The sequence below is a fragment of the Ranitomeya variabilis genome, chromosome 1, assembly GCF_051348905.1.
Source record: "Ranitomeya variabilis isolate aRanVar5 chromosome 1, aRanVar5.hap1, whole genome shotgun sequence".
Lineage (NCBI taxonomy): Eukaryota > Metazoa > Chordata > Amphibia > Anura > Dendrobatidae > Ranitomeya > Ranitomeya variabilis.
In genome coordinates this window covers 664,520,009-664,644,746 of record NC_135232.1, presented here as the reverse complement: position 1 = coordinate 664,644,746, position 124,738 = coordinate 664,520,009, and the positions used below count along the sequence as shown (strand labels likewise).

General features: G+C 43.5%; 1 protein-coding gene across 3 annotated transcripts; it reads right to left on the bottom strand.

Moving 5' to 3' along the window:
• Positions 1-22,221: 22,221 nt before the first annotated feature.
• Positions 22,222-89,651, bottom strand: RASGRP1 (RAS guanyl releasing protein 1). 3 transcript variants are annotated; one of them, XM_077263603.1, is made up of 17 exons: positions 89,398-89,651; positions 74,682-74,863; positions 54,909-55,014; positions 52,664-52,726; positions 52,424-52,555; positions 48,916-49,069; positions 47,414-47,587; positions 47,217-47,333; positions 46,737-47,012; positions 43,136-43,216; positions 37,890-37,994; positions 37,691-37,800; positions 36,356-36,500; positions 34,190-34,226; positions 33,694-33,843; positions 32,929-33,296; positions 22,222-23,676 (listed from the first exon to the last, which is right to left on the bottom strand). In XM_077263603.1, the coding sequence occupies exons 1-17, from the start codon at positions 89,487-89,489 to the stop codon at positions 23,542-23,544; spliced, it is 2,427 nt and encodes an 808-aa protein (XP_077119718.1). In that variant the 5' UTR covers positions 89,490-89,651; the 3' UTR covers positions 22,222-23,541. The 3 variants fall into 3 exon arrangements, with proteins under 3 accessions (XP_077119718.1, XP_077119707.1, XP_077119697.1); XM_077263592.1 differs by having other exon boundaries at positions 48,916-49,066; positions 89,398-89,637; XM_077263582.1 differs by having other exon boundaries at positions 74,682-74,860; positions 89,398-89,637.
• Between the last annotated feature and the right edge of the window lie 35,087 nt (positions 89,652-124,738).

Sequence of the window (124,738 nt, the reverse complement as noted above, 5' to 3'; positions counted from 1 at the left end):
ACCAGCAGACTCATTTAGCAGTGGCTGGGCAATGGGCAGGATGAGGAGGAAACAGATATAGGGCCAAAGAATAAAGTAGGCTACATGCAGTTCAAAATTGGTAACAGGACTAAACAGGCGGCATTGCTTTGTTCAGTGGAGTAGCAAACCCAAGAGCAGCAGACACTGTTTCAAGGGCCTAACCACACTAGTAGGCCAAATGCAGTTTAATATCTGATAGTATAGGGCGAAAGCCAGAATGTGGAAGCTCAGCTTTGTTCAGTTGAGGACAACACCAGGGAGGGGCAGACACCTTTAGTAGGCCGGAAAAGCCTATTGCATTTTTTAAAATGGTAATTTGGAGCAGAAGGTTGAAGCTCAGCTTTATTTAGTTGAGGGCAACACCAGGGAGGGGCAGAAGCCGTTAGTAGGCCCTAACCACCATTTTTTTTTTTTTTAAAACCACTTAATGAGAGCCGGAAGGTTGAAGCTCAGCTTTATTTAGTTGAGGACAACACCAGGGAGGGGCAGAAGCCGTTAGTAGGCCCTAACCACCATTTTTTTTTTAAAACCACTTAATGAGAGCCGGAAGGTTGAAGCTCAGCTTTATTTAGTTGAGGACAACACCAGGGAGGGGCAGAAGCCGTTAGTAGGCCCTAACCACCATTTTTTTTTTAAAACCACTTAATGAGAGCCGGAAGGTTGAAGCTCAGCTTTATTTAGTTGAGGACAACACCAGGGAGGGGCAGAAGCCGTTAGTAGGCCCTAACCACCATTTTTTTTTTTTAAACCACATAATGAGAGCCGGAAGGTTGAAGCTCAGCTTTATTTAGTTGAGGACAACACCAGGGAGGGGCAGAAGCCGTTAGTAGGCCCTAACCACCATTTTTTTTTTAAAACCACTTAATGAGAGCCGGAAGGTTGAAGCTCAGCTTTATTTAGTTGAGGACAACACCAGGGAGGGGCAGAAGCCGTTAGTAGGCCCTAACCACCATTTTTTTTTAAAAACCACTTAATGAGAGCCGGAAGGTTGAAGCTCAGCTTTATTTAGTTGAGGACAACACCAGGGAGGGGCAGAAGCCGTTAGTAGGCCCTAACCACCATTTTTTTTTTTAAAACCACATAATGAGAGCCGGAAGGTTGAAGCTCAGCTTTATTTAGTTGAGGACAACACCAGGGAGGGGCAGAAGCCGTTAGTAGGCCCTAACCACCATTTTTTTTTTTTTTAAAACCACTTAATGAGAGCCGGAAGGTTGAAGCTCAGCTTTATTTAGTTGAGGACAACACCAGGGAGGGGCAGAAGCCGTTAGTAGGCCCTAACCACCATTTTTTTTTTAAAACCACTTAATGAGAGCCGGAAGGTTGAAGCTCAGCTTTATTTAGTTGAGGACAACACCAGGGAGGGGCAGAAGCCGTTAGTAGGCCCTAACCACCATTTTTTTTTTTTTTAAAACCACATAATGAGAGCCGGAAGGTTGAAGCTCAGCTTTATTTAGTTGAGGACAACACCAGGGAGGGGCAGAAGCCGTTAGTAGGCCCTAACCACCAATTTTTTTTTTTTTAAAACCACTTAATGAGAGCCGGAAGGTTGAAGCTCAGCTTTATTTAGTTGAGGACAACACCAGGGAGGGGCAGAAGCCGTTAGTAGGCCCTAACCACCATTTTTTTTTAAAAACCACTTAATGAGAGCCGGAAGGTTGAAGCTCAGCTTTATTTAGTTGAGGACAACACCAGGGAGGGGCAGAAGCCGTTAGTAGGCCCTAACCACCATTTTTTTTTTTTAAAACCACATAATGAGAGCCGGAAGGTTGAAGCTCAGCTTTATTTAGTTGAGGACAACACCAGGGAGGGGCAGAAGCCGTTAGTAGGCCCTAACCACCATTTTTTTTTTTTTTAAAACCACTTAATGAGAGCCGGAAGGTTGAAGCTCAGCTTTATTTAGTTGAGGACAACACCAGGGAGGGGCAGAAGCCGTTAGTAGGCCCTAACCACCATTTTTTTTTTAAAACCACTTAATGAGAGCCGGAAGGTTGAAGCTCAGCTTTATTTAGTTGAGGACAACACCAGGGAGGGGCAGAAGCCGTTAGTAGGCCCTAACCAAAGTTGAAGGCCAAATGCAGTTTAATTTCTGATACTATAGGCCGAAAGCCAGAAGGTGGAAGTTCCGATTTAGACAGTGGAGGACAATTTGAATTAGGGACTGCAGACAGACTTAGTAGGCTGTCCCCTGTGGACCATGCATCCACCACATTAACCCATTGCGCCGTAATGGACACGTAATCTTCCGTGGCCATGCCTACAGGTCCATGCGTCTGTTGTCAGGTGCACCTTTGTACTCACAGATTGCCAGAGTGCATGGACAATGCGGTCTTCTACATGCTGGTGGAGGGTTGGGATGGCTTTTCTCGCAAAAGAAGTGTCGACTGGTTAGCTTGTAGCGTGGTACAGCGTAGTCCATCATGGCCTTATTAATAGTAAATAAAATATATAACTAGGCTCTATGAACTTTTAAATAGGTTCCAGGGGTACACGGGCAGCATTGGTGTGGTCAGTGGAGGAGTATTGCAAGTAGGGGCTGCAGACAGGCTATCAAAGGCCTAAAATAACAAACAGTAGGCAGTCATGGCAGTTTTACATCGGTTACATGGATACACAGGCAGGCACTCCAGGCAGCATTGTGCTCAGTGGAGGAGTATTGCAAGTAGGGGCCGCAGACAGGCTATCAAAGGCCTAAAATAACAAACAGTAGGCAGTCATGGCAGTTTTACATCGGTTACATGGATACACAGGCAGGCACTCCAGGCAGCATTGTGGTCAGTGGAGGAGTATTGCAAGTAGGGGCCGCAGACAGGCTATCAAAGGCCTAAAATAACAAACAGTAGGCAGTCATGGCAGTTTTACATCGGTTACATGGATACACAGGCAGCTAGGTGGTGAGTGGAGGAGTATTTAAAGTAAGGACCGCAGACAGGCTATCAAAGGCCTAACATAACAAACAATAGGCTCATGGCAGTTTTACAGCGGTTACATGGATACACGGGCAGGCAGCTTGGTGGTGAGTGGAGGAGTATTTAAAGTATGGACCGCAGACAGGCTTCGAAGGCCTAACACAATAAAATGGGCTGGCTGTAGGCACTTTAAAATTGGTTCCAGGGGTACACGGGCAGCAGTGGTCTGGTCAGTGGAGGCCTAGTGGAAGGAGGGACCGCAGACAGGCTTCGAAGGCCTAACACAATAAAATGGGCTGGCTGTAGGCACTTTAAAATTGGTTCCAGGGGTACACGGGCAGCAGTGGTCTGGTCAGTGGAGGCCTAGTGGAAGGAGGGACCGCAGACAGGCTTCGAAGGCCTAACACAATAAAATGGGCTGGCTGTAGGCACTTTAAAATTGGTTCCAGGGGTACACGGGCAGCAGTGGTCTGGTCAGTGGAGGCCTAGTGGAAGTATGGACCGCAGACAGGCTTCGAAGGCCTAACACAATAAAATGGGCTGGCTGTAGGCACTTTAAAATTGGTTCCAGGGGTACACGGGCAGCAGTGGTCTGGTCAGTGGAGGCCTAGTGGAAGGAGGGACCGCAGACAGGCTTCGAAGGCCTAACACAATAAAATGGGCTGGCTGTAGGCACTTTAAAATTGGTTCCAGGGGTACACGGGCAGCAGTGGTCTGGTCAGTGGAGGCCTAGTGGAAGGAGGGACCGCAGACAGGCTTCGAAGGCCTAACACAATAAAATGGGCTGGCTGTAGGCACTTTAAAATTGGTTCCAGGGGTACACGGGCAGCAGTGGTCTGGTCAGTGGAGGCCTAGTGGAAGTATGGACCGCAGACAGGCTTCGAAGGCCTAACACAATAAAATGGGCTGGCTGTAGGCACTTTAAAATTGGTTCCAGGGGTACACGGGCAGCAGTGGTCTGGTCAGTGGAGGCCTAGTGGAAGGAGGGACCGCAGACAGGCTTCGAAGGCCTAACACAATAAAATGGGCTGGCTGTAGGCACTTTAAAATTGGTTCCAGGGGTACACGGGCAGCAGTGGTCTGGTCAGTGGAGGCCTAGTGGAAGGAGGGACCGCAGACAGGCTTCGAAGGCCTAACACAATAAAATGGGCTGGCTGTAGGCACTTTAAAATTGGTTCCAGGGGTACACGGGCAGCAGTGGTCTGGTCAGTGGAGGCCTAGTGGAAGGAGGGACCGCAGACAGGCTTCGAAGGCCTAACACAATAAAATGGGCTGGCTGTAGGCACTTTAAAATTGGTTCCAGGGGTACACGGGCAGCAGTGGTCTGGTCAGTGGAGGCCTAGTGGAAGGAGGGACCGCAGACAGGCTTCGAAGGCCTAACACAATAAAATGGGCTGGCTGTAGGCACTTTAAAATTGGTTCCAGGGGTACACGGGCAGCAGTGGTCTGGTCAGTGGAGGCCTAGTGGAAGGAGGGACCGCAGACAGGCTTCGAAGGCCTAACACAATAAAATGGGCTGGCTGTAGGCACTTTAAAATTGGTTCCAGGGGTACACGGGCAGCAGTGGTCTGGTCAGTGGAGGCCTAGTGGAAGGAGGGACCGCAGACAGGCTTCGAAGGCCTAACACAATAAAATGGGCTGGCTGTAGGCACTTTAAAATTGGTTCCAGGGGTACACGGGCAGCAGTGGTCTGGTCAGTGGAGGCCTAGTGGAAGGAGGGACCGCAGACAGGCTTCGAAGGCCTAACACAATAAAATGGGCTGGCTGTAGGCACTTTAAAATTGGTTCCAGGGGTACACGGGCAGCAGTGGTCTGGTCAGTGGAGGCCTAGTGGAAGTATGGACCGCAGACAGGCTTCGAAGGCCTAACACAATAAAATGGGCTGGCTGTAGGCACTTTAAAATTGGTTCCAGGGGTACACGGGCAGCAGTGGTCTGGTCAGTGGAGGACTAGTGGAAGTATGGACCGCAGACAGGCTTCGAAGGCCTAACACAATAAAATGGGCTGGCTGTAGGCACTTTAAAATTGGTTCCAGGGGTACACGGGCAGCAGTGGTCTGGTCAGTGGAGGACTAGTGGAAGGAGGGAGCGCAGAAAGGCTTCAAAGGCCTAAAATAACAAACAATAGGCTCATGGCAGTTTTACAGCGGTTACATGGATACACGGGCAGGCAGCTTGGTGGTCAGTGGAGGAGTAGGGACCGCAGACAGGCTATCAAAGGCCTAAAATAACAAACAATAGGCTCATGGCAGTTTTACAGCGGTTACATGGATACACGGGCAGGCAGCTTGGTGCTGAGTGGAGGAGTAGTGCAAGGAGTGTCTGTCCCAGTACTCCCAAAATATAAATAGATGTTAATGTCTCGCAAAACAACCAAAACAAAAAAAAAGATGGCATACTTAGGTACAGGGGTGGGCTCATCTGCTGTGTTTCTGACATAGTAATTTGGCAGTAACTATTTAATGGTGCCAATATAGGACACAGACACAGACTACTTTAAGTTGCATCATAGATGTCTACAAATTTGTATTGTCAGTGCCAGACATTGAATGATGTCAGCGAATAGACTAAAGATTGGTGGAGCTGTGCGACATAATTTTGCACGTAGTACAGCCCAGTTTGAGCTGGGGTAGGGGGGAACTCTCTTGAGGCCGGCGGGACCGCCCCAGGGCCACTCATGTTACAACGGTGTGTCTGACGTTGGGTGCGCACCACCACCGCCAGAGACACTACATTGTACTATGAGGGACCCAGTAGCAATGCCGTCAACCAAAAGCGAGCACACCCACCTCTTCAGACAAACAGCAGTCTCACGGGTGCTTGCGCCAAGTCGCGATACCACGGCCCCGTGTGGGGAGTTTGGCCATTTAGGGAGGTGTAAACATGTCGTATGCTGTACAATCTGCAGCAGCAAATTAGACATTAGAAAAGTAATTCACAGGCAAGAGCTTTTCATAGGAAAGCTAGGTGTCGGCCGGGCAAGGTGGGGCAAAAGATTTTGAAATCCAGTTGTGGTTCATTTTAATGAATGTTAGATCGTCAACATTTTGGGTAGCCAGACGAGTCCTTTTTTCGGTTAATATTGACCCTGCAGCACTGAATACTCTTTCTGATAGGACACTTGCTGCCGGGCAAGCAAGCTCCTGCAATGCATATTCTGCCAATTCTGGCCAGGTGTCTAATTTGGAGGCCCAGTAATCAAATGGGAATGACGGTTGAGGGAGAACATCGATAAGGGATGAAAAATAGTTAGTAACCATACTGGACAAATGTTGTCTCCTGTCACTTTCAATTGATGCAGCAGTACCTGTCCTGTCTGCGGTCATAGCAAAATCACTCCACAACCTGGTCAGAAAACCCCTCTGTCCAACGCCACTTCTGATGTGTGCACCCCTAACACTCCTAGTCTGCTGCCCCCTGGAGCTCGTGTGAGAACGATCACGTGCGCTGTGTGCTGGGAATGCCTGAAGCAAACGGTCAACAAGAGTTGATTGTTTGGTTGCTAATATTAGTTCCAAGTTCTCATGTGGCATAACATTTTGCAATTTGCCTTTATAGCGTGGATCAAGGAGGCAGGCCAACCAGTAATCGTCATCGTTCATCATTTTCGTAATGCGTGTGTCCCTTTGTAGGATACGTAAGGCATAATCCGCCATGTGGGCCAAAGTTCCACTTGTCAAATCTCCGGTTGTGATTGGTTGAGGGGCAGTTGCAGGCAAATCTACGTCACTTGTGTCCCTCAAAAAACCAGAACCCGGCCGTGACACGCAACCAATTTCCTGTGCCCCCGTGAAAGTTTCCGCATTAAAAATATACTCATCCCCATCATCCTCCTCGTCCTCCACCTCCTCTTCGCCCGCTACCTCGTCCTGTACACTGCCCTGACCAGACAATGGCTGACTGTCATCAAGGCTTCCCTCTTCCTCTGGTGCAGACGCCTGCTCCTTTATGTGCGTCAAACTTTGCATCAGCAGACGCATTAGGGGGATGCTCATGCTTATTACGGCGTTGTCTGCACTAACCAGCCGTGTGCATTCCTCAAAACACTGAAGGACTTGACACATGTCTTGTATCTTCGACCACTGCACACCTGACAACTCCATGTCTGCCATCCTACTGCCTGCCCGTGTATCCTCCCACAAATAAATAACAGCACGCCTCTGTTCGCACAGTCTCTGAAGCATGTGCAGTGTTGAGTTCCACCTTGTTGCAACGTCTATGATTAGGCGATGCTGGGGAAGGTTCAAAGACCGCTGATAGGTCTGCATACGGCTGGCGTGTACAGGCGAACGTCGGATATGTGAGCAAAGTGCACGCACTTTGAGGAGCAGGTCGGAGAACCCAGGATAAGTTTTCAATAAGCACTGCACCACCAGGTTTAAGGTGTGAGCCAGGCAAGGAATGTGTTTCAGTTGGGAAAGGGAGATGGCAGCCATGAAATTCCTTCCGTTATCACTCACTACCTTGCCTGCCTCAAGATCTACTGTGCCCAGCCACGACTGCGTTTCTTGTTGCAAGAACTCGGACAGAACTTCCGCGGTGTGTCTGTTGTCGCCCAAACACTTCATAGCCAATACAGCCTGCTGACGCTTGGCAGTAGCTGGCCCATAATGGGACAACTGGTGTGCAACAGTGTCATCTGCCGATGGAGTGGTTGGCCGACTGCGTTCTGTGGAAGAGCTGTAGCTTCTGCAGGAGGACGAGGAGGAGGAGGAGGGGGTGCGAACGCCTACAGCCAACTGTTTCCTAGACCGTGGGCTAGGCACAACTGTCCCTAAATTGATGTCGCCTGTGGACCCTGCATCCACCACATTCACCCAGTGTGCCGTGATGGACACATAACGTCCCTGGCCATGCCTACTGGTCCATGCATCTGTAGTCAGGTGCACCTTTGTACTCACAGATTGCCTGAGTGCATGGACGATGCGCTGTTTAACATGCTGGTGCAGGGCTGGGATGGCTTTTCTGGAAAAAAAGTGTCGACTGGGTAGCTCGTATCGTGGTTCAGCGTACTCCATCAGGGCTTTGAAAGCTTCGCTTTCAACTAACCGGTAGGGCATCATCTCTAACGAGATTAGTCTAGCTATGTGGGCGTTAAAACCCTGTGTACGCGGATGCGAGGATAAGTACTTCCTTTTTCTAACCAGAGTCTCATGTAGGGTGAGCTGGACTGGAGAGCTGTAGATCGTGGAACTTTCGGGTGTGCCGGTGGACATGGCAGACTGAGAGACGGTTGGAGACGGTATTGTTTCCGCCGGTGCCCTACATGCAATATTTCCTCCTACAAAACTGGTGATTCCCTGACCCTGACTGCTTTTGGCTGGCAAAGAAACCTGCACAGATACTGCCGGTGGTGCGGAAAATGGTGGCCTTACAGTGACGGAAGGGATGTTGCGTTGCTGACTAGCTTCATTGGCCGAGGGTGCTACAACCTTGAGGGACGTTTGGTAGTTAGTCCAGGCTTGAGAATGCATGGTGGTTAAGTGTCTATGCATGCAACTAGTATTTAGACTTTTCAGATTCTGACCTCTGCTTAAGCTAGTTGAACATTTTTGACAGATGACTTTGCGCTGATCAGTTGGATGTTGTTTAAAAAAATGCCAGACTGCACTCTTCCTAGACTCTGATCCCTTTTCAGGGATTGCAGACTGAGCTTTAACCGGATGGCAACGCTGTGCTCCAACAGGTTTTGGCTTTGACACGCGTTTTGGTCCAGATACGGGCCCGGCAGATGGAACCTGTTGCGATGTTGATGCCTGCTGCGGCCCCTCCTCCACCTCCGCTTCTGAACTACTGCCGCCTGCACCCTGTTCCCCCAATGGCTGCCAATCGGGGTCAATAACTGGGTCATCTATTACCTCCTCTTCGAGCTCGTGTGCAACTTCGTCTGTGTCACTGTGTCGGTCGGTGGTATAGCGTTCGTGGCGGGGCAACATAGTCTCATCAGGGTCTGATTGTGGATCTGTACCCTGAGAGGGCAATGTGGTGGTCTGAGTCAAAGGAGCAGCATAGTACTCTGGCTGTGGCTGTGCATCAGTGCACTCCATGTCAGAATATACTTGTAATGGGCATGGCCTGTTAAATGTTTCACTTTCTAAGCCAGGGACGGTATGTGTAAAGAGCTCCATGGAGTGACCCGTTGTGTCGCCTGCTGCATCCTTCTCTCTTGTTGTAGTTTTTGCTGAGGAGGACAAGGAAGCGACTTGTCCCTGACCGTGAACATCCACAAGCGACGCGCTGCTTTTACATTTACCAGTTTCGGAAGAGGAGGCAAAAGAGCTAGAGGCTGAGTCTGCAATGTAAGCCAAAACTTGCTGTTGCTGCTCCGCCTTTAAAAGCGGTTTTCCTACTCCCAGAAAAGAGAGCGTTCGAGGCCTTGTGTAGCCTGACGACGAAACTGGCTCCACAGCTCCAGACTTAGGTGGAATATTTTTATCCCCACGACCACCTGATGCTCCACTACCACTACCATCATTACCAGCTGACAATGAACGCCCACGACGACCTCTTGCACCAGACTTCCTCATTGTTTTAAAATCTTAACCAAAGTAACTTTATTTGTTGCTATCAAACAACTTACACGGTGAGCTATAACTTCAGTATGATTTCAATATCCCTTAACAGGTTGGTGAGACCACAAGGAAAATCAGGCACAATGTTACACACTCTGTTTTCTGTGGCACAAAATCACAGAGATGACACACACGCAGGACTGTCACTCAAGCACTAATGTCAATATTAATCTCCCACCTAATTTATTTATTTTTTTTTCTCAGGGAGACTTTAGAAACCAAATAATATTAAAAAAAAAAAAAAAAAGGCTTTCTATGGCCCACAATTAGAGAGAGAGAGGTGGCACAACCAGGAGTCAAGACTGGCGCACAAGCTGAAAGGGCAATATTACTCTCCCACTGTTTTTTATGTTTTTTTTGTTTTTTTCAGGGAGACTTTAGAAACCAAATAATATTAAAAAAACCAAAAAAAAAAAAGGCTTTCTATGGCCCACTGAATGAAAGGGAGAGAGGTGGCACACCCAGGAGTCAAGACTGGCACACAAGCTGAAAGGGCAATATTACTCTCCCACTGTTTTTTTATGTATTTTTTGTTTTTTCAGGGAGACTTTAGAAACCCAATAATATTTAAAAAAAAAAATAAATAGGCTTTCTATGGCCCACTGAATGAGAGGGAGAGAGGTGGCACACCCAGGAGTCAAGACTGGCACACAAGCTGAAAGGGCAATATTACTCTCCCACTGTTTTTTTAGGTTTTTTTTTTTTTTTCAGGGAGAATTAGAAACCAAATAATATTAAAAAAAAAAAAAATAGGCTTTCTATGGCCCACTGAATGAAAGGGAGAGAGGTGGCACACCCAGGAGTCAAGACTGGCACACAAGCTGAAAGGGCAATATTACTCTCCCACTGTTTTTTTATGTATTTTTTGTTTTTTCAGGGAGACTTTAGAAACCCAATAATATTTAAAAAAAAAAATAAATAGGCTTTCTATGGCCCACTGAATGAGAGGGAGAGAGGTGGCACACCCAGGAGTCAAGACTGGCACACAAGCTGAAAGGGCAATATTACTCTCCCACTGTTTTTTTAGGTTTTTTTTTTTTTTTCAGGGAGAATTAGAAACCAAATAATATTAAAAAAAAAAAAATAGGCTTTCTATGGCCCACTGAATGAAAGGGAGAGAGGTGGCACACCCAGGAGTCAAGACTGGCACACAAGCTGAAAGGGCAATATTACTCTCCCACTGTTTTTTTATGTATTTTTTGTTTTTTTCAGGGAGACTTTAGAAACCCAATAATATTTAAAAAAAAAAATAAATAGGCTTTCTATGGCCCACTGAATGAGAGGGAGAGAGGTGGCACACCCAGGAGTCAAGACTGGCACACAAGCTGAAAGGGCAATATTACTCTCCCACTGTTTTTTTATGTATTTTTTGTTTTTTTCAGGGAGACTTTAGAAACCCAATAATATTTAAAAAAAAAAATAAATAGGCTTTCTATGGCCCACTGAATGAAAGGGAGAGAGGTGGCACACCCAGGAGTCAAGACTGGCACACAAGCTGAAAGGGCAATATTACTCTCCCACTGTTTTTTTATGTATTTTTTGTTTTTTCAGGGAGACTTTAGAAACCCAATAATATTTAAAAAAAAAAATAAATAGGCTTTCTATGGCCCACTGAATGAGAGGGAGAGAGGTGGCACACCCAGGAGTCAAGACTGGCACACAAGCTGAAAGGGCAATATTACTCTCCCACTGTTTTTTTAGGTTTTTTTTTTTTTTTCAGGGAGAATTAGAAACCAAATAATATTAAAAAAAAAAAAATAGGCTTTCTATGGCCCACTGAATGAAAGGGAGAGAGGTGGCACACCCAGGAGTCAAGACTGGCACACAAGCTGAAAGGGCAATATTACTCTCCCACTGTTTTTTTATGTATTTTTTGTTTTTTTCAGGGAGACTTTAGAAACCCAATAATATTTAAAAAAAAAAATAAATAGGCTTTCTATGGCCCACTGAATGAGAGGGAGAGAGGTGGCACACCCAGGAGTCAAGACTGGCACACAAGCTGAAAGGGCAATATTACTCTCCCACTGTTTTTTTATGTATTTTTTGTTTTTTTCAGGGAGACTTTAGAAACCCAATAATATTTAAAAAAAAAAATAAATAGGCTTTCTATGGCCCACTGAATGAGAGGGAGAGAGGTGGCACACCCAGGAGTCAAGACTGGCACACAAGCTGAAAGGGCAATATTACTCTCCCACTGTTTTTTTAGGTTTTTTTTTTTTTTCAGGGAGACTTTAGAAACCAAATAATATTAAAAAAAAAAAAAAAAAAAAAAAAAATAGGCTTGCTATAGCCCACTGAATGAGAGATAGCACACACAGCAGTGGCACACAAGCCCTTACTGAGGCCAATATTTTTCTCCCACTGATTGATGTAGTGTTTTTGTGTTGAGGTAGAATTTAGAACACAAATCACGGAAAAAATAAATAGGCTTTCTATGGCCCACTGAATGAAAGGGAGAGAGGTGGCACACCCAGGAGTCAAGACTGGCACACAAGCTGAAAGGGCAATATTACTCTCCCACTGTTTTTTTATGTATTTTTTGTTTTTTCAGGGAGACTTTAGAAACCCAATAATATTTAAAAAAAAAAATAAATAGGCTTTCTATGGCCCACTGAATGAGAGGGAGAGAGGTGGCACACCCAGGAGTCAAGACTGGCACACAAGCTGAAAGGGCAATATTACTCTCCCACTGTTTTTTTAGGTTTTTTTTTTTTTTTCAGGGAGAATTAGAAACCAAATAATATTAAAAAAAAAAAAATAGGCTTTCTATGGCCCACTGAATGAAAGGGAGAGAGGTGGCACACCCAGGAGTCAAGACTGGCACACAAGCTGAAAGGGCAATATTACTCTCCCACTGTTTTTTTATGTATTTTTTGTTTTTTTCAGGGAGACTTTAGAAACCCAATAATATTTAAAAAAAAAAATAAATAGGCTTTCTATGGCCCACTGAATGAGAGGGAGAGAGGTGGCACACCCAGGAGTCAAGACTGGCACACAAGCTGAAAGGGCAATATTACTCTCCCACTGTTTTTTTAGGTTTTTTTTTTTTTTCAGGGAGACTTTTGAAACCAAATAATATTAAAAAAAAAAAAAAAATATAGGCTTGCTATAGCCCACTGAATGATAGCGCACACACAGCAGTGGCACACAAGCCCTGACTGAGGCCAATATTTTTCTCCCACTGATTGATGTAGTGTTTCTGTGTTGAGGTAGATTTTAGAACACAAATCACGGAAAAAATAAATAGGCTTTCTATGGCCCACTCAGTGAGAGATGGCACACACAGGGATGGCACTGTAGCAGAAATGCCAATCTTAATCTCCCACAAAAAAAAAACAAAAAAAAAAAAAAACTGTCCTACAATTACTATCTCCCTGCAGTAATGTAAGCCAGGTATGGCAGGCAGCAATAGGAGTGGACTGATGCACAAATTAAATAAAAAGTGTGGACAAACAAAAAAGATAGCTGTGCAGAAAGGAAGGAACAAGAGGATATGTGCTTTGAAAAAAGCAGTTGGTTTCCACAGTGGCGTACACACAGCAATACAGCTATCACGGAGCCTTCTAGGGCAGCCCAATGAGCTACAGCGCTGAGGGGAAAAAAAAAAAAAAATAGCTTCCACTGTTCCTGCACACCGAAGGTGGTGTTGGACAGTGGAAATCGCTGCAGCACAAGCGGTTTGGTGGTTAGTGGACCCTGCCTAACGCTCTCCCTGCTTCTGATGAAGCGGCAGCAACCTCTCCCTAAGCTCAGATCAGCAGCAGTAAGATGGCGGTCGGCGGGAACGCCCCTTTATAGCCCCTGTGACGCCGCAGACAGCAAGCCAATCACTGCAATGCCCTTCTCTAAGATGGTGGGGACCAGGATCTATGTCATCACGCTGCCCACACTCTGCGTTCACCTTCATTGGCTGAGAAATGGCGCTTTTCGCGTCATTGAAACGCGACTTTGGCGCGAAAGTCGCGTACCGCATGGCCGACAAGCACAGGGGTCGGATCGGGTTTCATGAGACGCCGACTTAGCCAAAAGTCGGCGACTTTTGAAAATGATCGACCCGTTTCGCTCAACCCTAGTCCAGAGCACTCTGGAAGAGGTTTTCATCCAGGATATCTCTGTACTTCGCCGCATTCATGTTTCCTTCAATGACAACCAGTTGTCCTTTCACTGCAGCTAAAAAACACCCCCCTAGCATGATGCTGTCACCACCATGTTTCACTGTTGGGATTGTATTGGGCAGGTGATGAGCAGTACCTGGTTTTCTCCAGACATACCGCTTAGAATTATCACCAAAAAGGCCTATATTCGTCTCATCAGACCAGAGAATATTATTTCTCATTGTCTCTGATTCCTTCATGTGTTTTTTAGCAAACTCTATGTGGGCTTTCATATGTCTTGCACTGATTAGAGGCTTCTGTCGGGCCACTCTGTCATAAAGGCCCAACTGGTGGAGGGCTGCAGTGATAGTTGACTTTGTGGAACTTTCTCCGATCTCCCTACTGCATCTCTGGAGATCAGCCACAGTGATCTTTGGGTTCTTCTTTACCTCTCTCGCCAAGGCTCTTCTCCCACGATTGCTCAGTTTGGCTGGACGGCCAGGTCTAGGAAGACTTCTGGTGGTCCCAAACTTCTTCCATTTAAGGATTATGGAGGCCACTGTGCTCCTAGGAACCTGGAGTACTGCAGAAATTCTGTTGTAACCTTGCCCAGATCTGTGCCTTGCCATAATTCTGTCTCTCTGAGCTCCTTGGCCAGTTCCTTTGACCTCATAATTCTCATTTGGTCTGACATGCACTGTGAGATCTTATATAGACAGGTGTGTGCCTTTCCAAATCAAATCCTATCAGTTTATCTAAACACAGCTGGACTCCAATGAAGGCGTAGAATCATCTCAAGGAGGATCACTAGGAAATGGACAGCATGTGACTTAAATATGAGTGTCTGAGCAAAGGGTCTGAATACTTATGACCATGTGATATTTCAGCTTCTCTTTTTTATTACATTTGCAAAAATTTCTACATTTCAGTTACGATGGGTTGCAGATTGTTAGGTGTCGAGTTCCCGCCTCTGCACAAGGGGAATCTCGAACCACCTCCGCTGCGGTCTCCCATTCTTCTCCAGCCGCAGTGGAGCCTGCTCAGCGGAGACGTCGGCCCCAGCGTATGGCTCAGGCTGATACTGGGCGACTGGTTACTACTGTTCCAGGCTCTGCCTTTGTAGCCAGTACTGGTCAGCGGCGAGCAGACGTCTCTGGGACTAAGTCCTGCTTTTCCCCTTCTGAGCATGCCCGGGGTAAGACCTCTCATTGGAGGTCGGGGGTCACATGCTCAGATACTGCAGTAGCTCCCATTGGTCCTCTAGGAAGGTCCTGAAGTTGCTCTGGTACTGTAGCTCCCATTGGTCCTCTAGGAAGGTCCTGAAGTTGGTGCAGCTATAAAAGGTTCGCATGGTCGTGCTAGTATCAAACCAATGTCTATGAGCTCAGCGCCAGTGTGGTCATGTCTGGATGCGGTTAGGGTTTGGCTGAAATAAGCCCCTAGAATACCTGCACCTCCGGTGAGGAGTTTGTATGAGTGTATTCAGGGCCTTTACTGAAATAAGCCGCTAGAATACCAGCACCTCCGGTGAGGAGTTGTTTGTTTTCTCTGACTGCATGACCACAGTTTGCTCTGGTTGGTAGCTGTGTACCTCTGTGAGGTTAACAGGGCACAGCATCTTGTTCCTAGCGACTCTGTGGAGTTAAGAGTTCGCTTATACCGCCATATAGCGCCGCCATTTGCCAGCAGCAGGTTCCTCTCATGCACGGTGGACCCCGGGTTGCAAACGCACCTAATAATACATATATACGTACTCGGTGCGTTCCGCCAACCCTAACACAGAGTGTACATTAATGTGAAAAAAATGAACTTTTTTGAATTTACCAAATGGCTGCAATGAAACAAAGAGTGAAAAAATTTAAAGGGGTCTGAATACTTTACATACTCACCGTAGGTAGAGGGGAACCATTTAGCGTTAGCATCTCAGTAATGTGCGACCGTAACATGTTTTATTTCATTAGTAAAGGGGCATTGTTATTATGTGTAAGATAGTATTTCAGACTTGGCTGGTTGTAACTACCCTATGGCACTCTGTAATCCTGGGATCGTCACTGATTACAAGACAGAGGGTCCCAAAGCCCCCTGTTGTGAATGTAGATGTAGTGTGCATGTGTGATCACTACTGTAATATCTGCCAGGAGCGCTCTAGTATCTGCAGGAGTGCTAGAAAGAGCACTCTAATGTCTGTGGAAGTGCTAGAGAGAGAGCTCTAATATATGCGGGAATGCTAGAGAGAGCCGCTCTGTTGTCCTCATCAGTCCCACGGAAAGTAAATGGAGCTGTGGTCGAGCATGCACACCAATCCGCCATTCTTACTGGGGACTTTAGGACCCTTTTTCTTGAGGTCCCCGCAGGTCGAACCCTCTCCAGTGATCATACATTTCCATCTTATCTTAGGTGATAAATTTATATAGTGGGTAGAGCCTCCTGTAGTAGGGTTTTGTTTTATTTTGTAGGGGTGGAGGACTACTTGGACTCCATCTTAAATAATTTGGCAGAGCAAAGACACTGCTGACTCTAATATTAAGACCCCCAATGTGCCTGTAAGCAACACAACCCTAGTGACAGGCAGGTCAAAGAAAAAAGTGGAGAAATCCAGCACCAAGGAAAAATAGATAAAGAAAATCCATTTATTCGAAGTCTATTAAAACGTCATACAGAACGAACATTAAAAGACAGTGGAAGGGCCCCTGGCACCCTGGATTTCTCCACTTTTTTGTTTGCCCCCTGGGGATCCTGGCCCCACCATCTCCAAGCATTCCATGGACTGCCAAATGCCTGGACATATTTTGGTGAGCTGATGGTTTTACCTATTGTTTTTTACCCTAGTTCATGATATCGCAGATCTCCAGTCATGATTGCATTGCATATGGGCATGTGCTGCGCAGACGTCGGTCAGTGCCCTGAACGCTTGTATGCCTGCGCAGCGCAGACCCTCGTATGGTACAGTAACACGTCTTCATCTAAACTCCATACAAGTGTCTTGGAGAAAAACCTGTGTATATGCATACTCCGATTACTCAGATTTATATCTGCGCTGTCCTGGTACATTCGCAGTGTTCAGGCGCTGCCGTGTAAGTGGGGTCTCAATATCCACCATCAAGTGGATGGGTTTCATGAAGGCTCAGGCTCGTGAGCATTTTTTTTTTTTGTGAATCTTTTACTTTATAGGGAGTCAGGAAAAACTGCAAAAAATGCATTTTTTAAAAAATTCAGAATTGCAGTGTCTCTGCACTAACAATGCATCAGAAAAACCAAGGTAAAATGTAAAAAAAAAAATCCTCAATAATAGTAGAAGATTGCTATTGCTTGTTTTAGTGATGCAGATTTTCAATCCTGGCCCCGACCTCTGTGGGTGTAAGGTCTTCGTATAGGTCTTGTAGGGGGAAAACCGTATGTAGATCACGATGGGGACAGTAATGTGGCAGCACAAGATGCTCAAAGCAGCAGGGAATTAGGGAATCAATGTCACGACATGGCCATCGATCATACAAGGTAAAAACCATGATTGCATCTGCAGGAGCGAATACACGGTGAAGATTTGGCATATGGTTGTTCACCTACGTGACTGCTGCCTGCTAACCTTCATTTATTTGAAGTCCGCTATGAAATATTAATTAAGTTTTGATCGTGGTGTAAAACTTTTTTTTTTAAGAAATTGTATATTCTATGTGTCTCTGTAAGTAGGTTTGGCACAAAGACTGCTATTAAATACAGTGTTTTGACCTAGCAACGAAAACTTTGTTTTCCAATTATTGTGCAGGCTGCCAAGCACCCGACGATCAAGGAACGCCCTCATTTGTTGAGTGAAATCATTTTTCAGCTTAATTTAAAAACCACCTTTTTCGGGAGCACGTTGTCCTGTGTAAATATGGCATGTGCTGCCTAGAACAATGGTGTTCCAGAACGATTGTTTTAATGATCATTTTGCATGCATGGAAGTAGGATTGGCTTCTGATTGGCGGTCGTTTATACAGCCGTGGTCGGCTAGTGTATTTGTGTCCAATGGTCACAACATTTCTAATGTGATAGCAGTACACACTCATAGATACATCCTGCCGATATTTGCTGTACTTTATAAATATGGAGGTCATAAGTACACAGGCATGTGACAATGTTACTACAAACTATCCACACCTGTCTACAGTATTAAAGGGAATCTGTCACCTGGTTTTTGCCACTTAATCTGAGAGCAGCATAAATGTAGGGGCAGATACTCTGATTCCAGTGATGTTTCACTTAGTGGGCTGCTTGGTGTAGTTTTAATTTTAAAAAAATCGCTTTTATCAGTGGGAGATTATGATTAGAGGACTAGTAAACCTGCTACCAGGTAGTCCAACCCCACCCCCACCACTGATTTGGCTGCTTTCTGCCTAATGACAGAGCTGCCAATCAATCGTGTGGGTGGGGTTATACACAGCTCCGCAATCAGAGATCTGCAGCAGAGAAAACAGGGATTTTATGAAAAAAAAGCAACACACAGCCCAGTAAGTGACACATTTCTGGAATCAGGGTCTCCGTCCCTACAGAAGGAGCAGCAAAAATCAGGCGACAAATTTCCTTTTAAGCAGCTAAAATATTTATGTATTTAGTAACATTGTAGATACAGTAAAGTTCCAGTAATCCGGCATCCTTTTAGGACCGAGAATGCGCTGGATTATTGATCGTTCATACTGTTGGATGCCAGTGCCTGGCGTTAATGTCTGTATACATTGCAGCTCACTAGTGTCTATGTGCTGACATTGACCACAGCTGGCGGGTTTGAGGATCAGTATGAGATAATTGGGGAAATGCAGCATATTTATAGAGTTTCCTCACCTGTTATTATGATTGCTTCAATGTGTATACTAGATTTTTTTTTCCAGGAATGAAAATGTACATCTTATCTATAACTGTGTTTTGTGATGAATAAAAGTGCACTCTGGCGGCTGAAGGAAGTGTCCCTGTCTTCGCATGCAGACCCGCTGCACGTACACACACTACATCCCCCCCCCCGATTATTGCACGACTAGTCCGATTCACCATCCAGGACCCTGGGAGCCCCATATGGGGGCTGTAACCATATTGTGTATCCCACAACCTTCCCAGATGCAGAATAGCTAAGAAATAAGTTGCAATATTTGCCTATCAGAAACAAGATCTGTATAATTACCGTAGGTGAATTGCTGTAGACTGAATAGTTTTTACGGCCTTTTTCTTGGAAATTCCAAAGTAACATCATAGCTATAATTAACTGCAATGAAAACATGTCCTCCCTGATTCAATGGTGTGGAAAAACTAATTGCTAGCACTATTATTACGGTATGTTATAGTCGCATGAGTCAAACAGCAGCATGAAATTCTCCGCGAGTCCGCACTTGTGCTGGTAAGAAATGGTAGAGCAGAAATCAGCAGGGTGAAAGGTATTTGCAACAGTACTGTTAAAAATCCTATGGAACCATAAAAACAGTACTGGGATGGGACATGACATCTGTGTGCTGTCCTTTATTTATTTATTTTCACAAACGCATTGATTTCAATAGCCAAGAGATCCGGGACTTTGATGAAAAGCAGGCATGTCTACTTTTTTTTTTTTTTTTTTTGGGGGGGTGGGGGTCACTTGGTCTGTAAAACAGGGACATGTGAACAACCACATATAGACTATGTGAAATATGCAGATAACCCTTCAAAAATGTTATCTGAATGCGTTTGCATGCAATAAAGCAAATCTTTTTTGGAGAAGTTTCACAATTTTTGCTCACTAGGATATGTTTAGCCTCAAGTTTATCTAGATTATCTGTGTTTTTTAAGGTAAATGGAGCAGGTAAATGATAATATATGTATTAATCCATGTTAAATAAAACCTTTCGGCATGTTTTACACTTGGAAGTAGTGTGGCGGCTGTATAGTCTCTTGTCCTCAAATATGTTACTCTGTAGAGATCCCATGTGGCAATCCTGAGAAATCCAGCATTGAAGCAAGATGCACATGAGGCTGGAAGTGCACTGGGGGCATGTTTGTCGTTGCATTTAGTCCTTTTTTAAATGCCTTGACACCCTGAGTGCATATGGCTTCTAGGCTAGATTTCTCAGGACCACATGAGATCTTTACAAAAAAAATATAATTTTTGAGGTGAGACAAGCGCCTATACATACCACTATTTCCATATGTAAAAACGTGCAGCAAGTTTATCTTTAAAGGAGTTATCCACAATTGGTTAATGTTTTTATTATGGGCCTAAAAACTAACAGCCAAGTAGCTGCTAACTTCCTGCCTGTTGTGCCCGGCGTCGATCTCTGCAGGCACAGAACAGTCACAGGCAGCTCATGCCGGAAACGCAACAGCTTCCGCTGATGAGTCGTCCACAGAGCAGCGGCTTCTCTTCCACTCTGCTCTGTTGACAGGGCGTGACTGTGCATGTCATGCTGATTGACAGCTGGCTCTCGGCTGTCTAACCGGCAGTCACGCCCCATCAACAGACGAGGAACAGTTGCCCTGTTGATGCGGAGCAGCTGAATAGCTGGCAGGAGCCATCAGTAACCACTCTGAGTCGGCGCTGGGCACAACAGGCAGGAAGTCAGTTTTTACGTGCATAGTAAACAAAAAAAATAAGTAGACCTGGATAACCCCTTTAATATGTGAACTGTATGGGGTTATTAGTTGGAAAAGTCTAATACAGATAGATGTCACGTCAGTAACTAGCATTGTATCCTCAGTGCCACCCCACTCACCGTACGGTTTGTCCTCATGGCAGGTCGTGCCGCTGAACTTGTTTCCTCCTACACTCCTCAGCATTGCTGCTGTATGTGGTATCCATCTAGCCTTAAGGGGTTGTGGGGGCGTTTAACCATCCTGTGTCCTACAGAGAGTTGGTGGTTGCCCAGCCTATTCCTTGTCAGCAGGTCCTTATTTTAGAGAGCTCTACCCCCCCACTCTTTGCTTGAACATTGTTCTTTCTCTGTTAGTCCTCTTTCCTTTTAAAAAGACTCGGCTTGTTTACCCATCCTGCTTGACCTCTCTACACCTGATCTCGGCTACGCCTACTGCTCCCTGGCCCGACCTCAGATCGTCTGACTATGTTTCTGTCTTTGCTCCCCTATACCACATACTCATGCCTCGGACTCTCCGGTCCTGAAGTGGTACTACCGGAGGCCTAGCCTATCCTCACCACCACAGGCTCCAGCAAAAAAACAGGTAGTCCCTTAGTTATGCCACTCCAGCGCATAACCGGGCCTATGGCACAGTGGGTCCACACCCAGCAGTGTTACAGTACAAACTGTGGACCCCTCTGACACATCTGGACCCAGGGAACCCAAGACAATAGCACAAGTGTTGTTCGAGGAGGTCCTCTCTCAACGCGTGCATCAGGACAATATGATGCAGCACATCAGTGTGGTGGCAACTCAAATGTAGGGTCTGTCCACAGATATGTCCGCTGCTAACTTGTCCGGCCAGCTCCCTTCTGGGCCATAAACCTCTAAGAGGGATTCTCTTGCTCTAGCTTCGGCTGAAGATGTTAAGCTCCAATGTCCACTCCCGTCTCTGTTTGATGGAGACACTAAAGATAGCAGCGGTTTTATTAACCAGTGTAAGATCCACTTTATACACCATGCTCACCTCTTTTCAGTGGACTAGACTATGATAACATTTATGGTCTCTTTGCTGTCTGGTCAAGCACTGGCCTGGGCTAATTCTATTTGGGAGTGTGGTGGTCAGGAGACCTGCGATCTCGAGAGGTTCCTGGAGATGTTCCGGGTAGTTTTTAGGTTCCCGGCCATGCCTCGTCTCTGTTGAATATAAGGCAGAGTTCTGAATCCGTAACCCAGTATGTCTTGCGCTTCTGTACCTTGATTGCGGAGTTGGCAAAGAACAAAGAAGCTCTAGTGGCAATGTTCTGGAAGGGTCTCTGGTCAAATTAAGGCTGAACTGGCTGGTAGAAAATTACCCTCATGCCAGAGCACCTCCCAGACTGGCTCTGAACTTCCAGCTCCTTTGCTACCGCAAGTGCAACCACTAGAGTCTGAACCTATGCAGGTTGAGCAAACTACACCCTATCTACAGAAGCGTAGGTACTGAGAGAATGTTTGTATTGTGGCAAAGGGCATTTTTTTTCGCCAGTGAAACTCGGGAAACTCCAGCACCTAGTGTTGGCCGCAGAGACGATTCTAGGTAAGAGTAACTGATCTCTACTACTAATGTCTGATGTTACCTTGACTTGGCAGGAGAGGTCCCTCAACTTCTCTGCCAGTCTGGATTCCAGCTCCGCAGACAACTTCATTCATGAGGCTATCATCCGTCATCTTCAGCTCCCTACACAATGGAGGCAACAGTCAAGGAATGATGCAGCTGTAGACTGACAACTTCTGGCTGAACCTGTTTGATTCATTATGCTGTAGATCAGTGCTCTGCATACCGAGAGGATCTCCTATGTGATATTCAAATCTGTGAATTCAGTTCTCCTGGGTCTAACATGCCTGCACATTGGAGTGATACCTGGTGACATTCTGTAGCTAAGCCTATCCTCAACCACCAGAGGCTCTAGCGAAAACCAGGTAGTTGCTTAGTCACGCCCCTCTAGTGTAAGGCCAGCCCATGGCGCAGTGAGTCCACACCCACCAGTATTACAACAGGACACAACAATAGTCATAAAGAGCTTTTTGCCTCTTTTTTTATTACTATGACATTGACATCCCCGTCCCCTCCCCAGACCAGAATAACAAATACAGAAATCCTGAAACGAATACAATGACCTGTTTTAACTTTCTGGACCTGGAAGTGACCGACTTCAGATCAACTTGTAATTAAATAACAGACATAAAACTGACAATATTAACATATAAAACTATACAATATTTACATAGGTTATCGGGTTATGGCCGAGAGATTCCCAGAACTGGCACAAGTACCTGCACCTAATACAGACAGAGTAGCAGCAATGGGATGAAATAAAACATAAGTCCAGGCAAGCAGTCATTTCTAGCTATTCACACACAATAACTACCATTTCTTACAGGCTGCTATTTACATAATGGCCGGTAATGGTAACACTGACATCAGTATGGAAACCTATACCAAGTGAGGACCTCTGCTCATAGAATGTCAAATTTTCACTTCCAGTATATGGCTTTTTTATTTTATTGCTTGGAGATGACCTACCAGGTATCTGTCTATGAGAAGCTCTAACCCAAGCTTACTGTGACCCACACATTTAGAGGAGAACTACAAATCCCAGCCTAATCTGACGCCTTGAATCTTGATTATGGCACATGCTCTGTTTGCTTACCTTATCATAGATACTATTTGAACAAGACAATTTCCTATGATCATCTTGGTCCTTGCATGCCACAGCTGCAGGCTAAAGCTGATCTCTGATCTGGGGGACAAAGCACCCCAAATTTCAGCTTCCTGGATTTCTACTTTTAAACCATGATCCATTTGCACAGCTAATACATTTAACTTAATGTAATCGGCACAGATGAAAAGAAGAACCGGAGCGAAACGTCCTGAAACTCGCGGTAGTGACCTTACTGAGGTCTGAGTATTTATGGAGTGCGCTCATTGTCACAGGTGTTGTACAGGGGTGCATGGTGCCAACCTCTACGTCTGATGCCAGCCGGGCAGGGAGAAGCAAAACACGTGATTTACAGGTGGGTAAAGAGGATCCAAAAGGAATCAACGCTGTACATCGCCCCTCCATAGCCATCACCAGACCTGTATGCACAATGAATGGTAACAAGATCTAACGAAAACTATGAGATTTACCAGCTGCCCCTCAAGGAAACGCTGAATACTGTGCAATTGCAACTCTATACAGTATAACACAGGTATCTCCTGCTAAGCTACCACCGGGGAGTTATCACACTGTACTCCATCTGTAGGGATCCTACAAGCACCCTCATCATCCCCTTAGGCAGCGGAGTAGCTATTATCTATACTAAACGGGGGCCGTGCAGCCTTCCAGACTCTATGGCTATGATCCCTTCTCTACAGGTTCACTATCCAGAATGTATTTTCTGAGTTCCGCTCTCAAGGCTTCAATTCGTCTCTGAGCATCTTTCATCTGGATCCTCAGACTCGTGTTCTCCTCCTTCAGATATGATCTCTCCTGTAATAAAGAGGGATAAAAAGAACAGTTAGAGCCGTTAAGACGCTTGGTCTTGAACCTTCCCCATCATATTACTTGGGAAAGAATAGACCCCCACTGTAGAGGAAGGGACTCGGTTTTGTTAACATTGCTCTTTTACAAACCTTGGGTCAATTCCCCACAGCCGTGTTATTAACAATAGTTACCTTGGAGAGGAGTCCTACACAGGTTTCAGTATCCAAAAGTAAAGGCAAGAGTACTCCCCCAACGCACCTAACCCCCCCGGCAATATTTCATGTTTTGCTACCTTACAACCTGGAATTTCACTGTTTCCTTTAGGGTTTGCATCAGTTCATGTAAAGAACATGCCTACATTTGTGAACATTTGGTTTTCTCTTTATTGTGAAGCAAACAACAAACAGGATAAAAGAACTGAAAACTTTAATGTGCATAACTATTCACCCCTAAAGTCAGTACTTTGTACAGCTTCCTTTTGCAATAAATACAGCTGCATGTCACTTTGGATATGTCTATATGAGCTTTACAAATCTGGCCACTGGTATTTTTGACCATTCCTGAAGGCAAAACTACTCCAGCTCCTTCAAGTTAGAGGTTTTACTCTGGTGAACAGCGATCTTTAAGTCTAACCACAAACTCTCAATTGGCTTAAGGTCTGGGCTTTGACTAGGCCATTCCAAAACATTTACACATTTCACCTTAAACCACTCGAGCATTACTTTACCAGTATGCTTCGGGTCATTGTCTTGTTGGACGGTGTACCTCCGTTCCAAACTCAAATCACTGACAGATTAAAACAGGTTTTGCTCAATCCCTGTATTTCGCATCATCTTCCCCTCGACTTGGACCATTTTCCCTGTCCCTGTTATGGACCTGGTGGTTAGGTGCACCTGGAATGACCTGATGGTTAAACTGAAAGACAGGACAAGCTCTGGAAAGTGGGAACTCTGCTGACCGCAAATCCTAATCCTAACACACACACTAGAAATAGCTGTGGAGCGTACCTAACTCTCCCTAGACGCCTCTTCACAGCCTAAGAGCTAACTACCCCTAAAGATAGGAAAATAAGCCTTAACTTGCCTCAGAGAAATTCCCCCAAAGGTAAAGGCAGCCCCCCACATATATTAACTGTGAGTTAAGAGGAAAGTCACAAACTCAGGGATGAAACAGGTTTCAGCAAAGGAGGCCGGACTTACTAGATAGACTGAGGATAGGAAAGGAATCTATGCGGTCAGCACAAAAAACTACAAAAAGCCACGCAGAGTGTGCAAAAAGACCCCCGCACCGACTCACGGTGCGGAGGTGCCACTCTGCAACCCAGAGCTTCCAGCTAGCAAGGCAATATCATGTTAGCAAGCTGGACAAGAACTTAGCAAGCACTAAGAAACATATTAGTACACCAATGAACAACAAATGAACCAGCAGGGACTTAGCTTATGCTGGAGTAGACAGGTCATCAGAAAGATCCGAGAGAGATCTGAACCAGTACCGATACATTGACAGCTGGCATGGAGTAACGATCTGAGTGGAGTTAAATAGAGAAGCCAGCCTAGCCACAAACGAGGGCAGCTGAGGACACAACCTCAGAACCAGCAGTTCCACTCACAGCCACCAGAGGGAGTCCACGAACAGAACTCGCCGAAGTACCATTCATGACCACAGGAGGGAGTTCGAGAACGGAATTCACAACAGTACCCCCCCCTTGAGGAGGGGTCACCGAACCCTCACCAGAGCCCCCAGGCCGATCAGGACGAGCCAAATGAAAGGCACGAACCAACTCGGCCGCATGGACACCGGAGGCAAAAACCCAGGAATTATCCTCCTGACCATAGCCCTTCCATTTGACCAGGTACTGAAGTTTCCGTCTCGAAACACGAGAATCTAAAATCTTCACCACATACTCCAACTCCCCCTCGACCAACACCGGAGCAGGAGGGTCAGCGGAGGGAACCATAGGCGCCACATATCTCCGCAACAACGACCTATGGAACACATTATGGATGGCAAAAGAAGCTGGAAGGGCCAAACGAAACGACACAGGATTGAGAATTTCAGAAATCTTATAAGGACCAATGAAACGAGGCTTAAACTTAGGAGAAGAAACCTTCATAGGGACATGACGAGACGACAACCAAACCAAATCCCCAACACGAAGTCGGGGACCAACACAGCGACGGCGGTTGGCGAAACGTTGAGCCTTCTCCTGGGACAATGTCAAATTGTCCACTACATGAGTCCAAATTTGCTGCAACCTGTCCACCACAGAATCCACACCAGGACAGTCCGAAGGCTCAACCTGCCCTGAAGAAAAACGAGGATGAAAACCAGAATTACAAAAAAAAGGCGAAACCAAAGTAGCCGAACTGGCCCGATTATTAAGGGCGAACTCAGCCAATGGCAAGAAGGTCACCCAATCATCCTGATCAGCAGAAACAAAGCATCTCAGATAGGTCTCCAAAGTCTGATTAGTTTGTTCGGTTTGGCCATTTGTCTGAGGATGGAAAGCCGAAGAGAAAGACAAATCAATGCCCATCCTAGCACAAAAGGACCGCCAAAACCTTGAAACAAACTGGGAACCTCTGTCCGACACGATGTTCTCCGGAATGCCATGCAAACGAACCACATGCTGAAAAAATAGTGGAACCAAATCAGAGGAGGAAGGTAATTTAGGCAAGGGTACCAAATGGACCATCTTAGAGAAGCGATCACAAACCACCCAGATGACCGACATCCTTTGAGAGACAGGGAGATCTGAAATAAAATCCATGGAAACATGCGTCCAAGGCCTTTTCGGGACTGGCAAGGGCAAAAGTAACCCACTGGCACGAGAACAGCAGGGCTTGGCCCGAGCACAAGTCCCACAGGACTGCACAAAAGAACGCACATCCCGTGACAAGGAAGGCCACCAAAAGGACCTAGCCACCAAATCTCTGGTACCCAAAATCCCAGGATGACCAGCCAACACTGAACAATGAACCTCAGAGATAACTCTACTAGTCCATCTATCAGGGACAAACAGTTTCTCTGCTGGACAACGGTCAGGTCTATCAGCCTGTAACTCCTGCAGCGCCCACCGCAAATCAGGTGAGATGGCAGACAGAATTACCCCCTCTTTGAGAATACCAGCCGGCTCAGGAACTCCCGGGGAATCAGGCACAAAACTCCTTGAAAGGGCATCGGCCTTCACATTCCTAGAACCCGGAAGGTAAGAAACCACAAAATCGAAATGGGAGAAAAACAGCGACCATCGAGCCTGTCTAGGATTCAACCGCTTAGCAGATTCGAGATAAGTCAGATTCTTGTGATCCGTCAAGACCACTACGCGATGCTTGGCTCCCTCAAGCCAATGTCGCCACTCCTCGAACGCCCACTTCATAGCCAACAACTCCCGATTGCCAACATCATAATTACGCTCAGCAGGCGAAAACTTTCTAGAAAAGAAAGCACATGGCTTCATCACAGAGCCATCAGAAGATCTTTGAGACAAAACAGCCCCTGCTCCAATCTCAGAAGCATCAACCTCGACCTGAAAAGGGAGCGAAACATCTGGCTGACACAACACAGGGGCCGAAGAGAAACGACGTTTCAACTCCCGAAAGGCCTCAACGGCCGCAGAGGACCAATTCACCACATCAGCACCTTTCTTGGTCAAATCAGTCAATGGTTTAACAACACTAGAAAAATTAGCGATGATGCGACGGTAAAAATTAGCAAAGCCCAGGAATTTCTGAAGGCTCTTCACAGATGTAGGCTGAGTCCAATCATAAATGGCCTGAACTTTAACAGGATCCATCTCGATAGTAGAAGGGGAAAAAAATTAAGCCCAAAAAGGAAACCTTCTGAACTCCGAAGAGACATTTAGACCCTTTCACAAACAAAGAATTAGCACGAAGAACCTGGAACACCATTCTGACCTGCTTCACATGAGACTCCCAATCATCCGAAAAGACCAAAATATCATCCAAATATACAATAATGAATCTATCCAAATACTTTCGGAAGATGTCATGCATAAAGGACTGAAACACAGATGGAGCATTAGAAAGCCCGAATGGCATCACCAGGTACTCAAAATGGCCCTCGGGCGTATTAAATGCTGTTTTCCATTCATCGCCTTGTTTAATACGCACGAGATTATACGCCCGTCGAAGATCTATCTTGGTGAACCAACTAGCCCCCTTAATCCGAGCAAACAAATCAGACAGTAGAGGCAAAGGGTACTGAAATTTGACCGTGATTTTATTGAGAAGGCGGTAATCTATACAGGGTCTCAGAGAACCATCCTTCTTGGCCACAAAAAAAACCCTGCTCCCAACGGTGACGACGACGGGCGAATATGCCCTTTCTCCAAGGACTCCTTTATATAACTCCGCATAGCGGCGTGTTCCAGCACAGATAAATTGAAAAGCCGTCCCTTAGGAAATTTACTACCAGGAATCAAATTAATAGCACAATCACAATCCCTATGACGAGGTAGGGCACTGGATTTGGGCTCATCAAATACATCCCGGTAATCCGACAAAAACTCAGGGATTTCAGAAGGAGTAGAAGGAGAAATTGACAACAACGGAACGTCACCATGTACCCCTTGACAACCCCAACTGGACACAGACATTGATTTGCAATCCAATACTGGATTATGGACCTTTAGCCATGGCAAACCCAACACGACCACATCATGCAAATTATGCAACACTAATAAGCGAACATCTTCCTGATGTGCAGGAGCCATGCACATGGTCAACTGAGTCCAGTACTGAGGTTTATTCTTGGCCAAAGGCGTAGCATCAATTCCCCTTAATGGAATAGGATACTGCAAGGGCTCCAAGAAAAAACCACAGCGCCTGGCAAACTCCAAGTCCATCAAATTCAGGGCAGCGCCTGAGTCCACAAATGCCATAACAGAGTAGGACGACAAAGAGCAAATCAGAGTAACGGACAAAAGAAATTTAGGCTGTACAGTACCAATGGTGACAGACCTAGCGAACCGCTTAGTGCGCTTAGGACAATCAGATAGCATGAGTGGAGTCACCACAGTAAAAACACAGCCCATTCTGACGTCTGTGTTCTTGCCATTCAGCTCTGGTCAAAGTGCTATCACATTGCATAGGCTCAGGCCTCTGCTCAGAGGACACCGCCAAATGGCGCACAACCTTGCGTTCACGCAAGCGCCGATCGATCTGAATGGCCAAGGACATTGATTCATTCAGACCAGCAGGCGTGGGAAACCCCACCATAACATCCTTAAGGGCTTCAGAAAGACCTTTTCTGAAAATTGCTGCAAGGGCACACTCATTCCATTGAGTAAGCACAGACCACTTTCTAAACTTCTGGCAATATACCTCCGCTTCATCCTGACCTTGACACAAAGCCAGCAGGATTTTCTCTGCCTGATCCACAGAGTTAGGTTCGTCATAAAGCAATCCAAGCGCCAGAAAAAACGCATCTACATTAAGCAGTGCAGGATCTCCTGGCGCAAGGGAGAATGCCCAGTCTTGAGGGTCGCCATGTAACAAAGAAATAATGATTTTTACTTGCTGAATGGGGTCACCAGAGGAGCGGGGTTTCAAAGCAAGAAACAGTTTACAATTATTTTTGAAATTCAGAAATTTAGATCTATCTCCAAAAAACAAATCAGGAATTGGAATTCTAGGCTCTAACATAGGATTCTGAACTACATAATCTTGAATGCTTTGTACCCTCGCAGTGAGGTGATCAACACAAGAGGACAGACCTTGAATGTCCATATCTACACCTGAGTCCTGAACCACCCAGAGGTTAAGGGGAAAAGAAAGACAAAAAACACTGCAGAGAAAAAAAAAATGGTCTCAGAACTTCTCTTATCCCTCTTTTGAGATGCATTAACACTTTGTTGGCCAGCTGTACTGTTATGGACCTGGTGGTTAGGTGCACCTGGAATGACCTGATGGTTAAACTGAAAGACAGGACAAGCTCTGGAAAGTGGGAACTCTGCTGACCGCAAATCCTAATCCTAACACACACACTAGAAATAGCTGTGGAGCGTACCTAACTCTCCCTAGACGCCTCTTCACAGCCTAAGAGCTAACTACCCCTAAAGATAGGAAAATAAGCCTTAACTTGCCTCAGAGAAATTCCCCCAAAGGTAAAGGCAGCCCCCCACATATATTAACTGTGAGTTAAGAGGAAAGTCACAAACTCAGGGATGAAACAGGTTTCAGCAAAGGAGGCCGGACTTACTAGATAGACTGAGGATAGGAAAGGAATCTATGCGGTCAGCACAAAAAACTACAAAAAGCCACGCAGAGTGTGCAAAAAGACCCCCGCACCGACTCACGGTGCGGAGGTGCCACTCTGCAACCCAGAGCTTCCAGCTAGCAAGGCAATATCATGTTAGCAAGCTGGACAAGAACTTAGCAAGCACTAAGAAACATATTAGTACACCAATGAACAACAAATGAACCAGCAGGGACTTAGCTTATGCTGGAGTAGACAGGTCATCAGAAAGATCCGAGAGAGATCTGAACCAGTACCGATACATTGACAGCTGGCATGGAGTAACGATCTGAGTGGAGTTAAATAGAGAAGCCAGCCTAGCCGCAAACGAGGGCAGCTGAGGACACAACCTCAAAACCAGCAGTTCCACTCACAGCCACCAGAGGGAGTCCACGAACAGAACTCGCCGAAGTACCATTCATGACCACAGGAGGGAGTTCAAGAACGGAATTCACAACAGTCCCTGCTGCTGAAAAACATCCTCACAGCATGATGCTGTCACCACCATGTTTCACTGTGGGGATGGTGTTCTTTGGATGATGAGCTGTGTTGGTTTGGCGCCAGACATAGCGTTTACCTTGGTGGCCAAAAAGTTAAATTTTGGTCTCATCTGACCACAGCACCTTCCTCTCTAGATTTGGAGAGTCTCTCACATGTCTTTGGGCAAACTCAAAATGAGCCTTCCAGTTTTTGCATGTAAGTAAAGGCTTTTTTCTGCCCACTCTTCCATAAAGGCCACCTCTATGGAGTGCACGACTTATTGTGGTCATATGGACAGATACTCCAGTCTCAGCTTGGGGACTCTGCAGCTCCTTCAGGGTTACCCTTGGTCTCTTTGCTGCCTCTTTGATTATTGCCCTCCTTGCCCAGGCTGAGAGTTTTGGTGGGCCACCATCTCTTGGCAGATTTATCGTCGCACCATGTTCTTTCCATTTGATGATAATGGATTTATTGGTGCATCGGGGAGTCATCAGAGATTGGGATATGTTTATTTTCTTTTATACCCCAACCCTGACTTCTCATCAACTTTGTCCCTGACTTGTTTGGAGATCTCCTTGGTCTTCATGGTGTTTGGCTAGTGGTGCCTCTTGATTAATGGTGTTGCTGCATCTGTGGTCTTTCAGAAAAGGTGTATATACTGACAGACACTTAAATTACACACAGGTGGACTTCCTCTCACCAAGCATGTGACTTAGACCGGGGTCACGCTTGCGACTGTGATGCGAGAAACTCGCGCAAGTCTCTCGCATCAATACCCGGCACTGCCGCTGGCAATCGCGACCGGAGTGTGCAGCTGCGTGTATTTCTAAGCAGCCGCACGCTGTGGTCCGAGTGCTAGCGGCAGTGCCTGGTATTGATGTGCAAGTTTCTCGCATCACACTCACAAGTGTGACCCCAGCCTTGTGAAGATAATTGCTTGCACCAGAAATTTTTAGGGGCTTCATCACAAAAGGGATAAATACATATATATGAACATGACCACTATTAGTGGTTTGAGCCCATAAATTAAATTTACGCCTATATTCTTGTCATTTCACCAGCTTGGACTATTTAGTGCTGATTAGTGATGAACGAATATACTCGTTACTTGAGATTTCTCAAACATGCTCGGGGGTCCTCCGAGCATTTTTTAGTGCTCGTAGTTTTAGTTTTTCTTGCCGCAGCTGAATGATTTACATCTGTTAGCCAGCATAAGTACATGTGGGGATTCCCTAGCAACCAGGCAACCCCCACATGTACTTATGCTGACTATCACATGTAAATCATTCAGCTGCGGCAAGAAAAACTAAAACTCCGAGCACTAAAAAATACTTGGAGGACCCCCGAGCATGCTCGAGAATCTCGAGTAACGAGTATATTCGCTCATCACTAGTGCTGATGCATCACACACACACAACAGATTACAAAAATATTTAAACACAGGTTGTTATATAACAGAATAGTTAAAGGGAACCTGTCACCACGTTTTTGGAAGATGGGATAAAAATAGCGTTAAATAGGGGCAGAGGTGGGCGTTACATTAGTGTGTGTGTTATGCGTTTATTACCCACCTAACCCACCCAGCCCTGCGGTGGGCGCCATCTTCCTTTGGCCGCGCGTGCGCAGAAGCGGCGCTCTGCTGGCCGCGGCTTCAGGAAAATGGCCGCGGGATGCCGCGCGTGCGCAGATGGATATCGCGGCGGCCATTTTCCTGAAGCCGCGGCCAGCAGAGCGCCGCTTCTGCGCACGCGCGGCCAAAGGAAGATGGCCGCGCCCACCGATCACCAATGCAATAACGAACACCGCGCTATTTTAAATCCCCTGGAAGAGGATTCCGGACTTTGGGCATGCGCACACCACTACGCCACCAACGGAAAACTACGCCAAATCTGGGGGAAGACAACGCCCATGCGACCTGACCAGCCTGATTGACAGGCGAAAACGGAGACTTTGCAAAGTTATTTCGGCAACTTAGGTGGGTAATAAACGCATAACACACACACTAATGTAACGCCCACCTCTGCCCCTATTTAACGCTATTTTTATCCCATCTTCCAAAAACGTGGTGACAGGTTCCCTTTAAAAAGCCAAGGGGGTGAATACTTTCACAAGCCACTGTAGGACGGAGTAGGGCTGAGCTTCATTTCTCTAAGAAATGTGAGATTATTTCTCACTTATGCAATCTGTATACAATCTGTTTTTTAGAGCCTCAGCAGCAGCTATTACTCATGTACACAACGATTTCAGAGTATCCTTAAAGGGACTCTGTCACCTGAATTTGGAGGGAACAATTTTCAGCCATAGGGGCGGGGTTTTCGGGTGTTTCATTCACCCTTTCCTTACCCGCTGGCTGCATGCTGGCTGCAATATTGGATTGAAGTTCATTCTCTGTCCTCCGTAGTACATGCCTGCACAAGGCAATCTTGGTTTAAACATTAGGTCATTTTGCAATCATACATTCCCTTTAATGGTGGCCATATTGGTTGTTACCATATTTTTTTATCATGGTATAACACTTACTCTTTCCAGTTCTTGTGTTGTGGGTTTAATTCCTCGTCTTTCCTCTCGTGCTTTCCTAACAGAGTCTTTATTATCCCACTTAGCATATGCCCGCTTCCTCACGAGCATTGGACTGGGACAAGGAGATGAGCTGCGGTTTAATGAGGGATCTGGGGTACGGCTTCGGTGCACGGCGGGAATGAGTAAAGAAGGGCTGGCAGGACAGTCATCTGTCTGTGTGGCGCGATGTTTCACAGCCGGCTGTAACCGTACAGAGATTTTCTGAGCTGAGCTGCCCATCAACATGATTGTCCTGTCTTTGCTGATTTCCGTATGGTCATTTATTTCTCCATTTATGTAAGGAAATGGATCCTCGTCTGCTGAGCAGTCTGTGCAAAAGTAAAAAAAAAAAAAAAAAAATGTCAAGTGAAAGGTATAAAGGTAAGTCAGAGTAGCCAGTTTTTGTTCTTATTTTATTAACGCAGCTCCCAATTATTCTGTTTGTTTGTTTTTTTAGATTTGCCATACGGTTGCAGAGTTTTGGACTTTTTTTAGTGCTAATTTTTATGGTCTTTCCTTGGGGGCATGGCTCACAGGACTCTGGGGGCGTGTAATTAGGCTGCTCTGTGAGCACCGCCCCCTTGTTAAAAAAACAATAACAAGTTACTCAGGGGAGGAGTTCAATTAAAATACGAGCAAAAACTGGACTTTTTTGACATGGCGACGGGTCCTCTTAATTTCCATAATTTCACTTTTATTTATTTGTACTTCCAGATAGATACTCACCATTTGTCATCCCCTTGCCACTGGCCAATGAAATGTCAGTCTGTCCGGAGTCCGGTGACAAACTGCTGTCTCCTGAGGGGCACTTTGTCCTTTTCTTACATTCAAACACAACCAGCTCTTTACATTGCTTGTGGCAGTTCATCCCGCAGTCTGTGCACAAACACAGAAGACAACAATGAATAATAATAATATAGCTACACACCTCATTTCCAGCAAGTCCGCACTGGTAGCTATGGCACACCCTGACTGCATACAGTATATGTAGGTGTGGTGGGACTTCCTTACTTGTTTCCCCACATTGACAATTATAGTGTCACACGATATATACCAGCTGTAATAAATATGATAATATGGTCGTGACAATGTATATTCCTCTTATAGTGAATCCCTATGTCTCAAAACAACTGTAAATCAGTCTTTTCCTATATAGTAATATACAATCACCCAGCAGGAATACATGAACAGTCAGACATAAATAAAGTAATAGAATTTTTACCTTTGCAGCGGTATCCTTGTTTAATTACACCCCAAAGCTGAAAATATACAGAAAATAACAGTCAGTTGGAGTTGCTATTCCAACTTAATCCATTCCCACTGAACACTTGTCTCCTGTGAGGAAGCTGTGAGAAACGCGCGTCAGGGTGTGGCTTCCTGAAGACTGGTATGGGTCATTAATTGTAATTTACATCTATTTGACTTGATAGCATTGTTATGTATTTATCTGGTGAGTTATGAATTATGTTTTTCTTCTATACAATCATGATTAGATATATTCAATCAACTTAACTCCACATGACTATGTTTTATATATACCAAAGCATTTGCACATTTTGGTTATAATATCTATGATCTATGACTTTTCATTGTATTTATTTATATGATGGCTATGGGCTTAGATCCCAGTTCCCTGAGGCTTGTTTATCGTGCTGACTTTTCTGGAACTTTTTATTTGATATAATGACGAATGTTTTTAAGCATGATCCAATAAATATTATATTTGATTTTCTATAAAAGTGTGGCCACTTTCTTATAGGGTCTAACATTTAATTTTTTAGCCAACTCTTAATTTCTCATCATCAAAAGGATATTCTAACCATTGGCATTAATTGTGTTTCCTTGGTCCTAACTTTGGTACACCCACTGCCCAATCAGTAGAACTTACCTAAGGACATGGGAAGTCGGCCTCAATTATACATCATCAATACAGTTTTTAAAAAAACATAAACCAGATAGTGAAACATATTTTGTGGGGGGGGTTTGTTTTCATTTATTGATTGTAGGTTTTTTTTATTCTTTTTAACTGTATATCAGTAGGAAGCAGCTTCTGTTTACATTTGGAGACGTACTGCAGCCACATGGATCATAGGAAGGAATAGTCTGGAAATGTTAATTAACTTCAATGGGAGAGATTTCTAAGCATGCTCCGTGACCCATGCAGACTGGATTGTTCACAGAGAAGGAGGAGGTGACTGTCACCTAATGTGAATGGGTTGATCCTAAGTCGTGTATGTGTAAGGGATAAACTTCATTGTAATCTCCTTGATGAGGGAAAAGTGATCTCTACAGAACAGAAAGTATCTCATGTTAGTAGGCAGGTGCGAACAAGCAATATACTGCAGCCTCCCTGCTCTGCGCATAATTAAGGCTACATTCCCCCAATGAGTTTTTGGTGAGTTTAAAAAAAAATGGAAGTAACCTATTTTACTTAATGAGTTCAGAAATAGTGCAGAAAATTTACAACATTAAAAACTCATTAAATGTTCATCATGGGAATGTGGTTTTATATCTTGTGCGGAGCAGGGCTGCAGGAGGCCAGGATTTGGAAGATCTGCTTGCCAGGACTTGGGTTTATTGTGCACTCTGCTTTACCACCCCTACACTTGTGCATTGAGATAAGTCATCAATATGGATGAGCGGACCCATGGACGTTCAGGTTCTGGTTACAGTTAAGCAAATTTTTCAAAATTCGGTTCAGATTATGATCAGCGGTGAATATTGTTTTTGCAACATTCGCCGAACACATCCGAAAATCATTGGAGTCAATGGGAGTAGAAATGAACAAATATGTTTGGAGCTGATTATCAAACATAAATTTGGCACGAATAGGTTATTAATATGGCATTAATATGGCAAATTCAGATTCGGTGACCGATTCCGAATATATTTGCTCAACTCTAGTTCTGGAACCCAACCCAAACTTTATTCCAAACTTCGGTTCGGGTGCCAGAACAGTACCCTAACTTGAACTCGAACCCAATTCAAAAGAATAGGAAACCAGAATTTTGAGCTGGAAAATTATCCCTCTCTCCCTCTCCTTCCCGCAGAACCCTGAACATTGCAACGGACTTCTGGGAGAAGTCTGTGTTTGGTGTTTAGCACCTGACACTAACTGTCCAGTAAAAACCATAAAGATTTACGGTAAGTTCGTGTTCACTCATTTCAAATCATCAATGATTCCTATCATGGTAGTTTCTTCTATATACAGCAGCTACTGCCAATTATATTTTACAACGTCACACATTAAGTAGTCACACCTAGGATGGTGAAGCAGCTGCTAAGAAACCCATAACATGGGAAATTTTTATGCAGAAAAACTAAGTGCAGTCAGATTTTAGAATGCTCTTTGTACTTGCGGATTGGTGGGTAAAGATAAAATACTTACAAATCCAGCACAGTTGTCACAAAACGTTGGACGGAGGTAGGTAGTCTCCTGGAAATTGTGTAGGAAACCCAAGCCAAGTTTGGAACATATGGAGCTGGCTCGCATGAAATATGCTGTGATTTCTTGTCTGCTGATCTGACCCTCCCTGCAAAGATCAGATGAATGTAAATGTTAGGTCCTTGTATTCTGACAACCGAGAAACTAGTCATCAGATTTAGCTCAATAGGTTGCATCTTTTGCTTCCACTTTGGTAGTTGTTTTCCAGGAGGAAAAAAAATTATTGGGCCACATTCAGACGTCCGATTTTCTCACATACGAGAAAAACAGACTGATTTGTTTTTTTGTAATCAGAGTTTGACCTGAGTGCCATAAGTTTTTCTCTTTGGTAGAGTAGAAAAAAAAGTTTCTCCCCCTTCTCCTTTCTGACAGTCTGTGAAAATCGTTCGGCACACAGAAGTCACTTTTTTTCATGAACCCATAGAACTGCATTGCCGATTTTGATTGGACACTTGGATCAAAATCAGACATTTCTACGTGATTTTCCACAAACTGCTCAGGCCATGAAAAATCATGGACATGTGACTGGCCCTATAGTTACAGACGCCACTCTGTATTCTCAGAGGGGTGATTTAACCCGCAACGGCATCGCATCCATGACTAAAACTGAAACGCCAAGGGGGGAAATAAAGTTCATTTTCTCACAGCAGCATTCGGCTAAGTGCAGGAATCGGGCAAGTTAAAAAACGCTATTATCCTGTAAATGAACCCCATATCTGTAGGTTAATAGCATTTTTTTCTGGTGACACGTTCCTTTAATTGCCTGTAAAATCAACTCTTCATTTTGCTTTCCCCCTACAAAATCAAGGGACTGCTTGTTAAACAGTATAACCCCCCTACCCACAGTGGCTTCAGGCCACGTTGTAGCTACTCTTTACCTGAATTCTTCCTTTTTTTTATTTCCCATTCCTTTTGAATCCACACCTTGGCTCAATACTTAATAAGATTTCACCAAAACCTGTATACTGTAATTCCAGCCTAAGCCTGCATTCACACGTTGCAGCCATGGTGCATTTTTTTCTGCAACCGCAGCAAAAAAACATTTGCCACAATATTTGAAAATGTGCGAATGCAGCTTGAAAAAAAAGGGGTTTCTGAGGAGTAGATAAAAAATAGATCTTTTTTTATCTCCACTTTTTAACCAGACACAGCCTATGGACAAGAGTCATACTTTTTTCCAGAACAACTGACCACTTTAATTTTTTTTCTTTTTTTTCTACAGGACATCGCTTTTTTTAAAGTATAGAATGTTAGTCGCCTGGTAACATTTGATTTTACCTGTCCTTATCCATGATGCAAAATGAAAAAGGGAAGCTGGCAGCAATCTTCTCAAATTCTTCTTGGGATATATAATCATCTTGGTCCAGATCGTAGTTTTTAAATACGGACTAAGACAAAAGAAAACTTTGTTATACTAAACCAAAAAGATTTACCAGCATTTGTATGGTAAAGGTTAAAATGAGGAACGTGTACTTACATCTACCATCCTCTGCACATGCTTGCTGATTGTTTTTGGGTCTGGTTTAGGGGAGACACCGGATGCCCAGTCTGCGACAACCGGGGGTTTGGAGGGGGTAACAGGCTGCGTATAGATAGATTAAGGTACATTTCTTTAGAAAGTCTAATTATTATGTTGCCATAGCTGATTATAACGGTACAGATGCATTTACATTACATAATTGGCAGGTGTTAACAGGACGCAAATCACCTGAGAAAGAGCAAACGATAGTTTGTTGGATTACGTTAATTGATTTTAAGCTTATAACTTGCTTAAAAATCATCATTCTTGGCGACACATTGTCCTGTGTGCTGCCGAGAACAATTATATTCTTTACGCACAGAACAGTCGTATTAAAAATCGTTAAAAAATAGTGTATTAATCGACCACTGATCGTAGCCGATCAGCAATTTGTTAATGGGTCACCCTGAGAAATGAGTCAGTGAATACAGATGAGCAAGAACAGGAAGAACAGTCGTGCTGCCTGCCCTGTGTCTGCTATCGTTACCTATGTATGGATCATTGTTCTCAACACTGTGATAGCTAATGTTATAATTCTCGCCAACTAGATCCACCTCCAGTTTTATCACATATTATATCTGTATTTGTGAGCAGCCAACGTGTGAAAAAACTGCAGCTATTTATACCATCATTTACACCAAGCTTCATTTAATTTTCAGGATTTGCAGAATCATTTCCAGGTACATATGGGATTGTGTTGTGTCTGTAAAATTCAGGAAACGTATATGTAGCTGTGAACATTACTGGCAGCCTTGATTATTATTTAAAAAAATTGTCATCTTCAGGCATAAGCGTCTACCAACTGTATGATTAGAATATTGTAATACGGTAATATGTCTAAAACACTTAACTAACAGTTGACCCGCCACCATACATGAAGTTACCGTATGTGGAAAAGAAATAAAAAGAAACATCGGTCTCGATTTATCAAAGCAATTTTGTCAGAATTGTGAAGTAAATTGTTTTGAAAAGTCGCTAAATTTTGGGGTAACTCAGAGTTGTTCAAAAATTTGGCAACTTTTGGCTTTTTCATGCCAGTTTCTTCCAGCTCCACCAAAATGGGTGGAGCTGGGGCAGGATGGAGGTCCCGCAAGGGATGAAATCACAGCTTGTCTAATTCATGATGAGTTGTTCCTTACACCAGATATCTTACTCCAATCGGAGACTGGAGTAAGATTTCTTGCATTGTGCTCAGAGGCACACGCCACTTGTCAAAAGCTCCAGATTCATGAATTAGGAGGACCGCTTCATGAATCAGGAGCTTCTGACTCTACCGCACCACCTCATCAAGATCGGCGAAAAAAGCTTCAGTATTGATTAATCATGGACAGTTTTTCTCTTTCTACAGAGATTTTCACTTGGATTGTTATCAGGACTTATTGCTGCCAGTGTAAAAAAAAATTAACTAGTCAACCAGGTTAACCATTTTTGTATACTTTTGGATATGTGCTCTGTGTCATTATTCTGCTGTAGGACCCATTGTGTTCGGAACCACCCTAGTTTTTTTTACACTTGGAAGGACATTTAGCTCGAAAATTCTCTGACAATTCCATGATTTCATTGTTTCTGCAACACACCTAAAGGTACCGTCACACTAAGCGACGCTGCAGCGATACAGACAACGATGCCGATCGCTGCAGCGTCGCTGTTTGGTCGCTGGAGAGCTGTCACACAAACAGCTCTCCAGCGACCAACGATGCCGAGGTCCCTGGGTAACCAGGGTAAACATTGGGTTGCTAAGCGCAGGGCCGAGACATCAGAGGGTGAGTATGTACTGTTTGTTTTTTTACATTTTACACTGGTAACCAGGGTAAACATCGGGTTACTAAGCGCGGCCCTGCGCTTAGTAACCCGATATTTACCCTGGTTACCATTGTAAAACATCGCTGGCATCGTTGCTTTTGCTGTCAAACACAACGATACACGGCGATCTGACGACCAAATAAAGTTCTGAACTTTAATCAACGACCAGCGATATCACAGCAGGATCCTGATCGCTGCTGCGTGTCAAACACAACGATATCGCTATCCAGGACGCTGCAACGTCACGGATAGCTAGCGATATCGTTTAGTGTGACGGTACCTTAAGGCCTCCAGTTCAAGAGGCAGCCCCATATCATTATGGATCTTTACCATGGCTCATAATTAGTAGTGTAGTACTTTTATTTGTAGGCTTCATTTAGTCTATAAACGCAAGATTGGCATTCAAAGAGCTCTAGCTTGGCATCATCTGATTATACAACATTTTCCCAGGATTTTGGATTGTCTGTGTAACTTTAGACAAAGTTCAGTCGGTTTTTTATACCCACCTATCAGGAGAGTGTCCTTTACCCATACAACCCAGTTTTTTCCAATGTGTGGTGTATAGTACAGGATGAAACCATTAATCCACTTGTCTCCATCGCTGCCTGGAGGCAATTGTGGCAAGTGCTTTCTTTGCTAGCTTTCAAACTATCTTTCTGAACAATTTTCCTTTTTCCACCAGGTCCTCTAAGGTCCTTAACTGTCATACATGTAACAACCAGCCTAGATGTCAGATTCTTAGAAGATAGTATTGTACTCTGTAAACCCTTTGCTTAGGGAGCTTTTTTTAGACAATAAAAATGAGTGGGTTCTAACAAAAGAGGAGTAATGTTATGTGCACACCGTCCATGAGGGGCCAGGTCCTCTGAAGTGGGGAAATTGAGAAAGCTCCTACAGAACAGCATGTAAAGCCAAAGATAGTGGAAAAGGGCCAAGCCAAGAGTGTGGAGCTCTGAAGTCATGCAGAACTGAAAGCAGACAAGCATACACAAAGCGTTGTAGAGCCTCCGGGGTCATGAAGGGTTGGTTAGGAGCCTGACAGATATGTGGGCACTATAGAGGTAAGTCTGGCACAGAGCAGAGGCAGAACAAGCCCTACTGACCTAATGTGGGTGGACGCACACACCCTCAGGACAACAAGACAGACTTCTTATATCCAGGTGGTCATGACCTAGTTGACTTCTTCTAGTGTTTTCTTCATTGTTTGTGTTTACTAAGACACTGCACCTACCACCTGGAGATAACTGCCTTGCTTTGCACTTCTTAACAGATCATAATGCATGCTCATTCTACTCCCTTCCGGCAGGGATGCCATCATGCTCACCGCCCCGGCCACCCAGCCACATCCTCTGCTCCGGCTCCCATGTCCCAGGCACTGCGCACACCACACAGGTCTCCTGGCAGCACGCATAGGGCGCACATGCGCTGTCTGATTCTTAAAGAGACTGCGCACGCAAACCTAATGTGTCCCTAGCCAATTGCTGGAAGGCACTTAGTAGTTAAGGAACCTTCACCTGTTGGAAGGTGCCTGAGCAACTTTAGTACATTGTCAGTTTGTACTTCCTTCCTAGTTTTCAGGCCCCAGAATGCCTTTATCTAATCCAATCTCTGTAATTGTTCTGCTAGTAACCTGATCATGTTACCAAAATCTGCACTGTCTGAACCTACACCAGTGTGTGGTCCTGCCTAGGACTCTGAGTCTTTATCTGTGCTACTGACCCTTTAGGTCAGCTGCTGCAGTATCTGGGACTGCTCTGGAGTGGTACCTGGTGGCTACCTGCAGCTCAACCTTAACTCCACCATCAGGAGCTCTAGTGCACACCAGGTAGCCCTTTAGTCATGCCCCGCCAGGGTAAGTCCGGCCCGTGGCACAGTGGGTTCACAACCACCAGCATGACACATAAACATTAAGATTTGTACCTTCTCGTGAGCAAGAAAGGAACAATGTGTTCATACCTAAACATTTGTGTTTGCAACACTTCTACTGAAATAAGGGCATTAATCACCTGTTCCTACAGTTTCAAAAGGTGTTTCATGTAAAAGAGTGAATTAGTTGTATGACAATTTTGTAGTATACGTGATAAAATGGCTGCAAAGGTAGAAATTCTCTGAATGTAGAAGTAACAGTTGCTAAAGAGGAACCATTGTTTTAATTTTTATTCCATAAATCAATAGCACACGTGAAAATAAACAGCTTTGTCATATATCTTATCAGAGAAATCTGCTTCTTTCTATGCCAAAATTGATCAGTCATTATCAAACTAGCTCTGCCTCTGGCTCCTCTCCTCTTATCTACATAGAACGGTATGAGCACCAACTGCCAACTCCTATCTCACTAATGTAACATTCCGTCTTCAATGAATACAGATTTTACCCCAGAACTGAGAGTTTTGATAATGACTGATTAATTTTGGCATAGAAAAAGCAAATCTCATTGATAAGATCCATTACACAGTTGCTTATTTTCAGGTGTACTACTGATTTATGAAACAAAAATTAAAACACCGGTTACTCTTTAAATTCCACTTATTATAAACGATTCCCTTACTGCATTGTATCTTATTATGGCGCTCTACACTATATATTTACACCTTCGGTCGCCCATGAATATGTAGGTTATGGTATCATCATGTGAATCACATTTCATCTGTGACATCTGCTTATGCAAGTAATGAGTGTTATACAAGTGATAGCTGCAATGTATGCTCTGACAACTTTCCAGCCGAAATTCTAGCTGACCTCAATAGAGAGAACATTTATGTAATCACAGGCTCAAACTTATCTCAACAAAGGACTTTATCAATTGTAAACGCACAATTCTAGTACTTTCCGCCAAACAGGTCAAGAATAGAGTTACCCGTCAGAATCTGCATCTGCCAATGTCACATGTATACTGCTCCATCAGTGTGAGTCTATTACCCTTCCTGCCTTTCACTACAGGGGCCTGTTGCTTCTCCTTGCTCCAATGTTTGGCCATGTATGCATCTTACCAACTTGTATATAGAGGGGCATTTAAACTGAAAGACTATCGAATGCCAGTTGCACCGTAATCTTGTGGTGTAAACAGGCTGATGATAACTCGATAAACGAGCAAAATGTTCGTTCGTCGGGTGAAACTATATTTTGTTCTGCAAAAAAAAAATAATTGTTCTCGGCAGCTCATCATCCTGTGGAAATAGGACATGTGCTGCCAAGCTTATGCGCACTAAATGACCCAATACTGATCGTTATGTGCACTTAGGAGGTGCGGTATACAAGCAATTAAATGATCGCCAATCAATTGAGTTCCTGATCAGCAGTCGCTTAGTACCGCTGATTTTTAGATGTAAATGTATTTTAGTTTCTAGCACTTAGCAATATAAACTCTTAGCACATTCTTAAAATTCCTCAGTTACACTTACTGGAGCCCGATGATTCCTTGGTTCCCTCGCATAAGACAACTCATACATTTCATCTTCTGTGTAATACAAGTCCAGGGAAAGCTGGAAAACAGAACAATGAATTACATTTATTAAAGAAAAAACAGTGCAAATTTAAAATTAATATATTGGTGTTAACTAGGACATCAAATTAAACCGTAAATCCAATTTAGACATCACAGAAAGCAGTTATCTGTTTGCTTAGACCAACAACACAGTGGGGTTATGTAAAGCGGAAGTCTACATAGATATTTCCTAATGTTCCTTTCACAGACAATGGGACAAGGATCATGTGATTACTGGTGTGGTTAATGGGCAGCATAGCTGGTTACCGTTGATGTGTTACGTGGGTATGTAACAGATATCACAGCTGCTAAAGTTATGGCTATTGAGGATGAGCTTTGGCTACTGGAGTTATGGCTACATGATCGATAGCATGACTGCTGGATGTTTGGCTATTTAAGATCTATACTGGATTCGGGAGTTGTGACTGTTCACAGCCTGGCATGGCTGTAGAAGGCCATGTGACAAGGATTATAGGGTTAAGGGGTTTACCCATAATCAGTGCGTAGGACAGGTGATAAGTATGTCATCAATGGGACCCTCACCTTTCACAATAATGGAAGTCCCATGTTTCCCATCTGAATGGATAGTTGGTCACGCGTGTTTACGGCCGCTCTATTCAAAGTTCTGGGACTGAAGAACTTAGCTGAGGACTCTACTGACTGTAAGGTAGAACTTTAGTCCTGACCAAAAGTTTTGAGACAGACACAAATTTTGTATTCACCCTGGCAGCTGGATATCAGATTTTGGGCCAAAGTCTAACTGATGGCTGAAAAGGTATTGTTCATCACCAAATTGCTCCTGGACGGTTGAGAGAAGTTGCTCTTCGAGGATAATTAGATTCTATTCTTTCTTCATGGCAGTGATAAAATTTGGAGTGATCCCACTCCCCTGGACAAAATGCAAGCCCACATATGTATGGTCTCATGATGCTTTACTGTTGGTATGATACAGGACTCATGATATCAATCATTGTTTCTTCTCCACACAATTATTTTTCCAGATGTCCCAAACAATATGAATTGAAAGAGAAAATAACTGAGCAGGAAGTACGGGGAATGGACTGCAGACGACTGGGGTAAAGTTATTTTCTATTATGAAGCCCCCTTGAGACTGTTTAGGATATCTGGAATAATGATTGTCTAGGGAAGAAAAGGTGAGCACTACTATGAGTCATGTGTCCTGTCTACAGTAAAGCATCCTGAGACCATTCACGTGTTGGGGCTTTGCATCCATGAATTGGGCTCACTCACAATTTTGCTTAAGAACGCTGCCCTGAATGAACAGTGAGATCTAAATATCTTCAAATATTAATAAGCAATTTGGTGACGAGTACTGCTTTTTCCAGCATGTCCAGACCATGTCACAAGGGAAACATCTACTATATAATTGTCTAAGGGTCACTTCCATCTGTCCTTCTGTCTGTCTGTCTGTCACGGATATTCATTGGTCGCTGCCTCTGCCTGTCATGGAAATCCAAGTCGCTGATTGGTCGCGGCAAAACAGCCACGACCAATCAGCCATGGCCACAGTCCGGAAGAAAATGGCCGCTCCTTACTCCCGCAGTCAGTGCCCGATGCCCGCATACTCCCCTCCAGTCACTGCTCACACAGGGTTAATGGCAGCGTTGACCGCGGTGTAACGCACTCGGTTAACGCTGCTATTAACCCTGTGTGACCAACGTTTACTATTCATGCTGCCTATGCAGGATGAATAGTAAAAAGATCTAATGTTAAAAATAATAAAAAAAATAAAAAATAGTTACATACTCACCCTCCGTTGGCCCCCGGATCGAAGCGGTTACCGATGCTCCCAGATCGAAGCGGTTACCGACTCTCCTCGCGATGCCCCGGTGACCGCTCCATGCATTGCGGTCTCGCGAGATGATGACGTGCGGTCTCGCGAGACCGCTATGTCATCATCTCGCGAGACCGCAATGCACTCTTCAGACCGGAGCGCGAGGACCATCAGTAACCGCTTCTCTCTGGGAGCATCGGTAACCGCTTCGATCCGGGAGCCAACGGAGGGTGAGTATGTAACTATTTTTTATTTTAATTCTTTTTTTTAACAGTGATACGGTGCATACTTCGTGACTGGCCAATATACTACGTGACTGGGCAGTATACTATGTAGCTCTGTGCTGTATACTACGTGACTGGGCAATATACTATGTGGCTGGGCAATATACTATGTGGCTGGGCAATATACTACGTGGCACTGTGCTGTATACTACGTGGCTGGGCAATATACTACGTCGCTGGGCAATATACTACGTGACTGGGCAATATACTACGTGACTGGGCAATATACTACGTGGCTGTGCAATATACTATGTGGCTGGGCAATATACTACGTCGCTGGGCAATATACTACGTGGTTGGGCAATATACTGCGTGGCTGGGCAATATACTACGTGACTGAGCAGTACACTACGTGGCTCTGTGCTGTATACTACATGACTGGGCAATATACTATGTGGCTGGGCAATATACTATGTGGCTGGGCAATATACTACGTAGCTCTGTGCTGTATACTACGTAAGTGGGCAATATACTGCATTGCTGGGCAATATACTACGTGGCTGGGCAATATACTACGTGGCTGGGCAATATACTACGTGGCTGGGCAATATACTACGTGGCTGTGCAATATACTACGTGGCTGGGCAATATACTACATAGGCTGTGCAATATACTACGTGGCTGGGCAATATACTACGTGGCTGGGCAATATACTACGTGGGCTGGGCAATATACTACGTGGGCTGGGCAATATACTACGTGGCTGGGCAATATACTACGTGGCTGGGCAATATACTACGTGGCTGGGCAATTAACTACGTGGGCTGTGCAATATACTACGTGGACATGCATATTCTAGAATACCCGATGTGTTAGAATCGGGCCACCATCTAGTTGATAAATAAGTGGCTCAGTTTTGGATCCATGGCCAGGAAACTCTCCAAATCTCATCCAAGAATGGTCGGCCATCAGTCAGGATTTGGTTCAGAAGCTGATATCCAGCTGCCAGGACGAAGAAAAGAAGTCTTAAAAAATAAAGATTAATGCTAGAAATATTGAGTCTGTGCATAAACCTGATGTATTTGTCAATACAAATTCATGAAATGCTGATAATTGTACTCCAGGCACCATAGAAACATCCAACCAAAATATTTGAAAACACTGAAGCAGCAAACTTTGTGAAAACCAAAACTTGTGTGATTCTCTAAAGTTTTGGCAATGACCTTTATAGAGGAGTTAAAGGTTTTTTTTTATGAGATTACAAAAACATAGTTGCTTTGTTTTACATATAGTGTCACTCTTGTCCATAGACTGGGTCTGGAACTGTAGCTTTACCCAGTGTAAATTAATGCGGCTAAGCAAGCATGGCCATGTTTCTGCATGAGAGAAGCCATGTTTTTGTAAGCTCAAACCCTTTCCGCTTAAAATAGGAGATTACAACAGTGGGGGAAAATTGAAGGCTTAGCCGGAATATGGTAGTTTAGGTAGACTTTACTTACTGTCAGGAGATGTACGAGATCCATATTAGCATCCAGAGGGGGCGCTATATTTTGTAACTGGATGAGCTCATTGATATGATTGTACATGGAATGCAACTTTGGCACGTTGATTTGCTTCTCATCCAGAAAGTCAGGCATGGCCTCATAGAGAGAAATCAGATCTTTCAGGTGCACCCCAAGAATGGGAATCTTGAAATTGCTGCACTCACTGTATACTCTGCGGTAATTATCATAATTCCTACAGGAGGACAGGAGCTCTGTCATTTCATTAAGGACCTACAAAAAAATGCATATGTTTATTTAATGCTTACATATTACGTGAAGGGCCAAGGAATGCCAACTAGCTTCATACTTGTCTTTACATCCCCCTAGAGCTTTCAGTTATTCTCGCTGTAATGCCCCCCAGTCTTTTCAATTAGCACGAGAATATGACAGGACAGTCCATTTTCTGTACGTATCCTTGTTTAATTTAGTACGCACCTTATGCACATCATGAGAAACATGAGAACTAGTATCCTTAAGCCTAGATATGGAGCTGTGACAAAGACCTCCAATGACTGCCATCAGCGTGTTAAAATTCTGCAACTGCTGAAGTTTCTGTAAGGACACAGAAAGTAAGTGATATTGGTGTCCTGAGCTGTATATACCTGGACACGTGGACATAAACGACTGTTTACCTGAGCCACATGAATAAACTTGGTGAGAACTTCAGCTCGTAACTGTGGAGTTGGTCGGCTCAAGACCATGAGTTGAACCCACTGAGAAATCCCATTGCAGAGAGCTATTGACCGTTCCATTGTGGGATTATCTTTTACGCAACCATTCACAATGTAGTTCTGATAGTCAGAAAACTAAAAAAGAACCATAGAAATCAGTATTCTTATAAAGAACCAACATTAAATGATCTACCCAACATATTTAGCACATGACCCAAAATGACTGGAGCATATGGGATATCAAAGACTTAGAAACTACAAAAGTATTCACAAAACCTTCAGATATTGAGCGCCCCAGTAATGAAAAGTTACTTCTCATAAAAGATGATTGGTCTCCTAAATTTCATTATTGTATATCGTTCTAATCTATGCTTCAGCTTGGTTTTGTCATGGGTTGATCTAAGACTATGGAGATATTGAAATACAGGAACGTGCAGCTAGAAGAGCTAATGACTTAGCTCTACAGTCATCATCTCTACAAATTCTAAAGGTATTGTCGTTAAAGAAGAGTAGTATTGAAAAGTGTTAAGACCAAAGTAGTCACTTACACCATTGTCTACACAGATTTGGATATTGTCAAGAACCAATTTTCCAATTCTAGTAGAAGAATCAGCCCTACTCTTGTCCATTGACTATGATTAGTTTTGCAGCTCAGATCACTTATATGGCTGAGCTCCAAGACCACTAACTTTTGGGGCTTTTTAGAAGCTATAACCCACCACTGTATAATCTCTCATGGGAACATGGCTACACACACTTGATGTATGGTTCAATGATTATCTGATGAACAATAATTTCACAGATGTTGCCAAACACATTTAATGACACCATATAATCTTTCTTGGAACGCTCTTTCCAAAGACCAACCTTTTAAACACAGATGACTTCTTTAAAGATAATGACACTCTTTCACCAGTGACTAAAACAATTTTTCAATTGGTGTCGTTTAAAAAAAGAAGCCTTAGCCTTAAAGTCGTCACTAATGTGTATGGGCATCTTTAGGCTCTTTTCACATGGCATGAGCAGATGAAATATAGATAACTCACAGCACATTTGATGAATCTACAGGCCCCAGATGAAGGACAAAATCTCATCTTGATCCCATTCTAATCAGCACATATCAAGATGACATTTTTTGTGTGTGGAATAAAATATAAAACTGTGCGATATACTTTTCTTTTATATGGAATGGTATTGGTGATGGAAGAAGAACGTATGATCAAAGAAGCCTATCTCCTACCTAGTAGTTCCTGTATATCCTCCTATAGTACCAAACTGAATTGTCCTCCAAAAAGTCCTATCCTCATGTAGTCTTGCTAGTGGCTACCTGTCTTAGTCATGCTAATGGATACTTAGTCAAACGTGCAGGCAGATTAACAGAACATTGCTTTAAAAGATACTCTACAGCTGAAATAGTCCGGAGACAAATCCCCCATATCGTTGCCATATTTTAGTTCACTCACAGAAATTCGACGGAATGATTTGAATTCTAGATACGTCAAGTGTTCTGCTAGTTCTTGTGGCTCCAAGTGGTCAAACAGAAGGGAGACTTTCCTTTTCTTGCTACAGTTAGGTTTTATCCTTTGTGTCAGTTTTCTTGACCATTCCCGAGAGCTGCTAGAATGATAGAGATAGGAAATTATAAAATGATAAACAGATAAAAATGAGAATAATCTTCTTCTTTATTTTTATATAGCGCCAACATATTCTCCAGCGCTTTACAGTTTGCACACATTATCATCACTGTCCCCATTGGGGCTCACAATCTAAATTCCCTATCAGTATGTCTTTTGGAATGTGGGAGGAAACCAGAGTACACGGAGGAAACCCACGCAAACACGGGGAGAACATACAAACTCCTTGCAGATATTGTCCTTGGTGGGATTTGAATCCAGGACTTCAGCACTGCAAGGCGGCATTGCTATCCACTGAGCCACCGTGAGATAAATGATCTATAGACAGAGTGGTTCTTGCAAGTTTGTAAACCTTTCCGAATTTTCCATATTTCTGCATCAATCTGATCTAAAACTACATCAAATTTTCACATTAGTCTCAAAGAAAACTAAAACAAACAAATAGGCCAAAATTAATGCATTTTGTCATTTTTTTATTCAGAAAAATGATCCAGTACCACATCTGTGAGTGGCAAAAGTATGTAAACCTTTAGGATTACAACAAAATTTTAATCAATAGGGTAACAATTATGTTTGAGTGGTTGACCTGTTTATTTAAACAACAGAGATCTATTAAAGTCTGAACTTAACAACACATGTTTGTGGAAGTATACCATGGTACAGACAAAGGAGATTTCTGAGGTCCTCAGAAGAAGAGTTGTTGATATTCATCAAGGTAGAAAAGGTTACAAAACATCACTAAAGAGATTGGACTTCACCAATCCACAGACAGATTGTGCAGAAATAGTGAAAGTTCAAGACCATTATTACCCTCCCCAGCAGTGGTCTATCTATAAAAATCACTCCTTCGTATAATAATCGTCGAGGGCACAAAGCAACCCAGGGTAACCTCGAAGCATCTAAAGGCCTCTCTTGTATTTAGCTAATGTTAATGTTCATGAGTCCACCATCAGACGAACACTGAACAATGGTATGTACAGTATGATCGGATTGCAAGGAGAAAGTCATTGCTGCCCGCCTACAATTTGCGAAAGGTCACCTGGACAAGTCAGAAGCCTATTCACACAATGTTTTGTGGGTGGATGAGACCATAATAGAGCATTTTGATTTAAATGAGAAACATTATGTTTGCAGAAAGACAAACCTATCATTACAACATAAAAACCTCAGATCATCTGTTAAACATGGTGGTGGTAGTATCATGGTTTGAGCCTGTTTTGCTGCATCTGGGCCAGGATGGCTGTCGTTACTGATGGAACAGTGAATTCTGAACTTTTTTAGCAAATTTTAAAGGAAAATGTCAGGACATCTGTCCTAGGGATGAATCGCAACAGAATGTGTATTGTGCAGCAAAACTGTGACCCAAAGTACAGGAGTCGTTCTACACAAGAATGGATAAGAGGAGTAAAGTTCAAGTTTAGGGATGGCCAAGTCAAAGTCCTGACCATAATCCTGTAGAAATGTTGTGGAATGACCTGAAGTATGTAGTTCAATGGGAGAGAGAGCCCACCAACATAACAGAGTTGAAGCTGTTTTGTAGGGAGGAATGGGCTAAAATTCCTCCAAGCCGATGGCAGGACAAATCAACAATTAGGTTGGAGTCACACTAGAGCGAAAGACGGACGAGTGCTATGTGAGAAAAAATTGCATAGCACTCGGACCAATGTTAATCTATGGGGCAGCTCCCATCGTCCGTTTTTTTCTCGGCTGTATTATATGTGCAAGAGAAATCCCAGCATGCTGCGATTGTCCGCGTATCTCAGCTGAGAAACACCAATGCAAGTCTATGGGTGCGAGAAAAAAACGGATTACACACGGACCATGACTTGCAAGAAATACGCACTGGTGTCCTATAGAAAGCCGGCAATTTAGGGCGCTGTAATGTAAAGTCACACTGACAGGTTAAAATAGAATAGATAAAATAAATGTATACACATAGATAGGTATATATATATATATACATATATATTTAATTGATACACATATACATATATATATATATATATTTATATTTCAGTTAGGTAGCAGAATAGCCGATAATTCAATTGTCGGCTTCTGTAAAATCATTGCAGAAGCCGACAGGATATGACACATGGTTTACATACAGTAAACCATTGCATATCAGATAGATTTATATATGACCCTGACTAAAAATGTTAGTACTCTGTGTGTGTTAAATTTTGGAGATGTAGGTGTTAAATTAACAAATTTATTGAAAGAAAAAAATTGTGTGGACTCCCGCGCAATTTTCTTCACCAGAGAGGGAAAACCAGTGACTGAGGGCATATATGAATAGCCTAGAAAGGGACAATTGTTATTGCCCCCCCCTGCTAAAAACATCTGTCCCCAGCCACCCCAGAGAAGGCGCCAATAGCAAGGTGACATTAACCCATTATTACCCCATATGCCACCGCTACAGGGCAGTGGGATGAGAGAGGCTAAGTGCCAGAATTGGCGCATCTTATAGATGCGCCTTTTCTGGGGCAGCTGGGTGCTGGTATTTTTAGCTAGGGAGGTCAATATCCATTGCCCCTTCCTAGGCTATGAATATCATCCCACGGCTGTCTGTATAGCCTTTCTGGCTATTAATTATAAAAAAAATGATGTGGGGTCCCCCTATTAGAATAGCCAGTAAAGGCTAAATATACAGCTGTGGGCTGATATTCATAGACTGGGAAGATCCATGGGTATTAACCCCTTCCCAGGCTTCAAATATCTGCCCTGGCGGTCGGCTTTCTCTCCCTGGGGAAGAAAATTGCTCGGGAGACCACGCAATTTTTTTCGTTTGTAGGATGGAACTTGTGGAGCCAATAAATAGGCTTCCACATTATTTATTCATGATTTTCTGGGCCATGTCTATTTTGCAAGCCGGTGACAAAATCTCGCCATACGGATGTCACACTGATGATGCGAGAAAATCGCATCCTCGCATTGCACACAGATGACATACGGATCACTGTTCAGGGAATATTGATGCGATTCTCATCCGTAAAAAACGGACCGATTTTTTTATACGTTATGTGTGACTCCAGCCTTAGCAGAAATGTTTAGATGCAGTTATTACTGCACAACTTGTCACGCAAGATACTGAAAGCAAAGGTTCACATACTTTTTTTTACTCTCAAAATTGTGTATTGAATATTGAATAATTTTCCTCATGTTAAAAAATGACAAAGTCTAATATTTGTGACTTATTTTTTATCTGGTTTTCTTTATCTACTTTCTAAAACTTGTGTAAAAATCTAATATCGTTTTAGGTAAATTTTTATGGCATGTTCACAAGCATACTAGAACCATAGTAGATTAATAGAAAGACCTTCCGTTCCTAGCTACTAACATTTGAGCTGTGTCAAGAAGATGCCAGTGTGACTCTTCTCCTTGCGCTCGCACCATCTCCTGGAATTCTTCCATGTTCTGAGTTAGACACGAGTCCATTTTAAACATGGTCCAAAGTTCTGTAATCCAGTACCTGGCATGAAAAATTGTTGGGGGTTAGTAACACTACGTGGTTGGAAAGCTTGCTTGTCCGAGACGTGAAAAAGTGGTCTCCATCGCAACCTTTGGAGAGTCATATCACCTGACAAAGTAGCAGATTTTGAGGCAGAACATCAATGACCGCTTCTCCAGAGCCGTCTCATATGTTGGGAATATCAGTTAAGGTAAAAAAAAAAAAATCGAGAAGAGTAGGAGGTTACAGGAGATTAAATAAAAAAATTGATGCTTGCAATTCAATGGAGACAAGTTGTAGAGGGCATCAGCTCTGTGTATTGTGTCGCCCAATGTATGGGCTACAGAAGGTTTTCTATTTTCCAGGCTTATGTAGGTTATACAATAAACAAGCATTGGACGTAATCTCTCTGTTGCCAGGTTATGCCTCCCCCTTGAGTATCCTCATTATCCGCAGCTCCATGAGCACACGCCTGTCAATACCAACACACATGCTCCGCTCCTTATGCGTCTGCTCATTACTTACATCATTACTGACACAATCAAAGGTGTCTGAGACAAAGCAAGGCAAAAAAAATAATCCATTCACGTCTGATAAATCAGTCTCAAAAACTCCTGCGCAGACGGATGTAACCAAGCAACCTTTTATCACTCATTTTCAGCCATTATACTTGGAGTTCTGCTAAACCCAACCCGTATGTATCATCAGAGGTTTCTAAATTCAGATCAGTAAAACTGCAGCAGATATCGGCTACTGTACAGACTTACATAATTTACCAGTACTGTTTCCAAACTTTTAACCCCTTTAGGATAGGGTCTTTTTTTTTTCACTAACGTGCTGAAAGACGAAAAAAAATACAGGCGGGTGAAGGAAAAAAAAATCTGGCATTGTTTTGGGGTTTTCTTTGTACAGCATTCATCGTACATTAAAATGACCGAAGCTCGTGATTCTTCGGGGCAGTATGATTATGGCGATATACCAAACTTCTATAGGATTTTTTTTCATTATTTTAATGTTTAGGAAATATTTCAGAACTTTGTTAAAAAAAAAGGTTTGCGTCTCCATTTTTAAAGACCTGTAACTGTTTCTTTTTTAGTCGATGGAGCTGACTGACCAAAAAAATGTCAATGGCTATTTTAAAAATACCACATCTTTGTTTTTTTAATTAGAAAAAGGGAGGTGGTTTAAAGGGAATCTGTCACCAGCAGGAGCAGAGACCATGATGTGTCACTTACTGAGCTGCTCACTGTAGGTTTGATAAAATCACTGATTAAGATTTGAGACCTGTGAATAAAAACAACAAAAAAAATGTTTTTAAATAATTTTTTTGCCTCCCTCATCCCCAGGACTTCAATCTGCTTGTACTACTACCACAGTGAAACTGACAATATCCTATAAAAACAAAACACGGCCTAAGTTTCATAGGAGGACCACGATGGTAGTGATGTGGATCTTCTGTTGGCAGCAGCTGCCATGGCTACCCATTGGTACCCCTGTGATTGACAGCAGCATCTAAATGGTTAAACATCAGTGATCGGAGCTACCTCTGGTCGCTGCTGCTAGAGGCAGATGCCAGCTGTATAACATATGACGGTGTCATACAGTTACTGCATGTCAAGGTGCGAGAAGGGGTTAACACCAAGTGCAGACTGGACTCCCCCACACCATTTTGCAGCAGTTTAGGCTGTGTGCACACACTGCTTATTTGTGACTTACAGATTTGGTGCTGATTTCAATCTGCAGTATGTCCATTATTTCAGCATTTTTTGCTGCAGATTTCACCAATACTAATGAGAGGTCAAAAATCTGCACCAAAAATAGATTTGCCGCTACGTTTTTGCTCACAAGGTATGCAGAAATGGTGAAAAAAATGTGGTTTGAGGTTACTTTTAGGGTATGTGCACATATATTCTTGAGGTCTGCGGATTTTTCCACAGTAGATTTGTGAAAACCGCAGGTAAAAGGCACTGTGTTTTACCTGCGGGATTACCACGGATTGAGACTGTGGTTTTTGTGCGGATTCCACTGCGGTTTTCTATTATGGAGCAGGTGTAAAACCGCTGCGGATTCCGCGCAAAGAAGTGACATGCTGCGGAATGTGCACTGCAGATTGCGTTTCACATAGGTTTACATTGTACTGTAAACACATGGAAAGCTGCTGTGGATCCGCAGCAAAATCCGCAGCGTGTGAACATGGCCTTAAGTCTAAGACAGTGTTCCCACAATTCCTAACCGATGCTGTTTTTGCTGCTACTTTTACCCAGTTTTTTTTTTCATAAATAGCAGCAAAAAATGCAGCATTTGAACATGGCCTAAAGCAAAATATTGGAATATTCATGGCGGAACAATGTCTGCATTATGCAGTAAAGGATATAGTGTCCTCAGCTTGTTGAGCAGGTCAGCGGAAGGGATTAGGAAACCATGCATCGTCAGCATGATCTGCACCAGCTCGCTGCCCTGGCAAACATTCCCATCAGCATCTGAAAAAGATAAGGGTTATAAAGATTACAGCCGCTGAATGCAATCTAGTAAACTAACAGGAACTCTTTCCTGCTCAGAACAACACGCAGCGCAGTACAGGATACAACGACGTCCATGCTGCTGCTAGTAAATATAGGTGTTCAATATGACGAGGTCCATGCTGCTGCTGGTAAATATAGGTGTCAATATGATGACGTCCATGCTGCTGCTGGTAAATATAGGTGTCAATATGATAACGTCCATGCTGCTGCTGGTAAATATAGGTGTCAATATGACGACGTCCATGCTGCTGCTGGTAAATACAGGTGTCATCATGGCGTAAAAAGGAAGATAGGTCATAAATGCTCTCAAAGGACAAAGTTCTTGTGTTATATAAAAATCATTACTTGTTTCAAACGCTACTTGTTAATCTACTGAGTATACATTAGCAGGAAGTTGAGGACACCGCAGTACTGCTGCAGCATCAGACTACACATTTCATTTGTAGTCTGTTACCATGGAAACCTATAGGTCTAAAATTAAAATGTATACACAACTACTACAGCGGCGGCCGAGAATAGCAGCACCGACATTTTTTACAAAATGGCACCGCGGTAGGAGATGAGTATTGATTGCTTTTATTTTACATAGGGCCTTGAAGTGATTAAGCAAGTTTTGTCTAAAAGTGAATTACCCCTTCATTTTATGCTCACATTTATACTGTTTAGAAGGCAGTCTGGGAATATCAATGGAGGTCTACTGAATGATGTCAGCTTCTTGTGTGGGGGGCTGGCTAGTATGTATGATGGGGTTATGTGGAAAAAAAATCCCATACATTATACATAACCAAATGAGGTCCCTACAGCCTGTTCTTCCTGCCAACTATGGTGTATCAGGCACTTTTCTAGTCCCTTGGTATTTTAAGAGAATGTTTTGTGCTCACAGCTGTCCTTAGTTCTCCATGACAAAGGCATCAGGCTACAATATTAAAGGGGTTGCCCAGGCTTGGGGTTCATGTCCGCACTTAATCTTTGAAACTGCAGACTTGTGAATCCTTACAGCATACACACTTCGCACTGCCAGGATTCTCCAGTGCCAGGAGTGGTAAGGCGTTTGACTGCAAGGATGTGATGCGGTCACATGCTGACTAGACGTGCGTGGCTTCGCTCAATATAAATGTATTGAATAAGGCTACATACTTCTACTGATAATGTGGCCGGAAGTATACAAATCACGTATTTAAGGTGACACAACCGCTCGCTCCAGGCATCAGAGAATCCTGACAGTGTGCATACTGTAAGGATTCACAAGTCTGCAGTCACATAAAGTGATTTCAGACTTGAACCCCTAGGCTGGACAGCCCTTAAATGTGCCTATGCTCTTAATAGTTATTGGCATAACTTGTTCAGCAGACAGCTAATTCTTCCAATTCTCCATACACATGCACACTCTGTTCAACTGAGCATGCATTTTCATTGGGGAAAAGGAGGTGAGCCACTTCTAAACAACTCATGTGCTAGCTTAACTTTCCTAAGAACAAAAGACTTGGGTACTGAAATGTAACATGCCATTTCTTCCTTCAGATGATATTGGAGAAGCTTCAAAAGGCCAACATATACAATTGGCTAGTCCCGCAGAAATTAGCTGACTTTGCTCTAATGACTAAGAGCCCCTTAAGGGGAACCTGTCACCAGGTCTTTGCCATCTAATCTTAGAGTAGCATAATGTAGACAGAGACCCTGATTCTAGCAATATTTCATTTACTGAGCTGCTTACTGTAGTTTTGATAAAGTCACTTTTTTTTATCAACAGGAGATTATCACTAGAGGACTAGTAAACCTCTATACTCATGAGCTCTGTATGACCCCACCCACACCACTGATTAGCAGCTTACTGCCTATGCACATTGTACACAGAACACTGCCAATCAGTGGTGGGGGCGGGGTTATACTGAGCTCAGCATTCAGAGAACTGCAGCAGACAAAACAATTATTTTATCAAAACTACAGCAAGCAGCTCAGTAAGTCATACATCACTGGAATCAGGGCCTCTGACCCTACATTATGCTGCTCTTAAATGCTAATAAAAACCTGGTGACAGATTTCCTTTAAAAGATAGGTCCCACTTGCTAGTTCCTTTTATGTTCTCTGCTCACATACTAAACAGGAAAGTCTCTGATCTCTTTTTGTCTCTCACAGTTGGCTTTGCGCTTCCTTTCTAGCCCTCACTTATTGCAATTTACAAGAAGTGGTTTTCGGATGCATTTTCAAGATGAGGCTAGAGAAGGGGGAAGGTGCGCACATCTCACACACTACATGACCACGCCGTAACACCGAGTCGTGGATGGTTTCTTTTCTGTATATCGTGCAGGGGTTAAAATGAGGGATGCGAGCGCAGCGCATATTATCGCACCAGTACAGGTACTCAGGGCTGTTATACAAGTTGTTTTCTAGGATCACTCCAAGAACATAGGATGCCACTTTAGCACATAATCTGTCATTTACTCTGAACATCACGTCATGGAAAATAAATCTAAATTAAGGAGGCCGTTTCTCCATTTCACTTCTTCTGTTCTCGCAGGTTAGCTGGAGATTTCATGCTGTGTTTCCATTCAGGGAAACTTGTTGTATTAATGCTAATGTGATTGCAATTTTCCTCCATTTTCCACCAGAGTGACAAACAATAGACTTTCTTTTGTTCATGTTCCTCCCACATTTCCCAGCACAGAATCAGTCCCTGGGGGGCTCCAGTTGATTCCCGCTCTCCAGGTACCACACAGAGCCGTCTTCGCTAAAATGCAGCGCTCAAGGACAGTGAAAAAAGCAACTAGAGATCGCAACTGAGGTTTATGGAAGCCCTCCTCTAGCTCTAGCTCTAGCTCTAGTTCATGAGAACACAGACCCCTATGGATTAATATAAAAATTAAATTATGTTATATGGATTCATGAAGTTATAAGGTTTTTTCTGAAAGGGTTAATTTAGTTCCTGAGTAAGCTGTACTGGGCACGAGCAGGTTCAAACCGGTTTTTGTCAGATGGCTTGCCGCCTTTTTTCTTTGATTCTGATTGGCAGAGACAAAAAATGCGGGAATTTGTTTATAAATAGCAGATGTTTCTAACGGTCAGAGTCATTCCTGTCAGAAAGAAAGAAGATCCTGGCCTCCCTCCCTCCCTATTTATTTTATGTCGTGTCGTTTAATTTGTGGGAAAATCGCCCGGTTTTCCAGGTGGATTGGATGTCTTGGTCATATTTCAATTCAGTTGATGGTTTTATTATTTATTATTATATGAATGATTAATTTATTAAAGGTAACCCAAAATAAAACGCCACGGCCATTATATTCCATAACTAAGTTGTTGTGTGTTTATTTTATTTAAGTGGGTCTTGTGTTATCATGGCACACACTGTGTAACCCCATGTTTTACCAGTATCTGCTCTCCAGGTAGTCTTAGGTTATCACTTGTTGCTGACCAGCAGTCGTTTCATATCCTGTTTACAGAGCCAGACTGCTCCTCAGATGCAAGCAGATCGATCAGTAATAGATCACTCAGGTCTCGGCAGCACGAGTGCTGATTACACAGGACAATGTGCTGCTGAGCATATTCATCAGGTGATTGTCAGCCTGTTTAGACTGCGCGATTGTCATTGAAAGGGCTCGTGGACGCTACAGATTTTCTCGGATGAGTGCTGTCCGTGGTTTTCACAGATACCTCTTGTATCTATTTTACTATATGGGTCTGTGAACATGTACAATTATTTTTCCTCAGACCAAATGATCTAAGAAAAAAAGTTAAAGACATGTTCGATTTTAATCTGAGTGTCGGATCCAAATCGGCAATACAAGTCAATTGGTCTGTGAAAAACACTGGACCGCATTCGGATGGACAAGCCTAGCAGAAAGGAGAGGGTTGTTGTGTGAGTTTCTCGCATTGCACTCACAAGTGTGACCCCGGCCTTATCAGAATAATAGGACCTTTTTTGAGAGAAAATGGCGGTGTAAGGCTACGTTCACATTTGCGTTGTGCGCCGCAGCGTCGGCGCCGCAGCGCACAACGCAAACAAAAACGCGGCAAAACGCACGCTAAAACGCTGCGTTTTGCGCCGCATGCGTCGTTTTTGGCCGAAAGTTGGACGCAAAAAAAATGCAACTTGATGCGTTTCTTGCGTCCAACGCTTGCGGCCATGCGGCGCAAAACGCAGCACAACGCATGTCCATGCGCCCCCATGTTAAATATAGGGGCGCATGACGCATGCGGCGCCCGACGCTGCGGCGCTGACCGCAAATGTGAACGTAGCCTTAACCTACCCAAATAGAGTTCTTGGGAACACCTCATATAGTGTGAACGCACCTTTAGAGGCAAAGGTGGGGTTTGGAAATGTCAAAATCAGCCTCCATGTCTGAAACTATCATTTGGTTTCCTTTCTCTGGCAATTCTAACAACTTTACCATCCCAGGTACCCAAGATCAAATTCAGTAACCTCATCCTGGCTTCTAATCTTACTTGTGGCAATTTGTCGATAATGATGGCCGTCATTGCTCGCTTGTAGGAGGCTCCACCCTGCAAGTTCCTTGTTTCTGATTTCTTCCTTTTCTAACATTTTAAAGTGAGTCAGTCACCGCCAAAATGCAAAAATAAACCACTTATACAGTAATATTGGGGTGTCAGCTCCTATAAAGATCATGGCAGCAATATACATTTTACAGTATTAGTTGCTGACAAATCGATTGTTCATCCATCTGCAAATGAAAGGCTTCGATGCGCCTTTGGCGTGGCTCACTCCTCCTGATCCTGACAGTGGTCACTTGCCCAGAGCGATCATTGCCTGAACTCAATTTGCATCCCTACGATTGCACACTGACACTACAGGAGCACGGTGTGGGAGCTGGCACGCTATGAACATGGGCTCCTGTCTGCTGTCATCGCTCACTACACAGATATACCTGAAAGTGTAGCAAACAAGCATCTTCAGAATAGAGAACATCTTGTAAATGAAGCTCCTGACACTATTCCATGAACAGACAGGGATGCAGAATGAGTTCTGTCCAATGAAGAAAAAAAAATTGCAGCATGTACATTTTGCCACCGATAATCGGATCACACCTGGCCATGCAAGTCAGTGGGTCCATGGATAAAATTGGATTGCACTCGGATGACATCTGAGTGCAGTTAGATTTTTACAGTCTGACAGAATTAAGGATTTTTATTCCCATCTCTTCATCCGAGAAAATCAGATGTGAACCTCCACATACTTTAGGCCATGCTTTCAGGATGTGAAAGGCCATGAATTGGGCTTGACAAAAAAATATCACCTATTGACACTTTCCATTATTGAAGTTAAGATTCTAAGTGATAAATGGTTAACTTCCGTGAAATACCGTAATCAACAACAAAGAGTCTTGATGTCATTCTTATTGATTGCTCCAAGCTTGAGACTCTTACATCAAACACATTGTAATTGGTGTCGGGGCATTGACATTGCAGCTCTGTGCTCCGAGGCTCCAGGAAAGCTCTGAACTTATAAAAACAACCTACAGTCCTTTTCAACATTCATATATCATCAATCCTTGACGTTTTACCAGAAAATTTCCAGGCTTGCAATGTATTCAGATAAAAACTTCCAGGAACTGAAACATTTGCGCCCAATTTTAGAGCAAAAATGAATGAACCCCACAGTAAGACATCATCCATACGACTCTTATACTGGCGCGGTTTGGGCATTTGCATTGTAGCTCGAGTGTGAGTTTATATCCCAGAACCAACAGCGTCATAGATCACTATGAAACTATTAGTTTAGTTTTTGAAGCAGCGGTCAGTGCAGAAACTTGGTGTCAGGCTTAAAAATTCACTGTGCATGAATGAGGCCACGTGACAGATGTGATATCTCAGATGGGGCTTTGAGGTGCTCATTCACATGCTGCAGAAACAACCTCATTTACACTAGCACACTAATCCTAATTTTCCACTTTAAATATATCTTAAATCACAGCCTGAGAACATTTAGTCACAGGTCTAAGAAGAGACATATGCTAAAAATTCATAAAAATGTGTTTTATTTAAAAAATATAAAAAAAATCTATATAAAAAAGCAGTGATTACCTGAACTATCACACAATGTAAGACACTGGCTATATATAACCATGTAAGTAGTTCAATTTTTACAGATCTATCACAAAAGCAGTTAAACAATAATACATGCCTAAATGGAATATAATATAGTCCAGATAGATTAAAAGTATTCAGTGCAATCATACTACATCTCCATTAGCTGAGCAACTGGTATTGCCAATAGAGATAAAAAATAAAGTGCAGTGTAGTGATGAGCGAGTGTACTCGTTGCTCGGGTTTTCCCGAGCACGCTCTGGTGACCTCCGAGTATTTATGACTGCTCGGAGATTTAGTTTTTGTTGACGCAGCTGAATGATTTACAGCTATTAGCCAGCCTGAGTACATGTGGGGGTTGCCTGGTTGCTAGGGAATCCCCACATGTAATCAAGCTGTCTAGTACCTGTAAATCATTCAGCTGCCTAGATGAAAACTAAATCACCGAGCAGTCATAAATACTCGGAGGTCACCCGAGCGTGCTGGGGAAAACCTGAGCAACAAGTATACTCGCTCATCACTAGTGCAGTGCAACCAAGTGCTTAGTGCAATCCTAGGAGTGTTCCTATGTAGGTTTGTGTATAGAAAATTATATAAAAACGTAATCCGTGTCCACAAAAACTGTCTCGCCACTGCTTTTCCAAGGGGCGTCAACACGTTAGCCACTGGCCTGCTAATCAAAAGAGGTGCCACGGATGCCGTCAGGTAGAAGGTGGTTCTTGTCTAGCGTCAACATATTACTGCCGTGACTAATAGACTGGAGCTTGTGAATCGTTTCACACCAATTCCAAGCTTTACATTTACAAGCAGGACTTCTATTTTTTCTGACTATTTATTAATTTCGGTATCACTTCACTAGTGGGCAGGTTTACCGTCTACGAGTGTGGGCATGTTGAGTGGGAACTGTTATGGTGTCAGATGCCCCACTGAGTGATTTTAAGCAATACATTGAGTTGATTGCAGCTGCAGCATAATAGTAAAAATTAATCAGTAGCGCTTCAAAAATTTGCAGTGTAGCCCAGTCCTTACATTTTAATGGAAGGTGTCCTCCTGACCTTTGCTGTGTAAGTAACCAAATTGTGCATCTGGGCTCCAATACCATCAGAAGACAGGAGGCCAGGGGTGTGTACTAATATGTCTACTGCTCTTCCTCGACAATCACATGTAAATTACATTAGTAACTCCCATACAACACCAGTTCTATTTTAGGCCATAAATATTAATAAGTCCTACGTGCTATTACAACCCCTGGCAAAAATTATGTTATCACCAGCCTTGGAGGATGTTCATTCAGTTGTTTAATTTTGTAGAAAAAAAGCAGATCACAGACATGGCACAAGACTAAAGTAATTTCAAATGGCAACTTTCTGGCTTTAAGAAACACTGAAAGAAATCAAGAACAAAAAATATGGTAGTCAGTAATGGTTACTTTTTTTCAACCAAGCATAGGGGAAATATTATGGAGTCACTCAATTCTGAGGAAAAAACTGTTGAATCACCCTGTAAAATGTTCATACCCAAAAATAACACCTGCATCAAATTAGATCTGCTCGTTAATCTGCATCTAAAAAGGAGTGATCACACCTTGGAGAGCTGTGGCACCAAGTGGACTGACATGAATCATGGCTCCAACATGAGAGATGTCAATTGAAACAAAGGAGAGGATTATCAAACTCTTAAAAGAGGGTAAATCATCACGCAATGTTGCAAAAGATGTAGGTTGTTCACAGTCAGCTGTGTCTAAAATCTGGACCAAATACAAACAGCATGGAAAGGTTGCTAAAGGCAAACATACTGGTAGACCAAGGAAGACATCAAAGCGTCAAGACCGGAAACTTAAAGCAATATGTCTCCAAAACAGGAAATGCACAACAAAACAAATGAGGAACGAATGGGTGGAAACTGGAGTCAACGTCTGTGACCGAACTGTAAGAAACCGCCTAAAGGAAATGGGATTTACACACAGAAAAGCTAAACGAAAGCCATCATTAACACCTAAACAGAAAGAAAGAAGGCTACAATGGGCTAAGGAAAAGCAATCGTGGACTGTGGATGACTGGATGAAAGTCATATTCAGTGATGAATCGCGAATCTGCAATGTGCAAGGTGATGATGATTGAACTTTTGTTTGGTGCCGTTCCAATGAGATTTCTAAAGACGACTGCCTGAAGAGAACATGCAAATTTCCACAGTCATTGATGATATGGGGCTGCATGTCAGGTAAAGGCACTGGGGAGATGGCTGTCATTGCATCTTGAATAAATGCACAAGTTTATGTTGATATTTTGGACACTTTTATTATCCCATCAATTGAAAGGATGTTTGGGGATGATGAAATCATTTTTCAAGATGATAATGCATCCTGCCATAGAGCAAAAACTGTGAAAACATTCCTTGAAAAAAGACACATAAGGTCAATGTCATGGCCTGCAAATAGTCCGGATCTCAATCCAATTGAAAATCTTTGGTGGAAGTTGAAGAAAATGGTCCATGACAAGGCTCCAACCTGCAAAGGTGATCTGGCAACAGCAATCAGAGAAAGTTGGAGCCAGATTGATGAAGAGTTCTGTTTGACACACATTAAGGCCTCTTTCACACTTCCGTCGGAGTGTGCACGTTGCAATGCGTCGTTCTGTGAAAAAAACGCATCCTGCAAAGTTGCCCGCAGGATGCGTTTTTTTAACATAGACTTGTATTACCGACGCATCGCAACGTATGGACACACATTCCATACGTCGTGCACTAGATGCGTCGGTAATTGGCGGCCCGTCGTTACGAAAAAACATTCAAGGGAACGTTTTTTCGCAAGTCGGGTCCTGCATTTCCAACCGCGCGTGCGCGGCCTGAACTCCATCCCCTCCTCCCCGGGCCTTAACATTGAGCAGCGGACGTGTTGAAACAGTGCATCCGCTGCTCACGTCAAAATTGCACACACTTCCGTCGGTACATCCCGCCGACGCTTGGCGACGGGCACATACCGACGGAAGTGCGAAAGAAGCCTAAGGGCTCCTTTCCACTTGTGAGATAAACGTCCGTGTCTCGCATGTGAAAACCAAGCTCTGGCGCCGGCACTCCGGAGCGGAGAGTGCGGCTGCATAGCAACACATGCAGCTGCACGCTCCGCTCCCAAGTGCCGGCGCCAGAGCTTGGTTTTCACATGGTGTGCTGATTTTTCCGCACTGATGTTCGTAAATCCACAGGAAAACCACCCTGCGGATTTACTGCGGAATTACCACGGATTTACCACGGTTTTTCCGCAGTTTTTGTGTGGATTCCACCTGCGGATTCCTATTGAGCAGCTGGTGTAAAATGCTACAGGTGCGCAATTCGCACAAAGAATTGACATGCTGTGGAAAAAACAACGCTGCGTTTCCACGTGTTTTTTCCAAATCATGTAAACTGCGGATTTTGTTTTCCATATGTTTACATGGTACTGTACAACGCATGGAAAACTGCTGCAGATCCACAGCGTCAAATCCGCTGTGTATCCGCAGCAAAATCCGCAACGTGTGCACATAACCGAAGGATTTTCTAGCACCAGCAAAGTGAATGAGATTCCTGTAGTCTCATGCACACATTACTTATTTTTTGCCTTGCAGATTTCAATTCAAATGTCAATTCTTTCAACATGCAGATTTCACCCTAAGGCCGGCGTCACACTAGCGAGTTTTACGGACGTAAGAGCACAGAAAATACGTCCGTAAAACTAGCCAAACAAACGGCACAATTATTCTCAATGGGGCTGCTCCTATCAGCTGTATATTACGGTTCAGTATTATATGGCTTTCTACGGCCGTACAAAATCGCAGCATGCGGAGTTTGTCAGCGTATTGCGCAAAAAACGCCAATGAAAGTCTATGGGGGCGAGAAAAATACGGATTCCACACGGACCAGCAGTGTGACTTGCAAGAAATACGCAGCGGTGTTAGTGAAAAGCCGGTAATTCAATTGCCGGCTTTTCATTTCTCCTTCCCAAACCCGACATGATATGAGACATGGTTTACATACAGTAAACCATCTCATATCCCCTTTTTTTTTGCATATTCCACACTACTAATGTTAGTAGTGTGTATGTGCAAAATTTGGGCGCTGTAGCTGCTAAAATAAAGGGTTAAATCGCGGAAAAAATTGGCGTGGGCTCCCGCGCAATTTTCTCCGCCATAGTGGTAAATCCAGTGACTGAGGGCAGATATTAATAGCCAGGAGAGAGTCCATGGTTATTGACCCCCCCTGGCTACAAACATCTACCCCCAGCCACCCCAGAAAAGGCACATCTGGAAGATGCGCCTATTCTGGCACTTGGCCACTCTCTTCCCACTCCCCTGTAGCGGTGGGATATGGGGTAATGAAGGGTTAATGCCACCTTGCTATTGTAAGGTGACATTAAGCCAGATTAATAATGGAGAGGCGTCAATTATGACACCTATCCATTATTAATCCAATTGTCTGAAAGGGTTAAAAAAACACGCACATTATTAAAAAGTATTTTAATGAAATAAACACACAGGTTGTTTTAGTATTTTATTGCTCTCTCAATCCATCTCAATACCCTCGCTTGGCAAAATAATAAACCCACAATATACATACTGTAACAAAACACTCCGGGATCGCCTTTGCTGGGGTCAAAGGTCACGTGGTTTGTGCATTAAACTCTGAGGCGACAGCAGGTTTCCAAGTAAACTGACCTCAGGTCAGGTTTATTAAAGTGAAAGCAAATACAGAAAACAAAACATAAAAATAAATCCTTGCCTGTCCAGCGCTAACTATACAAATACGTTGCTATCTAACAACTGGGGGGGCTTCTCCCTCCCAGCTAACATTACACAGTGCATGAGCACAGCTCCCACTCACGTTTGTCTCATACAGACAGGCATTCTGTGTGCCCCAGGCTGACACCTGAAACCTCCAGCTGGTCAGCCTTTATTCCTGCACTTATTAACCCCTCGGTATCCTGAAGATACTGAGCGGCCTAATTCACATAGGACAAGTACCTGGGCGAGATATATCTGCCCCCGACTACCAGACCGACATGACTCTTACATATCCTCCCCCCCCTGCTCAGACCACTCAGGTCGAGCAAGAATGCTCTCGAAACAGTGTACTCGGGACAGGGCATCAGCGTTCCCCATCTGCACCCCGGGGCGGTGCTCCACCGTGAACGAGTAAGCCTGCAGAGCAAGGAACCACCGGGTTACCCGACTATTACGGTCCTTGTGGAGATGCATCCACTTGAGAGGGGCATGGTCCGTGACCAGCCTAAACTTCCTACCTGCCAGGTAATATTTGAGGGAGTCGAGAGCCCATTTGATGGCTAGGCACTCTTTTTCAATCACGGCATACCTCTGCTCATGTACATTCAGTTTCCGACTGAGGTAGAGGACCGGGTGTTCGACTCCGTCCCTTACCTGGGAAAGTACAGCTCCGATACCAGTATCAGAAGCATCCGTTTGCACCACAAACTCGCTGCTGAAATCAGGAGTCACTAGTACGGGCTGAGAGCACAAAGCCCGTTTCAGACTGTGGAAGGCCTCTTCAGCCGCTGAGGTCCATTTTACCATGACGGAATCCCTCCCTTTGGTAAGATCCGTCAAGGGGGTAGCCATGGCCGCAAAGTTGGGTATGAACCGGCGATAATAGCCGGCAATGCCCAGGAAAGCTTGAACTTGTTTCTTGTTCACTGGTTGCGGCCAGCCCTGAATTGCCTGTATTTTGTCGATCTGGGGTTTAACCACTCCTCTGCCAATCACGTAGCCCAAGTATCGGGCTTCTTCAAGGCCGATGTGACATTTCTTAGGATTCGCCGTTAAGCCTGCGTCTCTCAGGTCATCAATCACCGCCTGTACCTTCCGGAGGTGAGCTTCCCAGTCCACGCTGTAAATTATGATGTCGTCTAGGTAGGCAGAGGCGTACTGCCTGTGGGGCCTCAAGACTCGATCCATCAATCTCTGGAACGTTGCTGGGGCTCCGTGAAGTCCAAACGGCATGTAGATATACTGGAACAGTCCTTCCGGTGTAGCAAATGCCATCTTCTCTCTGGCCGCCTCGGCCAGAGGGATCTGCCAGTACCCCTTTGTTAGATCCAGGGTCGTAATATATCGGGCTTTACCCAGCCGATCGATCAACTCATCGACCCGGGGCATAGGGTAGGCATCAAATTTAGAAACCGCATTAGGTATCAACACGATTGGACTGGACCAGGCGCTGTGCGACTCTTCAATGACTCCTAAGTCCAACATGGCCTTCACCTCCCGGGAGACGGCTTCACGGCGTGCTTCCGGAATCCGGTACGGCTTCACATGAACTGTGACACCAGGCTCTGTGACAATCTCATGTTTCACTAGCCTAGTCTGGCCAGGTTTTTCCGAGAAAAACTGTTGGTTCTGTAACAAAAACTGCTTAACCTCAGATTTTTGTCGTTCAGAGAGAGTCTCGGCAATCTGCACCTCCGGTATGGTAGGTGAGCAAACTGGACGGGGCAGATCCGCTGTTAGGGCAGCGCGGTCTTTCCAGGGTTTTATCAGATTCACATGATAAATCTGCTCTGGTTTTCTCTTACCAGGCTGGTGCACTTTATAGTTCACTTCTCCAACTCGTTCCATGACCTCAAAGGGGCCCTGCCATTTTGCCAGAAATTTACTATCCACCGTAGGGATTAGGACCAACACCCTATCCCCGGGTGCAAACGTACGGACCTTGGCGCCTCTATCATAACTTTGCCTCTGGGCTCCCTGGGCCTGTAACATATGTTCCCTAACAAGGGGCATGACAGCAGCAATCCGGTCCTGCATTTGCGTTATATGGTCTATCACCGTTTTAAAGGGAGTGACTTGACCCTCCCAGGTTTCTTTTGCGACGTCCAACAGTCCACGGGGACAACGGGCATATAATAGCTCGAAAGGCGAGAATCCTGTGGAAGACTGGGGAACTTCCCTAATGGCAAACAGCAAATAGCGTAACAAGTAATCCCAGTTTTTCCCATCTTTGTCTATCGCCTTCCGGAGCATCTGTTTTAAGGTTTTATTGAACCGCTCAACCAGGCCATCTGTTTGAGGGTGATAGACAGACGTACGCAACTGGTCTATTTGTAAGAGCCTGCAGAGCTCCTTCATCACCCTTGACATAAAGGGAGTCCCCTGGTCGGTGAGTATCTGTTTTGGAATTCCCACCCGACTAAACACTTGTACCAACTCTTTGGCGATCGTTTTGGTAGCAGTGTTACGCAAAGGGATGGCTTCGGGATAACGAGTGGCATAGTCCATGATGACGAGGATATGTTGATGCCCACGTGCGGACCGGGGAAGGGGCCCAACCAAATCCATCCAAATTCTCTCAAACGGGACCCCAATAATAGGGAGGGGTACCAAAGGGCTACAGAACCGAGGTTTAGGTGCCGAGATTTAGCACTCTGGACAGGACTCACAATAGTTACGCACATCATTGTGTATTCCGGGCCACACAAAACAATGCAATATCCTTTCTGTGGTTTTTTGTACCCCCAGATGTCCCCCCATTATATGTCCGTGGGCCAGGTCCAGTACCTTCCGCCGATGAGGTTTGGGTACCACTAACTGTTGCACAGTGTCTTCCCCTTTGTTCTCTACCTGGTAGAGTAAATAATTCTCAAGAACCATGTACAGGTACGCTAGCCTAGTGTCAGGTTCTACGGGTACGCTATCTATCACTTTTACATTTTTCCTAGCCTGAGTCAGGGTAGGATCTTTCATTTGTTCGCTGTGGAAGTCATCCAACTGAACTCCCAAATCGGGTAGGCAGGGTGCTGGATGGCTGCCTGCCTCCGCCTCTCGCTGAGTTTCCTCAGTTTCCTCAGTTTCCCCTGCCATAACTGAGAAGGGGAACTGAAGGTTAGATTCAATAACCTCCCCAGCAACACCTTCCTGTGGGGTCTCGTCTAGGAACTCGGGACCTCCAGATGGCATGGGGGAAGATTCACGGTTACAGCTACCGTGAAGGAGCAACTGATTCTCCCACAACTGCCAGAAATGAGGAAAATCCCTGCCCAGGATTATATCATGTAACAATGCGGGAACAAGTCCCACTTTGTGTTGCACAGACCCATAGGGAGTTGAGATACATATGACCGCTGTAGGATATGAGCAGGTGTCACCATGCACACACGTTACAGAAAATTTATCAGACGGACCAGATGGAAGTGCCACCAGACTGGCTTTCACCAGAGTCACCACACTTCCAGAGTCTAGCAATGCCACAACATTTTTCCCATCTACAGACAATTCACGCAGGTGTTTCGCTGTATCATTTTGACCCGCATTCACACTTACTAGCTGTGTAACCAAAGACATGCGTTTTTTAGAGTCCGTAACGTCGCACTGCATGGGTTCAGTGGTAACAGGACAGTTCGCAGAAACATGGCCCTTCTCATGACAACGGAAACACCTAACAGGCCCCCTATTGAAACCAGAGTCCGACACCCTTGATCTCGGGGTGCGAGCAGTCCCGTGTTCCTCCCCCACAGTTTTTGGCAATTTTCCTTCCCCCGCAGTCCCTGGAACAGTCTTACCGGTTCCACGAGGAGGAGGTACAGTTCGGGTAGTAGCGGTATCATCAGGAAGTCCTTCCGCCACGGAATAACGCTCCACCAAGTCCACCAATTGATCCGCTGTCGCGGGATTTCCTTGGCTCACCCACTTTTTCAGCGCCGGTGGTAGTACTCTCAGGTACTTGTCCAGAACGATCCGCTGGATTATCTCCGGAGTTGTCAGTACCTCGGGTTGCAGCCATTTCTTTATCAAGTAGATCAGGTCGAACATCTGCGATCGCGGCGGTTTATCTGGCTGATAGGTCCACTGATGTACCCTCTGTGCACGGACAGCCGTCGTCACACCCAGCCGGGCCAGGACCTCAGCTTTCAGCCTCTCAAAGTCCTGAGCGACTTCCGGGTCCAAGTCATGGTAAGCTTTTTGGGCCTCACCGGAGAGAAACGGAGCAATTAGATCGGCCCATCGTTCCTTCGGCCACTTCTCTCTCAACACTGTCCGCTCAAACGTTGTCAGGTACGCCTCGACGTCATCTTCTGCGGTCAGCTTTTGCCAGTACCGACTCACATGGATTCTCCTGGACTCTGCTTCTGGGTTAGCCTCAGGCATGCTCACCAAGCGCTGCGCCACCTGTTGGAGAAGCTGGCGGTCTGCAGTCGTCACGTCCACCAACTCCTTCAGCTGTGCGGCCATCAAGCGGTTAGCTTCCTGCTGTACGGCAGCGGACTGTACTAGGGCTTTCACCACGTCTTCCATACTGTCGCCTGTGCCACGGAGTGCCCGCATTCTCCACCACAATGTAACAAAACACTCCGGGATCGCCTTTGCTGGGGTCAAAGGTCACGTGGTTTGTGCATTAAACTCTGAGGCGACAGCAGGTTTCCAAGTAAACTGACCTCAAGTCAGGTTTATTAAAGTGAAAGCAAATACAGAAAACAAAACATAAAAATAAATCCTTGCCTGTCCGGCGCTAACTATACAAATACGTTGCTATCTAACAACGGGGGGGGGCTTCTCCCTCTCAGCTAACATTACACAGTGCATGAGCACAGCTCCCACTCACGTTTGTCTCACACAGACAGGCATTCTGTGTGCCCCAGGCTGACACCTGAAACCTCCAGCTGGTCAGCCTTTATTCCTGCACTTATTAACCCCTCGTTATCCTGAAGATACTGAGCGGCCTAATTCACATAGGACAAGTACCTGGGCGAGATATATCTGCCCCCGACTACCAGACCGACATGACTCTTACAATACCCTCTGATGAACCGTCACGTCCCACGAGGTAATCCATCTGAAGGGGTTAAAAAAATTTACAAGCAGGAGCCCTGCTAATGCAGCTGTGCTCGTGCTTGTAAGCCCCGGCGAATGAAGGAAATGTAGGTCAATGATCTATAGTTACCTTCAGTCGCGGTGAGGCGCCCCCTGCAGGTTGTCCTCATATGAGCGTGGGAAAAAGTTCCCAGGCTGCATTTCATGAGGACATCCAGCAGAGGCGCCTCACCGCGACTGAAGGTAACTATAGGTCATTGATCTACATTTCCTTCATTCGCCGGGGCTTACAAGCACGAAAATACTAAAACAACCTGTGTGTTTATTTCATTAAAATACTTTTTAATAATGTGTGTGTGTGTTTTTTTACCCCTTTCAGACAAATGGATTAATAATGGATAGGTGTCATAATTGACAGTATATATATATACGTATATATATATATATATATACACTCACCGGCCACTTTATTAGGTACACCATGCTAGTAACGGGTTGGACCCCCTTTTGCCTTCAGAACTGCCTCAATTCTTCGTGGCATAGATTCAACAAGGTGCTGGAAGCATTCCTCAGAGATTTTGGTCCATATTGACATGATGGCATCACACAGTTGCCGCAGATTTGTCGGCTGCACATCCCAAAGATGCTCCATACAAGGCAGGATGGATCCATGCTTTCATGTTGTTTACGCCAAATTCTGACCCTACCATCCGAATGTCGCAGCAGAAATCGAGACTCATCAGACCAAGCAACGTTTTTCCAATCTTCTACTGTCCAATTTCGATGAGCTTGTACAAATTGTAGCCTCAGTTTCCTGTTCTTAGCTGAAAGGAGTGGTACCCGGTGTGGTCTTCTGCTGCTGTAGCCCATCTGCCTCAAAGTTCGACGCACTGTGCGTTCAGAGATGCTCTTAGGCCTACCTTGGTTGTAACGGGTGGCGATTTGAGTCACTGTTGCCTTTCTATCAGCTCGAACCAGTCTGCCCATTCTCCTCTGACCTCTGGCATCAACAAGGCATTTCCGCCCACAGAACTGCCGCTCACTGGATTTTTTTTCTTTTTCGGACCATTCTCTGTAAACCCTAGAGATGGTTGTGCGTGAAAATCCCAGTAGATCAGCAGTTTCTGAAATACTCAGACCAGCCCTTCTGGCACCAACAACCATGCCACGTTCAAAGGCACTCAAATCACCTTTCTTCCCCATACTGATGCTCGGTTTGAACTGCAGGAGATTGTCTTGACCATGTCTACATGCCTAAATGCACTGAGTTGCCGCCATGTGATTGGCTGATTAGAAATTAAGTGTTAACAAGAAGTTGGACAGGTGTACCTAATAAAGTGGCCAGTGAGTGTATATATATATATATATATATATATATATATATATATATATATATATATATATACGTATATATATATACTGTATATATGTTTTCCCGAACATTTGAGCACATAAATCCATTAGATGTCGGTTTTGCAAGCCTGCGAGAAAATCTCGCAGTACGGATGCCATACGGATTACATACGGAGGATGCCATGCGCAAAATACGCTGACACACCCTGCCTACGGATCACTATTTTGGGAACATTTCTCCGTATTACGGCCGTATTACGGCCGAAAAAAACGGACTGTATTGTCTTACGCTGAGTGTGACGCCGGCCTAAGGGCTCATAGTCATTTGCGAGAACAACGGATGAGTGCAATCCGATAAAAAATCGGATTGCACTGGGACCAATGTTATTCAATGGGTGACATCTCATCTGCAATTTTTTTCTCAGCTGAAATTGGACTGAGAAAAAATTGCAGCATGCTGCGATTTGCTGCGTATCTCGGACGAGACTCGCCAATGCAAGTCAATGGATGTGAAAAAAAAATTGCACAGCATACGGACCATCCGTATGCCGTCCGTTTTTTACAGATACCTTACCATTCTCTGGCATAGAGCACTGTAAATGGTCCTGTAAATGACTGTGTAAAAATAGTTGCAAAGAAAAAAAAAACACATTGCATACGGATGTTATACAGATGTCATTAAGATGTTATGTGAGAAAAATCGCATTGTACTCGCATGACACTCGTCCGTTTGTTCAGTGTAGATTACGGAACGTTTTTTGCTCACAAATGAGCATGAGCCCTAATACGTGTGGAAAAATCCACAACAAAAACGCATGTAAAAAACGCAACAAAAATTAGACAAAAACGCTCATATTTTATTAAGTTTTTTTTCCTGCCAACATATCAGGATTTGTAGCACATTTTTCTTTTGTGTGCCCATACCTTTATGGAATTTACAGTTATGCAGTTCCCCTCTATATGCTTTTCTATGTGACTCTAACACAAAAGAAAGGTCACAAAAATGGATCCCATCAAACTTTCTGCAGAGGATACAGACCAGGCCTAATCTCCGCTCCTCTACCTCCGGACCTGCACTGTCTCATTGCTAATCTCAGGAAGCAGCGACATCACTTATCTATAGCTCCAGCACCAGTCGCAGTGACACCTCATACGCCCAGTCACCTTGTCACTGCCCAGACCAATGTTTCCTCTACAAGATACGGGTTATTTTCGTTTAGCTACCATCTAGTCTTGATCATTGGGGGCTCAGAAATGTTTCCATTTCCCACTAGGACACATTGCATGTTAACCAGTTGTGGTTTTGATATTGGATCTGCTTCATCAGAGCAGGATTTTTATTACTTGATAACCCAGATCCAAGCATAAACTGCATTTAATAGTGAAGCATTTCGCAGTCCGTTTAGAGATAGACAACGTTTCACCTAGATAACACTTCATCGGGAGCCATCATATAAGACGTGGGTAGTAGACCCTGTATTTGGACGCTTGCTTGGGTCCACAATTTGGAAATAGGAACACTTTTTGTATTGTGCCATTTTTTTTAAAACAACATCCAATCTCTCAAAATTAAGTTTTGTAGGGAAGGGGTGGGCTATCTTAAATTTAACTAGTCCACTTTTTTTTTACATATGGAAGTAGTGGTTTAGCTGTATTAGATAATAAATATAATTGTTTTTTTAGAGAGAGAAATAATATGCCAGCCATGAGAAACCTAGCATGCGAAAATCAGGGTGGAAGTGCATTTGGGGTGTGTGATTGCACTTGGATTTGCTTATTTTAAGCACAATTATACGCCCCCAGTGCACTTCCACCCTGATTTGCATATATCTTCTATGCTAGATTTATTGTGAATGGCACATATGATTTTTAAAAAAAAAAGGTATCATTGTTATTGGGGTATAAGGTCTGTTACACCGATACCACTACTTTCATTAAAAAAAAAATGCTGACAGCTTCCCTTTAAATACATTGTTTATAAGACACACTGAAAAACCTCTAGTTCCTTTGAAGCTGTTTAAGTCACTTTGTCCTTCCATGCCCCCTACACCGATAGATAAAGCAGGGTCAACGCATCAGAAGTACAGTTATCAGAAAACTGGCACCATACAATGACTCTGGAAGGCCACAGCTCAACATTGGACCATGTTCTTCTGTATTATTAGTAATAATTATTATTTTTAATAATTATATAAATTATTGTTGAAAAATAACAATACGTGAAGGAAAAGTGTGCAAATGTCGGGATGATAATGATAATGTTTTCCTAAATTGGACCTAATTACGTAAAACATCAGAACGGTGCCTATTCATCGGGTAAAGGTCTACATGAGGAGGAATACATAGACAATGACATTGTCTTGGACTTCTATCTTTCGACCCTCATTTCATACCTACTCTCTTGTAAGAATATGCTTAAGAAAATATAACGCTGAAATAACTTACCAAAAGTCTGAATGCACATCTGTATCAGTTCATCCAAGCTGGCTCCCTTGATGAGCTGTCCAAGAGGCATCATCACCCGTATGGGTGTGACCTGAGGAAGTTTGGGATGTGATGTGCAATGGATGATCTGCTTTAATTCCAGCGCCAGTCTAGGAATAGTGGTACAGCCATGTGCAGGTCTACTGAGAGAGAAAGAGACCACACATGAATCAGGTACAAAACTAGCATTAGTCAGAGCGAAATCTATCAACATGTACATAGTCAGTCCTGGTAAAGAAGACAACCTTCCTGCTTTCCCTTCTAGCTCCCTTCCTCCCTTCAAATCGTTATGCCAAATTCTCCTTCCTTGGAAAGAGACAATTATGACCGATTTTCTTGAGAATTCCACAGGGTTAATGTTTTCATCATGCATGCCTGGTTTGAAAGAAGGCTGAGATTTTGGGTACTTTCCCACCATCAATGAATCATCAATTACCAGTTTGGAGTTCAGGGCTTTTATATAAAGAAACCATTGTTACTACTTTGTAATTCTATCATAGTGGCTTCCAGGGATCCCGTATGTCAGTGACGGCAGGACATCTTGGATCAAGAAGATATCTTAGCCATGAGTGTCTGAGGAAAAGCTCCACCACTCAGCAAGAGCTCAACCTTGTAGTAAAGTATTAAAAAGCTATGGAAATGATTCAGGGATCTGCAGACAGGGACCCCTGTAAGGTGCTGTAGAGGGACCGTGCTGCTTTTAGGACTGTGAAATTAAACCCCATTCACGGACCGGCCATGGCTCTCCTGGACTGAACTCAACAGTGTCGTAGGCATATATGAAACTGTCAAGTTGGGTCAGGAGATTCATGGCCAGTCTGGATTGTGGTCCGTATTCGGACCATGGAACACGGAAGTGTATATCTGGCCATAAAGAGAATCTGTCAGTAGGTTTTTGCTATTTAATCCGAGAGCAGCATCATATAGTGTCAGAGAGCCTAATTCCAGTGAAGTGACACTTATTAGGTATTGTGTGCTATAGCTTTAATACAATCAGTGTTTTATCAGCAGTAGATTATCACTGCAGGACTAGGTCTCACGTGCCCAGCAGTCAGGCTAATCTATGTAACCCTGCCCCCACCACTGATTGGCTATATTTCTGGTTACACTATCATCAAACTGCCAATCAGTGGTGTGGTTAGTACGCGCAGCTCAGAATTCTGATTGCTGCTACATCTACAGTGGAGAAAACAGAAATGTTATCAAAGCTACACCAAGCAGCCCAGAAAGTGACACATCCCTGGAATCAGACTCTCTTCTCCTATATCAAGCTGCTCTCAAATTGCATAGCGAATACCCCTGTTAGGCTATGTTCACACTTTGCATTTATGTTGTGTTTTTTTTTAATATAAATTTTAGGCTGCTTACAAAAAGCAGGTTTTGCTGTGTTGTTGTTTTTTTTTGGTTTTTTTTGCTGTTTTTGTTGTCTCTTGTGCATGTTGATAAAGTTTAGTGGCCCCCAAAAAAGCACAATTTAAATACACTGAAAGAAGTGACATGCTGCAGTTTGAAAAAACGCAGAAGTTTTCCAAATCAGTCAGGAAAATAAAAACCAGCTGTGTGCATGAGATTTCTGAAATCTCATAGACTTTGCTGGTACTGCTTCAAACTTGCATTAAAAAAACATAGCCTTACGGTTTTTAGATTCACATTATGTATGGCTTATATCTTTGTCTATGCAGGAGATTTGGAACTCTGCATCAGAAATAGGAGTTCTGACCACTATAAACTTATATTAAGACATTATTTAGCTGGATTTTGACAGTGTAGGGTCAGATTTAGCAGCTTTCTGACCCGTAGTTATCATTGTACAGCTCATAGAATCCCACAGTTTGCAGCATCATCTCTACGCCAATGACACGCAGATCTACCTCTCTGGACCCGACCTCACTTCCTTTCTGACCAAAATTCCACAATGTCTGCCATTTCAGCTTTCTTTTTTGCTCGCTTTCTAAAACTGAACATGGACAAAAAAAAACAGAATTCATCATCTTTCCCCCATCTCATGCTGCCCCTCCACAAGACCTATCCATCAGTGTCAATGGCTGCTCACTTTCCCCAGACCCGCATGCTCGCTGCGATCCTCGACTCTGCCCTCTCTTTCAAGCCTCATATCCAAGCCCTTGCCTCCTCCTGCCGACTCAAACTCAAAAATATTTCCCGGATCCACATATTCCTGACCATGAAACCACAAAAACGCTAGTGCACGCCCTTATCATCTCCTGTCTGGACTACTGCAACCTCCTACTCTCTGGCCTCCTCTCTAGGATTCTGGCACCACTCCAATCCGTCCTACACTCTGCTGCCCGACTAATCTACCTGTATCCCCAGCCTCTCCCCTATGCCAAGCCCTTCACTGGCTTCCTATTACCCATAGGCTCCAGTTCAAAACCCTAACTATGACATACAAAGCCATCCACAACCTGTCTCCTCCATACATCTGTGACATGGTCTCCCGGTACTTACCCACACACAACCTCCGATCCTCTCAAGATCTCCTTCTCTACTGCCCTCCCATCTCTTCTTCCCACAATCGCATACAAGACTTTTCTCGTGCTTCCTCAATACTCTGGAACTCTCTACCCCAACACATCAGACTCTCGCCTACCACGGAAACCTTCAAAAAGAACCTGAAGACCTACCTATTCTGACAAGCCTACAGCCTGCAGTGATCCTAAGTCTGCTGAACCCCCATACGACCAGCTCTACCCGCTCCTAGTGTATCCTCACCCATCCCTTGTAGACTGTGAGCCCTCACGGGCAGGGTCCTCTCTCCTTCTGTACTTGTGTGTGCCTTGTTTTGCTCATGCTTATTGAGCTTGTCTATATCTGACCCGTTCACATGTAAAGCACCATTGAATAAATGGCGCTATAAAATTTATAATAATAATAATAATAATAATAATAAAATACTAATAATAATAATTGTAGAGGCCTCGTAACTTATCTGCAATCACCATAACACTTTGTTACGCTTGACAATCATTGTGTTTGCGTTTGATTGTATGTTTCTGTAACATTGTCTGTTAGACATTATGGCAAGTAAAAAATAAAAGATTTAAAAAAAAAATTCTTCCATTACATGTAATACAAAAATGGTTTCAGCTCTCAATTTTATTAATGATCTGTATCCTGTGGCTCTCCAACTGTGGTTAAAGAGGTTTTCCAGTCTAAGAATTGTGTGTGCAACATGCACCCTGTCACAATCGACAGCCTGCAGTCACATAGAGGGACTGCAGACTTTTCTGCTGAAGCCTCATTCAGACGTCCATGTAATATGGTTAATGAGATATATGGCCACAGGTCTCCTCGGCCAAAATTCACAGCCTCATAGGAATATTTGAGGTTGTCAAATTCAGGTAAGGAGGCCCGCGAACAGTCTCCGCGAACAGTCTGTGCATCACAAGGACCATGTTATATAGATGTTATAGATATCTTAATGAGACCTTAGGCTATGTTCACATGTTGCATTTTTGCACCTTTTTTTAATACAAATTTAAAGGCAATTTTACCAGTACTAGCAAAAGTTATGAGATTTCAGAGCCGAAACATTGCCCAGACATGTGGGTTGAATAAATCCTGAATAGTTTGTATATATATCACTGAGTCCTGGGGCAGCATTATTCCCTATGGGGGGAGCTACATTATACCCTATAGGGGGCAGCAGTATTCCCTATGGGAGGGGGAGATACATTATACCCTATGGGGGGGGGGTAGCAGTATTCTCTATGGGGAGCTACATTATATTCTATGGAGGGGCTGCATTATACTCTGAGGGGGATACTGGGGAGGGGCTGTATTATACTATATGAAGGGGGTTGCATTATACTCTATGAGGCTGGTTGCATTATATTCTATGGGGGCTACATTATATTCTATGAGGGGGCTGCATTATACTATATGAGGGCGGCATTTTATTCTGTGAGGGGGCTACATTACACTACATGAGGGGCTACTTTACATACTATGAGGGGGCTGCATTGTACCCTATGAGGGGGCTACTTTATATTCTATGAGTTGGCTACTTTATATCTATGAGGGGGCTACATTATATTTTATGAGGAGGGCTACCCCAACCCCTGATACATAATTAAGACATGTACTACCTTATATTATACCCCGATATTAGCGCGTTTTTCCGCACAATTGGTGGTCTTGTATTTTATTCTATGTAGCTACATAGTGTGCCCCAAGAATGATTTTCTCTGGTGGGCCCAAGGTGCTCCAGTCCGACGCTGCCCAATGTAGTCGGGTTGCCTACAATTTTGCCATGAATAAAGAAAGTGATCTAAACATGTTTTTTTCAGCATGATGGAGACAATGTCACAAAGCAAAAGTGATACCCTAGTGGCTTGGTGAACTAAACATTGAAATTTAGGGTCCATGGCCAAAAAACTCCCCAGATCTGAATCCCATTGAAAAACTGTCGTCAATCCTCTAAAAGCGGGTGAACAAACAAAAACCCAGAAATTGTGGTACACTCCAAGCACTAATTAGACAAGAATGTGCTGCCGTCAGTAAGGATTTGGCCTAGAAGCTGATATCCTGCTGCCGCTTCGAAGGGCAGCAGTCTTGAAAAATAAGGGTTAGCAGTGTAAATATTGAGTCTTTGCATAAACCTGATGACTTTATCAGGCAAAGTGTAAAAACTTATGAAATGCTGAATTGTACTACAGTGACCATAGAAACATTCGACTAAAAGATCTAAAACCACTGAAGCAGCAAACTTTCTAAAAAACTACATTTGTGGAAGCCTCAAAACTTTTCTCCACGACTTTACAGTAAGGAATGTGAGAAATATTACGTCTGTACGGATTTTTCAGTCTCTATATATTAACATTTACCTATGGCTTGCAGAGAAATTGAACACGGGAATTTATAAAATGATCCAAAGATTAAAGAGTTTTGCTTATTTTATAAAGTGATGCCACCAATCCTGAAAATGAAGGGTCTCCAGCATTGATTTAGCACTGCAATTCCCTCATTGGCTTTGTACACAGTGCAGGACCAGGCTGAAGGTCCTTGTATAGTTTGGTGGCTGGGAGCACCACAGCGAGCCCATGTGTTGGAGGTCAATGCGTGGGGCTAGGTGATGTCTAGCAGCTTCTTGGTCAGGGCGGACTGTAGGGTATTTCCATAAAAGAACAGAACACACCTCAACATGCAGGATCTAGCGAGCAGCACAGTATCGCTTCCTTGTAGGTGTGCTAAAGAATGAATCATGTGCAGGAAGTCTAAACGCCAGAGACAGGGTGACGTTCTAATTCTGCTTATTCTAGAGAAAAGCTTCTCAACAAAATATTTCTATAATCACCTTGGAGACAACTAAATAACTAGTTTTTATTGTGAAAATTGCACGTGTTCTATTAAATCTGTTCAGATCATGTCATTATAGAGCACCGTCACCACTATTCATTGGACTGGGTCCTTTAATTGTGTAAAAGGAGGAGTTTCAGGAAAAGAGTTGCTGCAGAATATATGCTGCTGTACATGGCAGACTGTATTCTGCTAAGAGATTCTCAGGGAAATGGCAGGGAATTGCCCTGTTGTCATATCTCAGAGTTTCCAGTAACAGGTCAATGTTTTGTATGATGATGTCTTCCATGACAACCTAAAAGGTGTTAAAAGTTTTTGCAGGACTAGAAGAACCTCACTTTTGTTTAGAAAAACAGTGTCATACCATATGATGTTTGCAGCATTGCATCTCAGCCCCATTCAGGTCAACGAAGCTGTGCACTGAGTTGCAAAACCAGAGATAATTTAAACAAATGTTGCACTGTTTTTTTATTATTAACTTATTTTTTTACTGCCCCTTTAAAAACTTTTTTTCTTGCTTAATTAAATAAAATGTAGAGCTATGTTCATACAGTATGTCCAATAATCATCTCTTAGAACGGATCCAGTAGCAAGCCATTGTCATAAAAGTTATCCACAACGTGTTTGTCCTGCAAAAAAAAACTGATTTCAACTGAATCCATTTTATTTTTAACATTGAAGTCTACGGAAAACGGATCCATAAAATAGCCATCAGTTTCGTCTTCCATTTGAGACAGATCCAGTAAACAAGAAACGGTTCCTTTTCAAATGGAAGAAAAACGGGTGGCTAATTTAATGGATCCGTTTTCCATAGACTTCAATGTTAAAAAAAAACATGCCGCAATACTACGGTACAACTCTCGCTGTCATGCCGCATTTTGAGGATCACTCCCCTGTTCAAGAATTGAAGAGTGAAAAAAAACATGCATCAGCCTGCTGACCACATTACAATCACTTTCTACTGCTGGTAGGTCACAAAATAATCCAACTTCCCAACAGAGTGGCAAATGTTTCGGATTTTCCGTCGCTGATCACAAGTTGTACAAGACTGTGACTTGAATGCGACATCTCCACCATTTGGTTGGGGGGGATTTACAGAAAAATTGCAGTTTGGTCACGAAACAGCAAATTACTCAAGTAATTTTGGTCAGACAAGGTGTCTGAGAATTGCCGTATATCACACATCCATGTTCGCTCCGAGCGCTTCTGCCCACACAATTAACTCTTTACCACTAGTGTTTAGCTGGGGCTCTTTCAGAGTAGATGCCACCATCACAGTTGGTTTCTAATGAGACTCGTTACGCAGCCCCAAATCACAATCTGTCTTCTTAGAAAGGGCTGGGGCCACCGTTTCTCTACCTTCCAAAGTATATTGGCACATAAATTGCAGATTTTTTTGTGATTTGTCCGCAATTTGTTAATTGCTGCAATGTGACCCCCAAACAATCAGGCCGGGTCCTAGTTTTTCTGCAAAATCAAGTCGAAAGAAAAGATATTTTGTCTATCAAAAGCATTTGAGATGCTCGTGATATCACACTCTTGTTACAAAATCGGCTTATATAAACCATCAATTGTAGCATAAAATATCTAATAGACTTATAAAATGTTAGTATCTTCCCATACCAATAGGCAAAGTCACCTATTTCAATGTATTCCTTTGGTCGTCCGGTGTCTGCAGGATGTTATGTCACTTCTGATGAAATAGCATTGGGACCTGCGGCCACTGGATGACAAGGTCACGTGATGTTACAACATCATGGGCATCATGTCACTGCGACCTACAGCCGCCATATAACCTAGTCAACATGGGAATGAAAGGATTCTGTGGCTTGGTACAGAATGAGTATTTCAGTATTTAAAAAATTGCAAAGTAGTAGATGGAGAAGATTTCAGGTTCTTGCATTTGGCAGCCCGAAACGTTGCATTTATTAGGTCATGTGCACACTGCATCTGTAGGAGTGGTGGAGGTGATGTTCTATTCCCTGACACCCCAGGTGGTTAAATGAATTTTAAATTTATGTATTTTATCTGAGAGCAAAATCCCCTGGGGCTGCAGGGTAACTGTAATGGCCGACCAAGATTAGGGAGGGAGAGATGGAAGTTAGTACCAAGTTCAGGAAATGTCAAGTTCAGTTGGAGGAGAGGTGATCAGGTGACAGGATCGGTCACGGTAGATAGGTTGCTAGAGACAGCGTGAGCTGGTTACTCGGGGCAATGGATTGACAAAGAACCCTTCCATGTGAGTCCATCTGTCGGCCTGGGAACCTCGAGATAGACATCAGGTCCCTTGGGCACACTACGCCTGCATAGCTGCAGGAAAAGATGGACTCAAACTTTCAGAGATGGGAGGTGAAGGAATTCGGGTGCTCTGCTAGTGGTGGAGAAGAATTCCTAATGCTAGAAAAGTTAGCAAGAGGGATGTTCTACCCAGACTGAGAACTAGGGCTGAAGTTAAGTCTGAGACATTTGAGAAAGACTGTAACCCGTTAGGTCCTATCCTACATGCCTGATTGTAATGACTGAAGGCTGCCAGGTAGAAATTTGATTGTTTTACCAAATTCAGTGTCCCATGGATTGTTTGCTGCAAAGGCTCTAGAAGATTAAAACCAGGAGCAGCACACTGCGACACATTCTGTCTGTAGGGTGTCGGAGCGAGTAGAAGCAGCACCTCTGTAGAGGAAGGAAAGATCCAGCTTCAACTGATAAAATAAAAAAAATCTTTATTTGTTAATCATGTAAAAGAATTGTTGCTATGACATATATAGTCTGAATCATCCGAAGAGAGGGTGGTGAAAAAAGACTGGACACGTTTTGAACACCACGTGTGTTCTTAAGTTCTTTAAGTTTAAGAACATACGTCGTGTTCGAAACGCATCCAGTCTTTTTTCTCCTCCCTCTCTTCGGATGATTCCGACTATATATGTCACAGTAGCAATTCTTTTACATGATTAACAAATAAAGATTTGTTTGTTTTTATCGGTTGAAGCTGGATCCTTCCTTCCTCTACAAGTGTGCACTTCGGCATCTGGCAGAGACACAACCCGCGCTTCTCTTCAAGTTCATCATGAACCAATTAAGGGTGAGCTGAAATTGTCCTTTTTGCCTTTTGTAGAAGCAGCACCTCGCCCACGACTTCCACGCCCAGGCACCTTACACAACTTGCCAACAGTATGCTTCATGAACTTTGACCAATGTAAATGGTAGCAAGCCAATAGGAGAAAGTTCACCAGACGGAGACCAAGTGTCTTTCTTTTGCCTCCACCTAATCAGTATCCGCTGTCATAACTTTGGTATAACTGCGCTATCCTTCACAAACGGACAATGCAAAGAAATGTATTCCGCACAGTATGAATTAATTTACAGCAGGTCCCTAGGGTGAACAAATGCTTCTGTATTCATACGGAGTATTGCCACTGTTGGATGCATACCCCTTGAATGCATGGCTACAAATGTCATGTGAACCTAAGCCTTAAAGGAATCTGCAACCACGTTTTCACTTCCTTGTCTGACAGCTGCATAATGTAGGGAAAGAGACCCTGATCCCGGTGATGTATCACTTAGTTTACTCGGTACAGCAGTTGTGATGCAATCAGGGTTTTTAGATGTAACATGTAGCTGAGCTCAGAAAGCTGCCCCCACCCACACCACAGCTTTCTGTGTACATTGTCTGTTGACAGTGAGCTGCTAATCAGAGGATTATTGGACCAGACACCAGTCTGGGCAGTGGTAATCTCCTGCTAATAAAACACTCATTGTTTTGAAACTATAGCACAGACCAAAAGTGATACATCGCTGAAATCATGCCTCTATCCCTACCACATGCTGCTTTCAGATTACATAGAAAAACATGCTGACATATTCCCTTTAATGATTTTGGAAAATCTTACAATAACTGACATTTTATCAAGACTGGAGTATATCATGCCAATCAGGGTGAATTCAGTATCTTCTTTACCGATGTCTTACGTGTTTGATCTATACATCTATTTGCCTTCAAAAACTGTGTGACAAAAAATGATTGTGGCATCGCAATCTTATTGTATAGAAGATTGATTAAATTCTACTATTAGGCATTTTCTACTGATGCCATGCAACAGTCTCATGTGTGCATCAGGAGATCTGCGGATGGTCCAGATATCATGGTCTATACACGGACCATGAATGCCTGATGTGAGGTTCCTCTTACCGAGTACATACTAAGTAATATGTACTAGACAGTCAATCATCTGGGTAGAGTAGTTTGCTATAAAATAAGCCCATAATTTCCTCAATTCGTCCTGATCAATTAATGGCAGATAGTGGAACTAATAAATAATTTTGTAGAAGAAAAGAAATTATGGCACTCACCCGTGTACAAAATTCAGAAGACTTTATTTCCAAGTGGATAAAAAAACAACATGCTAGTGAATGGTATATAATGACAACAGCCGTTTCGCACCTAGCAGACTCTTCTTAGTCCCGAACCTGGGCACTAAGAAGAAGCAACTGCTCGGTGCGAAACGGCTGTTGCCAGTATATAACATTCACTAGTCTAGAGCAGTATGAGTGATTTGTGCACCAGTATTACAGACACAAGCCCTGGGACTACAGAATGAAACTGATACAATTCTAAAACTAAATATAATAATAATCAGCATTTAATAGAATTAATGTATTTCTTTCTTGTTTTCTCTCTTTCTCTGTTGTATCTATAGTAGATTGTTTTACTTTCTATATAGCGGCTCTATCTGTAGTAGATTGTTTTACTTTATATATAGTGGCTCTGGGGATGTAAGGCCGAGCCAGAGGAGACAATGCAATCATATCACTGCTAACACAATTCCATGGAGAATTCTGCCAGGAAAGGCAATGGAGACTAAATCCTTATCATGGAAAGCAGCCCCAAATAGACAGGACCTAATCTAAAGGTCACCACCTGCCCTCCATTGTGAACGGAGATGGCTCTGATACTGTACCCAGCATTGTTGTGTTGTGCCCTGGCTTAAACATTTATAGCCTGGCTCTAGATGGCACCAATTCACATTATTATTTTACAGTATCTGTGGTCCAAAACATTAACTGTATCATACAAGAGCCTGCACACAACTCCAGATATTGCTGAGATGCATTATGGAAAGATGTGGATCCTACAGTCAGAAAATGTAAATAATATTTAAGTAAAATATTTAAATGGACATTATAGATGCGATCATGCTACAGCGCAGGCACTGCCACCTAACTGCTGAATGTGAATTTTTTTTATTTCAAAACATATTATATGCAGTATGCAAAATAGGGGGCAGGTCACTGAGGGATCAGTCACCTGTCAGAAGCCATACAGATGAAAATGTGTATAAAGCCCCACCCACAGGCCGCCCCGGAGCACGAGAATCTCATTTATTGAAAATTACAAAGATTAAACAACAACCACAAGATGGATTTCATCAACCAAGGTATCATTTTAATCAGTATAACGGCACCGACCTGACACTCTCTGTAGGTTACTGTGCACAGTCCTGCTGACAGGTTCCCTTTAAGGCCCCTATACACATTAGACCAAATGTTGGCCTAACCCACTGATATTGATGTTCAACTGTATATGGGGGCTCCGGCTGCCTCTCGGCCGGGAGTGATGTCAATCAGGCATGTCTGATTTCGGACTGCCGAAACTGCTGAACGAGTGCTTCTCTGTTTTGGCGAAACAGTTGAGATGACTGTCAGCTGAACGATTTGTTAAAGCAGCCCTTAGTCGACAGCCATCTAATGCGTATTGCCATCCTTAGTGAATCCTGACAATTCTGTTTAGCAGGCCAATATTTTAGCAGGTCAGATCAATTTCAAAAATTTCAATGAGATCAAATGGGCTTTTACACTCAGCAATTTTGGTCTAATTGGATCGAAATTGAACAGATATCTATATGTGTAATTGCATGTTTAAAGACCCATAGACATTAGACCAATGCTGGCCGAACCTGTCCATATTGACAGGTTTAGCTGGTGGTCTAATATCTATTGGGGGTGCAAGTCGGGAGTGATGTCATTTGCATATGTTGGATTTCAGACAGCTGATGGCATTGTTCTCCTGGAGATAAGCCGCCGGCCGACACATCAATCGAAGGCTTCCTCATAGACAACACAGCAGCTCTCGGCAGAGTGTGTGCGCCTGTGCGTGGGAGAGTTGGCCAAGATGGAAGCCGAATACATGAAGGATTGCTTGGCTGACAGCCATCTAAAGTGTACGGCCGGCTTTACTGTATTCTCACCTGGGATCTGGCTGTGTGCAGCTCTGTATTTTGAGCCATTGTGACTGGTTCTAAATCTGAAAGTGTAAAGTTGAGTTTTTGTTGCAGAGTTTTAGCTCATGAGTCACAGCATGGCCTGCTGCTCACGTACTACATCCAGATATTAGTAATGTATTAGCGCCATTATATATATATATATATATATATATATATATATATATACATAGAGCCCATAATATACAAAGCACACACATGAATATGTATGTGGATAATATATGGGTGGACAATAAACAGAAGATCAGACGCACCCATGTATTCAGCAGCCATACTGCCTGAATAATATATGTACATTTACATATTTGTGTAAAATAAAAGTCTCACAATATCCAGCACATCATGTATAGTATATGTGGAACACAGCAGTCCGATAACTGTGTATGCAATGTATACACTACAGGTGCACCACAAGAAATATATATATGTATGCTAACATATGTGTATGTGTAATATAAAGGTCTTACTACGCACAGCAAAAGCAGCACTACTTATCTAATATTTGTACATTTACATATATATGTATTATAAAGGTCTCATAATACAAAAGTGATATCACATGCATAATATATGTACACTAATAAAAAGGACTCATAATACTAAGCTGGGAAATCACATGTATATGTAAAGGTTACATACTTCACAGCTCGGGCACTGCTATATGCATACTATATGCACAGTAACAGAGGTCTCATAACACACATCTGTGTATACTACATGTCTATCATTGCTCAATCATTTCTACTGGGTTTTATATGAAAAGAAGAAATACAAATATTCAATACAAAAACAACATATTCATAAATATGTTACAAAACATTTCTATGTAACTATTTAGTATCATCATCGCTACATGTATATTATATGTACAAATATTACATGCTTTACAGTAAAGGAATTGCTACACGTATATGTACAGATGTTACATGCTTTACAGTAAGGGCACCGCTACATGTTTATTATGTGTACAGATGCTACATGTTTTACAGTAAGGATATCACTATATGTATATTATATATAAGGATGAGCCATGCTTTACAGTAAGGGCATAACTATATGTATATTATATGTACAGATGTTACATGCTTTACAGTAAGGGCATCCCTACACGTATATTATATGTACAGATATTGCATGCTTTACAGTGAGGGCATCGCTACATGTATATTATATGTACAGATGTTACATGCTTTACAGTAAGGGCATAACTATATGTATATTATATGTACAGATGTTACATGCTTTATAACTAGGGCATCACTAAATGTATATTATATGTAAGGATGAACCATGCTTTACAGTAAGGGCATAACTATATGTATATTATACGTACAGATGTTACATGCTTTACAGTAAGGGCATCGCTACACGTATATTATATGTACAGATGTTGCATGCTTTACAGTAAGGGCATCGCTACACGTATATTATATGTACAGATGTTACATGCATTACAGTGAGGGCATCGCTACATGTATATTATATGTACAGATGTTGCATGCTTTACAGTAAGGCATCGCTACACATATATTATATGTACAGATGTTGCATGCTTTACAGTAAGGGCATCGCTACATGTATATTATATGTACAGATGTTACATGCTTTACAGTAAGGGCATCGCTACATGTATATTATATGTACAGATGTTACATGCTTTACAGTAAGGGCATCGCTACATGTATATTATATGTACAGATGTTACATGCTTTACAGTAAGGGCATCGCTACATGTATATTATATGTATAGATGTTACATGCTTTACAGTAAGGGCATCGCTACATGTATATTATATGTACAGATGTTGCATGCTTTACAGTAAGGGCATCGCTACACGTATATTATATGTACAGATGTTGCATGCTTTACAGTAAGGGCATCGCTACACGTATATTATATGTACAGATGTTACATGCTTTACAGTAAGGGCATCGCTACATGTATATTATATGTATAGATGTTACATGCTTTACAGTAAGTGCATCGCTACATGTATATTATATGTACAGATGTTGCATGCTTTACAGTAAGGGCATCGCTACACATATATTATATGTACAGATGTTGCATGCTTTACAGTAAGGGCATCGCTACATGTATATTATATGTACAGATGTTACATGCTTTACAGTAAGGGTATCGCTACATGTATATTATATGTACAGATGTTGCATGCTTTACAGTAAGGGCATCGCTACACGTATATTATATGTACAGATGTTACATGCATTACAGTGAGGGCATCGCTACATGTATATTATATGTACAGATGTTGCATGCTTTACAGTAAGGCATCGCTACACATATATTATATGTACAGATGTTGCATGCTTTACAGTAAGGGCATCGCTACATGTATATTATATGTACAGATGTTACATGCTTTACAGTAAGGGCATCGCTACATGTATATTATATGTACAGATGTTACATGCTTTACAGTAAGGGCATCGCTACATGTATATTATATGTACAGATGTTACATGCTTTACAGTAAGGGCATCGCTACATGTATATTATATGTATAGATGTTACATGCTTTACAGTAAGGGCATCGCTACATGTATATTATATGTACAGATGTTGCATGCTTTACAGTAAGGGCATCGCTACACGTATATTATATGTACAGATGTTGCATGCTTTACAGTAAGGGCATCGCTACATGTATATTATATGTACAGATGTTACATGCTTTACAGTAAGGGCATCGCTACATGTATATTATATGTATAGATGTTACATGCTTTACAGTAAGTGCATCGCTACATGTATATTATATGTACAGATGTTGCATGCTTTACAGTAAGGGCATCGCTACACATATATTATATGTACAGATGTTGCATGCTTTACAGTAAGGGCATCGCTACATGTATATTATATGTACAGATGTTACATGCTTTACAGTAAGGGCATGGCTACATGTATATTATATGTACAGATGTTACATGCTTTATAACTAGGGCATAACTATATGTATATTATATGTACAGATGTTACATGCTTTATAACTAGGGCATCACTACATGTATATTATTTGTACAGTGACATATTACACAGAAGGCACACATTGGTCACTTACTGGATGCCCTTCTTCTTGCCAATAGTGCCCATGGTGAAGATGCTGGTGTGGTCTGTATGCTCTGCTGTCCCAGCACTCCGCCTGTATCCCATACTGGAATGGGGCTGATCACTGGTCTCCACCCCAGCACACCTCCCAGACTGCGGCTGTGCCAGCACCTGTGCCCTGTGCCTCACACATTGCAGCCGTCTTCTATTATTCTTACAGCCTGGCACTCAGGCGAACATTACACTTCTTCTCTTCCTGTCACTTGTGACAAGTTGAGCAGATCCAGTGTTCCTCCTCACACAGCTCTCTCCTCCCACACACCATGCCTCTCTGAATTAACCCTCAGGTACTGCTCACATAGACATCCGGCTCTGCTATAATCAGGGTCACAGTCTGCAGTGCCAGTGTTAGCGTATTAGGGTTATAGATGAGACACTGCCATGTATTGAGAGGGCAGAGGACACACTGCCATGTATTAAGAGGGCAGAGGAGACACTGCCATGTATTAGGAGGGCAGAGGAGACACTGCCATGTATTATGAGAGCAGAGGACACACTGCCATGTATTCGGAGGGCAGATGAGATACTGCCATGTATTAGGAGGGCAGAGGAGACACTGCCATGTATTAGGAGAGCAGAGGAGACACTGCCATGTATTAGGAGGGCAGAGGAGACACTGCCATGTATTAGGAGAGCAGAGGAGACACTGCCATGTATTCGGAGAGCAGATGAGATACTGCCATGTATTAGGAGGGCAGAGGAGACACTGCCATGTATTAGGAGAGCAGAGGAGACACTGCCATGTATTAGGAGGGCAGAGGAGACACTGCCATGTATTAGGAGGGCAGAGGAGACACTGCCATGTATTAGGAGAGCAGAGGAGACACTGCCATGTATTAGGAGGGCAGAGGAGATACTGCCATGTATTAGGAGGGCAGAGGAGACACTGCCATGTATTAGGAGAGCAGAGGAGACACTGCCATGTATTAGGAGAGCAGAGGAGACACTGCCATGTATTAGGAGGGCAGAGGTGGCACTGCCATGTATTAGGAGAGCAGAGGAGACACTGCCATGTATTAGGAGGGCAGAGGAGACACTGCCATGTATTAGGAGAGCAGAGGAGACACTGCCATGTATTAGGAGGGCAGAGGAGACACTGCCATGTATTCGGAGAGCAGAGGAGACACTGCCATTAATTAGGAAGAGCAGAGGAGACACTGCCATGTATTAGGAGAACAGAGGAGACACAGCCATGTATTAGGAGGGCAGAGGAGACACCGCCTTGTATTAGGAGAACAGAGGAGACACTGCCATGTATTAGGAGGGCAGAGGAGACACTGCCATTAATTAGGAGAGCAGAGGAGACACTGCCATGTATTAGGAGGGCAGAGGAGACACTGCCATGTATTAGGAGAACAGAGGAGACACTGCCATGTATTAGGAAAGCAGAGGAGACACTGCCATGTATTAGGTGAACAGAGGAGACACTGCCATGTATTAGGAGAGCAGAGGAGACACTGCCGTGTATTAGGAGAACAGAGGAGACACAGCCATGTATTAGGAGGGCAGAGAAGACACTGCCATGTATTAGGAGAGCAGAGAAGACACTGCCATGTATTAGGAGAACAGAGGAGACACTGCCATGTATTAGGAGAGCAGAGGAGACACTGCCATGTATTAGGAGAGCAGAGGAGACACTGTCATTTATTAGGAGGACAGAGGAGACACTGCCATGTATTAGGAGAGCAGTGGAGACACTGCCATGTATTAGGAGAGGAGACGAGACACTGCCATGTATTAGGAGGGCAGAGGAGACACTGCCATGTATTAGGAAGGCAGAGGTGACACTGCCATGTTTTAGGAGAGCAGATGAGACACCACCATGTATTAGGAGAGCAGAGGAGACACTGCCGTGTATTAGGAGAACAGAGGAGACACAGCCATGTATTAGGAGGGCAGAGAAGACACTGCCATGTATTAGGAGAGCAGAGAAGACACTGCCATGTATTAGGAGAACAGAGGAGACACTGCCATGTATTAGGAGAGCAGAGGAGACACTGCCATGTATTAGGAGAGCAGAGGAAACACAGCCATGTATTAGGAGAGCAGAGGAGACTCTGACATGTATTTGGGGGGCATAGGTAACACTACCAGGTATTAGGAAGGCAGAGGTGACATTACCATCTATTAGGAGAGCAGAGGAGACACTGCCATCTATTAGGAGGGCAGAGGAGACACTGCCATGTATTTGGAGGGCATAGGTAACACTACAATGTATTAGGAAGGCAGAGGAGACACTGCCATATATTAGGAGGACAGAGGTGACACTATCATGAATTAGTAGAGCAGAGGAGACACTGCCATGAATTAGGAGAGCAGAGGAGACACTGCCATGTATTAGGAAGGCAGAGGTGACGCTGCCATGTGCTAGGAGAGCATTATTATCATACATTTTTGTGTAGGGTTCCTTCTTGTATCAGTTTTCCCCGCATACACAATAGACTAATGTCTGCTGAATTCGTCAATATCGATTGGTTTGGCCAACAGTCTGATGTGTATGGGGGAGACGGCCAAATGATGGTCGGCAGAGATGTTGATTGGGCATGGTGATTTCAAACTGCTAATTGCATTGTTTTCCTGGAGATAAAACGCCGTCCGACATGTCTAGCGACATCGTTCTCTTAGGGTACCGTCACACATTGAAATTTCCATCGCTACGACGTTACGATTCGTGACGTTCTAGCGATATCGTTACGATATCGCTGTGTCTGACACGCTACTGCGATCAGACACCCTGCTGAGAATCGTACGTCGTAGCAGATCGTTTGGAACTTTCTTTCGTCGCTTGATCACCCGCTGACATCGCTGGATCGTTGTGTGTGACAGCGATCCAGCGATGTCTTCGCTTGTAACCAGGGTAAACATCGGGTAACTAAGCGCAGGGCCGCGCTTAGTAACCCGATGTTTACCCTGGTTACAAGCGTAAACGTAAAAAAACAAACAGTACATACTCACCCGTCGGTGTCCTTCAGGTCCCTTGCCGTCTGCTTCCTGCTCTGAGTGCCGGCCGGAAAGTGAGAGTAGATCACAGCGGTGCTGCGCTCTGCTCTCACTGTACGGCTGCACTCAGAGCAGGAAGCAGACGGCAAGGGACCTGAAGGACACCGACGGGTGAGTATGTACTGTTTGTTTTTTTACGTTTACGCTGGTAACCAGGGTAAACATCGGGTTACTAAGCGCGGCCCTGCGCTTAGTAACCCGATGTTTACCCTGGTTACCCGGGGACTTCGGCATCGCTCCAGCGCCGTGATTGCAACGTGTAACCGCAGTCTACGACGCTGGAGCGATGATTATACGACGCTGCGACGTCACGAATCGTGCCGTCGCAGCGATGAAAATTTCAATGTGTGACGGTACCCTTAGAGAACCCAGGAATGCTTGGCCAAACAATCACTCCTGTGTATGTAAGAGTCAGCTGAGATGGCTGCTGGCCTTTCAATAGGCCAAAGCATCTTTTGGACAAAAGTCATCTAATATGTGTGGGTCTTCTACACAGCTCCTGTAATACATGGCATACACAGAATTAGTGTAATACATAGTTACATAGTTACATAGTTATTAAGGTTGAAGGAAGACTTTAAGTCCATCTAGTTCAACCCATAGCCTAACCTAACATGCCTTAACATGTTAATCCAGAGGAAGGCAAAAAAAAACATGTGGCAAAGAGTAAGCTCCACATTGGGGAAAAAAATTCCTTCCCGACTCCACATACGGCAGTCAGACTAGTTCCCTGGATCAATGCTCTATCAAGGAATCTAGTGTATATACCCTGTAATATTATACTTTTCCAGAAAGGTATCCAGTCCCCTCTTAAATTTAAGTAATGAATCACTCATTACAACATCATACGGCAGAAAGTTCCATAGTCTCACTGCTCTTACAGTAAAGAATCTGCGTCTGCTATTATGCTTAAACCTTTTTTCCTCCAGACGTAGAGGATGCCTCCTTGTCCCTGTCTCAAGTCTATGATTAAAAAGATCATCAGAAAGGTCTTTGTACTGTCCCCTCATATATTTATACATTAAAATAAGATCATCCCTTAGTCTTCGTTTTTCCAAACTAAATAGCCCCAAGTGTAATAACCTATCTTGGTATTGCAGACCCCCCAGTCCTCTAATAACCTTGGTCACTCTTCTCTGCACCCGCTCTAGTTCAGCTATGTCTTTCTTATACACCGGAGACCAGAACTGTGCACAGTATTCTAAGTGTGGTCGAACTAGTGACTTGTATAGAGGTAAAATTATGTTCTCCTCATGAGCATCTATTCCTCTTTTAATGCATCCCATTATTTTATTTGCCTTTGTAGCAGCTGCCTGACACTGGCCACTGAATATGAGTTTGTCATCCACCCATACACCCAGGTCTTTTTCATTAACGGTTTTGCCCAGAGTTTTAGAATTAAGCACATAGTTATACATCTTATTACTTCTACCCAAGTGCATGACCTTACATTTATCCCCATTAAAGCTCATTTGCCATTTATCAGCCCAAGCTTCTAGTTTACATAAATCATCCTGTAATATAAAATTGTCTTGATTGATTACCCTGCAGAGTTTAGTGTCATCTGCAAATATTGAAATTCTACTCTGAATGCCCCCTACAAGGTCATTAATAAATATGTTAAAAAGAAGAGGGCCCAATACTGACCCCTGTGGTACCCCACTGCTAACCGCGACCCAGTCCGAGTGTGCTCCATTAATAACCACCCTTTGTTTCCTATCCCTGAGCCAGCTCTCAACCCACTTACACATATTTTCCCCTATCCCCATTATTCTCATTTTATGAAACAATCTTTTGTGTGGCACCGTATCAAAAGCTTTTGAAAAGTCCATATACACTACATCCACTGGGCTCCCTTGGTCCAGTCCGGAACTTACCTCTTCATAGAAGCTGATCAAATTAGTCTGACATGAACGGTCCCTAGTAAACCCGTGCTGATACTGGGTCATGAGGTTATTCCTCTTCAGATACTCCAGTATAGCATCTCTTAGAATGCCCTCCAGGATTTTACCCACAGTAGAGGTTAAGCTTACTGGCCTATAATTACCGAGTTCAGTTTTTGTCCCCTTTTTGAATATTGGCACCACATTTGCTATACGCCAGTCCTGTGGTACAGACCCTATTATTATGGAGTCTTTAAAGATTAAAAATAATGGTCTATCAATGACTGTACTTAATTCCTGCAGTACTCGAGGGTCTATCCCATCCGGGCCCGGAGATTTGTCAATTTTAGTTATTTTTAGACGCCGCTGTACTTCCTGCTGGGTTAAGCAGGTGACATTTAATGGGGAATTTTTATCACTGATCATATTGTCTGCCATGGGATTTTCTTTTGTAAATACTGATGAAAAAAGTCATTTAGCATATTGACATTTTCCTCATCCTCATCCACCATTTCACCCAGACTATTTTTAAGGGGGGCCAACACTATCATTTTTTAGTTTTTTACTATTTATGTAGTTAAAGAATATTTTGGGATTATTTTTACTCTCTCTGGCAATGAGTCTCTCTGTCTCAATCTTTGCTGCCTTGATTTGCTTTTTACAGAATTTATTGAATTTTGTATTTATTTAATGCCTCCTCAGTCCTCACTACCTACTTCCTTTAATTCTCTAAATGCTTTCTTTTTGTCACTTATTGCGCCCTTACAGTTTTATTTAGCCATATTGGTTTCCTCCTATTTCTAGTATGTTTATTCCCATACGGTATATACTGTGCACAGGTCCTATCCAGGATGCTAATAAACGTCTCCCATTTTCTTTGTGTATTTTTATGTCTCAGGATATCGTCCCAGTTAATTGCACCAAGATCCTCTCTCATCCGTTGGAAATTTTCCCTCCTGAAGTTTAGTGTCCTTGTCACCCCTATTCTACCCATCTTATTAAAGGATACATGAAAACTTATTATTTTGTGATCACTATTCCCCAAGTGACCCCCAACCCTTATATTTGATATGCGCTCTTGCCTGTTGGTTAATATTAGGTCTAGCAGTGCCCCCCTCCTTGTTGGGTCCTGAACCAGTTGTGAAAGGTAATTGTCTCTCATAGTTGTCAAAAACCGATTACCTTTGCTGGAACTGCAGGTTTCTGTTCCCCAATCTATTTCAGGGTAGTTGAAGTCCCCCATAATAATGACTTCTCCTTGAGTCGCAGCTTCATCTATTTGCTTTACGAGGATATTCTCCATTGATTCCATTATTTTTGGAGATTTATAACAAACCCCTATCAGTAATTTATTATTTTTTCCCCCTCCCCTTATCTCCACCCACAGGGACTCTACATTTTCATTAAATTCACCTATATTATCACGCAGGATGGGTTTTAAGGACGATTTTACATATAGACACACCCCACCCCCTCGCTTATCTGTACGGTCATTTCTGAAAAGGCTATAGCCCTGCAAGTTAACAGCCCAGTCATGGCTCTCATCCAGCCACGTCTCAGATATCCCCACCATGTCATAATTATGCTCCAACAACATTAGTTCTAATTCGTCCATTTTGTTGGCGAGGCTTCTGGCATTAGTATACATGCACTTGATGTTCCTCTCTGTACCTCTATTCTTTCTTAAATTAGTAACTGTTCTAACCCCACCCCCCATGCCACCGCCACCCCCAACTTCCTTATTTGTGCCCAGGTCTCTATCTGCACTATCTTCCCCTCCTATAAATTGAATACACTCCCCCCCCCCCCAATCCCTAGTTTAAACACTCCTCCAACCTTCTAGCCATTTTCTCCCCCAGCACAGCTGCACCTTCCCCATTGAGGTGCAGCCCGTCCCTAGCGTAGAGCCTGTAGCCAACTGAGAAGTCGGCCCAGTTCTGCAGGAACCCAAACCCATCCTTCCTACACCAATTCTTGAGCCACTTATTAACCTCCCTAATCTCCCGTTGCCTCTCTGGCGTGGCACGTGGTACAGGCAGTATTTCGGAAAATACCACGTTGGAGGTCCTTGCTTTCAGCTTGCAGCCTAATTCCCTGAAATCATCTCTAAGGACCTTCCACCTACCTCTAACTTTGTCATTTGTGCCAATGTGCACCATGACCGCTGGGTCCTCACCAGCCCCTCCCAGTAATCTGTCCACCCGATCAGCGATGTGTCGGACTCGAGCGCCAGGTAGGCAGCACACCGTTCGACGACATCTGTCTTTGTGACAGATTGCCCTATCTGTCCCCCTAATAATTGAGTCCCCCACTACCAGCACCTGTCTGGCCTGCCCTGCTCTCCTATTTCCCTCCTTACTGGAGCAGTCACTCCTCCGGCTTTCAGAGGACATGCCTAGCTACAGCAGTGCTACCACTGTACTGGCATCCCCCTCATCTGCCAACTTAGCAAACTTATTGGGGTGTGCCAGATCAGGACTAACCTCCCTGGCACTCTTCCCTCTACCCCGCTTCCTAACTGTCACCCAGCTTGCTACTTCAAGGTCCTGCAGCTCAATCCTACCATCCCCCCCTCATCTATCCCATTGAGCGTCTGCTCAGTGAGCAGAAGACTCCTTTCCATGTTGTCAATGGATCTCAGTGTTGCCAGCTGCACATTTAGATTCAGAATCTGGGCTTCCAAATGCTCAACGTGCTCACATCTCGCACAGCAGTATGCACCCTCGACCGGCTGATCAAGGACTGCATACATGTGGCAAGATGTGCACTGGATGGCATTAACAATAATGGAGCACATTTCCTAATGGGGATTGCACCACACAGAAATGTTAAATAAAAATAAATACAAAGTATTAATAAAAAACAGACAGCAATTCCTCCCTTGGAAACTCCCTGATTCCAAAGTCACTGAATCACAAGTCACACTTACTGCCGTTCACACTTACACTCAGGTCACACTCAGCTCGCTCACACTCGCTATGCTGAAGATTTTAAAGATTTTTTTTTTCTCTCTCTATTTCCCCTCAACAGCAATCCACCTTGCTGTTCAAATGCACTTCCAAAAAGGACTTGAGCCCCAAACAGCTGCCCCTTATAAACCCTTAATTATGAGCCCCCACCCTAAGTTAACCCCTTGTGAATACTCCCAATTCAGCAAGTCACACCAATTCACACAGGTATTTGTTAAAGGCTTTCCAAATACCTCTTCACTGAATCACAAGTCACACTTACCGCCGTTCACACTTACGCTCAGGTCACACTCGCTATGCTGAAGATTTAAAGATTATTTTTTTTCTCTCTCTATTTCCCCTCAACAGCAATCCACCTTGCTGTTCAAATGCACTTCCAAAAAAGTGCATTTGAACACCAGTTCCTCTTCCCAGTTGGGTTCACAATCTAATAAAAAATTATACTAGTAAAACATAAACCACATTTTACCTGTTTCCTTAAACTCTTACATTTTATGAACATGAAGTTCCTATGTACACAACAGGTGTCTGTCACTACCTGAGATACAATAATAGTACAGCGTGCCACCTGAAAAGGTGCCTACAAGGATACGATCTATCACAGTCTCTTAAGGTGCTGTCAATCTATTACTTAGTCCTCTTCGACAGCATTTCCTCCACGTACCTCAATTCAAAATTTTGGAAGACCCATGTGTGGCACCCCAGGGGTCCAGTTGCCACAGTGGCATTGCCTCCCTCACAGGGGGTGATGTCATGCCTTACTTACAGGGAAAAACAATAATTGAGAGATTGATGCCTGTTGTCTGTTTTGGAGAGACTCCTGGTTTTGGCATACAAATACTGATGAAATACTGATCAAAAAATACTGATGTGTGAATGAGGCCTAATACTGAGTCCCCAATACTGGGCTAAAGGCTCATTTAGATGGTCCGGTGATCAGAGAATATGTTCGTAGAGACTCCTAGATAAAGAGGCCAGCGAACACTCAACTAAAGGTGATAACTAATGAGTGATCAAGGCATTGTACTGAATAAGGAAGGTGCCTCTGACGGCGGTGCACCTCCCTTGCTGTTGTTATGGTTACGCTCATGTGCTTTCCCTCCGATCCCTATGTTAGGGGGTGGTAATAAAATTGTTGGGCAAATGGAAATTGGAAGTGGAAGCCCCTTCCTAGTGTTTAAAGTGGGGCACTGAGCCTTTCTCCTTCTCTTCCCCCTGTTCGGGTCCCGGAGGTGCTTGTCCCACCTCCCTCCCCTTGTTTATTTCTTTTATATGATTGTTAGTATATGTGTTATTTTTCTAGAATTACAAGTCACAGCAGCAGTAAATGAAAGAAGGGACACATGGTTACGTTACGGCTTGTTGGCTGACTTGCCAGTGAATATTCAACAGGGCATTTGGCTCTGAGCGCAGTTTAACAGAGTTAAGTTCCTTTCTTATTGTCAAAACGAAATAAAATTAATAAAACTGTGACCGACCTTCACCCATCAATTCGTGCACTGGTCTTATTTGTATGATGTAGTAGTTGTGGGTGGGAAGGCACGCTGGCGAGTTTTGTTCGGATCACCGCAGTCTAACAATCGTTCTGTGTGCAGCTGGCACTGGTATCGACTGTTTAAACGGGTCAGTAAAAGACCACCGATCTGCTTAAATGTAGTTGATCAATGGTAGTTTAATGGCCGTAATTGTGCCTACAAAAAATCAAATACTACCGTAAACAGTAAAAATTGGATAACACATGAATTACCCATGTAATATTTCTTTATAGATTCGTTCACATGAATGGATTAAAAATGGATAAGTCTCTTTTATTTTGGATACCTGCTCTAGTCATGAAAAACCCAGATAGCACAATTATGTGAAAAATGGAAGTCTGAATGAGGCTTAAGACTGTTGTGTAATACACTCATGGAGTGAGCTGTCGGCGCTCAAGTACACCCTTACCTGACTAATGTAGAAAGCGTATAGAATGGCCATAAATAGAGATCACTGCAAACAGTATTGATCTCCCCATCCACATTATGGACAGTATTTGTGCATACATTTACAGCCTCCTTGTCTTTGATGAGAGCACTCGAGTGTTTCCATAACTCCCATTGAAGTTAAATTGGCTGCATGCAGATTCGTGACTCAAGTGTTTAGGACAGTAGCGGAGATCTTGGTACATCGGGGCCTTTTGTAATGACCTTCCCCTTTGTCTCAATGACTTTTGTGAGATTGATAGTGTCTTTTATTTATTTATTTTCCTCATTTATAGCTCCATCATATTTTATAGTGCTTTACAGACATCATCATTATTGAACTATCCCTTTAGGATGTTGACTCTACATTTGGAAATCCAGTAAGAGGTTATTTGGCCATGACAGGGCCAGGTTTATAATGAACTGTGAATAGTTGGGGAGAAACGGCTGTTCACCATATCTCCACCCCTGGGTGTGGTTCACATGGTAAAATGAGACTTGTTTCATATATGGTCCATGCATGGAGGTGTGCAGATCTACAGGATTATGTGGCTTTACTAAAAGTACTGGACTGTAACTCAAGCGGGAAAATCCACACAATTTGATGGACTTTTTACTGTTTCACTTTGTGCCTGGAACAGGCTGTATTTACGGTTTCCTGTGTTGCGGTTTATGAGGACTTCAATAAACCAATCGGATTTTTAAATAGAAATGGTTCCTGTGATACCTCATATCGCTCACAAGTGAATATCATTGTTACAGTATATACTGAGTTTACAGTACTTCTTAATAAAAGGACTCTCCAAGAGTATAGCAGTTGAGAAGAGTAATTAGACCCAAATATTCAATACGGAATACATAGTCTGCACCAGGATGCATAAAATCCATGCTGAATGTTTTGGTTTTTTTTTTTGCCAACGCAGGTTTCCTTTGGTAGCAGCAAAATTAGGGAGGTCTTCAATTGGCCATATTACCCCCTCAACCATCCAAAATATGTATTCACAGAGGCATCAACCTATTTTTCCATTTTGCGGTGAAAAAGCAGAAAATGAGTCACTTTAATTCTTTGCCTCTTTGTAATGCAGCAGGGCCCCAAATTTCAGGGTTAAAAAAAAATAGCCAAGCAGAGGGATATCACCATGGCACATTCTGCTTGGTTTGAATCTCATGAGATGTGACAAGTATGATTCTCTTTTCATTTACTTCTAATGGCGACACAATTTTTCAGAGATGAGATTTCCCTGGCACAATGCCCTTTATACTGTACATAGGAAACCTGGTCTTCAAACATCGTGCAAATCCTGAAAGAGCTGCGGGTACTTCCCTGCCGAGTTTCAAAGATTGGACACGTGGATATCTTTTTTTTTTTTTAAATATAACATGTATGGATCAATGACACTCGATCATTTAAAAAACGGACTGCACATGGACATATCACATGAATGTGTGAATGCAGGTGTAAGGGGGCTTTACACTTTTTGAATAATGGGCCTCTAAAGGTTCCTGTAATGTAAAATAACAAGGCTTGATTTCCGTCATCGACAGTACACATCACCGCTGCAGCCAGTTACTGAACTATACCTTTTTGATGACAGATTTCATTTGGATCAAATGGCCATTTAAATTCACCAATTTTGGTCTGATTGGACAGATATTTGTACATGCAAAGGCATCCTTAAGATATGTCTAACAATCATAATGATTGAAAACTCTAAAAAATAGAAAATTTTGATTTTAGGGCTATCATAAAATGTGAGGATTAGGTGACATTCACGCATTTGTGTATCACAGTCTGCAATTTATGCACCAGCCGTGGGTTTCCCAACACAAACTAAATAGCCTCATGGGCACATCTGACACCATCTACTTTGGGTAAGGAGACCCATGGTCAGTCCATGGGTCATGGTCTGTTCTCGCACTGTGATACCCAACCTTAGTCTTCTATCCTCCCAAAATATCTGTGCGTGTAAACCCCAACTCAGACCAACTCCATCATCTGTAAGATTGGTGTGGTTGGTAAGAAATCTTAGAGATCACTCAGACATCAGTTTTTCACGGATAAAATGTTTTGATATTATAACTTGCTATTATATTAGGGGTTACCCCATCTGTAGTTTCTACCTCACATGTACTGTATTTCACCTTCCACCTGGTATGAGGCATCAGTTTAGGCTAGGATACCAGACCGTTTGTCATCAGACTATCTTTTATCTGTATCATTACATTTTTTCCTGTTTTGATTTTATGTATTAAAAATAAAGACTTTCTATTATTATTATCATATATTTTTGTTTAGGGTTCCTTTTTGTATCGGTTTTCTGTGCTTTTGTACACTGTATGCTATTGGGAGTTTCCTTGGTTTAATTTGTATATTGGCATTAAAACTAAAAACAAAACATCATTTTTTTTTTTTGCACAATCAGTGCCATTCTTACACATGTGCTACATTTAGTATTGCAGTCTATCTTCATTCAAGTAAAGGAGCTGCAATACCAGGCACTATCCATGGACAAGAGGGGCAATTATTGTAGAAAAAAGCAGAAATGTGATATCTACCTTATAACGGAAACTTACGAGGCAGATGGCCCCTATTGTCTCACATTATGTGTGCTATTGGCAACATCAGATATGCACCGCTTTAAGTGAATGGGGTTCCTGCCAGTCCATCACAGCTTGTAGCTTGGCAGGATCCATAGCCAAACCCAGGGCAGAGATGATATATCCAAGGAAAGGCAAGGACTCCTGCTCAAACACACACTTCTCCAACTTGGCGTAGAGGGAGTTTGCCCATAAGAGGTCAAAGACTTTGCGAACATCTCTCCGATGGGAGTCAATATCTGGAGAGTAGATGAGAATATCATCCAGATAGACTACGACCGAGGTGGTGAGCATATCCCGGAAGATGTCGTTCACAAAGTCTTGGAAAACGGCTGGGGCATTACAGAGCCCGAAGGGCATCACCAGATATTCATAGTGCCCATCCCTGATGTTAAAAGCCGTCTTCCATTCGTCCCCCTCATGGATACGAATCAGGTTGTAAGCACCCCGCAGATCTAGTTTAGTAAATACCCTTGCTCCCCGTAGCCTATCAAAGAGCTCAGATATCAGGGGTAGTGGGTACTTGTTCTTAACGGTGATGGCGTTAAGACTCCTGTAGTCTATGCATGGACGTAATTCTCCACTCTTCTTCTGCACGAAGAAGAACCCAGCCCCTGCAGGTGACACTGACCCTAATGAATCCTCTCGCCAGATTCTCTTGAATGTACTGAGACATTGCCTCCATCTGCGGGAGAGATAACGGATAGACTCGACCCCGGGGAGGCTCAGCACCAGGCAAGAGGTCAATAGGACAGTCATGGGGCGGTGAGGCGGAAGGGTCTCTGCAGCCCTTTTGGAGAACATGTCCACATAGGACCAATAGTGCTTGGGGAGAGAGCAAAGATCTGCGGGTACCTCTGTTGTAGCAACCTGAATGCACTCCCTCTGACATCTACCCTCACAGGATTTACTCCATCCCAGAATTCTCCCTGAGGACCACTCTATATGAGGAGTATCCCCAAAAGGACCTCATCAATTCCCTCAGGAAGGACTAATAGAGAGATAATCTCCTGATGTGATGGAGACACAGAAAGAGTGAAAGGAATGGTTTGGTGTGTAATCTGTAAGGGTAGTGTCGACCCATTTACCACTCGAACGGTTACTGGTTTGGCGAGCATCACCAGGGGTATTGCGTGTCGCTGGGCGAAAGCGGATGACATAAAATTACCCTCCACCCCAGAGTCCATGCATAGCTCTACCATAAGAGTGGATGGGCCTATGGTAATTGTCCCCTTGAAGGACAACTTAGAGGCAAACGTCGCCGTGTCTAGTGTACCTCCTCCAACTGCCACTAGATGCTGACGTTTCCCCGACCGCTGAGGACACTTGGAGGCAAGATGTCCTGACTTCCGGCAAACATGACAGACCTTAAGTGCACGAGCGGACCGGAGCTTGGACCCCGCTCGTGACACCTCTATGGCCTCATGTGACTCGGGCGCCTGGACCGGAGATTCCATAGGTCTGGCAAAGGTGGGAGCCAGCCAAAACTTCTGCCTACACTGGGCTCGCTCCAACCTTCGCTCGTGAAAACGAAGGTCTATGCGAGTTGATACAGCTAGGAGCTCCTCCAGTGTAGCGGGAATCTCCCTAGTGGCCAAAGCGTCCTTCACATGGTCAGGCAGCCCCCTCCAAAATACAGGGATGAGGGCTTTATCTGGCCACTCCAACTCAGACGCTAACGTCCGAAAGTGGACGGCAAAATGAATGACCATGGTCGAACCCTGAGTCAATGCCAGCAGTTGGAGCGCTGTATCATGGGTGACTTGAGGTCCTACAAAGACCTGTTTCAGAGTGCCCAGAAACTGAGGAACACTCCGCACCACATGATCGTTGCGCTCCCACAGCGGCGTAGCCCACTCCAAAGCTCTGTCCGACAGGAGAGAAATTATGAATCCCACCTTTGCCCGCTCTGTAGGAAAACGTGCACCCAGGAGCTCAAGATGTATACCACACTGGCTCACGAAACCCCTACAGGACTTACTGTCCCCAGAGAATTTTTCAGGCAACGGGAGGTGAGATAAGGTCGGAACAGAGGTGGCTGCTGCAGCCACGCTAGCAGCCTGAACAGCTATTGCGGTAACATCCACCGCCGAGGTTGCACGCTCGAGAGACGCCAACCGGCCCTCCAGCAGCTGGATGTACCCCTGCAATCGCTGTTCATCCGCCATACTTAGCCAGATCCTGGCGCTAGTGTACTGTTAGGGTTGGCGGAACGCACCGAATATATATTTATTAGAAGTAGTTGGTGCGTTCGCAACCCGGGATCCACCGTGCAGGAAAGAACCTGCTGCTAGATATGGCGGTACAATATAGTAGTATAAACGAACTCTGTTACTTCACAGAGTCCGTTAATAAAGAGAATGCTGTACCCTGTTAGCTTCACAGGGGAACACAGCTACTTAGTAGAGCAGATGGTGGTCATGCATTCAAATGCAAACACGCAGCTCCTCTCCGGTGGAGCCGGAATTCTGATGGCTATATGCCAGCCCTGAATCCACTCACATGAAACTCCTCGCCGGAGGTGCCAGCATTCTAGGGGCTTATTTCAGCCGGGTCCCTGAATACACACACATGAAACTCATCGCCGGAGGTGCCAGCATTCTAAGGGCTTATTTCAGCCGGGTCCCTGAATACACACACACACATGACCACACTGGCGGTGAGCTCATACATAAATTGACACTAGCGCATGGCCGTGCGGTCATGAGAACCTTTTATAGCTGCAGCAACTTCAGGACCTTCCAAGAAGGACCAATGGAAGACTTCCACAGAACTTGATCAGGTACATGACCTTCCTGGAGAACCAATGGAAGTTGCTGCAGTACCTAAGCATGTGACCCTTGATCTCCATTGAGAGATCTTACCCTGGGCATGCTCAGTGTGTGCAAAGCAGGACTTAGTCCCAGAAAAGCCTGCTCGCCGCAGACCAGTGCAGGGTACAATAGCAGAGCCTGGAGAGACAGCAGTAACCCTATGCACAGTACCAGATTCAGTGAGACACTGGGACCGACGTCTCCACTGAGCAGGCTCCACTGCGGCTGATGCAGAATGGGAGACCGCAGCAGACATGGCTCGAGATTCCCCCTGTGCAGTGGCAGGAACTCGACTCATAACACACTGTTGGGGATTTATTCAAAGTTGAAGGCATACTGAACCAGCGTGGCTACCACAGCTTCTTGCAGCAGCATGCTATTCCATCCGGTTTGCATTTAGTTGGACCATCATTTATTTTTCAACAGGACAATGACCCCAAACACACCTCCAGGCTGTGTTGGGCTATTTGACCAAGAAGGAGAGTGATGGGGTGCTACGCCAGATGAACTGGCCTCCACAGTTACCAGACCTGAACCCAATCGAGATGGTTTGGGGTGAGCTGGACTGCAGAGTGAAGGCAAAAGGGCCAACAAGTGCTAAGCATCTCTGGGAACTCCTTCAAGATTGTTGGAAGACCATTCCCGGTGACTACCTCTTGAAGCTCATCAAGAGAATGCCAAGAGTGTGCAAAGCAGTCATCAAAGCAAAATGTGGCTACTTTGAAGAACCTAGAATATAAGACATATTTTCAGTTGTTTCACACTTTTTTGTTAAGTATTTAATTCCACATGTGTTAATTCATAGTTTTGATGCCTTCAGTGTGAATGTACAATTTTAATAATCGTGAAAATAAAGAAAAATCTTTAAATGAGGTGTGTCTAAACTTTTGGTCTGTACTGTATATGGGCATGTTAGTCAGTGAAAGATAAATACATTGGTACCTTCATATCCATTGCCTGAATCTGGAGAAATCCACAATTTTTTTCAATATGCAAATGAGGTCTTAAATGCTTTGTGACACCCAGAGCACTTAAAATTATTACTGTTCCTGGTGTTATTTCCATCCTTAGCGCCTCCCTTTCTATGAGTGATAGTTCAATGTATCTGTGACATCAGGCATGGTCAGTAAATCTAGCGTCTGCGTTGATTACCACTTTCTTTGCCTTTGCGCACTAAGGTGCTCTGCTAAGGGCACCGGCTTCAGTAATCTACTGGGTATGCGCTGTCCAACCACACTGTGCATCTGGATGTGTTAAGTGTTCTAACTGTTCTTGTGGGTGTAAATTATGGCTGGACGTCACATGCGCAGTAGAACACTTAAGACGTAGTCCATAGAATGGCACCTTAGTGCGCAGAAGTGAAGGAAGTGGTAATCTATGCAGACATTCGATTTACTGATGTCACTGATGCACTGACACTCAGAGAGAGGGAGGCACTAATGATGGAAGTAACAGTAGCAGACAGACTTTTGTTAAGTGCTCTGGTTGTGACAAAGCAATTAACACCTCATTTGCATATTGAGAAAATTGTGGATTTCTCTGGATTCAGGCAACAGATAGCAGATTTATCTTTCACTGACATACCTGCCCATATAGATGGTTTAGAGGGGTTGAACTTGCAGACAGATTCCCTTTAAAGGGTTTTTCTGGGCTGGGGAGAAAAGACGTCAATCACTCTATGTGGCCATAGATTGCCGAATCGTAGCAATGTGCACTGTGCACACTGTCATGTCTGCCCTGTATTTATCATGCGAGTGATCGGTCACATGACAGCAAGTATGAGAGATGCATAGTTGTGGTGATGTTATGACTACAGCACACATTACTGCTGCAGACAATCACTGGGCTCAGCAGTGATGCAGAGTTAATTTGAATGAAACTGTGAAGCCCTGTGATTGGCTGCAGTGGTCACATGCAATGCTGTTATTACAGTACCGCTGCAGCCTGTCAGCCAAAATTGGGAGCAGTGCTCCCTATTTTCACCTTGAAGAAAACCATCAGCATAAAATACCTACCTGTACATGGAAACCCCCTTTAATGTTCATGTTTGTAGACCAATGGCTTATTGCATGCACCAGTAACCAAATAATTAGAGTAATAATTCACAGGAATACCAAATATAATATGTACACTTCACGGCGGCAGTACAAATTTGACATCAGCCTTGGTGCAATAACAAGACAGACTCCTGTGATTACGGAGCTTGATGCAAACATTATATAGAGCCTCAGGCACAGTCAATATAATTATATTGAGATAGGACATAATACTCGGAATTAGATGATTCAGAAAAAACAGACTCATGAAACAATCCATTGATAGAGGCCTCATCTAATATCTCTTACAGAAACACAGCTCCTGAGTGAGATTTTATAAAAGAAAAAACAAGTGTTGAAACACCAGTAGGTTAGGCACAATCTCACATACATTTCACAGCATCTGCACAGGTGGGAAGTGACTGGAGATCAGTATCAGCAGGAACAGATAAGTTTTACGTGCACATCTCGAGAACTGCGTAGACAAAAATAACATTCTCAATTTCGGTGAACTAAATACTTGAGAACCCGATTTACAAGGAACACAAGAAACCCACATCACATATCTAAGTCCACAATGTCATATGTGAATATATGAACTGTAGAATTGTAAAGCACTGTGGAATATGTTGGCGCTATATAAATAAAGATTATTATTATTATTATTATATATAGATAGATACAGAGGTTAAAATAAGTATTTGATACACTGACAATTTTACAAGATTTCCCACCTACAAAGACTGTAGAGGTCTGTAATTTTTATCGTACACTTCAACTGTGAGAAACAGAATCTAAAAATAAAAATCACATTGTATGTCTTTTACATAATTAAACTGCATTTTATTGCATGAAATAAGTATTTCATCACCGACCAACCAGCAGGAATTCTGGCTCTCACAGACCTGTTAGATTTTCTTTAAAAAGCCCTCCTACTCTGCACTCATTACCTGTATTAATTGCACCTGTTTGAACTTGTTACCTGTATAAAAGACACCTGTCCACACACTCAATCAATCACACTCCAACCTCTCCAGAATGGCCAAGACAAAAGAGCTGTCTAAGGACACCAGGAACAAAATTGTAGACCTGCACAAAGTTGGGATGGGCTACAGGACAATAGGCAAGCAGCTTGGCGAGAAGGCAACAACTGTTAGCACAATTATTAGAAAATGGAAGAAACACAAGTTGACGGTCAGTCTTTCTCAGTTTGGGGCTTCATGCAAGATCTCACCTCTTGGGATCAGAATGATTCTCAGAAAGGTAAGGAATCAGCCCAGAACTACACTGGAGGACCTGGCCAATGACCTGAAGAGAGCTGGGATCACAGTCTCAAATATTACTGTTAGTAACACACTACGCCATCATGGATTATTATCCTGCAGGGCATGCACAATCCCCCTGATCACGCCAGCACATGTCCTGGCCCGTTTGGATTATCCATATGGTCATTGGTAAACTTCAGAGGGGGCATATGAGAAGGTCATGTGGTGAGATGAGACCAAAATATAATTTTTTGGTATCAAATCTACTCGCTGTGTTTGGAGGAAGAAGGAAGAGTACAACCCAAAGAACACCGTCCCAACCATGAAGCATAGTGGGGAAAATATCAAACTTTGGGGGTACTTTTCTGCAAAGGGGACAGGATAACTGCACAGTATTGAAGAGAGGATGGATAGGATCATGTATCAAGAGATTTTGGCCAACAGCCTCTTTACCTCAGTAAAAGCATTGAAGATGGTTCGTGGCTGGGTCTTCAAGCATGACAACAACCTGAAATATACAGCCATGGCAACTAAGGACTGGCTCCGTAAGAAGCTTATACATATTTTTTGGCCTAAAATACAAAAGGAAATGTGTCATCTGTAACTTTAGGCCTTTTAGAGATCATTTCATCTTCAACGTGCTTAACTGTTCACAATAACAGTAATTTTGACTAGGGGTTCCCAAACTTTTACATGCCACTGTATATACTGTACTCACGAAATATCAATAAAATAAAAGCAAATATTCATATATCACTGTTTTAGATGATGTCTCGACCATGCAAACTGAAACTGACTGTACTACACCCCAGTAATCACATAAATGCCTTGATTCCCACCCAATCAGCAGAAAAAGTAGCTCATCGACTTCTCCTATGGCACAAACTGGGAGTGTTGGCCACAAATTACTTGTGCATTAATCTCTATTGGATATTATTATAGGGATTATTAATTGATTGGATCTCAGGTAATTTCAGCATTTCTCTAGTTGCAAATATATAAAGGCCCCAATACACTAACCCTTTTGATGAAATTTACCCGAGCAATGATGGTGTCTATCATTCAGTTAGGGTTGAATATCCTGCTAAGAGGTCATCTTTAACATTGCTGAAAGAGAACCATGGGCAGCATTAATCAGAGATCAACCAGCTGCTGGATTCCAAAGTTGTTTGATTCTAAAATGCTGCGGCATTTCAAAGTACAGCATAGTTAAAAGTGCATCTAGGGACGAGGTGACTAGTCCAAGAGGCAGATGAGGTCCCTGTCAATGTTGAGAATATCTCTTTAGGATATATGCACGATACATCTTTTAGAGTTTTTCAAGCAGAAGACACTTACAAGTGCCAGCATTTCAGAAATAAACATTCCTGGCTGCAATCGTGCGCTCAGGCTCTGATTTGTGTTGCCAGTATAGTCAGCATTGGGGCTTCCATAACAATGAAATCCACAGAACCCCAAAGATTTAGTAGTTGTAAATAGTATTGTAAAGTGACGCGGGGTGGTAGCCGTGGATGAAGTACTCATCTCATACGCCCCGCACGTTGCGTGATAGCGGGGATCCTGGCTGGGTGTTTGGACTAACGCTGTGAGGGCCCTATATGCATGCAGGCTGCATGGACCAGATGTTTCACAATTCTGTGAGGCAAACCACCATTCAAAAATAAACTTTTTATTGAACGGGAGCTTGGTAGGAAATATATGCAAGAGATAGCGGGTACAAAGACTTATGAATATTTCCCTCACAACTCGGAGCATTTTTCCCTCAATTTCAATTCCTTCCTCTTAACTCTTTTTACTTGTCCTCTGTATCCACTGTTTCTCACTACTTCACCACAACCCATCTGGACACTACAGTTCAGCCTAGCAAGAGTCCTTTACTCAACCTGTGGTTCCACGTCTTCTTTCCCCTTAGGGGAGCTATGATACCAGTATGGCCAGTACTTATCTTCTCTAATGTTGACACTCTGGGACTCCCACCAGGGGCACTCTACTTGTCTCACGTACTCAGTCATGTCTAGGCCTATTAGCTTCAGGAGTTATAAACTCTGGGCCTTACTGCTAGGCATCCTCTCCCAGCAGCTGTTTCCGGAGAATCACTCTGTTTCTTGGTCACTTTTCCTCTTTATTGCTCTGCTCCGGATGACGCTATCTCTTTCCGTCGGTCTATGCTCATGTTAGGGACACCCAAAGATGCAGCACTGCTGGCATTGAACCTTAGGTCCTTTCTCTATGCACTCCATGCCCTATCTGACTTGCTACCAGGAAACCGTCACCTTCCCTTCAATTTATCTCTTACCACTCTGGGCTAGTCCCAAAATATTAACTCCTGCTTATCCCTACTGAAAGGAAATTCACATTATCAACATTGCTAACATCTTTAACGCACATCACAATTCACATTACAACATTTGGGGTTTTTTTAGAGGGAACGTGGGCAGTATGTCTATCTCCTTACAGTATCTTAAAAGGATTTTTACAGATGGTAGACTCATACCATTGATATGGGAAAAAGAAGCTGACGGCCCTGTTATTGCTGTACATAATCCCAGCATTTTTCCTGTGTCTTTTCACTGGGCAGAAATCTGGAGGTTTTAGAGAGCTGCCAAATGAGATAAGGAAAGCAAACATACCACCCAGCATTCCTTCAATGACAGCTTAATCAATAATTCTGAGCAGCCATACTAGGGAGTGATACAATGGGATTTAATGTGTGTACTCTACATGGACAGTCATGCTGCTACATGGAAGAATCATCTGAATTCCACCGATGGCAACATACTTGCTCAGCAGATACCCGGTGGTGCACCAAGAACTTTTCCTGACCCAGTAGTTGATGAGACTTGATACATTTACATCTAATAAGAAACAGGATATAGTTACATGAATGTGGGAGAGAAATAAACCACAGGACACAGAGAGAATAAAGAAGCACTCAGTGCCTGCTACTTGTCTTCGTGTCGTACACTGAATCACTGATGGTGCCAATATGCACTAAGTCTTTGTGTGGGTATGTGTGCGTGTGTGTGGGTGCTATCGGCATGTGATTCCCACATCTATACACTGAGTACTGCCAGCATGGGCTCCAAAACAAGTTGTTGAACTGGAAATGCTGGTGAAGCACAGAGACACTGCTGTCCTATTCCTACTCATAATCTTTGTGTATATTATCTTCATGCTGCTTGTTCTTTTAAAGGGAACCTATCACTTGAAAAATACTATTAACTTGCAGATATGGGATTATTTTGTAGGTTAATAGCATTCTGAACCTGCCCAGCACTTAAAAACATCATTCCCCCCTGGCAGCGTTCGGGTTCCAGTCATGGGGGCAGTGCGGGTTGAATCACTGCTCTGTGTATAGACAGCGGAGACTGGAACTGCTCCCTCAGCCTGACTGACAGCAGCTCAACATTAGACCCAGCAGTTAGTCAGTGCCAAGTCTGGGGTTACAGCCACCACCCATTAACTATGAAAATGCAGGTAGCATTGATTTAGAAATTTAGCAATAAGGCTAAGTTCCCACAATGAGCTTTTTGATGAGTTCTTGATGTTGTAGATTATCCGTAATATTTTTGCACACATTTAGTAAGGCCGGTTTCACACTTGCGTTCGGAGCAGCTGCGGAGGGCTGCGGACTTCCTCCGTGAAGCCCCGCCCTCCGCCGCTAGCTCTGCCTACTTCTGCATGCGGCCGGCATGCGGCCTGTGTACCTATATTTAACATTAGGTACGCAGGTCGTGCGGCTGTATGCAGAGGCTGCCGCATGCATCGTTTTGACGCTGCGAATAAAAAAAAAAATGCTACAGGCTGCGTCCTACGCTGGCCGCCGCAGCGTCAAAACGACGCATGCGGCAGCCTCCGCATACAGCCGCACGACCTGCGTACCTAATGTTAAATATAGGTACACAGGCCGCATGCCGGCCGCATGCAGAAGTAGGCGGAGCTAGCGGTGGAGGGCGGGGCTTCACGGAGGAAGTCCGCAGCCCTCCGCAGCTGCTCCGAACGCAAGTGTGAAACCGGCCTAAGACAAGTTACTAGCATTTTTTCAAAATTAAGTAGCGTAAAAAATGCATCATAAGAATGTAGCCTAAGAAGGCTCTATTCACACCCCCTGAAAGAGTAGTTTGGTCAGTGAAACAAAATCTCTCTCTCTGCGGCATTTCCATAGCTTACATTGTGCCAATGTTACTTTATGACATACAGTGCCTTGCGAAAGTATTAGGCCCCCTGGAACTTTTTAACCTTTTCCCACATATCATGCTTCAAACATAAAGATACCAAATGTAAATTTTTGGTGAAGAATCAACAACAAGTGGAACACAATTGTGAAGTTGCATAAAATTTATTGGTTATTTTACATTTTTGTGGAAATTCAAAAACTGAAAAGTGGGACGTGCAATATTATTTGGCCCCTTTTACCTTAATACTTTGTTGCGACACCTTTTGCTGCGAGTACAGCTGCAGGTCGCTTGGGTAATGTCTCTATCAGTTTTGTACATCGAGAGACTGAAATTCTTGCCCATTCTTCCTTGGCAAACAGCTCGAGCTCAGTGAGGTTTGATGGAGATCGTTTGTGAACAGCAGTTTTCAGCTCTTTCCAAAGATTCTCGATTGGATTGAGGTCTGGACTTTGACTTGGCCATTCTAACACCTGGATACGTTTATTTGTGAACCATTCCATTGTAGAGTTTGCTTTATGTTTGGGATCATTGTCTTGTTGGAAGACAAATCTCCATCCCAGTCTCAGGTCTTTTGCAGACTCCAACAGGTTTTCTTCAAGAATGGTCCTGTATTTGGCTCCATCCATCTTCCCATCAATTTTAACCATCTTCCCTTTCCCTGCTGAAGAAAAGCAGGCCCAAACCATGATGCTGCCACCACCATGTTTGACAGTGGGGATAGTGTGTTCAGGGTGATGAGCTGTGTTGCCTTTATGCCAAACATATCGCTTTGGCATTGTTGCCACAAAGTTCGATTTCGGTTTCATCTGACCAGAGCACCTTCTTCCACATGTTTGGTGTGTCTCCCAGGTGGCTTGTTGCAAAGTTTAAACAACTCTTTTTATGGATATCTTTGAGAAATGGCTTTCTTCTTGCCACTCTTCCATAAGGGCCAGATTTGTGCAGTGTACGACTGATGTTGTCCTATGGACAGACTGTCCCACCTAAGCTGAACATCTCTGCAGTTCATCCGGAGTGATCATGGGCCTCTTGGCTGCATCTCTGATCAGTCTTCTCATTGTTTGAGATTAAAGTTTAGAGGGACGGCCAGGTCTTGGTAGATTTGCAGTGGTATGATACTCCTTCCATTTCAATATGATTGCTTGCACAGTGCTCCTTGGGGTGTTTAAAGTTTTGGAAATCATTTTGTATCCAAATCCAGCTTTAAACTTCTCCACAACAGTATCACGGACCTGCCTGTTGTGTTCTTTGGTCTTCGTGATGCTCTCTGTGCTTCAAACAGAACCCTGAGACTATCACAGAGCAGATGCATTTATAAGGAGACTTGATTACACACAGGTGGATTATATTTATCATCATTAGGCATTTAGGACAACATTGGATCATTCAGAGATCCACAATGAACTTCTGGAGTGAGTTTTCTGTACTGAAAGTAAAGGGGACGAATAATATTGCACTTTTCAGTTTTTGAATTTCCACAAAAATGTAAAATAACCAATGCATTTCGTTCAACTTCACAATTGTGTTCCACTTGTTGTTGATTCTTTACCAAAAATGTACATTTGGTATCTTTATGTTTGAAGCATGATATGTGGGAAAAGGTTGAAAAGTTCCAGAGGGCCGAATACTTTCGCAAGGTACTGTAAGTGTCATTTTGACATGTTCTGCTGTTTTGTGTAAGAATTAACCCTTTCCCACCAGAGCCTGTTTTTGACTTTGTGACGGGCCAATTTTTACAATTCTGACCACTGTCACTTTATGAGGTAATAACTCTGGAACGCTTCAATGGATCCTGATGATTCTGAGAATGTTTTCTTGTGACATATTGTCATTTATGATAGCGGTAAAAGTTATTTGATATGACTTGCATTTATTTGTGAGAAAAACGGAAATTTGGTGAAAATTTTCAAACTTTTAATTTTTATGCTCTTACGTCAGAGAGTCATATCACACAAAGTAGTAAATAAATAACTACTTTACATCAGCACAATTTTGGAACCAAAAATTTTTTTGTTAGGAAGTTATAAGGGTTAAAAGTTGACCGGTGATTTTTCAGTTTTTCAACAAATTTTATAAAACCATTTTTTTATGGACCACCTCACATTTGAAGTCACTTTGAGGGGTCTATATGAAAGAAAATACCCAAAATTCCCGAAAATACCCAAGATTCTAAAAATTGCACCCCTCAAAGTGCGCAAAACCACATTTATGAAGTTTATTAACCCTTCAGGTGCCTCACAAGAATTAATGGAATGTGGAAGGAAAAAATTAACATTTCACTTTTTCCCACAAAAATGCAGCATAAAATTCGTTGTGAAATTTCTCCTGAGTATGCCGATATCACATACGTGGAGGAAAACTATTGTTTGAGCGCACTGCAAGGTTTGGAAAGGAAGAAGCGCCATTTGACTTTTGGAACACAAAATTGGCTTGAATCGATAGCTGATACCATGTCACATTTGGAGAGCCCCTGATGTGCCTAAACAAATGAACTACCCCACATATGACCCCATTTTGGAAACTAGACCCCTCAAGGACTTTATCTAGATGTGTGGTGAGCAGTTTGAAACCTCAGGGGCTTCACAGAATTTTATAATGTTGAGCCGTGACAATTAAAAAACACATTTTTTCTACAAAAATGTTATTTTAGCCTCAATTTTTTATTTTCACAAGGGTAGCAAAAAAATAGTCCCCTAAATTTGTTGTGCAATTTCCCCTGAGTACATCAATACTCCATAAGTGGTCGAAAACTACTTTTGAGTCACAGTGCAAAGCTCAAAAGGGAAGGAGTGCCATATTACAGTGCAGCTTTTGCTGCATTGGTTTGATGGGGGCCATGTCACATTAGCAGAGTCCCTGAGGTGACAAAACAGCAGAAACCCCCGTAAATGACCCCATATTACAAATTACACCTCTCAATGAGTTCACCTAGGGGTGCAGTGATCATATTGACACCACAAGTGTGTCACAGAATTTGATACCATTGGGCAGTGAAGAAAAAATAATTACATTTTTACCACAAAAAAATTGTTTTAGCCCCAGATTTTAAACTTTCACACTGGGAAATGGGTAAAAATGGTACCAAAATGTGTTACACAATTTCTGCTGAACTTGGCAATACCCCATATGTGGCGGTACAGTACTGCTTAGCCACACAGGAAGACTCTGGAGGGACTGAGCGCTATTTGACTCTTGTAGAACAAATTATTATAGAATAGTTTCCGGACTATATAAAGAGTCCCCAAATGCCAAAAAAGCAGAATCATCCCTCAAGTGACCACAGTTTGGAAATTATATCCCTTTGGGAATTTATCTACAAGTATAGTGATGATTTTGACTCCATAATTGTTTTCCAGAAACAGGCAGCAGTGGATGTTGCTGAGTGAAAATTGCAAATTGACATTGTAGTGACTGGGACGCTGTAGTGACCAGTACGTTGCAGTCACCAGTACGTTATGCCCAGCCTGTGCTTCTGGAGGCATGCACCCATAAATTAGGCGGGCTCTCATCACTACAGAAATGCTAAACATGTGGATGATATATGTGGTTTAGGTACACTGTGGGGCTCAGAAGGGAGGGGGGCATTTGAATTTGGGAGCGCAGAATTTCTTTTAGGGGGGGTGAGTAGCCATAACGCTTTTCCAGAGCCTTTGTACTAGCAGTAGCGTGGAAGTCCCCTATATTTCTGTTAACAGATGAAGGACCTGAGTGAGGACTTGCTTTTGTTCTGGAATAAGTTGAAGCTTTCATTGGAATTATTTTACATGACGTTAGGGATCACATTTATCTGGCACTCTACACTGAGCACTTACTTTGGGGTTTCCATCTAAATCTCTGAGTGACGTGACAGATGAAACCCCCGATCCATTCACTATAATAAGGCAGCAGAGTTACTCTGGACTCCGTCTGGCCTCTGTTCAGCGGTGTCCTTCTTTTCAGAGGTGCACAAAACTGGCTGACTGCGCTTTTATGTATGACTCAAAAAACGGACATCGCCGGATCACAGGTCTTATGGCATCCACAGTGCCTCCATCTGCCTCATTATGGGTAAACTTCCACCAGGGGTTCCGTCTGAATCACATATTTCAGAGATTTACATGGAAACCCCGATGTAAGCGCTCAGCGCAGCGCGCGGGATTAATGTGTGCCAAGCTTTACTGTGATCTTTGGGAGGCAGAATAAAAAATCAACAGCATGTGATGAATTGGTTTTATTTATTTTTTACGCCGTTCCTCCTGGGGTATAAGTGATTAGGTGACTTTATTCTTCGGGTCGGTGCGACTACAGCGATACCAGATTTATATTGGGTTTCTGTGTTTGGCTGCTGTCACACTAAAAGATGCTTTTTATTGCAAAAACAAGTTTTTGCATCACTATATTTTGAGAGTTATAATTTTTCCATATTTCGGCTGAGAAAGTCATGTGAGGGCTTGTTTTTTGCGGGTCGAGTTGACGTTTTTATTGGTACCATTTTTGGGAACTTGACATTTTTTGATCGCTTTCTATTCTGATTTTTGTGAGACAGAATGATCAAACACTAGCAATTCAGGATTTTGGGTTTTTTTAATGACGTGTGCAGTAAAATTAATAAGGCAGCTTTATTCATCGGGTCAGTATGATTACACTGATACCACAATTATATATTTTTTCATGATGATAATGTGTGCAACTTGTAAAGCGCTGCGGAATATGTTGCTATATAAAAATAAAGATTATTATTATTATTCATGTTTTGCCGCTTTTTCACAATAAAAACTATTTTATAGAAAAAATAATTGTTTTTGCATCACTTTATTCTGAAAGCTATAACTTTTTTGTTTTTCCACTGTATGGCAGCTTGTTTCTGCGGGACAAGATGGCGATTTTATTGCTAGCATTTATATTTTGATTTGACTTTTCAATGGCATTTTATTCTACTTTTTGTTTGGCGGCATGATGAAAAAGCAAAGGTTTTTGCTCTTTTTTTTAAGGTGTGCATTGAAGGAGTTAACAAGTGTGACTTTTTTATAGGTTGCCTCCTTCCGGACGCAGCGATACCAAATATGTGTACTTTTTTGGGGTTTTACATATATATATATATATATATATATATATATATATATATATATATATATATATATATATATATATATATATATATATATATATATATATATATATATATATATATATATATATATATGTATTTATTGGTTTCATATTTTTTCTTCTTTTTTTATTTATTATGTGATTTTTTTTAACAGTTGTAAAACTTTTTTTTTCCTTTTTTTTTTCCTTAGTCCCTGTATGGGACTTCAATTTTCATTTGTCTGATCACTGGTCTCATACAATTCAATACACATGTATGAATTGTATGAGACCTGTCAGTGTTAGGCTGCGTGTCCACGTTCAGGATGGCCGGCGGTATCGCCGCAGCGGCGAAGCCGCTCGGCGCTAAGCCCCGCCCCCTTCTGGGACGCGATGATGCCGGATGTGTTAACTGTACACATCCGGGATCATCACCCCCCTCCCATAGGGCCCTGTGTTATGCCTTGCGGGGACGCTGCGTCCCCGCAAAGTGTACGGACATGCTGCGATCTGAAAAGACGCGCAGCATGTCCGGAGTCGCAGGCCCGCCGCGTGCAGGTTTCCACGCATAGTGGACACGGGATTTCAAAAAATCCCCTCCACTATGCTGGAACATCTGGATGCTGCGTGTTTGACGCTGCAGCGTCAAACACGCAGCGTTTACTGACCGTGGACACATACCCTTACACAGGGAGATCATCTGTTAGACTCAGCTGCAGGCTGAGTCTAACAGGCCACCGTAGCTAACAGACCTGAAGGTCATCACATGACCTCCGGCTGCTGGGACAACTCTGGATCCCCCATGATATGATCAGATCTCATCACGGGGGGGCGTCGGAGAGGTGAGTAAAGCAGGGGTCTCCCTCTGCTATCTTCTAAATGCTGCTATCGCGGCATCTAGAAGATAGCAAAGGGTTAACATCATTGGGACCTGATCTAATCAGGTCCCAATGATGTCACCTGTCAGAGTTACCACTCTGCACAGGAATTGCAGTGATTGCAGGACCCTGGGGGTCCTGAGTGCAGTGAGACTATCTACCGCTTATAAACGTTGGCGCTACACAGGGCCTAGCAAACGCCAACGTTTATTTCCCGCTGGCGGTCGGGAAGAGGTTAAAAGAGTACTTTTCTACAACAACACAACAACAAATATATATACATTTTTTGCAGTGAAGTTAATTACATACGTTCAAACATGGCTTAAATAAAGCCAGTAGTGTTAGATCATAAAAATTACTAGCACTATAGCACTTGCAAAAATCATTGTGAAGCTCATTTTATCATCAGGATAGAATCAAAGAAGAAATATTCACCCATAAAAAAACTCTAGGGGTATGTGTCCACGTTCAGGAAACGCTGCGTGTTTGACGCTGCGTGGGGCCACAGCGTCAAACACGCAGCGTCCAGATGTTCCAGCATAGTGGAGGGGATTTTATGAAATCCCGTCTCCACTATGCGTGGTAACACGCACCCGGCGGCCCTGCGACTCTGGACATGCTGCGCGTCTTTTAAGATCGCAGCATGTCCGTGTTCCTTGCGGCAACGGTGCGCCGCCGCAAGGAATAACACAGGGCCCTATGCGTGGGGTGCGATGATCCCGGATGTGTACAATGAACACATCCGGCATCATCGCGTCCCAGAAGGGGGCGGGGCTTAGCGCCGAGCGGGTTTGCCGCTACGACAAAACCACCGGCCATCCTGATCGTGGACACGTACCCTAACAGTAATCCACATTCTCACATTAAGCCCTTAATGACCAGACCTTAAAGGGGAGCTCAAAAGTGGCTTCTACTCTAGTTTCATCCCCACTGCTCCCATGAGTATGACATAACACACACACACACACATATATATATATATATATATGTATATATATATATATATATACACAGTGAAGGAAATAATTATTTGATCCCTTGCTGATTTTATACATTTGCCCACTGACAAAGACATGAACAGTCCATAATTTTAAGGGTAGGTTAATTTTAACATTGAGAGGTAGGAGCCAGAACTATTAATGGTTGGCAGAGGATCAAATACATATTTCTCACTGCAAAATAAATGTATATAATTTATACATATGATATTCTGGATTTTATGATTTTATTTTTGATATTCTGGATTTTATGATTTTATTTTTGATATTCTCTCAATGTTAAAATGACATTCTATCTCTCAATATTCACAGAGTGCTGGATCCAAGCATATTATTGAAAAGTTGAGAGGAAGGAAAAAGTGTGGCACAAGCAACTGCAGCCTTGAAAGGACTGTTAAGAAAAGGGCATTCAAAAATTCAAGGAGTGGACTGCTGCTGGAGTCATTGCTTCAAGAGCCACCACATAGACGTATCCAGGACATGGGCTACAAGTGTCGGATTCCTGTGTCAAGCCACTCATGACCAATAGACAACACCAGAAGCGTCTTACCTGGGCCAAGGGGAAAAAGAACTGGACTGTTGCTCAGTGGTCCAAGGTGTTGTTTTCCGATAAAATCAAGGTCCCAGAGTCTGGAGGAAGAGTGGAGAGGCACACAATCCAAGCTGCTTGAGGTCTAGTGTGAAGTTTCCACAATCAGTGATGGTTTGGGGAGCCATGTCATCTGCTGGTGTAGGTCCACTGTGTTTTATCAAGACCAAAGTCAGCGCAGCCGTCTACCAGGAATTTTTAAAGCACTTCATGCCTCCCTCTGCCGACAATCTTTTTGGAGATGGAAATTTAATTTTCCAATAGGACATGGCATCTATCCACACTGCCAAAAGTACCAATACCTAGTTTAAAAACAACAGTATCACTGTGCTTGATTGGCCAGCAAACTCGCCTGACCTTAACCCCATAGGGAATCTATGGGGATTGTCAAGAGGTAGATGAGAGACACCAGACCCAACAATGCAGACGAGCTGAAGGCTGCTATCAAAGCAACCTGGACTTCTATAACACCTCAGCAATGCCACAGACTGATCGCCTCTATGCCACGCCGCATTGATGCAGTAATTGATGCAAAAGGAGCCCCGACCAAGTATTGAGTGCATTTACTGAATATTTCTTTCAGTAGGCCAACATTTCGGATTTTAACCCCTTCCTGACATCCGACGTACTATCCCGTCGAGGTGGGGTGGGCCCCCATGACCGCCGACGGGATAGTACGTCATACGCGATCAGCGGCGCTCACGGGGGGAGCGCGGCCGATCGCGGCCGGGTGTCGGCTGCATATCGCAGCTGACATCCGGCACTATGTGCCAGGAGCGGTCACGGACCGCTCCCGGCACATTAACCCCCGGCACACCGCGATCAAACATGATCGCGATGTGCCGGCGGTGCAGGGAAGCATCGCGCAGGGAGGGGGCTCCCTGCGGGCTTCCCTGAGCCCCCCGCAGCAACGCGATGTGATCGCGTTGCTGCGAGGGTCTTACCTCCCTCCCTGCCTGCTCCAGACCCGGATCCAAGATGGCCGCGGATCCGGGTCCTGCAGGGAGGGAGGTGGCTTCACATAAGCCTGCTCAGAGCAGGCACTGTGAAGCAGCCTGCACCTCTCGCAGATCGGTGATCTGTCAGAGTGCTATGCAAACTGGCAGATCACCGATCTGTATTGTCCCCCCCTGGGACAAAGTAAAAAAGTAAAAAAAAAAATTTCCAAATGTGTAAAAAAAAATTAAAAAAAATATTCCAAAATAATGAAAAAAAATATATATATATTATTCCCATAAATACATTTCTTTATCTAAATAAAAAAAAAAAACAATAAAAGTACACATGTTTAGTATCGCCGCGTCCGTAACGACCCCACCTATAAAACTGCCCCACTAGTTAACCCCTTCAGTAAACACCGTAAGAAAAAAAAAAAAAAAACGAGGCAAAAAACAACGCTTTATTACCATACCGCCGAACAAAAAGTGGAATAACACGCGATCAAAAAGACATATATAAATAACCATGGTACCGCTGAAAACGTCATCTTGTCCTGCAAAAAACAAGCCGCCACACAGCATCATCAGCAAAAAAATAAAAAAGTTATAGTCCTGAGAATAAAGCGATACCAAAATAATTATTTTTTCTATAAAATAGTTTTTATCGTATAAAAGCGCCAAAACATAAAAAAATGATATAAATGAGATATCGCTGTAATCGTACTGACCCGAAGAATAAAACTGCTTTATCAATTTTACCAAACGCGGAACGGTATAAACGCCTCTCCCAAAAGAAATTCAGGAATTGCTGGTTTTTGGTCATTCTGCCTCACAAAAATCGGAATAAAAAGCGATCAAAAACGGTCACGTGTCCGAAAATGTTACCAATAAAAACGTCAACTCGTCCCGCAAAAAACAAGACCTCACATGACTCTGTGGAGCAAAATGTGGAAAAATTATAGCTCTCAAAATGTGGAGACGCAAAAACTTTTTTGCTATAAAAAGCGTCGCTGGTTTCACACTTGCGTTTTTGTCTGCAGCGTTTTTTCCCTATATTTAACATTGAAAACGCATGCGTTTTTTTTGTACACGTTTGGTCGCGTTTTCAAACGCATGCGGTTTTTTTCTGCATGCGTTAATTTTCAGAAATACAACCTGCAGTATTTTCTTGCGTTTTTAAGCACATGCGTTTGTTTGCGTTAAAAACGCATGCATTTTTATCGAAAAAAAAACAGAAAACACACTGAAAAGCCACCCACCACCATCATTGTGATAAAGGGATCCAAACCCTAACCCTAACTCTACCCCTAACCTCACCCCTAACCGTTTAATGAACATTTTCTGACAGTCATAGTGCCACGTATTTCAGTGCCACGTATTTCAGTGCCACGTATTTCAGTGCCACGTATTTCAGTGCCACGTATTTCAGTGCCACGTATTTCAGTGCCATGTATTTCAGTGCCATGTATTTCAGGGCAACGTATCACATATTTCAGTGCCACGTGTTTCAGTGCCACGTATTTCAGTGCCACGTATCACGTATTTCAGTGCCACATATTTTAGTACCACGTATTTCAGTTGCACGTGTTTCAGTGCCACGTATTTCAGTGCCACGTATTTCAGTGCCACGTATTTCAGTGCCATGTATCACGTATTTCAGTGCCACGTGTTTCAGTGCCACGTATTTAAGTGCCACGTATCACATATTTCAGTGCCACGTATTTCAGTGCCACGTATTTCAGTGCCACGTATTTCAGTGCCACGTATTTCAGTGCCACGTATCACATATTTCAGTGCCACGTATTTCAGTGCCACGTATTTCAGTGCCACGTATTTCAGTGCCACGTATCACGTATTTCAGTGCCACGTGTTTCAGTGCCACGTGTTTCAGTGCCACGTATTTAAGTGCCACGTATCACATATTTCAGTGCCACGTATTTCAGTGCCACGTATTTCAGTGCCACGTATTTCAGTGCCACGTATCACGTATTTCAGTGCCACGTGTTTCAGTGCCACGTGTTTCAGTGCCACGTATCACATATTTCAGTGCCACGTATTTAAGTGCCACGTATTTAAGTGCCACGTATTTCAGTGCCACGTATTTCAGTGCCACGAATTTAAGTGCCACGTATTTAAGTGCCACGTATTTCAGTGCCACGTATTTCAGTGCCACGTATTTCAGTGCCACGTATTTCAGTGCCACGTATTTCAGTGCCACGTATTTCAGTCACGTTTAGGGGTAGGGGTAGGGTTAGGGTTAGGGCTAGGGTTGGAGGTAAAGTTAGGGTTGGGGCTAAAGTTAGGGTTGGGGCTAAAGTTAAGGTTGGGGCTAAAGTTAGGGTTTGGATTACATTTACGTTTGGATTAGGGTTGGGATTAGAATTATGGGTGTGTCAGGGCTAGGGGTGTGGTTAGGGTTACGGTTGGGATTAGGGTTAGGGGTGTGTTTGGGTTAGGGTTTCAGGTAGAATTGGGGAGTTTCCACTGTCCAGGCACATCAGGGGCTCTCCAAGCGCGACATGGCGTCCAATCTCAATTCCAGCCAATTCTGCGTTGAAAAAGTAAAACAGTGCTCCTTCCCTTCCGAGCTCTCCCGTGCGCCCAAAAAGGGGTTTACCCCAACATATGTGTTATCAGCGTACTCGGGACAAATTGAACAACAACTTCTGGGGTCCAAGCTCTCTTGTTATCCTTAGGAAAATAAAAATTTGGGGGGCTAAAAATCATTTTTGTGGGAAAAAAAAGATGTTTTATTTTCACGGCTCTGCGTTATAAACTGTAGTGAAACACTTGGGGGTTCAAAGTTCTCACAACACATCTAGATAAGTTCCTTGGGAGGTCTAGTTTCCAATATGGGGTCACTTGTGGGGGGTTTGTACTGTTTGGGTACATCAGGGGCTCTGCAAATGCAACGTGACGCCTGCAGACCAATCCATTTAAGGCTGCATTCCAAATGGTGCTCCTTCCCTTCCGAGCTCTGTCATGCACCCAAACAGTGGTTCCCCCCCACATATGGGGTATCAGCGTACTCAGGACAAATTGGACAACAACTTTTGGGGTCCAATTTATCCTGTTACCCTTGTGAAAATACAAAACTGGGGGCTAAAAAATCATTTTTGTGAAAAAAAAAAAGAATTTTTATTTTCACGGATTTGCGCTATAAACTTTAGTGAAACACTTGGGGGTTCAAAGTTCTCAAAACACATCTAGATAAGTTCCTTGGGAGGTCTAGTTTCCAATATGGGGTCACTTGTGGGGGGTTTGTACTGTTTGGGTACATCAGGGGCTCTGCAAATGCAACGTGACGGCTGCTGACCAATCCATTTAAGTCTGCATTCCAAATGGCGCTCCTTCCCTTCCGAGCTCTGTCATGCGCCCAAACAGTGGTTCCCCCCCACATATGGGGTATCAGCGTACTCAGGACAAATTGGAAAACAAATTTTGGGGTCCAATTTATTCTGTTACCCTTGTAAAAATACAAAGCTGGGGGCTAAAAAATCATTTTTGAGAAAAAAAAAAAAAATTATTTTCACGGCTCTGCGTTATAATCTGTAGTGAAACACTTGGGGGTTCAAAGCTCTCAAAACACATCTAGATAAGTTCCTTAGGGGGTCTACTTTCCAAAATGGTGTCACTTGTAGGGAGTTTCAATGTTTAGGCACATCAGGGGCTCTCCAAACGCAACATGGCGTCCCATCTCAATTCCAGTCAATTTTGCATTGAAAAGTCAAATGGCGCTCCTTCCCTTCCAAGCTCTGCCATGCGCCAAAACAATGGTTTACACCCACATATGGGGTATCAGCGTACTCAGGACAAATTGCACAACATTTTTTGGGGTCCAATTTCTTCTCTTACCCTTGGGAAAATAAAAAATTGGGGGCGAAAAGATCATTTGTGTGAAAAAATATGATTTTTTATTTTTACGGCTCTGCATTATAAACTTCTGTGAAGCACTTGGTGGGTCAAAGTGCTCACCACACATCTAGATAAGTTCCTTAGGGGGTCTACTTTCCAAAATGGTGTCACTTGTAGGGAGTTTCAATGTTTAGGCACATCAGGGGCTCTCCAAACGCAACATGGCGTCCCATCTCAATTCCAGTCAATTTTGCATTGAAAAGTCA

Bases quoted from the DNA above. Each gene is read 5' to 3' on its own strand.
- RASGRP1 (XM_077263603.1), bottom strand. From the start codon at position 89,489: ATGGGATACAGGCGGAGTGCTGGGACAGCAGAGCATACAGACCACACC. The intron at 47,013-47,216 runs GTGCGTACTAAA...ATTTTTTTGTAG, and splicing joins TTTCTCATGATGTGCATAAG to GTCCTTAATGAAATGACAGA. The intron at 23,677-32,928 runs GTAAGTGTTATA...TCTTTATTACAG, and splicing joins CAACACAAGAACTGGAAAGA to GAGAGATCATATCTGAAGGA.